We start from the raw sequence: 144,179 nt of genomic DNA on the forward strand, positions 1-144,179 counted from the left end.
AACACTGGTAAACACAGCTAAAGCTTACACAAGAACCAAGTAAATAAACTAAACAAAAACAAATCAACCATTATCATCAATTTGGTGGGAAACTCCCCGCGGAAAGTGCCAATCCTCGAGAACCCGATTAACCCGTTCAGAATTCATGAACTTTAGAGTCATAAGCTTTAGGCGCGAACCCCTAATGATTTCGTCCGCAACAATCTTAGGAGTCTTCAAAGAGTTCTTGAAAAGCCGGTTGTTTCGCTCCTTCCAAATAACGTAAACCGAAGCCCCAAATAACAGCCGATTAACAACATTATCAATAGAGTTGGACATTCCAAATTGAGACACATATTGAAGAATATTCGCCCAACCATTCCTGCACCCCTGAAACTTCCCTTTCATTTTTACAATACTCCAAACCTCAGAAGAGAACTTACACTCGAAGAAGAGATGATTACGAGAATCCGGCTCTCCATTACAAAGAAGGTAGCAATACAAGTTATGATTTGGATACCCACCAATTTTCCACCCCATAATACGATTCTGCGTGCTCAACCTATCATGAAGCACAGTCCACAACATAAAGGAGTGTTTTGGAACACATTGAGAGAACCAAACAACATGCACCCAAGACACCTTATCAGCCGGTCTCCGAAGAAGATGCCATATTCCTGAAGCCGAGAAATTCATTGAAGTCCAATTCTCATCCATTACCACGATCTTGTCCCTCTTATCCGAACAAATGCTGACCTCTTTTAAGTTCGAAAGAATTGGATATCTCAAAATCCAATCAGGCGGCCAACCCCAGTTATTATGATGAACAACATCATTGACACAGGTCTTTAAAGACAAGCCAGCCCGATGTATAGCTCTCGGGTTAATATAATCACTTAAAGGACAAAGATCATCCCATTTATCATACCAAACTGAAGTAGATCTCCCATTACCAATTTCATGCCAAATAAACTGTCTAATACGAGGACGAAACTGAAGAATTTTTCTCCACCCCCAAGTACACGAGTTAGGAATCTGCAAGCTCCAAAAATTTCGCCCCTTCATTTTATACTCATGAATCCATTTAACCCACAACGAATTACGACCATTGATTAAACTCCAAATATGATAAACCAGAAGAGAGTTATTGACATCCCGGATACGCCGGATACCCAAACCACCTTCACATTTCGGCTGACACACAATATCCCAAGAGACTTTATGCTTTCCCTTATTGTGACCATAGTCCCAAAGGAAATTTTTAATCCGTTTCTCAAGATCAGCAATAAGTCTAGAAGGGAGTGAAAACACAGCAGACCAATAAATATATAAGGACGACAGAACAGACTTGACCAGCTGAAGTTTACCCGCAAAAGATAAAGTTTTATTCTTCCAATCTCCAATCCGACTATCCATACAATCCAGCAACCTCTTACAATCACGTTAATTTAACCTCGTAGAAATAAGAGGAACTCCCAAGTATTTAACCGGGAGCCTTCCTTCAACGAAGGGCATAATATTCAGAATACCACTTTTAACGCGGTCCGGGACATTACAGAAAAACGAGGTACTTTTCGGAACACTCGGAGTAAGCCCGGACATATCTTTGAAATCATTCAGAGCCCCCATAATAGTTTTAGCAGAATTCACATCACCTCGAGCAAACAGGAACAAATCATCCGCAAAGCAAATATTGATAATATTTAATTTTTCACAATGACGATGAAAACGGAACGATCGTTCAATACGAACCTTTCGATGCAGAATTAACGTGAGAGCTTGCATAACCAGCGTGAAGATATAAGGGGACATCGGATCACCCTGTCTCAGACCTCTTTTACCACTAAAGAACCCGTGTAAGTTCCCATTAACGGATATCGAAAAGGAAGAAGTGGTTATGCACTCCATTATCCAACGAATCATCCTGTCGTGGAAACCATACCCAAAAAGAATATCACGAATGAAATCCCAACTGACCGTATCATAAGCTTTCTGGATATCAACTTTAAAAGCACATCTCGGCGGACCATTATTAGTGTGATAATTATGCATTAATTCTTGGGTCAAAAGAATGTTATCAGAAATCCTACGCCCAGGAACAAACGCAGACTGATTGATATCAATTAACGACTCCAAACCCTTCATCATACGAACCGAGATAATCTTGGTAATGCATTTATATAAAGTGTTGCAGCACGAGATGGGACGAAAATCATTAGGAGTCAAAATGGTGGTCACTTTGGGAATAAGGGCAATAATAGTGTGGTTAACCTGTTTAAGGAGACTTCCTTTTCTGAAAAATTCATGAACCGCCAAACAAACATCTTTCCCAACAATATCCCAAGAACTTTTGAAGAAAGCCGAGGAAAAACCATCAGGCCCCGGCGCTTTGGAATTCCCAATCGAGAAAAAAGCATCATTGATTTCCAAATCGGATATAGGTCTAACCATAAGCTCCGCCTGAGAGGCCGAAAGCTTAGTAGTAAAAATCTGATTATCCGGTTTTCTCAATGGTTGCAAATCTGAACCAAAGATGTTCATAAAATGATTAACAAACACCGAAGGAACATCCGACCCCTCAAATAATCGGCCCTGAACATCACTTATAGTATCAATACAACCTCTATGGTTTCGCATTTTCAAAGAATTGTGAAAGTACACAGTGTTAGAGTCACCAAGCTTTAACCAATCGACTTTAGCCTTCTGTTTAAGGAATTCTTCCTCATCTTTAGCCGCCTCATGATAAGCCTTAAGATAACTACTCTGCTCCCGAATCAACTCCAAATTAGTAGGGTCAATGTCAAGACGGGTTTGACAAGCATCCAGAAGGGTTCTCAGATCATTAACTTTCTTGTGGAGATTGCTTTGCCGGTGCAGCAAAGAACGGATTGGATGTTTTAAGTTTTGGAGTTTCTTTACCACGCGAAACATGTGATAACTATTCACCTCAATTTTCCAGCCGTTAGCAATAATATCATTATAACCCGGTTTTCCGATCAAAAAATTAGGGAATTTAAACGGTTTAGGCTTACCTTTAATAAGAGAGGGGAATTTCAATAAACATGGAGAGTGGTCTGAAATCCGGTACGGAAGGAACACCGCCGAAGAATCATTAAAAATCTCCATGAATTTAGAGTTTCCCATCACCCTATCAAGCTTTTTGAAAAGACCCATACCCGTTTTCGGTTTATTGCTCCAAGTGAATTGGAGCCCGACCCCATTTATATCCTCAACTTCAATGTTCTTAACACAATCACGAAAATCAAGCATCCCAGTGAAAATTTTGGAAGAACCATGTAAGCTGTCTTCCAAATTAAGAGCACAATTAAAATCTCCTAGTAAAGCCCACGGTTTACCACGAGTGAATTGTTTATGAACAGCAAGATTATGCCATAACTCCCTTCTTTTCAAATAACAATTCTCAGCATACACGAAAGAACCATACATCACCTTGATATCCAGCTTAAACTTTAACTGAACGTGAAGAACCTGGTTCGAATAATCAATAACCATAAGATCAACCAAATCCGTATTCCACCCCACAATAATCCGAGTACCTTTATCACAAACACTACCATTGCTGGTCCAATCCCAATTTTTACAAATCTTCTTACAAACATCAAAAACCGTGTTTAATTGTACGTGAGACTGAAGAATAGCACACACCTGAATATTATTATCTTGGATTACCTTACGAACCTCTTTTTGTTTAAGAGGGCGGTTCAACCCTCTTATATTCCATGAAGCAATAGTACCCATTAAGCACCCAATTCACCGGGTGTGCTTGCACCCTCAGAACCAATATCCGCTTTCATACTGTTAGCCACATCCGTAAACAGCTCCTCCACATCATCCTCATCTTCATCACTTTTTGGTTCATCCACCAAATTATCAAACCGGTTATAGGTTTGGACAGAATGCATTTCCTTTGACTCAACCCCCACCGCCTTAGAAGCTGCAGGTTTACCCACTGGATGATTAGTGTCTTCTCTTTGAGAGGGTGGTTTATTTGCAGGCTGTGTCACAACAGGTTTAGTAATCGGTCGATAGACAAGATTCTGTTTCTTGACTTGCGTATTAACTTTTTTCTTTCCCTTTACCCTCTGGAAACCATCATCATTATTGACTTTCATTGGTTCTTCATTTACCATTTTCTCCTGAACTTGTTTCGGGCATTGAGTGTTCGAATAGCCAAACACTTCACATAAGGAACATCTGGGGGGCTCCCAATCATATTCAATCTTAATCTCCGATATCTTGCTTGTCTCCCCCCACGTATCTGGAACAGCAACAACCAGCTTCCTCTTAATTTCCTGGTTTGCATGAAGTTCAACTTGAACTCTAGCAAAACTACTTCTTCCCCACGATTCCTTACACATATTGGCAGTGTAAGAATCCATACTTATCGGATCCCCAATTCTTGAAGCGAGCATACTTAGACCCTCCTCAGTAAATGCACCCAGAGGAATATTCTGTAGTCTGACCCAAACCGGAACAGACCGTATATCCTCCTTTTCCAAATCTGACTCCAAAGTCCAAATATTAAGAATAATGGGGACATTCCTAATCATCCAAGGACCATCTTCAATCAGCTGCATCATCCCAGCTTCCGTATGAAACTTGAAATAGAAGAACCCTTTCGCATTCATCATAAGTCTCGTAAGCCCATATTTGTTCCAATTTTTCTTAGCAAAATACTCAACAACCGGAAAAGGAAGTCTATTACCCAAAAAGTAGCCAAACAAAGTATTATTAAACCTTTCGTTAACTTTCTTGACAGATTCAACCGGGATAACCACATCAACTCCATCCATTGTTGACTCCACATTTAATTTTCTTAATGTTACCTTCGATGTCTTGTTTTCAAGTTGGACAACACTCATATACGAAGGCTTTGAATTTTCCATATGTTTTTCCTTCCCTACATCCCTTTGAATATTAGAAGATTCAGATCCAAACACCTTGTTGTCATCCGAGACAAAGGCTGAAAAACCTCCATCTTGTTGAATATTTAACGAATCTGATCCAATAACCTTGTTATCATTCGAACAACCACTATCTTTGTTCCCCACGGCTGAACAACCACCATCTTTGTTGATAACATCATTTAAAGGAGCATTGAATGTAGTGTTTGCAGCAAACGAAACAAACGAACTCGTATCATTAGGGTTTCCCGATGAACCAGTTTTCAGAGCCCCCCTACGAGGAAGAACCCCATCAATGTTCGTTACCCGATTGGCTGAAAACCCTTGCTTGACACGATCAACAAAACCATTCCCACCCTTCTGCTCCATGCAAAACCCTAGGACGAATAAACACCCAAGAACAATAACCAAGTACCAGAACCAAGATTCCAAACAACAAAGATTGAAACCCTAGTACACGTTACTAATCAAAACCACAGCTACCAAGCAATCCGAACCAAAGAAAAGATCAAGATTCAAGCAGCAAAAAACTCCAAGAATGAAACCCTAACCTTCAATCGGCTGGATGAATGAAACCCTAACCTTGATTAACCACAAGATAACCAAGGATTAGAACAAGATTCATGCAGCAAAACTCCAAGGAACAAGACCCCACAACCCTAACCGATCACACAAGTTCCTTAATCAATTAATCAAGCTTCAATCGGCTGAAAGAAACAAGCTTCAATCGGCTGAAAGAAAAACCCTAACCTTGATTAACCACAAGATCCTTAATCAATTAACAGGATTGTATCGATCTAACTAAACTATAACAATAGCCGTGATCAATAGCAAACCTACTAAGCAATCAGAACCAAGGATTAGATCAAGATATAAGCAACAAAAAACCAAGAAAAGCCAAGAACCCTATGCGGCCGATCGCATAGGGTTTATTCTCCAAAATCGCCTTCTAGAGAGAGAAAACCAATCTCTAAAATTATGTATAACCTTAAGGAATATAAGACCATAAACGAGTCTACAATATCCTAAGGCATAAAATATAGTTCACAAATAGTTTCGTAAATGAACAAATATGAATAAGGCTATGTAATACCATCCAAATAGTTGTAACGAGTAAAATCGTGTAAAATTGTATTACGGTGTGCATGCTAGCCCAAAACTTGAAAAGAGTAAAAAGGCATCATGAACTCACCTGAAACGAGCCACACAAACACCAAAGAGTATGAGAACTTCAAAGCCAATCCACAGTTTACAAGCCTGTCGGATTACACACCAAGATTACTAACTAAATGTACCGATTCGTTTATCCTACGAGACGTTCTAACATGATTTGATTGACCTAAAGCGTTTACATTACCAAATTCAATTACATCAGCCCCCGAGGCCATGTATTTACCAAAACCACCCTTAGTTAATCCCGGGGACAAAGGGTTCCCAATTTACCCCCAAAAGTTGTTGACTTTACCGAATACGCGCGTTAACGGGTTGTTTATGCACTTAGATAACGACTCAGCCCCGTGTGGACCAAATTTAGTAAAATCACAGCCAAAAAGTCCACACGACGCTACACGAGTTGGATGGGTCGGTAATTCGCAAGCACGATGGACAAATTACCAATAAACGCGAATTTGCACCGTACCGACCCGTTTGAGTAACCGACAACCCAATTCAGCCCCAATAACATAAAAAAATAGTATTTCACAGCCAACAAATCCTACCGAGGCTACAACATCCGTATTGGTTGTTAATTCCCTCAAACAACGCGCTAGACGCAGCAATTGACAAACTAGACAACCGAAACCTAGTTTTCACTTCATCAATAGTTGGCCAATCTAACGAATGCCAAAACTCATGATACTAAAGTATATTACACTAGGCATACCTAAGGAGATGACGGAGCACGAACTTCAATTATAACAGCCCCGAAAGATGCGAGAAAGGGCAGCCACCGGTTAAGCCTAAAACGAACTTATCGATCAACAACGAATATAACATGCAGATTTTAGCATGCAAAGATGCATTTTATTACATAGGAAAAACATGGAATTAAATTATTAAATTTTTACCAGTGTTGCATAAATATCTTAAGTTTATAAAAATATTTTTATTATATTTTTCTAGTGGACAAAAAAATCAAAAAAATTCCTCGAACACACAAAGGTATGTGTAGCTATTTCAGCGCGCAACAAAATGGTTTTATTTTTATAAAATTCATTACCCAGCCAAATTAAACGATTCCAATTGGGTTTGGTTCCTAACTCAAAATATTAACTTTCAGAAGTGGAACTAACCAATTTAGACTTGTCGAGAAAGGGTTATGATGTCCGGAAGACAGACCAGAATCCGTCATCCCGCATCAGCTTTGACACTCGATCTTATAAAATCATAAAGAGTATTCAAATCTCATCCAAAAATTACGTATTATACCTTCTGGAAACTAGACTCAAAGTAGAACATCATGGAAAGGAGAATCGATCAAAAACAATGGATTATCATCCCTACAATAAACGAGTACGAATCTGTCAGAACTTGTTAAAATCAAAACTCAAACCCTAACATGTTTATGACATCTCTAGGGTTCAATAAAGTCTTTAATGGTGAAAAAGATATTCAATCGAACAATACTAACCTGGAATTAGACGAATATGGTTGGGTTATGGCTGGAATACTTGAAAAATTCGATGGTGGTGGTGAGGTGAGGCTGCCGATCGGACCAAAGAAGGGAGGGGAAAAAGCTAGGGTTTTTGTTATAGTATATTTACACTTTAGTCCCCCATCTTGAAAATTACGATATCTTGGATTAAACGTTAAATAAATAGGCTTACAAGAAAGAAAAAGAGGTCCCCGAGGAAGGCCAGATCGAGTCTTAGTAAAAATACAAACTCTACAACACATAGATCCTTTTAACGAAAATTTGCGGGCGTTACATGATGGATGAATTTTGCACTTCAATGGGTATACTTCAACAGTTTGGTGCGCCAAGAACACCTGAACAAAATGGTGTTGTAGAAAGAAGGAACATAACATTTATAGAAGCTGCAAGGACAATAATAGCTGATGCCTATCTGCCTGCTACATTTGAGCAGAAGCAATCAACACTGCATGTGATGTGCAGAACAGAGTTCTGTTGAATAAGTCATACAACAAGACACTTTATGAAATGTTAATTTACCAAAATACCCCATACATTATCAAACATTATAATAATGATAATATAATAAAGACCTAGATGCCCAAGTCGTGTATCAACACCAGGTCATGCGATTAACCATATCTTGCCCTTTTATATGTACTGTAGTATTCCACCACATCAAGGCGTGATCAGTAAATGTAGAGGCAAAATACTTGACAATGCTCTCGGGTGGACAATTACTGATGTTGATGATAGATTCGGTCTTTTCAATCCATTTAATCAACCCGTTTGGCCTTTCAATGCCTCTGAAGTCAATCGGTTTACAGGCCAAGAAGTTTTTAATTGAAAATTCTCACCGAGGGGGATTAGGGTTGTTATTGTTATTGTTCGGGTTCGGTGGAGGATTATTGTTTCCCACGGTGTTCGGGGTGGTCATTATTGTTGATAGTGTTTGTTTCTGGTGGGGGATTGTTTGAATTGGGAGTAGTATTTGTATTAGGTGGGGGAATATTGTTTGTGACATTTTCAGTGTTGGTTGGGGGAGTATTATTGATTGGTTGTCGGTTTGTTTGTATATTTGCATTTACACCTACAATTACATGTGTTACAATAAGTAGGATCACTGCCTGCATTTGCCGAGCAATCATCTCGGCAATTTCCGCTTAAGTCATAGGGGTTGCTTTCTTTAGGGCCATTCTATAATGATAATCAAATATAAGGCAGTTAATACTAATTCCATTATATGACACATTGTAACAAGAATCACAATGAAGGTTACATAAGTAATTCAAATAACACATTAATATTCTACAAACTGTTCTGTACATTAATAACAAAAGAAACACTGACATAGCCTGATAAAGGCCAATGCTTGCATGTATATATCATCCATTTTATAAAAGTATTTCTGGAATTATTTACTGATTTATTAATTTTTAAAAATTCATTTTATCTGCAATATTTAGCCCGAATACCGTCCGTTTATACCAAACGATCTCCGAAAAATCCACCAAATGTCTGAGTAACCAGAATATATCCCAAAATAACCTAGAAAACTTTCAAAATTTGAAAACCTTTCTAATTGTCCTTTTCGAGCCAAAACTACAAAAATTCAAATAAACGCGAATGCGCAAAACCTACTTAGGCTTTTCCAAATGCTCCCAAATTTTGTATGTGATCATAATATAACAAATATGAGTTCCTGACAAAATTTCATAAGTTTTCAAGCATTTTACCTATTTTTCCTAAATAAACGCCCCAATTTGGTAATAAATTCGCTAAATATTCTCGGATGGAAGAAAAATTACCAAATTTGAACAGGGACTCAATGCTATGCTCGCTGATGTCCCTGCCATATTTTATGACCTAACAATATGCACATCACCACCTCAACCTAAATTGCTCTTAATCAAGTGATTCGGTATTACCTTAGCGGTTTTGGTTTGTTTTCGCCCTTCTAATCAAGTTTTTGGGTTCTTGTACTTCTATGAAAGCTAGATAAAGGTCCTATATCACAAAAAAGCAAATTTCATCAACATAAAAGCAAATTAACTTAGCGTTCGGCTAGGATATTAAACCGAACATTTGTACCGTAAAAACGCCGTTTAAACCCTATAATCCATGTTTATGGCCAAAAAAACTATTAAACAAGGTTCCTAACCATTTATATGATCAAAACATGTTTTTGGACCATTTTTAAGGTTTTTGCATGGTTAGGAATGACTTTTAGCAATTAAACCATATTTGTATGATATTTAACATAATTAAAACAAGTTTAAAATGATGAAATTAATAGAAATACCTTAGGGTTTTGCAAGTTTGCTGAAGAAGAAAGAAACTGCAGATGTTTTTCTCAAACTTTGATGCACAAAATATCTACGGATCTAATATATAAAAAATGGATGTTTAGGGAGGGTAAACCCCTTTGCGCCTGGGAATAATTATGGACCCCATTTGGGCCCATTTTGGCCCAACGTACTGCATTTGCAAGCCCAAACATGAAAAATCCAGTCCAAATTTATTTCGGGTTCGGTTTTTGGCACGAAAAATATATCGGGTACAACAAACAGCGCGAAAACGAGTGTTTTTCGTCTATTTTTATGTAATTTTATAAAAACATACTATTTTTTTGTAAAAATCGAAAATATTTTCACGGATCGCTTAAAACATTTCACATAAGTGTTTGGTAAGTCTTTTTTTGCTTAACGGATGATACAATGCTTGGTTTGTAACTATCTTTCGCGTTTAAATCTATAGCGGATAGTTAAACGAGCATGTTTTCGTTTAACTGGTTTTCTATCGAACTAAGGCCATAATATTAATATATTGGCTTATATTAAATGTATATCACTTATAGATGCCCCCCCCCTCGGGATATTTGGGTCATAACTAGACCCGTTATGTTAATCGTTCGTTATGTAATATGCGTTTAATAGATAAATTAGTAACTGTACATTACGGTGTACCTGGTTTTGTCTTAATTGTCACATTCCCCCGTTAGAAAATTCCGTCCCCGAAATTCGATTATTCAACTTTGTCCTTATTTGGAAAGAGATGCGGGTATTTCTTTTTAAATTCAGATTTACGTTCCCACGTGAATTCGGGTCCCCTTTCTAAATTCCACCAAAATTTTACTAGAGAGATTTGGTCGCGTCTTAATTGTTTCCACTAGTTCGTCTACAAAGTTTAGTTTTTCATTTATGTTCATGTATTTTAATGGCGTGATTTCTGTTTCGTCAGTAAGGCACTTTTTCAGGTTCGAAACATGGAAGACATCATGAATAGAACTTAACTCCCTAGGTAATTTCAGTCGGTAGGCTACAGGACCGATTTTAGAAATAACTTCATATGGCCCAATATATCGCGGAGCTAGTTTACCAGTTTTGCCTTATCGGACGATGCGTTTCCAATGAGATACTTTTAAGAAAACTTCATCACCTATTTCAATGTATAGCAGTTTTCTACGAACGTTGCTTTTCTGTCGGCCTCAGGGCGATTTATAGTTTGTTTGTGATTTTATAGATTTTGTCAGTGGTTTTCTGAATCAAGTCAGATCGGGTAATTTGAGTGCCTCTAACCTCAGTCCAGCATAGGGGTGATCTATAATTTCGCCCGTATAGCGCTTCGTATGGTGCCTCTTGAATGCTACTGTGTTAGCTATTATTATACGAAAATTCAAACAGTGGGAGATGCTGATCCCAATTCCCACCGAAGTCTAGGACCTAAGCGCAAAGTAAATCATCTAAAGTTTGAATGGTTCGCTCAGATTGACCGTCGGTATGGGGATGGTAGGCCGTGCTCAGATCAATTCGGGTTCCCAAGGCTTCTTGCACTGCTTGCCAGAACCAGGAGGTGAAATGGCTATCACGATCAGGAATGATTGAAACAGGTACGCCGTGTCGAGAGATAATTTCATTAATGTAAATGTGTGCTAGTTTTTCAGTTGTGTAAGTGATACGAATCGGAAGGAAGTGTGCGGATTTGGTCAGTCGGTCAACTATCACCAATATTGCATCGTTCCCTCGGGAGATTTTGGGATGGTGTGTTACAAAATCCATGGTAATTTCCGGTTAGTGCAACATTCCCGAAGGTTTTTGATATTCCACTTTAACTCTAGCACAAGTCAGGCATTTACCCACATACGTGGCTATATCCACTTTAACCCTACATTCGTTGTCACATTCGTTAATCCTAGTTAACGAATGTGACTCATTCTTTACAGGGTAACGAATGGCCTTACAATATAGCGAATGGGGGTTATTAACCAAAATACCCCTTACATTATCAAACATTATAAAAATATAATATAATAAAGACCGAGAAGCCCAAGTCGTGTATCAACACCAGGTCATGCGATTCACCGTATGTTGCCCTTTTATCTGTACTGCAGTATTCCACCACATCAAGGCGTGATCAGTAAACGTAGAGGCAACATACTTGACAATGCTCTTGGGTGGACAATTACTGATGTTGATGACAGATTCCGTCTTTTCAATCCATTTAATCAACCCGTTTGGCCCTTCTTGTGCCCTTGAAGTCAATCGGTTTACAGGCCTTGAAGTTTTTAATTGAATATTCTCTCAGTGGGGGATTAGGGTTGTTATTGTTATTGTTCGGGTATGGTGGAGGATTATTGTTTCCCACGGTGTTCGTATTTATAGGGGAGGTCATTATAGTTGATAATGTTTGTTTCTGGTGGGGGGTTGTTTGCATAAGGAGTAGTATTTGTATTAGGTGTGGGAATATTGTTTGTGACTTTTTCAGTGTTGATTGGGGGCGCATTATTGATTGTTTGTTGGTTTGTTTGTATATTTGCATTTACACCAGCAGTTACTTGTGTTACAATAAGTGGGATCACTGTCGGCATTTCCCGAGCAATCATCTCGGCTATTTCCGCTTTAGTCATAGGGGTTGTGAAAGATGATGCCATGCTGATGTATACAATAATTAGGATCGCTAGTTGTTACAGCTTGTGTCTCAAAGTATGGAATCCATTGAGGGTGAACAAAACTAGTAAACGTTACGCATATTTTTCATTGATAACTTCAAAGATTACAAGATATGACTTTGTAGTGAAATTCTCTCTCTACTCTTTCACTCTAACATTCACCAAAAGTCTATATAATAACGCATACGTCCCCTATTTATAGGAAACAACATGATAGACCCCAATCCCGTATAAGTTATACGGCGCATATGTTATGCGCCTCATAACATATGCGGTCTTGTGAACTTATGCGCTTATGCGTTAAATCCAACTACAAAACATACATTTGGCAATTCTAGTCCTACATAATCATATCTAATACATCTAAGACCCTAGCAATAAACATTATGTCCTAACAGAATCCCCCTTGGATGTTGCTAGGTCTTCGATCTTCAATCTTTCAGTCTTTCCGCTCAAACAGGTTTTCTTTCTTAAAGGTAACCTCTTGTTGCAGGAACTCTTACGGTGTAGTCTTGGAAGCATTTGGGTTACAAGGAGTCATATAAGAAGGATATGATCAGATTATCCTTTGCATCTAATCCGTGATAGTTTTATTCATTATATTCTCTTTAAAAACATGATATTTGAAAGTAACGACTTACGAAAGTTTGATATTTGAAAGTAATAGACTTTGACTTCTAATCATTTTCAACAGACTCTCACCTTCTTCCTTCTCATCTTCTTCATCCATCATCATGCTGTAGCCTGCAAACACCAAAGTAAATCGTTCTATGTATGTAAAACTTGTATATAAAAGATACTACGGATAAGTTCATCCAAATACAGAACCAATTCTTCAACATACTCGATCTTCAAATCAGGTTACCTGATGATTTTTAACAAGTGGATATGAAAAAAAAATGTTTAGGTTATATTTACTGGATTTCCGAATGTACAGATTTATAGCCAAAAATAGCAATAATATCGTTCCACTGTTTACTACTGTGTACCTCATGACCAGCCTTCCACTATTGTCTCAGTGTCTTTGACACATTTTATCATTAAGTCAAACAAATAAGAAATAGATCGTGACATATACGGCGGATATAAGATCATATACGGCGTATATCGCAAATGTATACCCTACTTATGCGGCGTATAAGTGTAAGTCTTATACGGCCCATAATTTATGCAGCGTATAAGTTCCATACTTATACGTTGCATAAGTATGCAAGATCAAACTTAGAATTCACACCCATGAAATGTAACAAGTACAGCTTAATGTCCTTGTACATTAGAAGAATAACTTAAATATGGCTCAACTTTTGAAAAATTTCTATTTTAAACAAATCCAAATCAATTACCTTGTTGAAAACAGATACACATTTTGATCTTTTTAATGTTGAATTGAAGAAACTTTACAAGATTTGTTGATTCATGAAAACACCCACAGATATAGTTCACCTGCCCATCAAGAGTCGAAAACTAAATCAGAAAAGAAAATCTTTTTGGTTTTTTTCAAAAGAAACAAATATTTACAGAAACTTAACAAATCAAAACTGAAAACTGGAAATCAAGACTGAATTCACATATTTTTGTGAGTTTGAGCATGGAATCATATTGACCAAATTCTCCTTCCATCACAGTTTTATTTTCAGCGTTTATTATGACTGGTGTTAAGTTGGTCAATGGTATTGTTGTCCGCCTAAACCTTTCAAAAACAAATGATTCAGGAATTTCTATGATACTTTTAATTTGGTTACATTAAGCACAAAGTGTCAGGTAAATATTAGTTCTAATATTGATTCAGGCTTAATTTGATTTTACAAAGTCACCCCAACTTGACTTAAAACTTAGAATCAGAAGATAAAAATAATTTTATTTTAAGCATATCAGCAAATAATCCCCACCACAAGTGATACCCCCGTCATCAAGCAATACCCTAAGGTCCTTTCCCATGGATGAGTATGCACGATTTCATCTGTTGGCTTGCAAACACTGTGTCCCTTGTGGTCTGTGTCTTAATGGTAATAAGACGCGAGCAAGGGGACAACGTATGTCTAACAGCAGATTTTTATTAAGTCAGTAATGAATTTAGTACATAAGTACTTTTGCGATCAAGTTTATTGACTTATAAAGCAGCATAATCTGCGCGTTTGCTTGTTTAATATTCATCGAAATGAATACCCAGATGATAAACCGCATAAAGACCCTATTCAGGAACCCTAATCAACTTCTTTTCGTAGCAATCTCGAATGAAGTGATACCGTATCTTAATATGCTTAGTTTTAGAGTGATTTACCGGATTCTTAGTAATGGAAATAGCTGCATTATTATCTACAAAGACAGGGGTAGTAAGAAAATTCAAACCGTAGTCCCGCATCTGTTGTTGTATCCAAAGAACCTGAGAGCAGCAACAAGAAGCAGCTACATATTCAGCTTCACAAGTAGACAACGAAACCGTGGTTTGTTTCATGCATTGCCAGGTGACAAGACGCTCACCGAAGAACTGACACCCTGCCGTTGTAGATTTGGCATTCAACTTACAACTTCCATAGTCTGAATCGGAATATGATTTCAACACAAACTCATCATCTTTAGGATACCAGAGACCTATCCCCGGACATGCCTTGAGATAACGTAGAATTCTTTTGACTATCATGAGATGTGAGACCCTTGGATTCGATTGATATCGGGCACACAAACACGTAGCATACATGATGTCTGACCAAGAAGCAGTAAGATACATTAATGAGCCTATCATGGATCGGTATAAAGTTTGGTCAACCTTCTCCCCATTGGGATCAAGATCGATAACATGATTCAATGGTAGAGGAGTACTGATAGTCGATGCATCAGTCATGTTGAACTTCGCCAATACGTCATTGACATACTTGATCTGATGGATGAAGATATCATCTGACAACTGTTCTACTTGAAGTCCAAGGGAAAATTTTATCTTCCCCATTGCACTCATTTCGAATTTCTTCTTCAAATTGCTTGCACAGAACATCGTTTGTCGACCCAAAGATGACATCATCGACATATATCTGCACAATCAGTAGATGTTCACCAACAAATTTGTTGAAGAGTGTACAGTCGACGATTCCTCTGATAAACCCGTTGTCCAAAATTTGTAGGGACAACGTCTCGTACCAGGCTCTCGGGGCCTGATGGAGACCGTAAAGGGCTTTATCAAGTATATACACTTTGTCTTTGTGGATCGGATCGACAAACCCCAGTAGTTGTCCCACATAGACTTCTTCATCGATTTTTCCATTATGAAATGCAGACTTAACATCTAAATGGTAAACTTTGAAACCTTTCCAAGAAGCAAAAGCTAGAAAGATCCGAATGGCCTCTAGCCTTGCGACAGGTGCATACAATTCGTTGTAGTCGATACCTTCCCTCTGGTTAAAACCCAATACAACAAGTCTTGCTTTGTTTCTAACAATGATTCCATTCTCATCTCGTTTACACTTAAACACCCTTTTGGTGTTAATCTGCTTCTTATCATCAGGAAAATCATTCTCACACGAGCACGCATAAGAATCCATTCTTCAGGTATTTGAAACCTGGTTTCAAAATTAAACATTCTTAAGCATTGAAATGTGTAGAGAAAATTTTATCACAAATTTGTGAGTTACTCAGTTTGTCAGGACTGTGAGTCGGGTGAAACCTTAGAAAGGTTGACAAGAACACACCGACTCGATTACCCAAAAGGCCTGTTGAATATCCCGGCGGAATCAGGATATCCAACGAATGGGAACGAAGGGGTGTGAATAATAAACACAAAACAGTAATAAATGGTCAATCAAAGCTCATTCCATAGACAAAGATTCACTGTAATAAATACATCATTAATGGAACAGTAAAAGGAATGTCTAGGATTTTGTGTGACGGCGGCGGTGGTTGTACGACAAAAAAAAGAGAATATTCTTTGGAATGTTTTTAGTATTCAGTGCGTGCCAGCTTGTATTCTGTCTGGAAATCCATGTCCTAAAAGGTATCCTAGGACCCCTATTTATAGACCCTGACATTCCTTCTAGAAGTTCCTAATCATTACATAATGAAATACAAAATAATACAAGTGTTGATTCCTCGAGCATACTTTACTTAGAATATCTTCAGTGAAGATATTCCCTTCCAGTAGACTTCATTCTTCTTGACTAGTCCATGCTTTGCGCGAACCAATCCATCGAGCAAGCTCATTCTTCTTGATGTCTTCAGCTTTTCTTATTCAGCAATCTTTAGCATGCCCGGATGTAAATCTTGCTTGGGAACTGAACTGTGCTCGAAGTCCTTGCTTTGATCACTTGACATCTTCTTATTGCATCCATGTTTGTCCCCATGTGCTCGATCATCCTGTGCTCGTAACAGTTGGTTAAAACTTGTATGATCAAGATGTTTGCTCGATTGGCAATCCATGCTCGATAGAAGAATACTCTTGCTCGTTGAAGTGTAGCTTGCTCGAAGCCTTAACACTTAGAAGAATTAACCACTTAAGGTTCTGAAGACCTTGCTCAAAGTAGTAAAACCATGCTCGATCGTCTAGGCTTGCTCGAAGTCCATACTTAGCTATTTTTCTTAGAAGGTTGAGATGATTCCAATCTTCCTTATCATAAATCCGACCCAACAATCTCCCCCTAGATTGGAACAAGCTCAGATGCACCAAAACATATCTGCATAGAGTTATACATGTATTAGACATAGAATATATATCATTCAAGAACATGTCATTTCATTACATAATTAGGAATTCTGCCTCATGGGCATTACAAATTAAAGTTTTTACAAATTAAACAAAAAATACAAAGATAAACAAAAATAAAATCCATCATCCATTAGCTCCATTCTGTCATCTTCTTCCTCTACTCCTTGTATTAGATCTTTCCTTTAATCTCTTGACATAGGCAGCTCTTTGTTAGATCATATCCAGTTCCACAGCATCTAAGGAGTCATTTGGAAACTTTGCATCAATTAAGTCTTGAAGATCTTAAGGATTCATGAATTTGAGATCCTCATCATGTCGTATCACTGCAATGGGAATTCCAGACTCATTTCTCAAAGTGATTGATACATTGTGCTGATTGTACGTTATATATGTGATTCTCCCAAATTGTTGTACCATCGAGTTTGGTTCCTTTATTACTTCCCTCATCGCCAAGCACTCTTTCAAAGTCGTCCTTTTATAATGTGAGCTTCTTGCTTGAGTCTTTTGTTTCTTGGCATCAAAGAGGGAGAGCTCTGAGTTGTGCACTTCATTTATCCGTTTGTTTCTTTTCTCCCTCTCTGCCTGGCTTCGTATCTCCTTTTTCTTCTGTTGCAAAAATGGGAACACCCTTTCTGCCTGTTCCTTTAAAAATCTTGAGAGATCATTCTTTGCTGACCAGATGGCTGACTTCTGATTTGATTGTCATACAAGGTCAATTCAGCCATCATGGTTAGTTGTTCTTTCGTGAAATTTCTCAAATCATCCCTAAAGATGATGAGATGTTCTTGCTTATCTTCAGTAATGACCCTCAAGATCTTTGATTTTCTATCGAAGAAGAGATGTGTGGGCAAATTTACATCACGTGGTGGTTCAGGCCTCACAACCTTTGACCTTTGAGTCCGGCTTGTGCTTCCTTGCTGAGTTTTCTTTTTGTGCACCAAGCCCTTCTTCCTCATACCATCTCTTGATAGTCTAATCATTTTGTGAAATCAATCTTCCCATTCCAACTCCCATCCTGTGTAATGCAATCATCATTTCTGCTCTCACTAGATCATCCATCTTCATTCTATCTTCCTGCAAATTTCTTTCTGTCTCCATGTACATTCGTTGCTCCCTTTTGTATATCTCAAGTAGTTGAGCATGGGGCATTCTATTGAACTCATATTCGGACATTCCCTTGTTCATTACTAGCTTTTTTAAAGTTTGGACTCTCTTAGGGTCTTGAAACCATTCTTTTGCCTCAGTTTCTTTCTTCTCAGAATCAATTCTCTCTTTTTCTTTCTGCTCATTTTCTCTTCTCTCTCTTTCTAGATTTGCAGCTGTCTATTTTCTTGCATGAGAGTCTTTCACATTTTCAACTTTCTTCTTCAGCTCCTTCAAGGTGAGATTGATCAATGACTCATATTTAAATCCATGAATTTGCAGGAATTGAATATCTTTATGTTTCTCCTTAACTGATTGACATTCCCTGTCATCATTAGTTCCTCTTCTTTTATTCACATCTTCAATAACCTTTGCCATGTCATCGACCAGAGCCTTTTTGTACAGTTTATCAATGGAGTCAAAGGATTGTAGACTTAAAAATGCAGCCTTATACCCAGCCTTTATCAGAAATTTCCTTCTATTTTCTCTCTCTCTCCATCCTTCAGCTTCAGAGGCTATGACTTCATTGGATAGATAATCTTTGAAGATGTTTCAAGTCATAGCCCAAGCTCATCAAATAGTCTCTATCTTCATTTTCCATTTCAGTCTCCTGAGACTCCTCATTGTCTTCATTCTCAACTTCTAAATCAATCACATCTTCAAGATTATGAAGAGCCTCAATCATTGGTTCTTCAACAATTGCAGATTGAGCCCTCCTTCTTTCTTCTAACTTTTCTGATCTCAATTTGTACACCATTTTCTTTACAAATTTCTGTCTTTTAGTTTTTGGTGTCTTAACTTCATATGAAGCTTTTCTTTTCAAGGATGATTGAGTTGAAGTGGATGTGTCTGGTTGCTCTACTTCAGTTTCTGGTTCTTCAATTATGATTTCCTCATCCACTAACTCTGATTCTTCAATAACAGGTTCATCTATATGAGTCTCTTCAGATTCTTCTGTAACTTCTTGAATAATGGGCTCATTTGGTTCAACATGCTCTTCAACTCTAGGTTCTCTTTGTTTACTCAAATTAATGAAGTCTTGTTGAGCCTTTCTTGCTGCTATCACTATCTCTGGATGATGTCTCTCTGGGTTATTCAGAATGAGTGTAATATCCTTTATTATGACCAATTTAACCATAGTACTTGCTGAGACTTCAATGGTTTCATCTTCTTCATGGATAACTGGTCCCAAGCCAAGTTCTTGTTCCTTTTCAGGATTTTCAGATTCAGTCACTGATTGTTCTGGTTCATTGGTTATTGGTTCTTCAGGCTCGGTGATAACTGGCTCTTCAATTTGGGTAGTCTCTTGTTCAACTTCAATTTCTATTTCAACCTCGACAGATTCAGATTCAGGCATTTTGGGTTCACTTGTTGCAGGCTCTTCCTGTTCGGCTGACATAGGATCTTCAGTTTTGTCTTGTTCTTGTTCTTGTTTATCAATATTCATATTATCTCTCAAGGCATCAAGTGTAGCCTTGATTGCCTCATCAGCCTCTTTCAGTTTCCCTTCATCTGCCTCTTCTTTCTCTTTCATGTTAATAAGTGCTTCAATCACTTCCTAAGGAATTTCCTCTTCCTCTTCTTGATCCAAAGACTCTAACTCTTCATTTATCAATCTCATAGCAGTCTTCACAGATTCAACTTCTGCTATGTCTGGATCAATTATATTTTCTCTGTGCAGTATGTCATCAGATTAAACATTGTGTTGGGGCAGGAGATGTAGATCATCATCAGTAACTGCAATCCCCTTTCCCTTTGCTTTTCTATTCAGAATTTCTTCTTCTGTTTTTCTTTTTCCTCATTCTCCCCCTCATCCTCCGAATCTCCCTCATCATATGCTTGATTGATCATGTTTAAGGAATTTGATGGTTCAATCTCTATATCCTCCTCTTCTGAACTTTCATATAATTCACCAATTAAACTTAAGCCTTCTGCACCTTTAGCTTTCTCCCCCCTGTTTTGGTGCATCTAAGGTCTTCTCAACCTCAGAATGCCCCTCGAGGGTTCGAATATTCAATAAAGCTTCATTTAGTGCATCTTCCAATGATGTGTTCCTTGCAGCCAAAATTGCATTCTGTTCTTTTAACATTATGTTCTCAAACTCAAGTCTTGCATTCTCACAGACAATGTCATAAAGATTAGGGCCTAATGGTGGGATTTCTTGAATAGGCTCTGGAGCGGGTTTAGAGGATGGGATTGGTTGAGTTGGTGGGGTGGGTTCAGAAGCAGGTAGATCTTGAATGGGTTGGGTTGACTGAGGTGGTGAAGGAATGTTATCTGTTAGCTCATTGTCAGAGAAAACAGGTTCAGTGGTGGCTGGTGAAGAGATAACATTGTCATTTTCATCATTCACCTCAATGGAATCTGTGCCATCATGATAGACTGTAGGTGGTGGTGAGGCCGGTGGAGTTATCTTGTTAACTGTTTCTGCAACATCTGTTACATCTTGAGTTGCAAAAGTATCATCATTCATTTGCTCCGCAGTTCGGTTAACTACACTCTCACCTTGTGCAACTGCCTCCTCCTGCACCTCAACTTCTGCATTACCTGCCTCATATGCAGCCTGCTCAATCAAAGGCACATTCACCTCAATTGCCTCCTGTGCAGCATCATCATTACCAGTCATCATGTCATTTCCACCTTTCGCACCATCATCACCATCATTACTATTACCATCATCATTTGCACCATCACTATCTTCATCATCACTATTCCCTGCAGCCTTGGTACATCAATAGCTTCTAATGCGGGTACAAGCAACCATGGTAGTAAATCCCATTCATCATTATCAACAAACTTGCTTTTAGCATCTTTCAATCCCTTGCAAATGTTTGGATTCTGCAATCCCAACACTTCACCAGTCCGTTGAAGATCAGGCAAAACCCTGTCAATCCAAATCTGTTGAAACCTCGGATGCATGAGGAATCTTTGTTTTTCTGCCATCTCTGCATTGGAAGACAACCCTTGAAAGATAAGTCTTGAAACATTAAGGGGTTGCCTGTAGAGTATTGCCACAGTGAGATTCCCATGCTCTCTACTTAATATAGTCCAAGTCCCTCTCCTAGGAGATAAGGACTGGATCACATGGTGAATTAAGAACCGGTAGATCAACGGAAAGCTTCCCTTTTGAAACTGCCCCTCCTTCACTCCTCCCTGGTAGCCCATCGTCTCTTGAAAGACTCTCAATAGCCTTAGGACAGAGTAAGACAGCCGAACCCCAAATTTGTCATTTAGGTCTAGTGAAGCTTTGATTGAGGCTCTGTTAGCTCAATGTCGTGATTCAGAACCGATGCCTCAATTCTCTCTCTGTTGAAATCGTTGACATAAGTTGCAGAACCCCAAAAATCCGAAATATGATTCCTGTAGATTGTGGGATTTTCAGTCAATGCCACCCGCAGATTAGAGTTGCTTAAGAAATTTATCATCGGCTCCAATTTGCGGTTTTCGTCATCTATCTACAACTGAGCGCACATATTATGCCATTTTTCGAATTTAAACGCCATCAGTTCTGTAAAAATAAAAGAATGTCAGTACACAAAGTCGCAAAACTAGTATATGAGAATAGATAGATGATTAATGGCGTCTTCAATTGACCTGTTCCGTAGTAATATGTGTACCTGTCAGAACAAGTAAACAGTTAGTCAAATGTTCAATTAGAAACCCTAATTTCGAAATCGGTGTGACCATTATCGAATAACGATGTCTTACTGAAGTCGAAACAGAGCTAATGCTGTAATCGAAGTAAAATTAGTCAGGTATTGGAGCAGCAAGCAAGAGGGAGATAGCACGAGCAAGAGTGTTTTTGTGATTAGGTTTAAAAGAGGAAGAGAGATGTGAAAAAGTTTCTAAGTCCCCCTTTTATACCTAACGTTTGGGTGGTATAGTACCTTGGTTTGTCTTCTAGCACACGACAGTTGTCATTTTATTTCAAATTTAATTGTACCTCCCTTGCTCGAGCATACAGCCAAAGTAAAAGTTGAACCCCTCTATACACGAGTACATGGTACAACCCTTGCTCAATGTATTTGGAATATTCTGTCCTTGCTCGAGTACACGGTACAACCCGTATACGAGACAGAGCAGTATTCCTCTAAACTTATGCTTGATTGCCTTCCCAAAAGTTTCAACTTACTGGAGTATCGAGTCATACTCGAGGTGTAGTGTGCTCGAGTGTACTTGTCAATTTATTCAATATCAAGTCCTGACTCATACAAGTAAGTAGACCTTACTCAACTATGCATCATGCTCGAGATACTTAGAAATATATCATCACTACTCTATGCTCGAGATGTATTCCAGTATTAGAAACTTTACTCTAGACTTCTATAGCTCTATGTGCTCGACGTACTCCTATGCTCGAAAGCCTTAGCAGATTAAATCTTTCCTATTCCTGTACCCGAACTCACAGCCTAAGTGTCTAGCTCTCAAATTTGCTCGAACTATTTCACAAAATGTTCCATCAAGTTCCTTAGCTTGAATTCTTATACCTAAGTATCTAGCACACAATGATGCTTGAAACACATAAATGTCTCCTATCGTTCAGTTCTTTGTGCTCGAAAACTTAGATCTTAAGTACTTACCATGCAATCATGCTCGAAACACATAACATCAATTTTCATAACATAGCAGGTACTCGAAGATAAGATGCATGCTTAAAACACTTAACAGCAAATTTTTATGTCATACTCGAAACAGAAAGTCAATTCACACGTCACATAGTATACCGAAGCAGCAATACATGAGCAAGCACAGTCTCTATGCTCGAAACACTTAACTGAATTTGCATGTCAGGTTGAGAATCACAACTGTTAAGCCACTAACCCAAGAAATGATTATCATGTCTTATGTTCAAAATTTCAATTTTTCTCAAGGAATAATCATTTCAGAATAGTAAGTTAAATTGAGCAATTTGTTTAAGGTGACTTAAGAGATCAAAATCCAGTTCAAAATAAAATTCATTTTAAGTCATTTGGAAAGATCTCAACATGGGATCAGACTATTTAAAACAACGATCACACTACTTCATGGTCAGTGTTATTATGACTCAAGTCAGGTTGATAGCAGGTGTACTTAGCATAATGGTCATTGCTTTCTATGATACATTTAAGATTCAATTAGAGCATAAGATAGGAATGGTTATCACTATAGCTTCAGATTGCCTCTAATCTCTTCTCGAAGTGTATTTAGCTTTATCCAAATCACCCCGAATTGACTCCGACCCCCTGATGCCCTGGTCAAAATTGATTTTGTATACTAGAGCAGTTATTTATTTATATTTGGTCTTTGATAACAAACTGTAAGGTTGAACGTTGGACTTACATGCCATCCGAACTTACATGCCTTATATTCAGGGTGTTTAGGACTTACTTGTATGCCCCACCCCTGTAGTTCCCTTAGTGCCCCTAAGTCATGAAATCACATAACTTATATATATATATATATATATATATATATTATACTTTTGATCTTTTTATACTTTTCAATCTCTTTCTTTCTCTTTTCTTTTGAGAGGTTTTCCATATATCAATAATTTATTTCTGCTCAAATACTTAATAGATATTTTTATAGACCAGAAACACCAACGGGCTCGTGTATGATTGGATAATGACCTTTCTGCCTATCATTCGGAGAGATATGCTAGAGAACATACCTTATTTTCCAATGTTTCACCACATCATACTTAGCAAATTTAAGTGTATATCACATATTGCAACAACAGACTATGGAAAGGTACCATACTTTGCCAATGACTGTACTCAAAGCCTTTTGAACTTATAATCCATGGGTTAGTTATCTTAAATATTTTTCTATTATTTCCCATTTTAGGTTGGATTCAATTTCCCAGAAAACATTTTCTTGCTTTCTTGAAGCTAGGAACTTGGATAATATTATCATTTCTCTTATTTAGTATTACCGAAAACAGTGTTACTTAATCAAAAACTTTTACCAATTTTAAAAACCATTTCCTTTTGAGAGTTCAATTGAAGAACAGTGATTTTTAAAGATGGTGTTGTCATTTAAGCATTTATAACAAGCACACACTTTCACAGGATCAAAACTCAAACATTTAGATAGCATAGAACCAACAAATCATCACTTAAGTCTGTCTAGCATGCTCAGAACTTCATCGAGCATTCTCGAAAGTTTATCAAGCAACCTTAGAAGTATATCATTTCAGTGATTGTGCTCGAAAAACTTTAACTTTGTGCTCGAGTAGTAATTTGCAAAGAATCAGCACGGTATCTTGAACACATGTACATGCTTGACCACTGGTAACAACACTCTTGCTCGAGTTACTTGAGAAAAACTTCAAGTATGGATTGTTTGTGCTCGAAGAGCATTAAACACGCATCTACCACAGAAGCATGCTCGAAACACTTGCAAAAGTTTTCAAGACAGCATTCTATGCTCGAGCTGTTGAGCAATGACATCTGTGCTCGAATGACTTAGAATAGTCTTACAAGAGCCTATGCTTGTGCTCGAATAGCAATAAGCACATCATCAAGCACAGATTCATGCTCGAAGTAATTAGAATGATAAAAATTCATCATGCAGGCACAGATCAAAGTACTAAAAGCTGTAATTAACACAGTTAACAAAAATTCCACACAAGAGCAGTCACAAACATGATTCATGCAATTCGAGTAATCATTCAAGCATAGCAATTCATCATGCAAACATTCAAGGTGAGTAACATAGATAATCAGTAAGCACCTCACTTAAGCACATATCCTAAATTAAACCTCATCAGCATTCATCATTCCTAGGCATTTTAACAGAAAATGAAACCTGGTCTTCTCTAAAGGTTTGGTGAAAAAATCAGCCAAATTATCAGATGTGTCTACCCTTTTCATTTCTATTAGCCCTTTTTCCTGACAATCCATATTAAAATGATGTCTAATTTCAATGTGCTTAGTCTTAGAATGTTGGACTGGATTCTTAACAATAAACATAGCAGCAGTATTATCAATTAAGATAGGAGTAAGTAAGAAACTCAGACAATAGTCCAGCAATTGATTTTGAATCCACAAAACCTGTGCACAGCAAGCAGAGGTAGCAATATACACAGCTTCAGCAGTGGAGATTGACAATGTAGTTTGCTTCTTGAATTGCCAAGACACCAGCCTGTTTCCTAGAAACTGGCATTCTCCAACGGTTGATTTGCTACTCATGTTGCAAATATCATAGTCACTGTCTGTGTAGGCCATCAAGTCAAAGGAAGGGTTCTTTGGATACCAAACCCCAAAATCTGGTTTTCCATTTAAATATCAGAAAATCCTCTTAACTGCTAGCATATGTGAAACCTTGGGGTTAACTTGAAATCTTGCACATACACACACGGCAAACATAATATATGGCCTAGATGTTGTTAGATACATCAATGACCCAATCATGGCCTTGTATTCATGCTGGTCCACTGGCTCCCCCTTTTCATCAGGTACCATTTTCTCATGTGTATCCATTGGTGTGGACACTGTCTTGAAGTCTTGGCAGTTGAATTTGTTAAGAATCTCTTATACATATTTGGATTGACTTATGAAGATGCCATCAGCTTTCTGTTGCACTTGAAGTCCAAGGAAGAAATTCATTTCTCCCATTGAGCTCATCTTGTACTTGGATTTCATTACTTGCTCAAACTCTTTGCACATCTGTTCATTTGTAGAGCCAAAGATAATTTCATCCACATACACTTGTAGCAGCAGCAGATCTTTGTTCCGTCTTTTGTAGAAAAGAGTCTTGTCAATTGCCCCTCTGCAGAAACCATTTTCCAACAAATGAGTTGACAGCTCACTATACCAAGCTCTTGGTGCTTGATGTAATCCATATAGTGCCTTGCTGAGCTTGTAAACCTTGTTGGGATGCATTGGATCTTCAAATCTAGGAGGTTGAGTGACATAGACTTCTTCATCAATTTTTCCATTCAAAAATGCAGACTTTACATCCAATTGATAGACCTTTATATTCATGGATGCTATATATGCCAGAAAGATTCTGATTGCTTCTAGTCTTGCAACTACAGCAAAAACTTCTTCAAAGTCCACTCCTTCCTCTTGTAAGCATCCTAGAGCTACCAGTCTTGCTTTGTTCTTAATAACAATTCCTCTTTCATCCTTTTTTTTTTTGAAGACCCATTTTGTTCCAATAGCATACTTGCCTCTAGGCTTGTCAACCAAGTCCCATACATGTAAGTCTCTGAATTGGGCTAATTCCTCCTGCATAGCTTCTACCCAGTTGTTGTTTTTTAAAGCTTGATTAATGTTCTTTGGTTCAACTTGGGATAAGAAGCAGGCATACAGGCAGATGTTTGCCTTTTCAGAAGAACTTCTTGTCACTCTCTCATGCAAGGCTCCTATTATGTTTTCTGTAGGATGGTTTCTTTCGAAAGAGGTGGTCTGCACAACTTGTAGTGCAGAAACTTCTGTCTCTATATTTGTCATGTTTAACTCAGCAGATTCATCTTCAATTCTCACTTGGGATTCTTCATTTGCTTGAACTTGATTTATCTCTGATGAAGATGCTTCATTTGACCCAAATTGTAGAAAGTCAAACCAAGACTGGAACCTATCTTCAAATTGATTTATCCTTTCAGTCTAAACTGGTTGCTGACTTTGAATTGGTTCACTCTCTACTTCACTTGGTCCTTCATTAGAGACTTCCACTGCATCATCTTGTCCATTTGTATCAACTTCAGCATCTTGACGGTTGTTCCTTTAAAAGTAAAATCCATTAGAATCAGGAGCAACAGATGACCATAGCTTGTCCAGATCAACTTGTCTTTGTATTTCTTTATTTTAAAGGCTGGTTCTGTACATGCTGTCATCCATATCTTCACTGTAGATTTTGAAGGACTTGATCATCTTTTCCAATTCAAATAGCCACTTGGGTCCTTCAACATTATTGAAATGGTTTTCATTGAAAATTATATCAGAAGACTCAATAACCACCATGTGCTCTTTCACATAGACTCTATAAGCTTTTGAATGAGATGAATAGCCCACAAAGAAACATTCCAGTGATTTGGACTGGAGCTTGTTCAAATAGTCCTTTGTATTCAGGAGTGAGCATCTGCATCCAAAAGGCTTTAAGAACTTCACATATGGCTTTCTTTTAAAGATAACCTCATATGGAGTCTTATTTTGAGCCTTGTTCAATAGAACCCTGTTCTCTACATAACATGCAGTGTTGATTGCTTCTGCCCAAAAAGTAACTAGCAGGTTTGCATCAGCAATCATGGTCCTTGCAGCTTCAATTAATGTTCTGTTTCTTCTTTCTGCAACACCATTTTTTTCAGGAGTTCTGGGAGCACTGTATTGGTGAAAGATACCCCTAGAAGTGCAGAATTCATCCATAGTTCCATTTTTGAACTCTGTCCCATTGTCACTTCTAATGACCTTCACCTTCCTCTCAACTTGATTTTCCAATTTTAGCACATACGTTCTGATCAACTCTGCAGTTTCATCTTTGCTTCCCATAAAGTATACCCAAGTAAACCTTGAATAGTCATCAGTAATCACCAGGCAGTATCTTTTCTTCCCAATACTTGGAACACTTATAGGACCAAATAGATCCATGTGTAACAGTTCCAATACCTCATCAGTGTTTATCATTTTGCTTTTATGTGAGGATTTGTGTTGTTTCCCTTTCAGGCAAGATGTGCATTTTTCTTCCAATTTGAACCCTCTTGTGGGAAGGCCAACAACATGTTCACCTTTTACAAGTTTGTTCATTTTCTTTAAGTTCACATGACACATCTTCCTATGCCATAGCTTAGTTTCATTTTCAGTTGCTTTTGACACAAAGCATGAACCACCTCTTGAAGTTGCATTGTTCATTCTCAGTTCATAGAGGTTGCCATTTCTTGGAGCCATCATCATAATCATATCAGTTGGAATCACAAATTCAGGCTTCAATATCAGGCAGTGTTCATCATTGAAAGCCACCTTGTATCCTTTGTCACAGACTTGAGAAATGCTAAGCAAATTGTATTGCAGTCCTTCAACATGCAGTACATTCTCAAAGGATACTTTACCATTTGTGAGAATTCCTCTACCAACAATCTTACCTCCATTTTCATCACTCCCAAAGGCAACTGGCCCTTCATATTTCTTTTCATAATTGATTAACACACTCTTGTCACAAGTCATGTGCCTAGAACATCCACTATCCATATACCATGAGTCATTTTTGTTCAAGGACTGTTCCTGAGTATTTGAAGATTCAGCCTAGTCATGCACTTTTGCCATAAATGCAACATTTGCCCTCTCCATTTCAGCAGCATGATTGCTCCAATCAAATTACCCATCCTGTGGCACCCTGGTAACAGCAACATTTCCTTGGTCTCTCTGCTGGTTCACGTTGTTCTGATTTGTTCTGTTCTTGTTTGTATGAGCCTGCATTTGGTTGTTTCTTTGAGGTTGAAATGTTTGTTGTTGGGGTCTGTTTGGATTTTGGTAGGGGTTCTGGTTGGTAATCTGATTCCTTTGCTGCTGGAAATTTTGATTCTGGTTCTGGTAGAATTGATTTTGATTCAATTAATTTCCAGCTTGCCTTGGCATGTTACATTCTCTGGCAAATTGTCTAGGTTGTTGACAATTATAACAGATGGCCTTCGATTTGTCAAATCCAATTCTTTCAGTTAGACCATTGAAGCTTGTTCTAACTATCCTATTATACAATCTCTTGCTCCTTACTGCTAGCATAGCTTCTTGCCATTTAATGTCCATATCTTCTAAATCATCAGCATCTATTTGTTCTAGATCTTCTTGGACAATGCTTGTATTTATCAAATTCATGGCCACAAAGGCATGGTATGACTCAGTGAACCTTTGCAGAACTGACTTTAGTCTTTCTCCTTCCTTAAACTTGAATCTGTCAAGCTGCTGTTTCAATCTGTCTTTCTTGATGTCTCTCAATTCAGTATTCCCTTCAAACATTTCAAGAACTGCATCATACATACACTTTGCGGTCTTATGACGATTTACAGTTGTCAAAATTTCCTAAGAAAGCCCTAATTTTAGCATAGACAGAGCTTTATCATCTCTCTTCCTCATCTTCAGTTCAACGTAGTTTCCTTCAGTGATGGAAGTCCAGAGCTCTGGGTCATTGTTGTTCACAGCTGCTTCAAAGAGCACATTCCATTTTATGAAGTTTTCTTGTCCAAGCAATCTTGGAATCTTGTTTGTGGATACTTCTTGGTCTTCCATTTAGTAGATCTGGAGTTTGCAATAGTGAAAGCAGAGTAAATTTTCAAGCTTTTTCACAACCTTCTGTCCCGTGGCCTTCAGCGAACTTACTCAAGCTCTGATACTACTTGTCTGGACCGTGAGTCGGGTGAAACCTTAGAAAGGTTGACAAGAACACACCGACTCGATTACCCAAAAGGCCTGTTGAATATCCCGGCGGAATCAGGATATCCAACGAATGGGAACGAAGGGGTGTGAATAATAAACACAAAACAGTAACAAATGGTCAATCAAAGCTCATTCCATAGACAAAGATTCACTGTAATAAATACATCATTAATGGAACAGTGAAAGGAATGTCTAGGGTTTTGTGTGACGACGGCGGAGATTGTACGAGAAAACAAAGAGAATATTCTTTGGAATGTTTTTCGTATTCAGTGCGTGCCAACCTGTATTCCGTCTGGAAATCCGTGTCCTAAAAGGTATCCTAGGACCCCTATTTATAGACCCTGACATTCATTCTAGAAGTTCCTAATCATTACATAATGAAATACAAAATAATACAAGTGTTGATTCCTCGAGCAAGATAACAATCTTTCTCGAGCAAGCTCACTATGCTAGGTATGCTCATTGACTGTCCTCGAGCATACTTTACTTAGAATATCTTCAGTGAAGATATTCCCTTCCAGTAGACTTCATTCTTCTTGACTAATCCATGCTTTGCTCGAACCAATCCATCGAGCAAGCTCATTCTTCTTGATGTCTTCAGCTTTTCTTATTCAGCAATCTTTATCAAGCTAGGATGTAAATCTTGCTTGGGAACTGAACTATGCTTGAAGTCCTTGCTTTGATCACTTGACATCTTCCTATTGCATCCATGTTTGTCTGCATGTGCTCGATCATCCTGTGCTAGTAACACTTGATTAAAACTTGTATGATCAAGCTGTTTGCTCGGTTGGCAATCCATGCTCGATAGAAGAATACTCTTGCTCGTTGAAGTGTAGCTTGCTCGAAGCCTTAACACTTAGAAGAATTAACCATTTAAGGTTTTGAAGACCTTGCTCGAAGTAGTAAAACCATGCTCGATCGTCTAGGCTTGCTCGATGTCCATACTTAGCCATTTATCTGAGGAGGTGGAGAAGATTCCAATCTTCCTTATCATAAATCCGACCCAACAAAGCAATTATTCTCTAACTCTGAAATGTAGTTGACATTCTCAAAAATAACTTTTCCATTCGTCAATGTACCTTCCCCCACAATTTGACCTCCTTGGTTTCCTGCGAAACCAACATACTCTCCATGATTAGATTTGACATCTTTGAAGAGTACCCGTCATGTGCCTAGAGGCTCCACTATCCATTATCCAATGAGAATCATGAGATCTTGGAAGCCCCTGCACATACAGTAAACAATTTTAGTGAAACAAGGAAACCCAAGCCTTCTTGGTCTAGGTTTGTTTGAAGTTTTTGTACAACAACCTAATATCATCAATATCTGAATCACAAGACAACAAATCCTCACTAGTTACTTGTGAATTAAATTCAGTTTGTACTTTCTCAACAACCTCTGGCGGTTTAACAACCGTTTTAGCCACCCAATTTTGACCTATGGCTTGCTTCTTGTTGTAAAAAGATGTTTGGCTATTTTTGAAACCTTTGACTTTGAAACATCAATTTTAACACCCTTTTCATCAATTATTTTAACAAACTCATCACGTTTCAAGATTTTTACATTTTCAGGAACAATCACAGGTTTCTTTTTACTCACATAACCTAGACCAGGTTTCATGGTGATAGAATTCTAAGATGGAGCATGCTCATTCTTAAATCGATTGGGACACGCATAGAAAACATGTCCAATTTCATTACAGCAAAAACAACGTCTCCGGTCAACAAACTTGTTAACATGAGATGTCATTTCAGGTTGTTCGCGCTTTTTCTTTTGTTGATAAAACTCCGGGTTTGATTGATTTCTATAAATTGCTTCTTTTTCAGATTTCGAGGTCTTACCATGCACAAATAGAATTTTATTAATTGTTTTGACCAGATGAGATTGCTTTGAATAAAAACTGGTTTTAGCAAATCTCGTCGAATCAACATGATTTTCCTTTTCAACAACTTTTTCTTCAGTTAACACTGATTCTGCAACTTTGATTCCGGTTGACATATCACAATCAGAACTATGATTATCCATCTTTTCAGTCTCAATAAACTCATCATTATCAGACACATTTTTATCATGCAATGGAGTTTTAATTTCCATATTCAGTGCCTTTTTCAAACCTTAGGTTTGTTTGGAATATAAGCATTCCACATTGGTGGAGGCACGACATGATAATCACCAAATGATGTTATGTTCTCGTTCACATCATCCTTGATTTTAGTTCCAGGCATAATGTGATCTAGAACATAAGATGAAGCAGGGTAACTCATTAATTTCAAGTTTACTCTTTCTGTCTCAATCTTAAGTGTTTGCAACTCAAGTTTGAGAGCTGCATTCTAATCAATGTGTCTGTTAATGGCAATTTGTTTATCTTCCACAGTATGTTTTAACATTGAAATTGGCTTTTGATTTTGTTGAATACTTGCCCACAATTTTTTTTCACATTTTTGCAATTTCATATAAGCCTCATTAACCCTATTAAGATCTAACAACGCTTGATGATAATGTTTTTTCAACTCTTTAATTTCAAGAGTTTTGAAGTCACACTCATTACATGGTGATTCGCATTTTTCACATATATTTGAGTTTAGAGTTACCTGATGTGCCATGAGTGTCTGTTCTGTTGGAGAACATTCTTCACTTGAAATTTCAGAATCTACATCTGTAACCAAATTTTCAATATACTCCTCTTTTAACTGAACTGATTCCTCCTTATCTTCTGATCTTTTGACTTCTGAAATTACCTCTTCTTCTTCTCCAAAGTCAATCTTCCGATGAGGTACTTCTTCACCGTTAAACCAACCTGCAAAACTTTCTATGATATCAGGTGGAAATAATGAAATCAAATAGTCAGAAGGAACCTCATGAATTTTATCATATGTTCGAGGAAGTTCATCATCTGTATTCTTCTTATCATCCACTTGATCAACCTTTTCACCATCCTCATTCTTATCCATACTCTTTTCCTTTTCAACACAATCATTCACTTTGTCCTCAACCACTTTAATCACAGCCTCAACATTATCAATAACCTTCTTGTCCACATTTCTGCTACATTTGCTTGCAACACCAAGTTCCAATCGAAACCCTTGTCCATCTGAGCTGTAGAAGCTTTTTGTTGTGAAGTTGATGCTTCTGTCGGCTTCTTGCCTTTTAATGATTCTGCCTCAGTTCGATGATAAACTGGCTGTTTGTAGTAATCCCTACCAAAGGGATTTGCAGTATTATCATCCACATTTCTGCTTGTACACTCCCTCTTGAAGTGTCCTTTTTCTTTGCATCTAAAGCATCTCACTTTAGAATTATTAAAACCCAACTTTGATGTTGATCCATCTAGCACATTTCTTCCGGTTATCTCCTTGAACCTATGAGCCCTTCTAATCACACTTGCCATGCACCACCGTATATCAATCATTTCCATTTCTTCTGGATCAATCTGGTCGTAGTCTTCTTTTGTCATATTATAATTTCCAATACGACCTGCAACCAGACACTCGTATGATTCTAAAACTGATCCAAGGAATGCCATATGTTCCTTACAGTGTCAGTGGTCAAGTTTCCTGTATTCTTCAGATTTACAGCAATGTTGCACTGTACAATATCAGGATCTGGTGTGATAGATGCTTGAGATACCGAAATCGTTCCTGGAATCGTTTCAGAATAACTATTACTGTAATGTGGAGTAGCAGTAATATTTGAAACACAAGCTTGTCCAGTTGACTCAGCCCAAAAAATTGTGGGAATCTTATGATTTGAAGAAATAGCAGATTGTGAACCTATGAAATACAACCCAACATCTTGTGAAACTGTTGTTGATTTCATCTTCTTTTTTTTTCTTAGCTCTAATTCGTGTGCCTCAAGCTTTTCAATAAATCTAGCAAGGTTTATACGGGCATATGCAACAGGATTTGACTTTTGAATCATTATGAAAGTGCCCCATTCTTCAGGTAGTGCGTAAGCCAGCTTATCAATGTACTCATAATCAGGCTTGTCAATGCCTAATCTTTTCATTTCATTCACCAAGTGGCAATATATCTCAACCAACTGCGCAAATGTTTCCCCCTTAACTTGAGTAAAGATATCAAACACTTTCTTCAGCAGTGCCATCTTGCTTCCTTGTTTAGTAGAGCTTGCCAAATTGAGTAGCACGAGCCATTGTGTTGTTGTAATTGAAAATTTTCAGACTTAATGGCTTGTTGAAACAAATTCAACATCTTCTTTTCTCTTAAAAACCGATTTCTTTCACCTTCAGCAATTTGTGACAACCTGTAATTGTTCCTATTCTCATTCTTTGGAATAATGTATTCTTCCTCAACAGCCGTCCACGTCTCGTAGTTCAAAGCTTGTACATACGTTTCAAACTTGTCAGCCCAAGACTGATAATCTTCCATACAGAGAAGTTTAGGTGGCTTATCTGATGTTCCCATTTCGTTCTCAAGATTAAGATTCTGAAGCAATGCAGAAGGCTGTGACACAAACCCACTAAAGTTTTCCATTTTGGTCAAAGAAGGTCAACGTATAACTTCTGCTCTTGATCAACGGATATGTATGAAGGTCAACGTATATATTTGTTAACGGATAAGTATAGGTCAACGTATAAGATGTGATCAACGTATATGTATACACACGTATATGTTTTTCACCTTATAACATATACGACGTATATGTTATAAGCCGGATAAGTTATACATGAATAACATATGCGTTGATATGACATATCCGCTAAAAGACATCTTTTTGGAGTTTTGGCAATTTGGAGGTTCAAATGATGTAGGACTTGAGTGTAAACTTGAAGGATTTGTGACGGATAGGTAAGGAATGTCTTGTGAAAAATTGAAGAATTTTTTATGCTTGAATTAGTAGACAGAAACAAAAACCTTGAAAACTTGTGATGTTCAAGCTAGTAACGAGCCATAATGCTCTGATACCACTTGAAAGATGATGCCATGCTGATGTATAAAACAATTAGGATCACTAGATGTTACAACTTGTGTCACAAAGTGCGGAATCCATTGAGAGTGAACAAAACAAGTAAATGTTAAGCATATTCTTCATTGATAACTTCAAAGATTACAAGATATGACTTTGTAGCAACTTGCTCTCTCTACTCTCTCACTCTAACATTCACCAAAAGTCTACATAATCACGCATAAGTCCCCTATTTATGGGAAACAACTTGAAAGACCCCAAGCCCGTATAAGTTATATGGCCATATGTTATGCGCCGCATAACATATGCAGTCTTGTGGACTTATGCGCTTATCCGTTATATCCAACTACAAAACATACATTTGACAATTCTAGTCCTACACAATCATATCTAATATATCTAAGACCTTAGCAATAGATATTATGTCCTAACAGGTTGCTTTCTTTGGGGCCATTCTATAATGATAATCAAATATAAGGCAGTTAATACTAATTCCAGTATATGACACATTGTAACAAGAATCACAATAAAGGTTACACAAGTAATTCAAATAACACACTGGTATTATACAAACTGTTCTGTACATTAATAACAAAAGATACATAAACTTAGCCTGATTAAGGCCAGTGATTGCATGTATATATCAAAATCTGTCACTATGTGAAGTTTGGACTTAACCCTGTAAGGGCCAGTGCTTGTAATAATAGATCAAAATCATGTTCCATCTCAGCATAACATATTACTATATACCTACATGGAGTGTCAAAAGATCACGTACACAAATTCGTAACATACTGTATCTATTTGTACAAACGATGTACCGACCATAAACACACAAACACTAATGCCATAATCATCCAGTAACAGTTCTGCAGTCGGGCTTTCGCCCTATCCAAACACCAACGGTGGTAAGCATCTGACTGTTGCAAGTTCGGTACTATCTGTTGTAAGCTCAATAAGCACTGAGTCATGTCTCTCATCTCCTAGTTATTGTTTGCTATAGCTATCGAGTGGTCTATCACACGGTCAGTCAGGACAGCCATCCAGGAGTTATTTTCTATGTTTGGGAGGTCGGGGTTAGAGGTAGTATACTCAACGAACGGGAGGGTGAAGTACCTGTCCTAGGACGTGAAGGGTCTCCCCGATGATGGGTAGATCTAAGTGGGGATAAGGTTGGTTAAATCGGGGTTACCCTAATACGAGTTGTTTGTCGGACTCGTGCAATGGCTGAAGTAGTCGGGGATAGGTGGATTGGTGGAGTAGGTGATTTGACTACTCTAGTGGGTGAACGATATAGACTGGTAACCTTATCCTGACCTTTATGTGGTGACCTAGGTGGATAACTATCGCATCTATAACCAGATAGGTCAAGCTCGTTGTTGGGTAGCTCTGTAACCACTATCTCCTCGATATCACTTGTTCCTCTTCCGGTAGATAGTCATGGCTTCTTGCCATATCCTGTACAATGGTTAGTTATAAGAATAATATTTATTGATAGTGTTAACTAGTGTAGAGGAGGTTAATTAATTAAGCCATATCTAATATTAATTATAATAAAATATAATATTAGTTTTGTTAAAATTTAATTTTAATTATAATAAGAATTAATAATGATTATAATAGAATATAATATTCATTACAATAAGATTTTACCATTATTGACCGTACAGTACGTACACGTATTCGTACACCTTGTTCCAGATAAGCATATATGTGTGTTACATAGTTATATATTTAATATTTTTTTTTATATACATATGTTGCCATTTTTACCTATTAGTATGTTCCGCGACGTCATCCCGAATTCCCTCGTACAAGCAAGTCTGTTATTATCTTCCGAACCACAATAACTCACTTGCCCTACAAGTTAATCCCGACATCCATAAGTATATAATATTAAATTATTATTTATTTATTTTCCTAGAGTTAATCGAGCCTACGATTATATTTAGGTACCCTAAAGGATAAACTAATCCTTTATAACCAATGGCTCTGCTAGCAACTTTTGTCACACCACGACTAGTACAATGAGGAAGCATAAAACGGGAATGTAACAGACACCTCTGGTATCAACCACATTGTTTAGAAAGAAACATTACAAACTAATTTTCAATATATTACATTAGATTGTTCTATCATTGTTTTACACTCTAGGTGATACAAACAAAACTAGTTCAATAAACTATTTAATCTTACTACTAAAACCCTTGCTTCTATTCACATAGTATCAACCACACCTTGTATACGTAGCAAGTCAACAGGTTATTCCAACTTTGGTATACCTGTAAAGCAGTTTAAATCAGGTCAACTACAAGAGTTGGTGAGTTTCACGAGTTTCAAGAAAACAGTTATGCGTAATCACAAGTTAACACTTGTATGTTCGATTATAAGTATGTATGTAAGTGATATAATTATGCTAACCAACAGTAAAGCCTTGACTATCATTCGTGCTGCGTGCATCCATTTCTCACGCCCAATCAACCATTGTGCCCTCTTTCCGCCCACAATATGCCCCAAGTAGCAATGTCTAACACTACATAAGGGTTTTGTATAATTATGGTCACGTGCAAACGGGATAATGTCTCAGCAAACCATGATGGCCCTGCCTGGGTTTGTCAAACAATAGTACTATTCACAAGCCACCAGCTCAAAGTTAATCATTGTGTTAGTGGGGAGTTTCGTGTGTTAGCACATAGATAATTTACATTATTACACGTTTCAGATATGTATATGTAATCAAACATGCTTTTCACCCCAAAAGCTCGTAAAAGTTGTTTAAGAGAGGGGTCATGAAACTCACGGTTTACTCAGTATTCAATAGCATGTCAGTTCGAGGTTTGTTTGACTTGTAATCACTAGTCGCTATAATTAAAATTATAATAATATTAATATTTTAATATTATTATAATCTCAATACTAAGCTGGGCTGTATATCTAATCTGGTATAGCTGGTATGCCCAGAAAGTGTCAATAGGCTTAGATTGTGATGTTGTTCAATTTCTGATACTTAAACCCGAACATGGCTCAGTTTCCTTGTTTTCCCAGCTGGGTCAAGTTGTTTGTTTATGCGTTTAGAAAACAGGTATGGGGATGTAAGCTTAGGTAAATGTGTTGGTTGATAAAATGATTAGGTTATAAAGAAAGATCACATATTGGGGTTCTGGATTTGCTACAGGGCTCATTTCTATTTATTCAATTTGATTTGGAGAAAAATGCGTACAATCTATCCAAATTGTCCAGATTTCTCATAAAAAGTTTGTTTTACATAACTAATCCAAAAAATATAATTACCAATCACTCTTGATGTTCTGCTATTCCAACGGGTCCGTTAATCACGAACTCGTCGATTTTTATCATAATTGAATTTGTTTAATCTCTAAATTAGTACAATTAATTATCCTTAATACTTAAATTATGAAAATTTAGTCATTTTCAATTAAAAATGTAGATTTTTATATAAGTATTTCTGGAATTATTTACCGATTTATTAATTTTTAAAAATGCATTTTATCTGCTATATTTAGCCCGAAAATCGTCTGTTTATACCAAACGATCTTCGAAAAATCCACCAAAATTCCTGAGTGACCAGAATATAACACAAAATAACCAGGAAAACTTTCAAAATCTAACAACCTTTCCAATTGTCCTTTTTGAGCTAAAAACGACTATGAAAATTCAAATAAAGGTGAATACACAAAACATACTTAGTCTTTTCAAAATGCTCCCAAATTTCATATGTTTTCATAATATGACAAATCTGAGTTCCCCACAAAATTTCATAATTTTTCAAGTATTTAAACTATTTTTCCCAAATAAACGCCCCAATACGGTAATAAATTCGCCAAATATTCTAGGATGGTAGAAAAATTACCAAATTTGAACAGGGACTCAATGATAAGCTCCCTGATGTCCTTGAAAAATTTCATGACCTAACAATGTAAGACCCCAAAACCCAGGAATCCTACAGTTGGTCATCATATCCAAAAATTCCCAAAATTTTAAAACCAAACAAGTTCATCTTATTAAAACCAGTTCAGAGTAATAAACAGCAGAATAATTAGTATCAAATTTCCAAAAAACCGGGAAGAGTACCCAAAACCAAAATTTAAATGCCTATAGTAGTAAATGAAAAGAAACAGTTTGCGTTATTAATTCTCCGACTAGATATGCCTTCAACCGTTCGAGTAGTCTCGAGCACGTCCAAGCGATAGTTCCCTACTTCTCAACCTGATAATAGTATTCAGGTGTGTGCTATTCTTGAGTCTCACGTACAATTAAATTCGGTTTTTGATGTTTGTAAGAAGATTTGCAACACTTGGGATTGGACTAGCAATGGTAGTGTTTGTGATAAAGGTACTCGGATTATTGTGGGGTGGAATACGGATCTGGTTGATCTAATGGTTATTGATTATTTGAACCAGGTTCTTCACGTTCAGTTAAAGTTTAAGTTGGATAATAAGGCGATGTATTGTTCTTTCGTGTATGCTGAAAATTGTTATTTGAAAAGAAGGGAGTTATGGCATAATCTTGCAGTTCATAAACAATTCACTCGTGGTAAACCTTGGGCTTTACTTGGAGACTTTAATTGTGCTCTTAATTTGGAAGGCAGATTACATGGTTCTTCCAAAATATCCACTGGGATGCTTGATTTTCGTGCTTGTGTTAAGAACATTGAAGTTGAGGATATAAATGGGGTCGGGCTCCAATTCACTTGGAACAATAAACCGAGAACGGGTATGGGTCTTTTCAAAAAGCTTGATAGGGTGATGGGAAACTCTAAATTCATGGATATTTTTAATGATTCAACGGCGGTGTTCCTTCCATACCGGATTTCAGACCACTCTCCATGTTTATTGAAATTCCCCTATCTTATTAAAGGTAATCCTAAACCGTTTAAATTCCCTAATTTCTTAATTGGTAAACCGGGTTATAATGATATTATTGCTAACGGCTGGAAAATTGAGGTGAATGCTTATTACATGTTTCGCGTGGTAAAGAAACTCCAAAACTTAAAACATCCAATCCGTTCTTTGTTGCATCGACAAGGCAATCTCCACAAGAAAGCTAATGATCTAAGAACACTTATTGATGATTGTCAAACCCGTCTTGACATTGACCCTACTAATTTGGAGTTGATTCGGGAACAGAGTAGTTATCTTAAGGCTTATCATGAGGCAACTAAAGATGACGAAGAATTCCTAAAACAAAAGGCTAAAGTCGATTGGTTAAAGCTTGGTGATTCTAACACTGCGTATTTTCACAATTCCTTGAAAATGCGAAACCATAGATGTCGTATTGATACTATAGGTGATGGTCAGGGCCAATTATATGAGGGATCGGATGTTCCTTCGGTGTTTTTTAATCATTTTATGAACATTTTTGGTTCGGATATGCAACCACTGAAAAAACCAGATAATCATTTTTTTACTACTAAGCTCTCGGCCTCTCAGGCGGAGCTGATGGTTAGACCTATATCCGATTTGGAAATCAAGGAAGCTTTTTTCTCTATTGGGAATACCAAAGCGCCGGGGCCTGATGGTTTTTCTTCGGCCTTCTTTAAAAGTTCTTGGGATATTGTTGGGAAAGATGTTTGTTTGGCGGTTCATGAATTTTTCAGAAAAGGAAGTCTCCTTAAACAGGTTAACCACACTATTATTGCCCTTATTCCCAAAGTGACCACCACTTTTACTCCTAATGATTTTCGTCCCATCTCGTGCTGCAACACTTTATATAAATGCATTACCAAGATTATCTCGGTTCGTATGATGAACGGTTTGGAGTCGTTGATTGATATCAATCAGTCTGCGTTTGTTCCTGGGCGTAGAATTTCTGACAACATCCTTTTGACCCAAGAATTAATGCATAATTATCACACTAATAACGGACCACCTAGATGTGCTTTTAAAGTTGATATTCAGAAAGCTTATGATACGGTCAGCTGGGACTTCATTCGTGATATTCTATATGGGTATGGTTTCCACGATAGGATGACTCATTGGATAATGGAATGCATAACCACTTCTTCTTTTTCGATATCCATAAATGGGAACTTACACGGGTTCTTTAGTGGTAAAAGAGGTCTAAGACAGGGTGACCCGATGTCTCTTTATATTTTCACGCTGGTTATGCAAGTCCTCACTTTAATTCTGCATCGGAAGGTTCGTATTGAACGCTCGTTTCGTTTTCATCGTCATTGTGAAAAATTAAATATTATCAATATTTGCTTTGCGGATGATTTGTTCCTGTTTGCTCGAGGCGATGTGGATTCTGCTAAAACTATTATGGGGGCTCTGAATGATTTCAAAGATATGTCCGGGCTTACTCCTAGTGTCCCGAAAAGTACCGCGTTTTTCTGTAATGTTTCGGATCGCGTTAAAAGTGGGATTTTGAATTTTATGCCCTTCGTTGAAGGTAGGCTCCCGGTTAAATACTTGGGAGTTCCACTTATTTCTACGAGGCTAAATTACCGTGATTGTAAGAGGTTGCTGGATCGTTTGGATAATCGGATTAGAGATTGGAAGAATAAAACTTTATCTTTTGCGGGTAAACTTCAGCTGGTCAGGTCTGTTCTGTCGTCCTTATATATTTACTGTCTGCTGTTTTCTCTCTTCCTTCTAGACTTATCGCTGATCTTGAAAAACGGATTAAAAATTTCCTTTGGGACTTTGGACACAAAAAGGGAAAGCATAAAGTTTCTTGGGATGTTGTTTGTCAGCCGAAAAGTGAAGGTGGTTTGGGTATCCGGCGTATCCGGGATGTCAATAACTCTCTTATGGTTTATCATATTTGGAGTTTAATCAATGATCGTAATTAGTTGTGGGTTAAATGGATGCATGTGTATAAAATGAAGGGGCGAAATTTTTGGAGCTTGCAGATTCCAAACTCTTGTACTTGGGGGTGGAGGAAAATTCTTCAGTTTCGTCCCCGTATTAGACATTTTATATGGCATGAAATCGGTAATGGGAGATCTACTTCAGTTTGGTATGATAAATGGGATGATTTATGTCCTTTAAGTGATTATATTAACCCGAGAGCTATACATGGGGCTGGTTTGACTTTAAAAAACTGTGTCAGTGATGTTGTTCATCATAATAACTGGGGCTGGCCGCCTGATTGGATTTCGAGATTCCCTATTCTTTCGAACTTAAAGGGGGTGAGTATTTATCCGGAAAAGAGGGACAAGATCGTGGTAAGGGATGAGAATGGGACTTCAATGAATTTCTCGACTTCAGGAATATGGCAACTTCTTCGAATCCCGGCTGATAAGGTTTCTTGGATGCATGTTGTTTGGTTCTCTCAATGTGTACCAAAACACTCCTTTATGTTGTGGATTGTGCTTCATGATAGATTGAGCACGCAGAATCGTATAATGGGGTGGAATATTGGTGGGTATCCAAATCATAATCTGTATTGCTGCCTTTTACGTAATGGAGAGCCGGATTCTCGTAATAATCTCTTCTTTGAGTGTAAGTTCTCTTCTGAGGTTTGGAGTATTGTCAAATTGAAAGGTAAGTTTCAGGGGTGCATGAATGGTTGGGCGAATATTCTTCAATATGTGTCTCAATTTGGAATGTCCAACTCTATTGATAATGTTATTAATCGGCTGTTACTTGGGGCATCGGTTTACGTAATTTGGAAGGAACGAAATAACCGGCTTTTCAGGAACTCTTTGAAGACTCCAAAGATTGTTGCTGATGAAATCATTAAGGGTACTCGCCTAAAGCTTATGACTCTAAAGTTCAAGAATTCTGATCGGGTCAATCGGGTTCTCGAAGATTGGCACTTTCCGAGGGGAGTTTCACACCAAATTGATGATAATGGTTGATCTGATTTGTTATGTTTGTTTCTTTGGTTCTTGTGTAGGCTTTAGCAGTGTTTACCTTTGTTTGGTGGTTTTGGTTTTGTTTACTCTTGTATGGCATGTCATACATGAGAACTAATATGGCACTTTGTCATATTACTTGTTCTTTGTTGGTTGTGTGGAATGAATATAACCGGGTAAAACCCTTTACCCAAAAAAAAACCTGAAAATCAATTTAACATACACACAAAGTCAGCTAGAGCTGAGTGAGTTCATGTTTTGATAAACAGCATTTATAATTCATTTCAAAAGCTATAGATACAAAACAGTAGAGAGAATAATAAGCAAATAAATAAGTAATTTCACCAAATAATACATTCATGGTCAAACACACATACACGGGCCTCTCCACCACAAGTCGAGACTCGAGTAATATATTTGACCTAGGTGCGGTAAGACATAAGCACGTGACATGAGCCTCACAACCACGGGATTTTAAGAACCCGAGAAATATATTTTACTCGGTCACGGCCTAACAAACCTAAACACGTGATACGGGCCTACCCACCACGAGTACGACCCGAGTAATATATTTGACCCGATCACGGTTTAGCAACCGACGGCATCTACACCACGGGATTTAAAAACCCGAGTAATATATTTGACCCGCCAAAATGATGATTACGCTACACGGGCCTCTCCACCACGGGATTTAAAAACCTAAGTAATATATTTGATCCAGCCATAATCACCATGCACACGCACATCAATAAGCCTACTCACATAATTCATAGTCACATGGAACTAAATAATATCAACATTCATAGGATATAAGGTAATATGTATAAGTCATTCCCGTAATCCAATATAAGTAAGTCTACTCGTATTCAATTGATACTAGGCCTAATAAGATTCTCGAGTCTAGACCACAAGTAATGTATATATATCACTTTAAGTAATTTAAGACCCAAGCACGTCTAAAATATACTAAGGCAAAAAATATAGTTCACACCTAGTTTCGTAAATGCACAAATAATAATTAGGCTATATAATGTCCTTTAAATTGTTTTAACAAGTAAAATCGGGTAATATTGTAACAGGGTGTGTATGCTAGCCCAAAACGTAAAAAGAGTTAAAAAGGGGCATCATAAATTCACTTGATACGAGGCACACAATCACAATGAGCTAGAGAATCGCTAAGTATTCCCACAACTCAAACGCATGTCGGATTCCACGCAAAGATTACTAATGGAACCGAACCGACACGTTTATCCTACGAGGCGTTGTATTTACCAGGTTCAATTACAACATCCCCCGAGGCCTTGTATTTACCAAACCCCCCCCCCCCCCAAATTACCCAAATTACCAAATTACCCTTGGGAAGTTGCTAGTTGAAACTAATACGCGCGTTTATGAGTTTTTTATGCTCCTAACAACCAATTCAGCCCAATGTGGACCAAATTTAATAAAATCACAGCCAACAAGTCCACACGACGCTACAATAGTTAGATGGGTCGGTATTTCGCAAGCAGAACGAACAAACTACCGATGAACGCGAATTTGTGTTGTACCAACCCGTTTGAGTAACCGACAACCAATTCAGCTACAAAACTTAAGAAAATCATTTTTCCATAGCCCGTATATCAAACCGAAGCTACACAAACTGATTTGGTTGTTAATTCCTTCAAACCTTGCGCTAAACGCAACAATTTAACAATCTAGACAACCGAACACTAATTTTCAATCTATCACTAATTGACCAATCAAATGAAAACCATGGCTCACGATATTAAAGTATGTTACACTAGACATACCTAAGAAGATTATGGAGGAAGAACCTCATTCAAAATAGCCCCGAAAGTGTTCAAAACTACAGCCACCCGGTAAGCTTAAAAAAACCGTTTTTCAACAAATAAACAAGCCATAAGGATGAATTAAGGTGAAAAAGAGTTGTAGCAATTTAGTACCGACCTGGAATTGAACTTTTGGAGGCTGGATGGTGGCTGATTGCATGCAAAACGAGGAGGGGGAGGGGTGTTGGGGCCGCCGATCGGACCAGCCAAATGGTTAGGGTTTTAATTTTTTTTTATATAATATAATAATAATATAACACTCTAGCCCTTCCACTTTGATAATGGTTGAAACTTGGATGAAAGGATAAGTAGGTTATGTTTACAAGATCGGCCAGGAGGACCTTTAAAATGCCGGAACGAGACATGCTTAAAATACAAGATTGTTAGGCATAACCCTTTTTAAGGAAATTTACGGACGTCAAGTCTACTCCCTTAAGAATGGGATTCATCCCAGAATCCCGCTACGCAGGAATAAGCACAGATTGAGGCAATTCAAATTATCAAGTTATACACGAGACTGGCACAAGCAAAACCTCTACTGGATGATAACGTACTACATACTAGCTAAACTATTTCACACAAAGGCTTACGAGAGCAAGAGAAATAAACGGTAAAGTTTTATAGGATGAAATGATTGCAAGGGATTACCTGAAATTGTGTCCGCATCCTCGTTTGCCTCCCTCGTAGAGATATTGAAGGCCCTCGCCTTAGCCTTCGGTTTTTCTTCCATTTTCCTCCTCGAGGAAGTCCCCGGCTCGGATTCCCCCACCCTATTGGTATGACAACTGGATGCTAAGTGTCCAGACCCCCTACAACAGGAACAAATCAGAGTCGGACAACCGTAGCTGGCGTGTCCAGTCTTCCCACAACGAAAATAGGGCACAGCCCCAGGCCTGCATTCCCTCCTATGGGGTTTCACGCACTTCTTGCATCTATCGTTATCCGCACTCCCTTTATGATCCGAAATAGAAACATTTCCCCCATAACCCTTGCCATTAGGGTTAGAGTTAGGGTTCCAATCCTTTTCAGGTTCATTTGGGTTCACCATCTCTCTCTGGTCATACAACGTACCCGATAGGGTAACCACCGAATGGAACGAGCTCATGTCGGTAGTCACCACACCCCTACAAATATCCACCGGAAGACCCTTCATACACTTCTTACTTCGCTTGGCTTCGAGAGTAACCAGATCGAGACATAAATGAGCCATTTGATTAAACTTTGTGGTATACTCCCGATGCGTCATATCACCCACTTCCAAAGTTAAGAAATCCTGCTTAACCTTATCTAATTCGTTGTGGTATACTCCCGATGGCTCAGGCCGATCACCCATGGCCTGAGCCAGGTTATCCCACCAACACAACGCCTCAGAACAAAATGAGGCAGTAGGAAAAGTAGCCATATCCTCTCCTTTACACTTACTAATCTTCAACACGGCTTCCATTTCTCTCACCCACTGATGTGTTGCCGACGCATCTTTGGTACCGTCGAAAGTGTGCGGGTCACACTTCTTGAAATCCCCATACGAACAACCCCGAGCAGTGACAAGAATCGTACAAACCTCTTCTTCATCCTCACTCGGCACAATCACCACAGATTCATCTCGAGTCTTCTTATCCGGTCCTCCGTTATCCGTACCCTTACCAACCACCGCCTCTTCCACAACCCTAACAGCCTCGGCAACATTCTCGGGGAATGACATTGTGAAGAACCTGATAAACCTCATCCGCGATCGCCGTGCGCATGGCAGGATCTAAGGCGGGGTTATCCTCGTCCTCTTGAATCGGGGTCTCTTCCTGCTGCGGAGTCGGGTTCTCTTTATCAGTCTCAATGTGTGGCCTACGACCACGACCGCTAGGGTGACATCTCTTCGAAGAACGAGTATTGGCCATATCCTATTCCTACAAAGACAAAACCCTAACATAGTCAGACACAAGTAGTATTTAGAACATGATAGGTAACGGTAAACTGCCAATAACGTTGATCAAGTGTTATTAATTGTTTACTTTACCCACCCATCCTAAGCACCAACCCCCTGCCCCTAACCATATTAATTTCCCATCTAACACTTAAGCAATTATTAACGAAATGAAATATGAAAAGTTCTAAGAATGACTAAATAATTAAAATTTACCTCTTGGTGTGCAGCTACTCGTGGTTGGCGTTTCTAGTCCCTTCTTTTATAGTTAAAGTCCATGCATTCGGGAATGCTCGGATCCCTCGAACCATGGCTCTAATACCAAGTTGTAAGACCCCAAAACCCGGGAATCCTACAGTTGGTCATCATATCCAAAAATTCCTAAAATTTTAAAACCAAACAAGTTCATCTTATTAAAACCAGTTCAGAGTAATAAACAGCAGAATAATAAGTATCAAATTTCCCAAAAACCGGGAGAGTAGCCAAAACCAAAATTTAAATGGTTATAGTAGTAAATGAAAAGAAACAGTTTGCGTTATTAATTCTCCGACTAGATATGCCTTAAACCGTTCGAGTAGTCTTGAGCACGTCCAAGCGATAGTTCCCTACTTCTCAACCTGAAAATCAATCTAACATGCACACAAAGTCAGCTAGAGCTGAGTGAGTTCATGTTTTGATAAACAACATTTATAATTCATTTCAAAGTTATAGATACAAAACAGTAGAGAGAATAATAAGCAAATAAATAAGTAATATCACCAAATAATACATTCATGGTCAAACACACGTACATGGGCCTCTCCACCACAAGTCGAGACTCGACTACTATATTTGACCCGGGCGCGGTAAGACATAAGCATGTGACATGAGCCTCACAACCACGGGATTTTAAGAACCCGAGTAATATATTTGACTCGGTTACGGCCTAAAAAACCTAAACACGTGATACAGGCCTCCCCACCACGAGTACGACCCGAGTAATATATTTGACCCGATCACGGTTTAGCAACCGACGGGCATCTACACCACGGGATTTAAAAACCCAAGTAATATATTTGACCCGCCAAAATGATGATTACACTACACGGGCCTCTCCACCACTGGATTTAAAAACCTAAGTAATATATTTGATCCAGCCATAATCACCATGCACACGCACATCAATAAGCCTACTCACATAATTCATAGTCACAAGGAACTAAATAATATCAACATTCATAGGATATAAGGTAATATGTATAAGTCGTTCCCGTAATCCAATATAAGTATGTCTACTCGTATTCAATTGATACTAGGCCTAATAAGATTCTTGAGTCTAGACCACAAGTAATGTATATATATCACCTTAAAGAATTTAAGAGCTAAGGCACATCTAAAATATACTAAGGCAAAAAATATAGTTCACACCTAGTTTCATAAATGCACAAATAATAATTAGGCTATACAATGTCCTTCAGATTGAATTATCAAGTAAAACCGGGTAAGATTGTAATAGGGTCTGTATGCTAGCCCAAAACGTAAATAGGATTAAAAAGGGGCAACATGATCTCACTTGATACGAGGCACACAATCACAATGAGCTAGAGAACCCCTAAGTATTCCCACGACACAAACGCCTGTCGGATTACACGCAAAGATTTCTAACGGAACCGAACCGACTCATTTATCCTACGAGGCGTTGTAGCGTGCTTTGATTTACCTAAAGCCTCGGCCTTACTAGGTTCAATTACAACAGCCTCTGGGGCCTTGTATTTACCAACCCCCCCCCCCCCCCCCCGGTTAGCTAAACCCGGTGACAAAGGATTCACAAATTACCCTCGGGAAGTTGCTTGTTGAAACGAATATGTGCGTTTATGAGTTGTTTATGCTCTTAACAACCAATTCAGACCCGTGTGGACCAAATTTAATAAAATCATAGCCAACGAGTCCACATGAGGCTACAGTAGTTAGATGGATCGGTAATTCGCAAGCACAAAACACAAACTACCAATGAACGCGAATTTGCGTTGTACCGACCCGTTTGAGTAACCGACAACCAATTCAGCCCCAAAACTTAAAAAAATCACTTTTCCACAGCCCGTATATCAGACCGAAGCTACAAAAACTGATTTGGTTGTTAATTCCTTCATACCTCGCGCTAAACGCAACAATTAAACAATCTAGACAACCGAACACTAGTTTTCAATCTATCACTAATTGACCAATCAAACGAAAACCATGGCTCACGATATTAAAGTATGTTACACTAGACATACCTAAGAAGATTATGGAGCAAGAACCTCAATCAAAATAGCCCCGAAATTTTTCATAAGGACAGCCACCCGGTAAGCCTAAAACAACCGTTTTTCGACAAATAAACGAGCCAAAAGGATGAATTAAGATGAAAAAGAGTTGTAGCAATTTAGTACCGACCTGGAATTGAACTTTTGGAGACTAGATGGTGGCTGATTGCACGCAAAACGAGGAGGGGTATTGGGGGCACCGATCAGACCAGCCAAATGGTTAGAGTTTTAATTTTTTTTCTTTTTAATATAATATAATAATAATATAACACTCTAGCCCCTCCACTTTGCTAATGGTTGAAACTTGGACGAAAGGTTAAGTAGGTTAAGTTTACGAGATCGGCCAGGAGGACATTTAAAATTCCGGAACGAGTCACGGTTAAAATACAAGCTTGTTAGGCATAACCATTTTTACAGAAATTTACGGACGTTAAAAACAATATGCACATCACAACCTTAACATAAACAGCTCGTAATCGAGTGATTCGATATTATCTTAGCGGTTTTGGTTCGTTTTCGCCCTTCTAATCAAGTTTTCGGGTTCTTGTACTTCTATGAAAGCTAGATACAGGTCATATATCACAAAACAAGCAAATTTAATCAACATAAGAGCCTATTAACTTAGGGTTTCGGCTAGGGTATTAAGCCGAACTTTTGTACCCTAAAAACGCCGTTTAAACCCTATAATATGTTTTTATAGCCAAAAAAACTATCAAACGAGGTTCCTAACCATGTGTATGATCAAAACATGTTTTTGGACCATTTATAAGGTTTTTGCATGGTTATGAATGATTTTTAGCAATTAAACCATGTTTGTATGATATTTAAGATAATTAAAACAAGTTTAAAATGATAAAATTAATAGAAATATCTTAGGTTTTTGCAAGTTTGTTGAAGAAGAAAGAAACTCCAGATGTTTTTCTCAAACTTTGATGCACAAAATATCTATGGATGTTAATATATAAAAAACATGGATGTTTAGGGGGGTAAATCCCTTTGTGACCGGGAGTAATTATGGGTCCCCTTTGGGCCCATTTTGGCCCAAGATTTTGCATTTTCAAGCCCGAACGTGAAAACCCCAGTCCAAATTTATTTCGGGTTTGGTTTTTGACGCAAAAAATATATCGGGTACGACAAACAGCGCGAAAACGAGTGTTTTTCGGCTATTTTTATGTTATTTTATAAAAACATACTAATTGTTTGTAAAAATCGAAAATATTTTCACGGATCGCTTAAAACATTTCAAATAAGTGTTTGGTAAGTCTTTTTCGTCTTAACGGATGATACAATGCTTGGTTTGTAACTATCTATTGCGTTTAAATCTATACCTGGTAGTTAAACGAGCATGTTTTCTTTTAACTGGTTTCCTATTGAACTAAGGCCAAATATTAATATGTTGGCTTATATTAAACGTATATCACTTATAGATCCCCCGGGATATTTGGGTTATAACCAGACCCGTTCGCTTAATTGTTCGTTCATTACGTAATAAGCGTTTAATCGAATCGGTAACTGTACATTAGGGTGTACCTGGTTTTGTCTCAATTGTCACACTTTCTTCCCAACCGGCATTGACTTTTCAAACCCAAAAAACCCGACCAATTTTGAACTTTCGATTTTCGTTTATATATATGTATATATATATATGTATATATATTATTATGCAAATTATTATATAAATATTTTTTTCCTTGACTAATAAAACCATCACGTTTGTACAATCAATTTTCACAAACTTGAACAAATCTCAACAATCATTTCATTTTCCTTCTTTGTCAACGTCAATGAGTTTCAATTAAGAAATCATGATACTGCCTCTATAACAACTTTCATACCGTAACCCATCTTTGAGAAGACAAGCATCACAAACTACCTTTGGTTTCCCTTTCTTTCTTCTTGTTGAATATATGTTGTTATATATATTATTCTGTTTGGACGTTACCGAAATAACTTTTATACATATTCTTTGAAATTTGTTTACGAACTAAATATTGAGTTTGGTTATTAGTTATTTAGTGACTATTTTCATTCAAAGTTACATTTTGAATCAATTTACTGTGTTATTTCAATCTCGCGGTTTATAACCGATTTCACATAAGCATAATCGTTTAGTGGAAATTGTGACCATGCACATGTTGATTTTATTAATTTTACACGAATCGTTTTGATTATTTGATTAGTTCCATTTCCGCTCAATGTTTTATTCGAGTTATTATGTTATTTTTTATTTCAACATTTCATCAATTTGATCAATGTTTTATTTTGATCTTGAAGTTTCAATTATTTTCCTTGATTTCAATGTTTAATCAATTTGAGACGAATGTCTCACTTTGATTATTTATTTTCTGATTCTTAATCTCAAAATGGCCTCTATTCACATTGATATTTTATTGGAAATTTTGATTTGTTTAACGAGTCAATTATTGACTCCAAGAGCATACTCTATTATGTTATTAAAGTTTCGTTTTTTTATCTTATTCTCGGACCCAATGCTTCATCGACTTACGTGTTTATATTTTGTTAGCACAATGCTACGTTTATTTACCTTGTTATTCTTAACCTCATTATTTCATTTGTTGAGATATACATGACTTCCATGGTTTTCATTCGTCATTCTAATTATTTGGTGTTACTCAAGAATTTTACACATTTCGTTATAAGTTTCATTTAATTGTTTACATAATTTAAAACTTTAACAATTTAATATTTTCATTGATCATTGATCTTGAGGATCTGTTTATACGTTTCATTAACTTTGATTTCTATAGTTCATCATTCTTGATTTCCAAAGTTTTCACATAAGAACTTATTGTATTTATTGTATATGTTTTAAAACCCACACATTGGGATAGATTATGTGAACCATCCGACGATAAAGGTAATGTTTTATTCGTATTCATTATACCGACATGGTTTATCGCTTCAAAGTATCCTTGTTCATTATTCGTGGTTCATCATTTATGTAATGTTTTCGACAATTTAAAGTTCGTTATTCGTTCGTTTCAATTCAATTTGTTTAATAATGAAACACCGGGATTCAAGTATATTAAATTTAATAAACTCGCAAACTACCGGGTGTAATACGAAAATATTCCAAATATATATACTTTTAACAAAGTATACATAACATACTTTTAATGATATTTATGACACTACATTCCAATTACCAGTATAAATAGCATCCTCTTATCAAGCTAAACTCGTCTTAATAATCAGACGTATCTAGCAAACCCTCTAAAACCCGAATTCAATCGGAAAAGCTTCGTTTCCGACGAGCTCTCGTTCTCCATCAAAACAAAACCATTTCGGGTAATATTTTTATGGTCATTATTAGTTTAGATGTGATTAACAAAACCCCTAACAAAGATTGATCGAACAATGAACGAATTTGACAGATTGAAACTTAGAGTTTGAATGAAAGTGATGAACAATTGTTTATATATATATATATATTATATATATATATATATATATATTACCCGTTTCTATTTTCTTAACAACTAATAAGCTGGTGCAGTTGGTTAGTACACGAGTTTGTGGGATTAGAGACTCAGGTTCGAACCGGGACTGTCCCTTTTTATTTTTGTTTTAGTTCTTTATCATATATTCATTATTAATTCTTTTCTAAAACCAAAATAAATGATTAACAATCATTATAAATTATTAAAGAATCAAATAAAATTATTTTAGTTAAATAAAATTAATTACAAAGTAAGTTTTTCAAATTTCATCCAAAAACCCACTTTTACATATTTGTAATATTAAGAACCCGTTAATATAATATAATTATTATTCCATCTCGTAATTCTTTATAATACACTGCTGTAAACGTTTTCGAGATAGATTTGAACGACGAAATTCATATTCCAAAAATATTTAAGTCTTTTATTAAAAATAATTAAATAGTATTAAAATAATTAAAACCGTTAAAATGAGTTTATAATTCGTTCGCTTTTATTTCATTATCACAATTATTTTCAAGATAAGATCACCATTTAAAATCCGTGCCTTGTAATATACCATATTAGCGTTAGTTTTATTAATAAATATTACAAATCCCGTTAAGCTTAAATATATATTATAAAACAAAAATGCCTTAAAATATTAAAATAATGCAATACTCCTAAAACCAAACCAATAATTAACTTTAATAATCCCGTTCGTTTAGTCTTTAAATATTCGTATTTATTTTATTAATTGTTCGATAAGTTCAATCGTTCGGATTCTTTAAAATACTTTTTGTTACCTCAGTTAAGTTAACGTAATTTCGGCTTTTATTGCATGTTTTATCTTCGATTTTGAGGTCAGTTTCTTAAACCCCGTTTCTAAACGTTTTCATATCTTTGGGAGTAGTATATGTATCATACCAACTCAAGTATTTACAATTTTACTTACGAAATACAATTCACTACATGTATTTGTGTGTTTACTGCTTAATTGTTTACGTGCTTTGATTTCAAGTGGTTGCCTCAATAAGTATTATCATACGCCCCCCTTTGTACTCAGGTCAATTGTATGAAGTGGAAAAAGGGCCTCATATTCGATTACGTTGGTTGTGTGCCAACTAGAAAGGACCTTCATTTGTTGTTTACACTTAGGTCCATTGTATCGAGTGTAAAGAAACCTTATTTGCGCATTTCACAAGTTTCATGGAATTATACGGTTTTTATGTATTATATAAAACTATGTGAACTCAAAAACTATTTATATAGTTGACATTATTTATGCATATGCTACAGGTACAAACTTTAGAGGATGACATTTGCAGAAGACACTAGACTTAGGTTCTTTAAAAAAATGGACAAAAGTCATACGCTAATAAGCGGAGACGATCGATTAAGTTTAACGTTGGTGAGAACGTGATGCTTAAGGTTTCGTTTTGGAAGGGAATCATAGCTCATGTGGGCGAAGTGGCTTATAAGCTAGATTTACCTAAGGAATTGAAAGGAATTCACTCTAACTTCCATGTTTCTTAGTTGAGAAAATGCCTAGCTGATGACATGTCTCATATACCATTAATAGACATTGAAGTGGATAGACATTTAAATTATGTTGAACAACCTGCAGAGATAGTTAACCGCAAGAAAAAGCAGCTTCGTTATAAGGTTATTCCCTTGGTGAAAGTGATATAGAAGCACCATAAGGGATCGGATGCTACTTGGGAAGTTGAAGAAGAGATGCACAAGTTTTACCCATATTTGTTTACGCAATAGTTAGGTTTCAAGAACGAAACCTCTTTTAAGGAGGGTAGACTTGTAACATCTATCTTTTGAAAATAATAAATAAAGAAAGTTTTATTATTAAAACATGTGTTGTTATTTAAGTATGTTAAATAATAAAGAGATTGTTAGAGCATAATGTCTGTTGTTAGGGTCTTAGATGTATTAGATATGATTGTGTAGAGCTAAAAATGTCAAATGTATAGTTTGAGTTTGATAGTCAACGCATAAGTCTTCAAGTCAATGCATATCATATGCGGCATATATAATATACGCCGTATATCATATACGGACTTGATTAGCTTGTTCATGTTTACTATAAATAGGGGACTTATGCGTTATTATGTAGACTTTTGCTGAATGTTAGAGTGAGAGAGTAGAGAGAGAAAGTTGTTACAAAGTCATATCTCGTAATCTTTGAAGTTATCAATGAAGAATATGCCTAATATTTACTTGTGTTGTTCACTCTCAATGGATTCCGCACTTTGAGATACAAGCTGTAATATCTAGAGATCCTAATTGTTGTATACATCAGCATGACATCCTCTTTCAAGTGGTATCAGAGATTTATGGCTCGTTACTAGCATAAACATCACAAGTTTTCACGGTTTTTGTCTCTATCTACTAATTGAACTGTCAAAAGTCCTTCAATTTTTCACAAGACATTCCTTACCTGTCCGTGACAAATCCTTCAAGTTTACACTCAAGTACTACATCATTTGAACCTCCAAATTATCAAAATTCAAAAAAGATGTTTTTTAGCGGATATGTTATATCAACGCATATGTTCTTCACGTATAACATATCCGGCGTATAACCTATATGGCGTATAACCTATATGGTGAAAGTATATACGTGTGTATACATATACGTTGACCACACCTTATACGTTGACTTTCATACTTATCCGTTGACCAAGAGCAGAAGTTATACGTTGACCTTGATACATATCCGTTGACCAAGAGCATAAGTTATACGTTGACCTTCTTTGACCAAAATGGAAAACTTTAGTGCGTTTGTGTCACAACCTTCTTCATTGCTTCAAAACATTAATCTCGAGAACGAAATGGGAACATCAAACAAGCCACCAAAGCTTCTCCGTGTGGAAGATTATCCGTCTTGGGCTGACAAGTTTGAAACGTATGTACAAGCTTTGAACTATGAGACATGGACAGCTGTTGAGGAAGAATACATTATTCCAAAAAATTAGAATGGGAGCAATTACAGGTTGTCACAAATTGCTGAAGGTGACAGAAGTCAGTTCTTAAGAGAAAAGAAGATGTTGAATTTGTTTCAACAAGCCATTAAAGCTGAAAATTTTCAATTACTACAACACAATGGCTCGTGCTACTCAATTTGGCAAGCTCTTCTAAACAAGGATAGAGGAAATCCTGATATGAGGTAAAGCAAGATGGCAGTGCTGAAGAAAGAGTTTGTTATCTTTACTCAAGTTAAGGGGGGAAATTTTGCGCAGTTGGTTGAGAGATATTGCCACTTGGTGAATGAAATGAAAAGATTAGGCATTGAGAAGCCTGATTATGAATATATTGATAAACTGGCTGACGCACTTCCTGAAGAATGAGGCACTTTCATAATGATCCAATAGTCAAATCCTGTTGCATATGCCCGATTAAACCTTGCTAGATTTATTGAAAAGCTTGAGGCACACGAATTAGAGCTTAGAAAAAAACAGAGGATGAAATCAACAGTAGTTTCAGAAGATGTTGGATAGTATTTCAAAGGTTCACAATCTGCTACTTCTTTAAATCCTAAGATTCCTACAACTTTTTGTGTTGAGTCAACTGGACAAGCTTGTGTTTCCAATGTTACTACTACTTCACATTACAGTAGTAGTTATTCTAGAACGATTCCAGGAATGATTTCGGTATCTCAAGCATCTATCACACAAGATCCTGATATTGTACAGTGCCACATTGCTGTAAATATGAAGAATATAGGAAAGTTGACCACTGACACTGTAAAGGAACATATGGCATTCCTTGGATCAGTTTTAGAATCATACGAGTGTCTGGTTGCAGGTCGTATTGGAAATTAAAATATGACAAAAGAAGACTACGACCAGATTGATCCAGAAGAAATGGAAATGATTGATATACAGTGGTGCGTGGCAAGTGTGATTAGAAGGGCTCAAAGGTTCAAGGAGATAACCGGAAGAATTGTGCTAGATGGATCAACATCAAAGATGGGTTTTGATAAATGTAAAGTGAGATTCTTTAGGTGCGAACAGAAAGGATACTTTAAGAGAGAGTGTACAAGAAGAAATGTGCATGATAATACTGCAATCCGTTTGGTAGGGATTACTACAAATAGGCAATTTATCATCGAACTGAGGCAGAATCATCAAAAAGCAAGAAACCGACAGAAGCATCAACCTCACAACAAAAGGCCGCTACAGCTCAGATGGACGAGGGTTTCGATTAGAACTTGGTGTTTCAAGCAAATGTAGTAGAAATGGTGGATGAGAAGGTTATTGATAATGTTGAGACTGTGATTAAAGTGGTTGACGACAAAGTGAATGATTGTGTTGAAAAGGAAAAGATTATGGATAAGAATGAGGAATGTGAAAAGGTTGATCAAGTGGATGATAAGAACACTTCAGATGACGAACTTCCACAAACATATGATAAAATTAATGAGGTTCCTTCTGACTATTTGATTTCATTAGTTCCACCAGATATCATAGAAAGTTTTGCAGGTTGGTTTAACGGTGAAGAAGTACCTCATGGAAAGATTGACTTTGGAGATGAAGTAGATGAGGTGATTTCAGAAGTCAAAAGATCAGAAGATAAGAAGGAATCAGTTGAGTTAAAAGTGGAGTTTGTTGAAGGTATGGTTACAGATGAAGATTCTGAAACTTCAAGTGAAGAAAGTTCCCCTAAAGAACAAGCACTCATGGCACACCAGGTAACTCTAAACTCAAATATATGTGAAAAGTGTGAATTACAATGTAATGAGAGTGACTTCAAAACTCTTGAATTAAAGAGTTGAAAAAACATTATGTTCAAGCTTTGTTTGATCTTAATAGGGTTAATGAGGCTTATATGAAATTGAAAAAATGTGAAAAGAATTTGTGGCCAAGTATTCAACAAAATCAAAAGACAATTTCAATGTTAAAAGATACTGTGGAAGATAAACAAATTGCCATTAACAGACACATTGATGAGAATACAGCTCTCAAACTTGAGTTGCAAACACTCAAGAATGAGACAGAAAGAGTAAACTTGAAATTAGTAAGTTATGCTACTTCATCTTATGTTCTTGATCACATTATGTCTGGAACTAAAATCAAGGATGATGTGAAAAAGAATACAACATCATATCATATCATGCCGTGCCTCCACAAATGTGGAATGCTTATATTCCAAACAAACCTAAGGGTTTGAAAAAGGCACTGACTATGAAAATTAAAACTCCATTGCATGATAACAATGTGTCTGATAATGATAAGTTTGTTGAAAATGAAAAGATGGAGAATCATAGTTCTGAATGTGATATGTCAACCATAATCAAAATTACAGAATCAGTGTTAACTGAAGAAAAAGTATTTGAAAAGGAAAATCATGTTGATTCAAAGAGATTTGCTAAAACCAGTTTTTATTCAAAGCAATCTCATCAGGTCAAACCAATTAATAAAATTGTGTTTGTGCATGGTAAGACCTCGGAATCTGAAAAAGAAGCAATTTTTATAAATCAATCTAACCGGGTGTTTTATCAACAAAAGGAAGAGCGTGAACAATCTGAAATGATATCTCAAGTTAACAAGTTTGTTGACCGGAGACGTTTTTGCTATAATGAAATTGGGCGTGTTTTCTATGCTTGTCCCAATCGATTTAAGAATGATCATGCTCCATTTCAGAAGTCTATCACTAAGAAACCTTGTCTAGGTTATGTGAGTAAAAAGATACCAGTGATTGTTCTTGAAAATTTAAAAATCTTGAAACGTGATGAATTTGTTAACACTAATGATGAAAAGGGTGTTAAAATTGATGTTTCAAAGACAAAGGTTTCAAAAATAACTCAAACATCTTTTTACAACAAGAAGCAAGCCATAGGTCAAAATTGGTTGGCTAAAACTGTTGTTAAACCGCCAGAGGTTGTTGAGAAAGTAAAAACTGAATCTGAGTCACAAGTAACTAGTGAGGATTTGTTGTCTTGTGATTCAGATATTGATGATGTTAGGTTGTTGTACCAAAACTTCAAACAACCCAAGACTAAGAATGCTTGGGTTTCCTTGTTTCACTAAAACTGTTTACTATATGTGCAGGGGCTTCCAAGATCTCAGGATTCTCGTTGGATAATGGATAGTGGAGCCTCTAGGCACATGACGGGTACTCTTCATCTTCTCAAAGATGTCAAATCTATTCATGGAGAGTATGTTGGTTTTGCAGGAAACCAAGGAGGTCAAATTGTTGGGGAAGGTACATTGACGAATGGAAAAGTTATTTTTGAGAATGTCAACTACATTTCAGAGCTGGAATATAATTTGCTGAGTATATCATAAATTTGTGATAAATTTTCTCTACACATTTCAATGATCAAGAATGTTTGATTTTGAAACCGGGTTTCAAAATACCAGAAGAATGGATTCTTATGTGTGCTCCTTGTGAGAATGATCTTTATGTCATGAATATGAGTACCGCATCGACATCTTCGGGATCTATTCAATGCTTTATTTCTAGGGCATCAGAACGAGAGTCAGTCTTATGGCATAGAAGAATGGGACAAATCAGTGTGAGGAAGATGAATCATCTGATTCATAAGAACTTGGTTGAAGGAGTGAATGTGAGAAAATTTCAGTTGAATGAAGAGTGTTTGGATTTTAAGAAGGGAAAGCAGACCAATAAATCACATCCGAAGAAACTCATTAACTCTATCAACTTACCTTTCGAACGTCTACATATGGATCTTTTTGGTCCGGTGAATGTCAAAAGTATCACAGGAGAACTTTATTGTCTTGTGGTTACTGATGATTATTCGAGATTTTCGTGGGCGATGTTTTTGGAATCAAAGGATGAGACGTACGATTCCCTCATGATTTTATTCAATAAACTGGAGACGTTGTATAATCTACCGATTCGTCGAATAAGAAGTGACAATGGGACGGAGTTCAAGAACAACAAAATGTTTGAGTACTGTAATGACCGAGGGATTCTTCATGAATTCAGTGCACCGTACAATCCGCAACAAAATGGGGTCGCTGAACGAAAGAATCGGACAATGATTGAAACAGCTCGAACTATGCTTTCAGATTTAAAATTACTAGTTAATTTTTGGGCTGAAGAAGTAGCTGCAGCTTGATATACACTTAACCGGGTGCTTACAGTCAAGAAATGTGGCAAGACGTGTTTCGAGCTACTTAATTGTCGAAAACCTAATTTGAAGTGGCTTGAATAGTTTGGATCAACATGCACTATTCTTGAACCAAGTGGAAAGTTTGGTCCCAAAGCTGTTGATGGATTCTTTATAGGATATGCTAGTCCACTGAGACGTGTATACATTCCTAGCCTCCACAAAATTGTTCAAAATGTTGATTGTCAAATATATAATCCTAATGTTCGACGACCAGGGAATTCTAGGCTGTTTGATTACGAAAACCTGTGGGAGAGTTCAAACTCCCTGAGGAAATTCTTTCTGATGAAACTTTGATGATGTTATATAATCAACAGTTATCAGAAGATTATGTACCAACACCTGAAGTTCCTATGTCTGTTCCTCAAGATGTACCAGATCATGTTCAATCTGATGACATGGTAGAGACTACTCCTATTTTTGATGATGATAGTGAATCTAATAAGGAAATTATCGAAGCTATTTTTCCATCTATTTCTTCTGAAGAGAATGTGAATAATCTTCAATCTGAAGTGTCAGTTCCTACAGAAGTGGTGCCAAGAACTTTATCCTATCATACTAAGGTAACATCATAGGAGATTTGAATACCGGAGTTCAAACGAGACGTCAATTCGATCAAAATCTCCAGTGTTTCAACTCAAAGATATCTCCTTTACTAAATCAATTCTCATTCAAGTGTTTTATGTCGCAGATCGAACCTAAAACGTACAAAGAAGCCCTGACCGAGGAAATATGGGTCAATGCTATGCAAGAGGAACTATTGTAATTTGAGAAGCTCAGGGTCTGGAAATTGGTTGATTTGCTTGAGGATAAGAAGCAGATTAACACCAAATGGGTGTTTAAGTGTAAACGAGATGAGAATGGAATCATTGTTAGAAACAAAGCAAGACTTGTTGTATTGGGTTTTAACCAGAGGGAAGGTATCGACTACAACGAAGTGTATGCACCAGTCGCAAGGCTAGAGGCAATTCAAATCCTTCTAGCTTTTCTACTTGGAAAGGTTTCAAAGTATTTAAGTTAGATGTTAAGTCTACATTTCTTAACGGAAAAATCAGTGAAGAAGTCAATGTGGGACAGCCATCGAGGTTTGTCGATCCGATCCACAAAGACAAAGTGTATCTACTTGATAAAGCCCTTTACGGTCTCCATCAGGCCCCGAGACCCTGGTATGAGACATTGTCACAACATCATTTGGGCAACGGATTTATCATAGGAACCGTCGACTATACACTCTTCACCAAATTAGTTGATGGAAATCTACTGATCGTGCAGATAAACATCGATGATATTATCTTTGGGTCGGCAAACGTTGTTTTGTGCAAGTAGTTTGAAGAAGTAATGAAGAAGAAATTCGAAATGAGTGCAATGGGGGAGATGAAATTTTTCTTGGACTTCAAGTAGAACAGTTGTCAGATGGTATCTTCATCCATTAGACCAAGTAAGTAAATGACGTATTGGTGAAGTTCAACATGACTGAAGTTCAAGTAGAATGACGTATTGGGATGTCCGGGGGTCGGTCTCTGGTATCCTAAAGACGATGAGTTTGTGTTGAAAGCTTATTCCGATTCAGATTATGGAAGATGTAAGTTGAATGCCAAATCTACAATGGCAGGGTGTCAGTTCTTCGGCAAGCGTCTTGTCACCTGGCAATGCAAGAAACAAACCACGGTTTCGTTGTCTACTTGTGAAGCTGAGTATGTAGCTGCTTCCAGTTACTCCTCTTAGGTTCTGTGGATATAACAACAGATGCGCGACTACGGTTTGAATTTTCTTACTACCCCTATCTTCGCAGATAATAATGCAGCTATTTCCATTACTAAGAATCTGGTAAACCACTCTAAAACTAAGCATATTGAGATACGGTATCAATTCATTTGTGATTGCTTTGAACAGAAGTTGATTACTGTAGAAAAAATTCACACCGATGAACCAAAAAGGGATCTTTTCACCAAAGCTTTTGATAAGTCAAGATTTCAATACTTATTAAAACTAAATGGTTTAAAACTTTTGGGCGGTGTTGATAAGAGGGTTACCGAGATTACAGGTGTGTTGGATACCTTGTGATCTTCAACATCGGAGTCAAAATTTTCTTTTGGACATAATTTCTCATACAGTTTTTGTTTTTAGGGGTTGAAATTTTCAAGAAAACCAAAAACATTGAAAAACAATTTTAAAAAGCCAAAAACAATAAAAATTCAAAAATGACAAAAGCATTAAAAAAATGTTGCTCCTCAGAAAAAGAGTTTTTGAAGCAAAAAGGGAAGATAACAGTACATTGATCATCCGGTTCCAAATGAAGTAAAAAGTAGGCATAAAAGGCTGTGTGCTTAAATGTATTGGTGCTTTGGTAGGCCTTTAAAACAAACAAGTAAGGTATTGTAAGTGTTATAAATCTAAATTGCCAAATTGATGGGGTGTTAGTTTCTAGCAAAAGTCTTGATAATGATGGCAAAAATGTAAATAGCTAGTCATACTCAAGCCTTTTAATCAGAATGATTGGTTAAATTTGTTAAAACATAGCTATCAGTAAGTGGTTAATGCTTCAACGATGTATGGTCTTATGGCCTTAAATCCTGTAATGATGGGATGCTTTAAGGTTCCTGGGTCCATAGGGTATTTATGCGGTTTATTATTTGGGTATTCATTTCGATGAATATTTAAACAAAGCTTTAAAGAGCAAACCCGCAGATTATGCTACTTTATAAGTCATTAAACTTGATCGCACAAGTACTTATGTACTAAATTCATTACTGACTTGATCAAAATCCGCTGTTGACACACGTTGTCCCCTTGCTTGCGTCTTATTATCATTAAGAAACGGACCACAAGGGACACAACGTTTGCAAGCCGACAGATGAAATCGTGCATACTCATCCATTGAAAAGGATCTTAGGGTATTGCTTGATAACAGGGCTATGTCTTATAGTGGGGATTATTTTCTGATACGCTTAAAATAAAAGAATTTCTATCTTCTAATTCTAAGGTTTAAGTCAAGTTGGGGTGACTTTGTAAAAAAAAAATCAAATTATGCCTGAATCAAGATTAGAACTAATAAATTCGGAAATCTTGTGCTTAATTGAACCAAATTAATAGTATCACAGAAATTCCTGAATCATTTGTTTTGAAAGGTTTAGGTGGACAATAATACCATTGACCAACTTAACAGTAGTAATAAGAAACTTTGAAAATAAAACTGTGATGGAAGGACAATTTGGTCAATATGATTCCCTGCTCAAACACTCAAAAATAAGTGATCTTTGTATTGATTTCTAGTTTGTACATATTTTTTGAATTACATTTGCTATTTTAAAAACCAAAAAGATTTTCTTTTCTAATTTAGTTTTCGACTCTTGATGGGCGGGTGAACTATATCTCTGGGTGTTTTCATGAATCAACAAATCTTGTAAAGTTTCTTCAAACCAAAATCAACAAGATCAAAATGTGTATCTGTTTTACTCAAGGTCATTAATATGGACTTGGTAAAATAGTGATTTTTTTCAAAATTGAGCTTATTTAAGTTATTCCTCTAATGTACAAGGACATTAAGTTGTACTTGTGACATTGTATTGGTGTGAACAAGTCATGAATTCAAATGTTTGATTGGTCATACTTATGCAACGTATAAGTATGTGACTTATACGCCGCACATGACAAGTGGGTAAATATATGGGATATACTCTGTATATATCCAGGATATATATGTGATATACGCCGCATATGTACTCACAGCTGTCGTATATGTGGATTCTGGTCCATATACGCCTCATGACATCCTCTTTCAGAGATTGAGTGGTAGGATTAGGAATAATACATAGACTTGGAATTGGTTACGGTCCTAATGTCTATGGGCTTGGAGTATTTGAACTCCTTAAACTCTCCTAAAACCCTAACATTCTCATTCCATCACCTTCTGGCTCCGTACACCCACTAAAAAAAACAAACAAACACTCCTTCCTCTTATCCGGATTCGAGGTCCAAGAGAAACCAAGGTGATTTCAAGTTCAAGCATCATCAACAACAAGAAAACACATCTAGATTCACCTGTTGGTTTAGATCAGAACCAACCGGAACCCGTAAGATATGTTCTTAATATAAAGGTTAGGTTTTTTATGTCGATTTGTTTTAAGATCTAATACTAAGGCAAATCGGGTCGTATAGGGTAAGAAAAACATAAACTTTTGGTAAACATGTTGGGTTAAGTCGGGACGAACCAGTGGTGTTCAGACCTTGTTAAAGCAAAAGAATGAAGTGATTACGACCCAGAACTCGTTGTATCAGTAAAACGGGTATAACGAGACGTAAGCAAGTGACCAGATTGGAAAGGCATGAAAAACAAGTATTCGAATCGAGTCGAATGGTATACTCAACTCAATTGGAACGAATAAAATTGAATACGAGGACTCCACTCGATTGAAATTAATTAAGTGGAATAGGAGGACTCGACTCGATTGGATTGACTTGACTCGATAGGTTGACTCCACTCGATGGTAACTCGATTCGACTCATTTGGACTTAGCTCAAATCATGAAAAGTCAGTAATCTAATGAATGTTTAATGAAGCCTTATTAATGAGAATAAAATTTTTCCAAGCTGACCTGGTAGCTCGACCTTAGCCTTGGTCTCTGCCCCTTGGAACCGTGCTAGGGGCCTAGACCCCTCTACCAGGGACGCTTCCCCCGTACCCTCATTAGTTAATGGTTTACTAACCTAGAAGTATTAGATAGATAGAACTAGTTAATTGATACTTATAATTGTTACACATTTAGCCTTGCACAGCTAAGGAGAGGTATTACAGTTAACTCATAAAGAAATCGGATTCAGGTGAGTTCTAGCCCATCTCTTTGAATGTATTCAGGGCTGTGTGCAAACTTGTAAGACTAGGTGGGTGTGTATGTGTGTGTGTATATGTATCTATATATATATATATATATGATGAGTGTGAATGACCATTGCAAATAATGAAAGAATGTTTACTTATCATGTGTGATTAAATTGCTTAATTATATGCGATTGCACGAGCTAAGTAAGAGTTTAATGTAAGAGTCAGGGTGGCTGGCCCTTCTATACATGGGCACGACTAGAGTGGTCGACTCTATGATATCGGTGAAAGAGTGAAGGAGGAATACCCTGATAATATCAATGCAAGAGTTAGGGTGGCAAACCCTTATAATATCTATGAAGTACTGTATGAAAAATTGTATGATTATGTATGAATGTGTAAGAGTAAATATATGTATGTGTAAGAGTAAAACAAAGTAATAATTGTATGAATATGTAAGAATGTGTAAGAGTAAATATATGCATACAAAAGAGTAAATCAAGGTTCATGTAAGAAGTAAGAAAGCAACTACAAGGTACGGATACGAATATGTAATATAAATGTGTAGGATTAACATGTGACTTGTTAAACTAGAACTCACTCAGCATAGCTGACTTTTAGTATGCACACAGGTGAGTGGAATGAAACTACTAGCTTGAGGAGGGACACATAGCATCGAAGAATAGAGACTGGCATCGGAAGAAGAAAGAGTCATGTGATGTTTTGTATTCGAATTTGAAAGACAATGTGCTAATATTATTTTGAAGAAGTTTAGACTTTTGTAATTAATGGTTGATGTTTTTATTAGTCCGCGCAAGTTTTAATTCACTTTGATATTTAGAACTATATTTATGAGTAAATCCAACACCTAGTGTAGGACATCTGGATCTGGGCTTTACATATTTGCATGATCATATAATTTCTACTTTTCCTTACTAACAATATATTTTTTAAAATGTTTGAAATATTAAAGTAAACCTGAATAAACAGGTAAAGTAAATCTAATATGCACATAAATGGATAAAGTAACGGTAACTTAGTATCTTACCTGTGTTATTTTTAATCATATAGAAAAGTTGTATTCTTTAATTATATGGTCATAACATAACGTTATCCAAAAATATCTTTATGCTCACTTGCATGCAACTTACCTAGACATAAGCTCTGAAAAATTGACGCAACTTGATATGATTTAATGAACCATAAAATTTAATGGCTGATGAGCTAGATTTAATGTTACTGGGTCACACTACTAAATTAAAAAAATTATTTTTTGTAGTTGATATATATTTATATATATATATATAGGCAAAGTATAGAATGAAAGCCCATTTGAGTTGTGAAAATCTGTGAAAACGCTATGTAACATCGTTTTTTTTTTTGTTTTTTTACACACGTAATATATGTTGTAATATTTAATACAAAACATTGAAAACATAAAAAATGTTTTGCTATACTTTTTTACTAATTTTTATATATGTTTTCAGGAGAGAGAAAATGTAAATTAACTTTTACATTTTTTTTATTATCTTTAAATATGTATCATAAGATTTTAATCTTTAATTAAAAACTTGTGATTGAGAATGAATTTTTCTAAAGTTTTTACAACTCAAGTAAGTTTTTATTCCAACCAAACCATATATATATATATATATATATATATATATATATATATATATATATATATATCCTCTGAAAGAGAAAAGTTAAAAACTCCTAAAAAACCCAAAAAAATTATTTTTAACTTTTTTAAAAAATTTTTTTGAAGTTACTTTTTTTTCCATTATTCTTATATGTTGTTATTGGTACAAAAAAAACAAAAAACCTTGTCAGTAACCTCGTCGGTTTAGTGCAAATGTGTAATAGTATACATTGCGTATATTCAAAAGTGTTTGAATTGCATTGAATACAACACTATTGCACATATTTGATACACACTATTGTATATATGCAACATAAGACTAATACGCATAACGAATAGACATTAGTACGTATGCGTAATACAACATTAAGGCACATGTGCACTACATCGACTTTTATTTTATTATTATCTTTTTTCCATATAATAAAACACTACTACACATATAAAATACATAAATATTGAATATATGCAATTAAACACTATTAAACTTAAAAATACATAGTAATACACATGTGTAATACAATGGCATCGCACAGTAATACGTATGTGCATTACAACAGGGTTTTTTTTATTTTTAATTAAAAATAATTTTTTAGGAGTTTTTAAGTTTTCTCTCTAAAGATGAGTTTTCTCTTGATCCTCTTCCTATATATATATATATATATGTGTGTGTGTGTGTGTACATATAGGGAGAGAATCAAGAGAAAACTCATTCTTAGAGAGAAAACTAAAAAACTCCTAAAGAATTATTTTTAATTAAAAATGAAAAATATTTTCGAATTTTTGTTTTTGCCGTTATTCTTATATTTTGTTATCCTTCACTAGAAAAAAAGAAAAAAAAATATATAAAAAAATTTTAAAAATGTTGTAATGCACATACGTATTATTGTGCGATACCATTGTATTACACGTGTGCATTACTATGTATTTTATGTTCAGTAATGTTTTAATTGCATATATTCAATACTAGTGTATTGTATGTGTATTAGTGTTGTGTACATGTGCGTTAATATTGTATTACACATACGTATTAATGTATATTTGATGTGCGTATTAGTCTTATTTTGAATATATACAATAGTGTGTATCAAATATGTGCAATAGTATTGTATTCTTTGCAATACAACACTTTTGCAAATATGCAATGCACAGTATTACATATGTGCATTACATCGACGAGGTAACCGACAAGTTTTTTTTTTTTTCTTTTTTTTTGGGGGGGGGGGGGGAACAATAACATCTAAGAATAATGAAAAAAAAAGAAACTACAAAAAAATTAAAAAAAATAAAAATAATTCTTTAGGAGTTTTTAAGGTGTTCTTTAAAATGAGTTTTAATTTGATCACACCCATATATATATATATATATATATATATATATATAATGTACGATAAAATAAAACCCATTTGAGTTGAGAAAACTCTGGAAACTCATTCTCAATTACATGTTTTTAATTAAAATTTGAAACTTGTGCTACATAAATAAGTTAAGAAAATTTAAAAGTAAAGTTATATTTCCTCTCTCCTGAAAAACGTATAAAAGTTAAAAAATGTAAAAAAAAATACAAAATAATTTTTTTCGATGTTTTGTATTAAATGTAACATATATTACATAATAAAAACAAAAAGAAAATGATTTTACATAGGGTTTTCACGGGTTTTCTCAACTCAACAGTATTTTCATTCTATACATGTCCTGCAAACGCGCACCACACACACACGCACACACACACACACACACTCACTATTACTGTAACATCTCGGATTTTCGTATTTGTTTATACTGACTCCAGAATGTAATTCAGATCTTTCGAACTATCTAAAACTTGTATTTATTGGTATTTAACTTATTTTATAATTTCGTAACTTTTAATCATGCCAAATAGTCCTTAACAACCTTAAAAATAGCTTAAAACGGTTAGAAATCGCATTTTCCGGAGCTACGGGGACTAATTTTGCCAATTCTTTCATATTTTCGATTAAATTAACAAAACTTAAACTCTAATAAATGTTATAACAGATCCCAAGATGTTTTCTTGTTGTTCAAGTCGAAATCTCTATGTTATTATACCCAATTATGTCTTTTATTGATTATTCGTTTTCTAAAATAGTTATTTCCTAATAAACAAGTCTTAACCCTTAATATTTAAACAAGGTATATCATAAAACCCTATATTATTACTTCAATACCAGCCCCCATAACTGTAATCTACGAAATTCTTCTTCCCCCATTGTCGGTTTCTTCAATTTCTTCAAGTTCTTCAAGTTTTCGTTGACTTTCAAGCTTCAAGACCCTTTGACCTTGATTATCTCTTGTTCCATTTATCGTTCGCGTAAGTTGTCTTCTTCAATATTGTATATTTTGATCTGTATAACAAAATCCCTCAATCAATTTTGCCTGTTGAGGGAGTCTCGATGGTCAATTGGACTTCAACCCGTTAAATGACAAAACAGTCAACAAGTTTGACTATCTGTTTTCTCATACTTCTGGTCGGAACCAACGTTCGGTCCATAAGTCTTTTATTTTCATAATGAGTTTTAAGGCTACTGCCCAAAACCCGACTTTCGACTAGCTGTTCGGATTCTAGTCAGTACTGACTCGCTTAAATCTTTAATTTAACATAACCGGAGTTCTAAACATCTGTTTGGAATGATTCCTATGGCAATGAGTTCATTTTTACTAACGTTTTCAAATCTCAAATTTTCAGGTTCAGTTGGTTTATTATTGTTATTATTCGTTTGCCTACGAATCAAGGTGAGTTTTATCAATCCCATATTTCACTAAATTTTCATAAGTTTTAGGGACATATTTGTATTATCCGTATTTCGTATTATCTATATATCTCAACATAGAAATCGTGTAATTGTGTGTGATAGATCATATATACGTGTTACATGCTTACTTGTTTGTTTGTTAATATTAATTCATTCGTATTTCAGAGGGGTCCAACATATTCTCATTTACAGTGTGATCATACTATTGACCAACGCCTGATTCACTGGACAACGGTCTAACTACTTGCTTATGGTTTGATTTATTTACTACGCTTTGCTTATTTACCATATTATATTATATCATTGCAAAACTGGTTATAATCTCACTCAACTTTATACTAACAAACACTATTGTATTTTCTACGCATATGAAAGTTATCGTGTGAATTGAGGATTGAAGGTTTGAATACATAGACAAGACCTTATGGTTTAAAGAAAACAATCATTATTTAATTTATGTTGAATTATATTTACTTATTTGTGTTTTTTTTGCCATACTTGGACATTGTGTGCACTCTTTGAAATAAAATAATTAACTTAATAGATATTTTCATTTTTATATTATTATAGTACCTTTAAGCTGTGAATAGTCGGCTCACACCCGGCATTTCCGTCTTAGGTTGGGGTGTGACAGATTGGTATCAGAGCCAAAGGTATTAAGATAGGTCGTTAGAAATTGTCCAAAAATATGATTAGGACCCTATACGTGCTTATCTGAACTGCCTTACGTGCTATTTATTTATTTACATCTTATATAGGTTAATTATTTTTAATTTATATTTTATTATATTGTATTTTATGCACACACCCACAAATTCCGAGGCTATGCATCACTTTCAAAATATTTTAAATTCTCTTATTTTTAGTAGATTGCCTTTTATTTTGGGAAATTCCTTATGAATTCCCGAGTTTTGTTTTTACTCCCTCTCCTTAGGGCATGAGAATATTACATGTTTGGTAAGTAACCATAGGGGGTGACAGAATTGTGAGTCAGAACTTGGCAAAACAGTTCCAATAACCAAAGGTAAGACGCTATTCCTTACCTGGAGGATAACCTGACCACAATACTCGAGTCTCTAGGCCAAAGCAGAACAAGATGTCAAACGACCGGAACCCTAAATGGTTAAATGTAACCGGCTAAGCGGTTGCATTCTTTTTATGAAAACCGAATTCGTGGCTAAATTCGGGAAAACTTCCAATATTATGCTTTATTATTATTTATTTTAAAATGCTTAGTTGGGTGAAAAATACATGTAAATCCATGGGCACTCAAACTATCCATTTCTCAACTCGTATTCAATTTTATTTTTGGTTGGAACGTATCATCTAGGGTGGTTTTCGAGATACTCCGACTACTCATACTTTATTCGTTAATTCAATATTTAGGTGAGCTAGTTAAAACACTATGTAACGCTCATGGGCTGACCAACTCAGTTGTTTGTTATTCGTTATTTTAATTGGGCCAATAATTGCCATGGAACACTCATGGGAGGCCCCATTCACAAAATTTATGTTGCTTTATTTAGTTTGGCCATTCAAATTTCCATGTAAAGCTCATGGGAGGTCAACTCATTTGATATGTTTCATTATTTTATTTGTGATCTCAAACAACCATGGGAAGCCCATGGAAAGCCCAATCCAATCACATTTCATTTTTGGATTTTACTTCTAGATAAACATTGGTTAAGTAATTTAAATATCTCGAAATTTTTCACATGGTTTTAAATTCTACGCATCCCCAAAACATGATAATTCACTAGCACAATTCTATTTAAATTAGTTTCCCTATCATCTCACATTTTCCACAAGTTACCCATCATTTCGCGGAAATTTCATCTCTGGTCCTCATAGAATGTTTTCCCTAAAAATCCATCATCGTGACCAACGTCGCTCATCTGTTTCTTACGATCGCCGCTTGACTGCTAGGTTCACCAAGAAGTTTGCTGCTGCTATGCCATTAACCAAACAACAATCAATCTCCACGAAACCGAACTGCTCCGAACAAGAAATCTTATACTGATTTATACCTGTCATGCTCCTCTTACAATTACCATTTTTTTAAATGTTATTTAAATTATCTTCTCTCATTTATTTAATTATTGTAATTTTGTTATTAAACTGAATTTTTCATCATTTAAATTTAATTTTCATTATTAAATTAATTCTTCCATTAATTAATTTAATTTTTTATCATTAAATTGAAGTTTTGATTTAATCTTCATGGAAATCCATGTATAACTCGATCACTAACTTTATTTATTGATATTTTCATGATTATTGCTAGACTTTTATTTTTATTAAGTTTCATTATTTAGTTAAAATTAAATGGTGGTTCGTAAATATTTCAACTGCCTACTTTGATTTTTGATACATTTAGAAAACTTGGAACGTTTTAATGATAACTTCGTTAGTTGTTAGAATAGTCATAGTGGTTCATGCATTTCTAGCCTCGCACTTCTCTTATTTTGTTGAATTATTTCACATTTCATTTTCATTTTCACTATTAAATTAATATTCGCCATTTACTTGGATTTCCATGATAAATCATGGATACTTCAATTTACTTATTTTATAATATTTATAACAATTTTGTGGAAATAGGAGGATTCCTCGTAATTCGTGGATTCTTTAGTTATCCACCTAATATTTTATCTAATTTTAAAGGTTTAATTGGAATAGGACTATCTCGTTGATTCGGGAATATCCGTTTCCCAATTTAATCTATTAACGATTTGTTTGAATACGTACATTTTCGCCTTTTCATTTATATTTCAATTATTATTTACTAATTATTATAATATTTTAACATTTTAAATCGAATTAATCTCATCTCAAAAACACAACTTAAAAAGCTATAACTTTATATCAATTTCTCTTTAATCTCATAAGTTCTCAAACTAACCAAACTCAATTAACCAAATTTTCGTTAACTATGTTTAAACTTATACTCTTGGTCTTAAGAATTTTATTCCTAATGATTACGATATTTAAAGATTTCACATGTCATTAGTCATTTTGAGATTTGTTGTTAATTAAACTTTTGGGCTTATCATTTCATGAATCAAGTTCCTTTATCTATCAAGGTTAACTTCTTATAATATCCTACTCTTAACTTATTCTCGTTCATCTGATTCATTTTAAATGTCTGCTTCAAGAAATTCATTTCAATCTTCAAAATTTATATTTTTGTAAAAGATGTTTTAGAAAGTACACTGCTTTATTAATCAACTCGAACATACATTTTAGAAGTGTATCTTTTAGATTTATATTTAAATTTATCAAAACTTTTGTTCCTCTCAAAATTTTAGTTTTCAATGTTTTATAAAACCACATGATGGAACGGATTATGCGGACAATCCGACGACAAGAGAATTATGGATGCATATATAATTATCCTATGTCCACGCATGGAAATCATAATACGTACAATTGTGTATCATAATCTCGAACCAAAAGTAGTTTGAGTAATGGTACAAATGTTGAAATGATAAAGACATGGTAGACACGCCGCTGATACATCCTAATATAAGTTGTCGTTATCAGATTGTCATTTGGAGCGTTGTTTCGATTATCAGAGGTTCTATGCTATGATATTTTCCTTAAAAGTTTAATTATTTTCAAAAAAAAATTATGTTTTAGTTCTCCTTAATTTCGGGACGAAATTCTCTAAAGTAAGGGATACTATAACATCTCGGATTTTTCATATGTGTTTAAACCGATTCGAGAATGTAATTCGGATCTTTCGAACTATTTAAGACTTCTATTTATTCTTATTAACTAATTTTATAATTTCATAATTTTTAATCATGCCAAATAGTCCTTAACAACCTTTAAAATCGCTTAAAACGGCTAAAAATCGCATTTTCGGAAACTACAGGGACTAATTTTGCCAATTCTTTCATATTTTTGATTAAATTAATGAAACTTAAACTCCAAGAAATGTTATTAGAGATCCCAAGATGTTTTCTTGTTGTCCAAGTGGAAATCTCTATGCTATTATACCCAATTCTGTTATTTATTGATTATTCAGTTTCCTAAAATAGCTATTTCCTAAAAAACAACTCTTAATCCTTAATATTTAAACAAGACATATTATAAAACCCTAAATTATTACTTCAATACCAGCCCATACCTGTAATCCACGAAATTCTTCTTCCCCCATTGTCGGTTTCTACAATTTCTTCATGTTCTTCAAGCTTTCGTTGACTTTCAACCTTCAAGTCCCTTTGACCTCGATTAGCTCTTGTTCCATTCATCGTTCGGGTAAGCTGTCTTCTTCAATATTGTAGATTTCAATCTATAGAACCAAATCCCTCAATCAATTTTGCCGATTAAGGGAGTCTCGGTGGTCATTTGGAATCAAACCCGTTAAAGAGCAAAATAGTCAACAAGTTTGACTATCCATTTTCTCATACTTCTGAACCAACGTTCGGTCCAGAAGACTTTATTTTCATAACAAGATTTTAAGGCTACTGGCCAAAACCCGACTTCCGACTCATTGTTTGGATTCTGATCAGTACCGAGTCGCATAAATGTTTAACTTAACATAACCGAAGTTCTAAACATCTGTTTGGGATTATTCCAGCGGCAACGAGTTCGTTTTTACATATATTATCATATTTCAAAGTGTCAGGTTTAGTTGGTTTATTTTGTTCGACGCGCTAACGGACAATTCGTTTACTTCTTAACCGTTTATTATTGTTATTATTCGCTTGCCTACGAATCAAGGTGAATTTTATCATTCCCCTATTTTACTAAATTTTCACAATTTTTGGGGACATATGCGTATTATTTGTATTTTGTATTATCTATATATCTCAAAATAGCAAACGTGTAATTGTGTGTGATTGATCAAATATACGTGTTACATTCTTACTTGTTTATGTGCTAATTGTCATTCATTCGTATTTCGGAGGGGTCCAACATATTATCATTTATAGTGTGAACATGCTATTGACCAACGCCCGATTCGCTTGGCAACGGTCTAACTACTTGCTTATGGTTTGATTTATTTTCCGCAATTTACTACGGTTTGCTTATTTATCATATTCTATTTAATTTTTGGTGAATTTTTGGTGCACTCTTTGAAATAAAATAATTCACTTAATATATATTGTAGTTTTTATATTATGATAGTACCTTTGAGCTATGAACAATCGGCTCACGCACCAGCATTTCCGCCTTAGGTTGGGTTGTGACATTACATATACGTAATACAACACTAATGCACATATGCACTATATTAATTTTTTATATAATGTCAGGACTGGACCTAGTGCAAAACCAATAGTAGTTAACAAGAGCACACTAGATCTAATAACCTAAATGCCTTTTGAATATACCGGCAGAATCAGTGTAATCAGAGATTGTTAATGAGGATTAGAATGACAATAAATAAGTAGAAGCAATAGACAAGCATTCACTATATTAAATTTATCTTTTATGAATAGTGACAAGATTGCATGGAATCTCTAGGGTTTCATGACGGCGGTACGAGGTAGCATAAATGAGGAATAATCGCTCTGACTGTTATGCTCTTGTCATCCGTAAAAACTCGTGTCCTTGTGTGTGAAACCTAGTATTCTATTTATAGGCCTAGACATTACTTCTAGAAACCCTAATGATTACATAATGAATGACAAATATAAATACAAGTGTAAATCGGCCTTCGAGTATGATAATTCCCTGTCGAGCACACCTTGTAATGTTTAGCATGCACGAAACAAGTCTTCGAGCAGACTTAACTTAGCAAATTTTCATAAGAAAATATTCTTCTCCAGTATACTTCAATCTTCATAACTTATCCTTGCTTTGCTCAAATACGTCCCACGAGCAAGCATGCTCTCTATGATCTCTTCAATCTTGTCTTGTGACTTATTGTGAACAATCTTTAGCATACTCGGATACAGAAGTTTGCTCGGGATTGAACCATGCATGAAGGTTATACTTAGAACATTAGAGATATTCTTTTATTGTATCCATGCTCGACCCCCCAAGATGCTCGAAAGACGTGGTTTAAGCTGGATAGATCCAGTTGTTTGCTAGAATAGCAATCCATACTTGATAAAGAGCATCCTTGCTTGATGAAGTGTAGCATGCTCGAAGCTTTCAACACTTAGAAGAAATTCCTGAAGATATTCTTATGAGTATAAGACATCATGCTCGAGGTAGTAAATCCGTGCTCGGAGGTCCAAGCTTTCTCGAACTCCAAACTTAGCCATTTCTTTGAGGAGGTTGAAAGATTCCAATCTTCCTTGTAAATTTCCGACTCAACAATCCCTAGATTGGAACAAGCTCAGATGCACCAAAACATACATGCATTAAATTACATCTGTCTCAATACCTAAGCATAATCAATTCAGGAAATAGTTATTACATTACATAATCAAATTCTGCCTCAAGGGCATTACACATCAACATTAAAATCATTATTAAATTACAAGTTTAAATAAAATACGTAAAAAGATAAACAAAAATTCATCAAATTTTTCTTGTATGCACACATTCTTGTATGCAAATTTTTCTTGTATGCACACATCCTTGTAATCCATTTTTCTTGATTAATTTTTCATGTCTGACTGCAGCTGCTCTCTGTTGAAACATATCCAGTTCAACAACATCCATCGAATCTATCGGCACTGCTATTTTCATTATGTTTGCTAGATCCTAGATGTTAATGAACTCCAATTCTAAGTCATGTTCCACTATCGCCATTCTTCTTCCTTCTGCATTCCTTAGTGAAACTGACTCACTTTGTCTGTTAAATGTGAGGTGTGTGAATCTAACACCTTCTTGGACATTGAAGTTTGGCACATGCATTTATCTTCTTATGGCAAGACTCTCTCTTAATGTTCTTGTTATTGAGCTAGAGCCACTTGTTCTTGATTTGGTTTTTGAGCTTGAAGTCTTCCTTCTTTCCTTCGGGGAATAAGAATTCTGACCATCTGACATCTCTCAATCGTTTCTCCATTCTTTCCCTTTCAGCTTCAGAATATGTCTCCTTTTCTCCTTTGATCAAGCAATGGGAACCCCTTTTCAGCCTATTCCTTTAGATATTTAGAAAGATCATTTCTTTGCTGGCCTGCTAGTTTGTTTCTTTGTTGTTTTCATAAAGGTCTAGCTGTGCCATTCTTTCTAATTGCTCTCTGAAGTTTCTGAAGTCACTTCTGAAAACAATCTGTGTTTCAGTTCCGTCTTCAGTAACGACTCTCAATGTCATGGATCTTCTATCAAAATATAGGTGAGTAGGCAAATTGAAGTAATTCCCTGGTGTTTGCTGCCTTTGCACCTCAGATTGAAACATCTGTCTTCAAGATGTTGATGAAGAAGGCCTCTTTGAATGCTTCATTTCTGACTCATCATACAGCCTTTTTATTTGTTGTTCATTTTTAAACATCAACTCTGGATATTTAGCACCTCTTTTACACTAAGTACTGATCATTTCTACTACTTGAAGTGCAGTCAGTTATACTTCAGCTTGATCAGATCTTCCTTCCAAAATCAGGTTTTCATTTAATCTCTGTTCTTCCAAAAACCTTTTCTCTTCTTCTAAAAACATTTTCTGCTCTCTCTCTAATAACCTTCCAATAGTTCTTCATGTGAGAGTGTTTGAAACTCAGCTTCTTTCATGCCCTTCTTTAACAAGATATCCTTCAAAGTTTCAACCATTCCCTTGGTTCTTCATTCTTCTTCTCAGATTCCATCATTTCCTTCTCTTCTCACTCTTTCCTCTGTTTTTCCTTTCAGTCAATAGTTTAAATTTGTTAAGCTTGTGTGCCTCCTTTACCATTCTCACTTTCTCATGTAAGGCATTCTTGGATATGTCTTTTACAACCTCAAATTCTTAGCCATTTTCTACTAGAAACCTTACTTCTTTTGTGTACTTTTTCTTCATCTCATCATATTTCTTCTTAGATTCTTCATCCTTTTTCTTCTTTACCTCTTTTACATACATTGTAGTATCATCTACAACTGCCTTTCTGTACAATTTGTCAATCTCACTGAAAGGTTGCCTGTTTAGGTATGAGATGACATGTCCAACTTGAATTAGGAAGTTTCTTTGTGATTCTCTGCTTCTTCACCCATCAGCAACTTCCATAATTCCTTCTTTGGTCATTTTGTTGATGTGTCTTTGTTCATAACCAAGACTTAAAAGACAGACTTTGTAATCTTTTAGTTTCTGTTCACTCCTTTCCCTTCTCTCCTTTTCTTTGGCTTTTTGTTCAGCCAGTTGTTCAATACCAGCTTCGGACATCTTCTTTAGTATTTTAAAATCAAGCCCGTACTGCACCAAGAAAATAATTCTTGGATCAGTTTTCATTTGTTCCTCGTCTTCTTCAATTTCAATTTCATCTTCAATCCCCTCAAGGGCTCCAATAACTAGTTCATCAGCTTCAACATTCTTTTCTTTCTCTCTTCTCTTGTATACCTTTTTTACAGCTGGCTTTCCCAATTCTTCAATCTTTTGTCTCTTTATCTCATGAATTTTTTCATCAGCTATATCATTCTTTTCATTTGAGTCCTTGAAAGCTTGTTCTTCTAAGTCTATGGGTTCTGTAATAATTGGTTCAGATTTCAATCAATACTTGACTAGCCAGTCTTGCCTTCTCCCTCTCTTCTTCTTGCCATTTCCTACCCTCCTCCACCATTTCCTTTGCATATTCATTAGGATTTAAAATTATATCACTGTATCTTCTAAGCAATGCCAAATCTAAGGCTAATTTCAATTGTTTCTCATATGTCCATTCTTCCTTCTGGTGTTCTATTTCAGCTTGTGGTCCTAATCCATATTCACCTTCAGATTTTTCATTGAATGTTTTTCAGTACCACTTCTAGGCTCTCATTAGCCTATTTCCTCACCCTTTCCTCCTCATCTTCCCTCTTCTTCAGATTAATTAAAGTTTCTAAAACTTCCTGTGGTATTTCATCTCCCTCTTCTAGCTCGGAATTTCTTAACTCCGTAACTTTCTTTACTGATTCAACTTCTGCTATATCCGGGTCTACACACACATTCTTTTCTAGAATTTCATCACTTGACACAACTTTTGCAGTAGCCTTGGGCTGTAAGTCTTCTTCTGATAGTCTAAGCCCTTGCCCTTGATTTTTCTTTTTTCTAACTGCTCAGGTGTCTCTTTTTCAATTTTCTCCTCCTGTTCTACCTCCCACTCAACTTCAACTTCCTTTTCCTCTTCATTTTCATCATACTCCTTGTTTATTAACCCAAGGAATTTGTTGTTTCGTCTTCAGTGTTCTCACTGCCTTCATCATCATATAGCCTTCCAACCATTTCCAAACCATCTTCATCTTCATTCTCCCCCTGTTTTAGTGCATCTGAGGTCTTCTCAACCTTAACCTGCTCCAGGGTTCGAAGTCTCGTTAGAGCCTGTAGCAATGCTTCTTCTAATGATTCATTCTTCTTTTGCTGGATTGCATTTTTTTCTTTATGTAAATGTTCTCGAATTCTAGCTCCACGTTCAAGACCAACAAATCTTCATTCAACCTTTTAGGTGAGGATGATGGTGTATCTAGGTTAGAAAAGAGTTCTGGCTCAGATTTAGATTGGTTTATATAGATTCTAGTGAGAGTGGCATGTTGGTTTGAATTGTGTGAAGAGTGTCTTGGTTGGCTTATGACAGTTAATCAGTTTATTTTATTGGAGATATTGGTGGTGTAGGTACAAATTGTTCATTAATTGGTTTTGAGCTTGGTGACAGTGGTTCTATTGTTGCAGGTGAAGTGGGTGCTGATCCAACTGTTTGTTCTAGGCCTGGTGAAAATAGCTCTGTTGCTATTGAAGAATAGTCATCCTCGTCAACAACAGATCTGGTGAAACAGGTGGAGTGATCATATGGATGGTTCCAGTAACCTCGGTTATCACATTGTTAATGAATACTTCATCATCCATAGGCTCTTTTTCCTTCTCACTACTAGCCACAACTGGCTCTTCATCTTTCCCAGCAGCTCTTTAAGTTGGTTCAACAATAACCTCTACATTCTCAACAGGCTCCAGTGTCTCTAGATTTTCATTTAATATCACCTCATCACCAACCTCTTCATGAATAGGTTCAATAACTTCATTAATTGGCTCATCAATTTCATATTGTTATTCCACTTGGGGTTCATCAACAGCATTGTCACTTCTAGCATCATCACCTCCATCTTGATCATCATCATCATCATCATCATCATCATCATCATCATCATCATCATCATCAATTGCATCTGATTCTTCTTCACTATCACTTTCATCTGATTCTTCAAACTCTGGCTCAGGTGATTGAGGAACTTCCATAACCTCAAGGTGATTGTCCAGCAACCATGGAAGTATGCCCCATTCTGCATTCTCATTATACTAGCTTCTTGCACCCTTTATTCTCTTATATAAATTAGGATATTGTAAACGTAGAGTTTCTCCTTCAGTGTTCAGTCCTTGTAATGCCCTGTTGATCAAGATTTGTAGAAATCTTGGTTACATAAAAAACTACTCACATGGTTCCTTTTGGACATTGCTCACCAACCCATTAAAGATCATTCTTGAAAACTTGAATGGTTGGTTGAATAAAATAGCAACTCTTGAAAACTTGTGATTTTCGTTCAGATGAAGTTCCTCTCTTATGGATTCTTCAGTTATCTCTAGCTCTGGCTAAGAATAGTGGCCTCAATCCTTCTTCTATTTATGTCATCGGCATACTCTGCTAATCCCCAAAAGACTGTAATGTGATTTCAGTAGTTGATAGGGTTCTCTGTGAGTGTGACCTGAAGGATAGAATTGTGTAAAAAGTTTATAATGAATTCCATCTCTCGATTCTCTTCGTCTACAACAAGACGAGCACACATATTGTGCTTTTTCTTGAATTTCATTGCCATTAAATCTGTAAAACAAAAATAATTGTCAGAAACGTGAAAAAAGAATTTAGTAGCAATAGTAGTTTAGAGTAGAAGGTCGTCTTCAATAACCTTCTCCTTAAAAATTTTCGACCTGCACAAACAAGATAATCAGTTAGTACAAAGATCAATCGAAACACTAATTCTAATGGTCGGAGAATCGACCATTGATTAATCGATTTCTTACCAAGTTAGAATCAGAGCTAATGGCTAAATCCGAGAGTAAGTGAGAGCAAAATCGAGTTTTTGTTAATCGCACAAGAAGCACGAGCAGAGGTTATTTTGTAAGAGAGGGAAAAAGTATTTGGAAAAATTTCTAACACTTTTATACCTAACGCTTGGGGTGTAAAGACCTAGTTTTTCGTTTAGTGCAAGCAAGGTGTATATTGAATTTGAAATCACATAATTACTCTGCTTGAGCAAACTGCCAAAAACAGCTGTCAATTAGTATGCTCGAAAGCATTTTTCAAAATGTGCTTGATAATACTCTCTTGAAAAATGGTTAACTATTTAAACATTGTTCATTTAGAAGTTTGCTCAAATCCAAGCTACTCGAGAGAAAACTTAAGCAAAGTAAGTTTACGACATTGCAAACCTGTACTCGAATTACACTTGTTCTCGAGACTGTACCTTAACCAAATTTTGTATTTCAAGTTAACACACAAACATTCGCACATGCTCGTTTACAAATTATGCTTGAAAGTGTTGCCAACGAACACTTAACACAATCAGATAATCAACATGCTCGCAAACCGATAGACAAATTAAACCAAGCAAACTGCTCTAGTCCTAAATGAGATGTGCTCGGTATACTTAGAGAAATAATCCTTTAGTTAAGAGTACTCGAACACATTCAAAGACACAACGCTACTACAAAACACTTAGAGTAATTTTTATTCTGCCAAATATGCTTGAAGAGCTCCACTCACAGTTCAAGCATAGATTCATGCTCGAAATACTTACAAAAATTTCCATTTCACCCCTTTGTGCTCGTAGAGCAAAAATCTCAGATCAAACATGGTTTATGCTCGAAACACTTAGAAAAATTTTCATTTCACAACTATGTGCTCATAGAGCAAAAATCTCATATCAAACAGCGTATGATCGAAACACTTAGAAAAATTTTCATTTCACAACTTTGTGCTCGTAGAGCAAAAATCTTAGATAAAAAATGGTGTATGCTCGAAGCACTTAGAAAAATTTTCATTTGAGCCTTAGAACATGCTCGAATATACTTGTATCTTTCCAAAACACATAGTTGGAACACAATAGTGAAATGCCTAAAGGTTTAGACATATCCAATCTCAAACTTTTACTCAAGTAATTAAAACATCATCATTTAAAACCTGAGTTGACTCAAGCATTAGTTTAAGGTGAAAAAGAGATCAAATTTCAGTTCTCAGTCAATTCAAAATAATTTTGTAGAAAGATGTCAACATGGGATCATATTGATTAACCATTTCACAACACTTCATGGTAAGTATTTTTATGACCTAAGTCTGGTTGATAACAGGTATTTGAACTTAGCATGATTATCATTGCTTTCTGTGATATATATTTAAGATTTAATTAATGCATAAGAAGTGAATGGTCAATACTATGGATTTATATTTTTCCTAATCTCTTCTCAAAGCTTATTTAGCTTTCTCTAAGTCACCCCAACTTGACTTCAACCCCCTGATGCGTGGTCAAAAACATTTTGTCTAGTTGAATAGTTGTGAAAAATACAGACTTTAAGGTAGAACGTTGGACTTACATGCCATCCGGACTTACATGCGCTGCTACATTCAAGGTGTTTATGACTTATTTTTGTGCCCCACCTCTGTAGTTCTCAATGGCCCCTTTAAGTCTGTTTATTTTGATAAATATAATAGATTTCAATAAAAAAAATTTTATTTTTTTGCAATATACATACAACTATAGCTTGTAAATTAACTGTTCAAATAATTTTGAAAGCATTTTGGGTTTACCATAGCATCAACAGGCTTGTTAATGACTGGATAATTGTCTTTCTGCCTATCATTTGGAGAGATGTGTAAGGAAACATACCTTTATCTTCAAATGTATCACCACATCAAGCTCCGCATGTTCATTATGTTTATATCATATAGGCATCTACACATCAAGGAAAGCTACCATCAATATCAATGACTGTGCTTCAAGCCTTTTAAGCCTATAATTCATGTGTTAGATAACTTAATCAATTTTCCAATCGTTTCCCAAAAGGTTGGATACTATTTCTATCTAAAAATCTTTTAAGTTTATTCAAAACTTATCAGCTGAATAATCATATCATTTCTCTTTAGAGACCATCAAAAACAGGTTGCTTATGCCAGAAATCATTAATTTGATTTAAAACATCATTTTGAATATTCATTTCATCTCAGATTTAAAAAAAAAATTTGGTCTTTTGGAAATGATCTATTTTGACTCATAAGCTTTTTCATTAAGACACAGTGTCTCATTTAGACAAATACATTCACAGAAAGTTGAATCAAATATTAAAACAATGTTCCTTTCAAAGCAGTTGATTCATACTTAGTTTCTAAGCAGCAAATTTTTAACATGCATATAGTCATGCACTATCAAACATAGTTGTCAAACAAATCACAAACAGGCAAGAAAAGCATAATTAGTAGGGCTCATACCACAAGTTCAATATTCAACACATTAAACATTAAACAGATATTCAAGCAAGCATTTAACACACATATCATTAATCAGACTTCATCAGCATTTATCATTCCTCGGGAGTTTAATAGAAAATTGAATATGGTCTTATCTAAAGGTTTGGTGAATAGATCAGCCAAATTGTCGTTGGTTTCAACCCTTTTCATTTCTATTAGTCCCCTTTCATTGCAGTCTCTAATGAAATGGTGTCTGATTTCAATGTGCTTAGTTTTGGAATGATGAACAGGATTCGTAACTATGAACATAGCAGCAGTGTTATCAATAAATATAGGAGTTAGCAAGAAGTTCAGACCATAATCCAGCAACTGGTTTTGAATCCATAGAACCTATGCACAGCAAGCAGATGTGTAATGCCGGCAAATTTTTGATAAAAAGGTTAATGTCTTGTAGAGTTTGTAGTTTTAACCGAGACCCGATTTGGCCTTCTTAAAGGACCTCTTTGTCATTCTTGTAAGTCATGTTATTCAACTTCCGGATCAAGACATCTCATCTTACAAGTTCGAGGGTCTAAGTGTAACATTATAATAATTAGCCCTAACCTTGCCTCTCTTCTCCCTTCTGCGATCGATGTAGTGTACCAGCCCCACACCTGTGTTTTTTTCCTTTTTCCAGCCATTCCCGAGGTGCCAAACTCCAATTCAAGGTTAGTATGATGTTAATATAACTCTTTTTCACTATTAAACCCTTTGTTGAACACGTTAGGGTTGAGTTTTGATTATAGCAGTTTTTGACAGATTCATACACGTTTATTGTTTGGTCTGTAACACGATGAAAATTTAATGTTTTTGATCTATTCTTGTTTCTATGATATTATACTTTGAGTCTAGTTTCCATAAAGATATAATATGTAATATTTGGACGAGATTTGAATGGTTTTTATGATTTTATAAGATCGAGTGTCAAAACTGATTTGGGATGACGGATTCTGGTCTGTATTCCCGACATCATAACCCTTTTTCTACAAGTCCAAATTGGTTGGTTCCACCTCTGGAACTTAATATTTTGAGTTAGGAATCAAAGCCAATTGGAATTATTTAATTTGGTTTGGTAATGATTTTTATAAATATAAAACCATTTTGTTGCGCACTGAAATAGCTGCACGTACCTTTCTGTGTTGGAGGAATTTTTATAATTTTTGTCTCCACTAGAAAAATATACTAAAAATATTTATATTAACCTCAGACAATTATTAAACTCTGGTAAATATTTCATAATTTATTTCTAGGTTCTTCCAATGTAATAAAATACGTCTTTGCATGCTAAAATCCGGTCCTTATACTCGTTATTGATCAATTCTTTCGGTTTAGGACTTAACCGGTGGCTGACCAATTGAGGTCCTTTCGGAGCTGTTTTAATTGAAGTTCTTGCTCCATCATATTATTAGGTATGTCTTGTATATCATACTTTAGTATTATGAGCTTTGGCATTCGTTAGAGTGGTTTATTGTTGATGAAGTGAAAACTAGGTTTCGGTTGTCTAGTTTGTCAGTTGTTGCGTCTAGCGCGTTGTTTGAAGGAACTAACAACCAATTCAGTTTGTGTAACTTTGGTTTGATATACGTGCTGTGGAAAAATGATTTTTGTAAGTATTGGGGCTGAATTGGTTGTCGGTTACTCAAACTGGTCGTTACGACGCAAATTCGCTTTTATTTGGTAGTTGGTGCGTTGTGCTTGCGAGTTACCGACCCATCCAACTCGTGTAGTGTCGTGTGGGCTAGTAGGCTGTGAATTTATCAAATTTGATCCACACTGGGCTGAGTTGGATGTGAAGTGCCTAAACAACTCGTAAACACGCATATTAGTCTCACCTAGTACTTCCGGGGGTAATTTGGGAATTCTTTATTCTCGGGGGTATCTAAGGCTTGTGTTGGTAGATATGAGGCCCCGGGGGCTGTTTTAATCAAACTTGGTGAGGTTGAGGCTTTAGGTAACTTGCACCATATTAGAACGCCTCGTAGGATAAACGACTCCCTTCGGTATCGTTAGTAACTATTGTATATAATCCGGTATGCGCGTGAGTTGTGGAATTACTTAGGGGCCTTCTGGCTCGTGGTGACTTGGTGCCTCGTGTCAGGTGAGTTCATGATGCCCCTTTTTACTCTTTTCAATTTTTGGGCTAGCATACACACCCAACTGATTTTACATGATGAACCGTTTAAACGATTTCCCATAGGCCTGTTTGTTTTATGGTATGTTTGGGAGGTGATTTATGAATGTATACACGTGTTACGTTATGGCCCATAGGCTTACTTGTATTATGGTATATCTTGGGATGTTTTATATGTATGTTTACACATTTTTACCAAATGGCCTATGATTAGGGATGTTAGTTAGTCATTAGTGACTAAGGATGGCTTACTTATAGTATGGTATATTTTGGAATAATATATATACGTATGTTTATACATGTGTTATTGTATGGCCAATGATTGGCGATGTTAATTAATCGTTATCGACTAAGGATGTTTGCGTATGCCTACTTTGTGTTTGCATACGTTGGATGAAATGTTACGTGTTTGGGTTGTACGTGTGCTCGACCCTGATGTTATTACTTGGATGTTAGGAATAGGGATTTAATTATATAGATATATAAGTATGACTACTTACTATTTATTATGGCCTAACCGTTTATTTCCCATTTTATATTTAAAATTCTTGGAATGATTTATACATATGTCAATTATTAAAACTTGAACTCACTCAGCTCAAGCTGACTTTGTGTGTATGTTAGTGTGAGTTTTCAGGTTACGAGGAGGATGCATACCGCTTGGATGTGCTCGAGAGTACTTGGACGGTTGAAGGCATATCTAGTCGGGGATTTTACTTATGAACACTGTTTCTTTTCAATTATTGCTAGTTATGTTTAAATTTGATTTTAGGCACATTTCCTGGGTTTTTTGGGACTTGTTTAGCACTTATGATTTTCCGCTGATTTTATACTCTGAACTGGTTTTCAAATAAAATGAGTTGCTTTGGCTTAAAATTTTGTTAAGTTTTTCGGAAACTTAACACTTATTGTTCCGCTGTTATTTACTTTGAATCGGTTTTAAATAAAAAGAAATTTTTCTTGGTTTAAAATTTTTATAAGTTTTTGACATGATTACCAACTGTAGAATTCCTGGAAGTCGGGGTATTACAAGATGCAGCAATGCATTCACCCCTTTAAGCCTATAATTCATGTTTTAGATAACTTAATCAATTTTCCTATCATTTCCCAAAAGGTTGGATACTACATCTATCTAAACATCTTTTAAGCTTCTTCAAAACTTATCAACTGAATAATCTTACCATTTCTCTTCAGAGATCACCAAAAACAGGTTGCCTATGCCAGAAATCATTAATTTGATTTAAAACATCATTTTGAATATTCATTTCATCTTAGATTTTTTTTTTTAAAAATTGATCTTTCAAAAATGATCAATTTTGAATCATAAGCTTTTTCATTAACACATAGTGTCTCATTAAGACAAATACATTCAATTATACATTCACAGAAAGTTGAATCAAATATTAAAACAATGTTCCTTTCAAAGCAGTCGATTCATACTTAGTTTCTAAGCAGCCAATTTTTAACATTCAGACAATCATGCACTATCAAACATAGTTGTCAAACAAATCACAAACAGGCAAGCAAAGCATAGTCAGTAGAGCACATACCACAAGTTCACACACACAACACATTAAACATTAAAAAGATATTCAAGCAAGCATTTCACACACATATCATTAATCAGACTTCACCAGCATTTATCATTCCTAGGGAGTTTAATAGAAAATTGAATATGGTCTTATCTAAAGGTTTGGTGAATAAATCAGCCAAATTGTCATTGGTTTCAACCCTTTTCATTTCTATTAGTCCCTTTTCATTGCAGTCTCTAATGAAATGATGTCTGATTTCAATGTGCATAGTTTTGGAATGATTAACAGGATTCTTAACTATGAACATAGCAGCAGTGTTATCAAGAAATATAGGAGTTAGTAAGAAGTTCAGACCATAATCCATCAAATCACAAACTTGAAAGCAAAGCATAGTCAGTAGAGCACATACCACAAGTTCACACATGCAACACATTAAACATTAAAAAGATATTCAAGCAAGCATTTCACACACATATCGTTAATCAGACTTCATCAGCATTTATCATTCCTAGGGAGTTTAATAGAAAAGTGAATATGGTCTTGTTTAAAGGTTTGGTGAATAACTCAGCCAAATTGTCATTGGTGTCAACCCTTTTCATTTCAATTAGTCCCTTTTCATTGCAATCTCTAATGAAATGATGTCTGATTTCAATGTGCTTAGTTTTTGAATGATGAACAGGATTCTTCACTATGAACATAGCAGCAGTATTAACAATAAATATAGGAGTTATCAAGAAGTTCAGACCATAATCTAGCAACTGGTTTTGAATCCATAGAACCTATGCACAGCAAGCAGATGCAGCAACGCATTCAGCCTTTTAAGCCTATAATTCATGTGTTTGATAACTTAATCAATTTTCCTATCATTTCCCAAAAGGTTGGATACTACATCTATCTAAATATCTTTTAAGCTTCTTCAAAACTTATCAACTGAATAATCTTACCATTTCTCTTCAGTGATCACCAAAAACATGTTGCTTATGCCAGAAATCATTAATTTGATTTAAAACATCATTTTGAATATTCATTTCATCTCAGTTTTTTTTTAAAAAAAATTGATCTTTCGAAAATGATCTATTTTGACTCATAAGCTTTTTCATTAACACACAGTGTCTCATTAAGACAAGTACATTTACAGAAAGTTGAATCAAATATTAAGACAATGTTCCTTTCAAAGAAGTCGATTCATACTTAGTTTCGAAGCAGCAAATTTTTAACATTCTGACAGTCATGCACTATCAAACATAGTTGTCAAACAAATCACAAACATGCAAGCAAAGCATAGTCAGTAGAGCACATACCACAAGTTCACACACACAACACATTAAACATTAAAAAGATATTCAAGCAAGCATTTCAAACACAAATCATTAATCAGACTTCAGCAGCATTTATCATTCCTAGGGAGTTTAATAGAAAATTGAATATGGTCCTATCTAAAGGTTTGGTGAATTGATCAGCCAAATTGTAATTGGTTTCAACCCTTTTCATTTCTATTAGTCCCTTTTCATTGCATTCTCTAATGAAATGATGTCTGATTTTAATGTGCTTAGTTTTGGAATGATGAACAGGATTCTTCACTATAAACATAGCAACAGTGTTATCAATAAATATAGGAGTTAGCAAGAAGTTCAGACCATAATCCAGCAACTGGTTTTGAATCCATAGAACCTATGCACAGCAAGCAGATGCATCAATGCATTCAGGCTTTTAAGCCTATAATTCTTGTGTTAGATAACTTAATCAAGTTTCCTATCATTTCCCAAAAGGTTGGTTACTATTTCTATCTAAAAATCTTAAGCTTCTTCAAAACTTATCAACTGAATAATCTTATCATTTCTCTTCAGAGATCACCAAAAACAGGTTGCTTATGCCGGAAATCATTAATTTGATTAAAAACATCATTTTGAATATTCATTTTGTCTCGGATTTTAAAAAAATTTTGATCTTTCGAAAATGATCTATTTTGACTCGTAAGATATTTCGTTAACACACAGTGTCTCATTTAGACAAATACATTCACTTATATACATTCATAGAAAGTTGAATCAAATATTTAGACAATGTTCCTTTCAAAGCAGTTGATTCATACTTAGCTTCTAGGCAGCAAAATTTTAACATGCAGACAGTCATGCACTCTCACTCATAGTTGTCAAACAAATCACAAACATGCAAGCAAAGCATAGTTAGTAGAGCACATACCACAAGTTCACACATGCAACACGTTAAACATTAAAAAGATATTCAAGCAAGCATTTCACACACATATCATTAATCAGACTTCATCAGCATTTATCATTCCTAGGGAGTTTAATAGAAAATTGAATATGGTCTTATCTAAAGGTTGGTGAATAGATCAGCCAAATTGTCATTGGTTTCAACCCTTTTCATTTCTATTAATCCCTTTTCATTGCAGTCTCTAATGAAATGATGTCTGATTTCAATGTGCTTAGTTTTGGAATGATGAACAGGATTCTTCACTATGAACATAGAAGCAGTGTTATCAATAACTATAGGAGTTAGCAAGAAGTTCAGACCATAATCCAGCAACTGGTTTTGAATCCATAGAACCTATGCACAGCAAGCAGATGCATAAATGCATTCAGCCTTTTAAGCCTATAATTCATGTGTTTGATAACTTAATCAGTTTTTCTATCATTTCCCAAAAGTTTGGTTACTATTTCTATCTGAAAATCTTAAGCTTCTTCAAAACTTATCAGCTGAATAATCTTATCATTTCTCTTCAGAGATCACTAAAAACAGGTTGCTTATGCCAGAAATCATTAATTTGATTTAAAACATCATTTTGAATATTTATTTTATCTCGGATTTTAAAAAAATTTGATCTTTCGAAAATGATCTATTTTGACTCATAAGATTTTTCGTTAACACAGAGTGTCTCAATTTGTCACACCCCGACTAGCACAATGCGGAAGCGTAAAACGGGAATGTAACAGACACCTCTAGTATCAACACATTGTTTATAAAGAAATGTTACAAACTAATTTACAATATATTACAACTCATTGTTCTATCGTTGTTTTACAGTCTAGGTGATATAAACAAAACTAGTTCGTTAACTATACATTCTTACTACTAACGCCTTTGTTTCTATTCACATAGCATCAACCACACACCTCAGGCAAGTAACAGACCACCCAATCATTCCGATTTAGGTAAACCCGAAAAGCAGTTTAAAACAGGTCAACTACTAGAGTTGGTGAGTTTCACGAGTTTCAAGAAATCAGTAATGAGTATTCACAAGTCAACACTTGTAATCATGAAATAAGTATGTATGTATGTAAATGATGTAATTATGCTAAGCTACAGTGAAGCCTTGACTGTATCTGCTACGTGCATCCATTTCCCACGCTCCATCAACCACTGTGGCCCCTTTCCGCCCACAACATGCCCCGGTAGCTATGTCTAACACTACATAGCCTGTTTGTATAAATATGATCATGTGCAAACGGCGCTATGTGAGACGGCAACCAGGCCGATTTCGGTTGGGTTTGTCAAACCAATAGTACTATTCACAAGCCACCAGCTCGAAGTTAATCACTGTGATCGTGGGGACTTTCGTGTGTTAGCACTTAGATAATTCACATCAATACATGTTTCAGATACGTATATGTAATCAAACATGCTTTACACCCCAAAAGTTCGTAAAACAGTTTAAAAGTGGGGTCATGAAACTCACTGTTTAATAGATAATCAGTACTGTATCAGCTCGTGGTTTGTTCGGTCTGCTATCAGTAGTTCCTATAATCAATATTATAATAATATTAATATTTTAATATTATTATAATCTCAATACTAAACTGGGCTGTATAACTAATCTGGGTGTAGCTGGAATGCCCAGAAAGTGGCAATAGGCTTAGGTTGTGATGTTGTTCAATGTCTAATACTTAAAACTGAACTTGGCTCAGGTTCCCGTTTTCCCAGCTGGGCCAAGTTGTTCGTTTACGCGTTCAGAAAGCAGTTATAGGAAAATAAGCTTGGGTAAATGTATTGGATAGTAAAATGATTAAGTTATAAAGAAGGATCACATACTGGAGTCCCGGATTAGCCACGGGGCCCGTTTCCGTTTATTCAGTTTGATTTAAGAACAAACGCGCACAATCCATCCAGATTGTCCAGGTTTTTCATAGAAAAGTTCGTTTTTACTTATTTAGTCCAAAAATATGATTTTTGATCACTCTTGGTGTTTTGATATTCCCGCAGATTCGCTAGTCGCAAACTTGCCGGTTTTTATAAAAACTGAATTTGTTTAATATTCAAATTAGCATAATTAATTAAGCGTTAATCATTAAATTATGAAAATTTAACCACTTATCAATTAAAATATGTATATTTTTATAAAAATATTTCTGGAATTTATTTACTGATTTATCAATTTATAAAAATTCATTTTATCAGCTATATTTTGCCTGAAAATCGTCCGTTTACCCCAACCAATTTCCAAAAATTTCACAAAAATTCCTGAATGCTCAAATCATGTCCCAAATCAATATGTATCAATTCCAGAATGTAAAAGCTTGTGCGATATTCTTTTCGGCCCAAATTCGACTATAAAAATTCGCACAAACGCATATAAACAAAACACCTTTAAACTTCTCCAAATGATCCCAAAATTCATATGTGATCAAAATACATCAAATCTGAGTTCCCAGAAAGTTTCATAATTTTTGAAGTATTTTAGCTATGTTTCCCAAATAAACGTCCCAATTCGGTAATAAATTCGCCAAATATTCTCGGATAGTCAAAAAATTACCAACTTCAAATAGAGACTCATTGACAAGGTCCCTGATGTTCCTACGAAATTTCAAGACCTAAAAATTTGCACATCACAATCTTAACCTAAATAGCCCGTAAGCGAGTGTTTCGGCATTACCTTAGCGGGTTTGACTCGTTTCCGACTTTTTAATCAAGTTTTCAGGTTCTTGTGCTTCTAAGAAAGCTAGGTACAAGTCCTATATCACAAACCAAGCAATTTTTCATCAAAATAACAGCCCTTAACTTAGGGTTTCGGCTAGTGCACAAAAACGAACTTTTGAACCGTAAAAACGCCGTTTCAACCCTTTCATCCATGTTTATGGCCAAAAACACTATCAAAACAGGTTCCTTACCATGTGTATGATCAAAACATGTTTATGGACCATTTTTGGGATTTTTACATGCTTAGGAATGATTTTTAGTAATCAAGACATGTTTTTATGGTATTAATCAAGGTTAAACAAGTACAAAAGCTACTTATTTAAGCTCCTTACCTTAGGGTTTGAAGGATTTCTGGAAAATCAGCTTGCAGCTGCTTGGACCTCAACTTTTATAAACCAAAATGAATAACCAAGCTTGTAAAACAAGTTTTATAAAAAGAATGGGGGGTGGGGGTGGGGTGTCCAATCGGAACACCATGGGCCTCCCCTTTGGGCTGTTTTGGCCCAATAATCTGGTTTCTCAAGCTCAAAAACGAAAAGACCGGTTCAAATTTAGTTCGGGTTCGGTTTTTGGCACGAAAAACTTATCGGGTGCGTTAAACAGCGCGAAAACGTGTGTTTTTTGGCTAGTTTTGTGTAAAATTATAAAAACATACTATACGTTTGTAAAAATCAAAAATATTTTCACGGATCGCTTAAAACATTTCAAATAAGTGTTTGGTAAGTCTTTTTCGGCTTAACGGATGATACAATGCTTGGTTTGTAACTATCTTTTGCGTTTAAATCTATAGCGGGTAGTTAAACGAGCATATTTTCGTTTAATTTGTTTGCTATCAAACTAAGGCCATATTTCTAATGTTTTAGCTTGTATAAATCATATATCACTTATAGATGCCCCCCCCCCCCCGAGATATCTGGGTCATAACCCGACCCATTCGGTTAATCGTTCGTTTGTTACGCAAAATGCGTTTATTTGCTTAATTGGTAAATACGTACTGAGGTGTACCTTGTTTTGGCTCAAATGTCACACATTTAGACAAATACATTCACTTATACATTAACAGAAAGTTGAATCAAATATTAAAACAATTTTCCTTTGATAGCACTCGATTCATACTTAGTTTCTAAGCAACAAATTTTTAACATGCAGACAGTCATGCACTATCAAACATAGTTGTCAAACAAATCACAAACAGGCAAGCAAAGCATAGTCAGTAGAGCACATACCACAAGTTCACACATTCAACACATTAAACAGATATTCAAGCAAGTATTTCATAGACATATCTTTAATCAGACTTCATCCGCATTTATCATTCCTAGGGAGTTTAATAGAAAATTGAATATGGTTTTATCTAAAGGTTTGGTGAACAGATGAGCCAAATTGTCATTGGTTTCAACCCTTTTCATTTCTATTAGTCCCTTTTCATTGCAGTCTCTAATGAAATGATGTCGGATTTCAATGTGCATAGTTTTGGAATGATTAACAGGATTCTTAACTATGAACATAGCAGCAGTGTTATCAAGAAATATAGGAGTTAGTAAGAAGTTCAGACCATAATCCAGCAACTGGTTTTGAATCCATAGAACCTATGCACAGCAAACAGATGCAGCAATGCATTCAGCTTCAGTAGTTGAAATTGACACTGTAGTTTGTTTCTTGCACTATCATAACACTGGCCTATTTCCCAGAAATTGACATCCAACCGAAGTTGACTTTATGCTCATGTTGCAACCATCATAGTCATTGTCTGTAAAGGCCATTAAGTCAAATGAGCTGTTCTTTGGATACCATATCTCCAGATCTGGTTTACCCTTGAGGTATCTGAAAATTCTTTTCACAGCTAACATGTAGGACACCTTTGGATTTGCTTGAAACCTTGCACAAACACAAACTACAAACATGATGTCAGGCCTTGATGCTATCAAGTACATGAGAGATCTAATCTTAGCTCTGTATTCATGTTGATCCACTGGCTCCCCCTTTTCATCAGCCACCATCTTTTCATGTGTGTCCATAGGTGTAGACACTATCTTTAAGTCATGGCACTTGGTGAGAATCTCTTGCACATAATTGGACTGGTTGATGAATATTCCTTCAACTTTATGTTGCACTTGCTTTCCAAGAAAGAAATTCATTTCACCCATGGAACTCATTTTTGCATTTTGATTTCATAACAGCTTCACAATCTTTTCACATCTGCTCATTGGTTGACCCAAAGATTATATCACCAACATATACTTGAACCAATAGCAGATCTTTCTTCAGTCTCTTGTAAAATAAGGTCTTGTCTATTGAATGCAAAATCCATTATCCAGCAGATGATTTAAGAGCTCATCATACCAGGCTCTTGGAGCTTGAGGTAGTCCATATAGAGCTTTGCTCAATTTGTAATCTCTGTTTGGATAGTTTGGATCTTCAAATCCAGTAGGTTGTGTGACATACATTTCCTCATCTATCTTCCCATTCAAAAATAAAGATTTCACATCCAGTTGATAGACTTTTATATTCATGAATGCTGCATAAGCCAGAAATATTCTGATAGCTTCTAGCCTACCTACTGGTGCAAATACTTCTTCAAAATCTACTACTTCTTCTTGCATGCATCCCAAATCTACCACTCTTTCTTTGTTCTTGATTACTATTCCACTCTCATCCGTCTTGTTTCTGAAAACCTATTTTGTTCCAATTGCATATTTCCCTCTGGGCTTATCTACTAAGTCCTATACATGTAAGTCTCTGAACTGATCCAAATCCTCCTGCATTTCTTTTACTCAACTGTTGTCGTTTAAGGCTTGATTAATGTTCTTTGGTTCAATTTGTGAGAGAAAACAAGCATAGAGACATATGTTAGCCCTTTCTGAAGAACTTCCTGTCACTCCTTCATGCAAGTCACCAATGATGTTTTCAATAGGGTGGTGTCTCTGAATTGTGGTTGTCTGAACAATAGGATCTGCCACAATCCCTGTGTCCAAATTTGAGATTTTAAGTTTATTTCCTTCCAATTTGTATCTCATCTTCATATAAAGCATATTCTAAGTTATTAGCTTTTCTTGATGTAGACCCTTCGTTACTTGGAATTTGTACAAAATCAAACAAAGATAGGAACCTGTCTTGAGTTTCATTGTCTACATTCACAGCAGCCTCTCCATTCTCTTGCAATGTATCACTTTCCAGCCCATGACTTTGAACATTTGGACTTTTAGGTTTTGTTTCTGGATTCCCCGATCCATCTTCATCCAATTCATTCTTGTTCTTCTTAAACTCTCCTTCATCGTTAGCTACTTTTTAAAACACATTGTCCAAATCAATCTTTTTCTGTTTTTCTGGTTCAGGAACACTTGTTTTGAACAAAATTTTATCAAAAATTTTATCAACATCTTCACTATAAATTTTGAAGATTTGATCAGTTTCTCTAAAGTCAAATAACCAAGTTGGACCATCAACATTATTGAAATGATTTTCATTGAAGATAATGTCAGATGACTCAATCACACACATGTCCTCCTTCACATTATTCGTTACCCCGAAACGAATGAGTCACATTTGTATAATGTAAGCCACATTCGTTAACCAAGATTAATGAATGTGACAATGAATGTAGGGCTATTCGTTAGATAAACGTAAGGCGAATGAGTCTGTTCATTCGTCATAGATTAAAGTAACGAATGACACATTCGTTAAAGATCTAAGTTAACGAATGTGTCATCCCCTATATACATCTCTTAACGTTATCAGTAAAGTATCGAGGTTTTGTGTATCGTTACTGTTGCCAAAATTCACTCAGACTAGACACACAAACACACACTAATTGTATAAGCTTCGTGTTAATCATATTAGAATCACGAACATCAATTGTAATCAACGATCTAGATCCAATCGAGGTTCCTCAAGTGGTATCAGAGCCTGAGGATCGGATCTACGTGATTTTTCATCATAATTGTATCTGTTATTGATCAATTTCATCGTGAATTGATATAGTTCATTGGTTAAGTTTTTTTCGGTGAAACAGGGATAGTCTTTAGAGGTAATTGAACTTGTATAAAGGTAATTGGACTTAGTATTATGGTAAATGAAAGGATTATTGGAGGTTTGAGTTAGGTTTGGTATGGAATTGGACTGGTTTGAGGTGTAATTGTGAATTCGTGTTAATGGCGGTTAATGCGAGTGTTTGAAAAGTTTGATTGAGGTTTGTTTTGGACTGATTGTGAGTTCGGATTAGTGTGTTGAGGTTCAAATTTGAATTCCGAGTAATTTGGTATAAGTTTTAGGTAATACGGACTGATATGGATGGATCTGGACTAAAGGCAATAGTTTGCATGTTTGAAGAATGATTCGTTATTGTTGAAGTCTAATTTGTTAACCTTTTAACTGATCATTCGTTGAGTCATTCGTCAAACTGATTCGTTCATTACACATTCGTTAATTACACAGTCGTTAACCAGAACATTTGTTAAATTATATTCCCTACCAGATCACATTCGTTACCAAATCATCATTCGTACATTACACATTCTTTAAATCACATTCGCTACCAAATCACATAAGCTACCTCTCATTCGTTATCCTTATACATTTGTTACAAATATTCCCATTCGTTTAAACCGTACGTATTAATGAACAGTGCTTGTAAGTTTTTATCATTTTGACAAGTTTAGACCCTTGATTGTTAGACTTTGTCAAATCAAGGCTTCTCAAAATCAAGCTTTGTATTATGCTCTAGCCTCACAGTATGCTTTAATGCAGCAAATGTTATCAATGTATAATGAGATTGGGTCTCATAATAAATGTCCCAAACTAATGAAATTGTCTGAATTCTCACGTTGGGAACCAAGGTTCCGTGCTCATCTTGGATCCGTTCATCCAAGTAGTTTGAGATTTCTGGATGTTGTTTATAAGGCACCACTTGTAGGTAGTGAAACACTTGGATGGACTGAAAAGGCTCATCATATGTATTAAGCGTATGAGACCAAGGAAGCTGAGAGTGTGACCAAAGCTTACTCAACTCTCACGATGGCATTACCTGAGCACATCTTCATCAATACAGCAATATCAAGACTTGTGCTTCATTATTTGCTTCCTTGAAAACCCGAAGTCTAGGGAACACCCTCGAGAGGAAGAAGACTCTAGTGAAATTTCAACTTAGAAATTTTACTCTCTTGAAGAATGAGACTGCTGAAGAAATGATCAGTTGTTTTTGTCAAATTGTGTCAGAAATGTCTACTGTTAAAATGGAACCAATGGAAGTGGACAAGATTGATATTTTGAAGAATGCATTACCACCTTCATACTCAACCTTCTTACTTGTTCTTAAAGAGAATGGTTATTTTCGTAATGATCAACTCACTTCTGAACATTTTATTAACAAGTTAGAAGAGAGAGAGAGTACGACTTGAAATGTCAAAAGTCGCTTAAGGATAATCAAAATCCTACTCTCTATGGTGGTTCGTTACCAGCAACCAATGCTTCAAGTTCAGTCCCGATCACTGCTTTCTTCATTCATAATTCTCAAGAATAGTCTCTTCAAAGCAATGCCATGCCTAATGTATGTTTCATGGCGTCAAGTGCTAACTCGGGTCCAGGTTCAAGCTCAAAAAGCTCTCCGACAAATGTAAATCTGAAGGAAGCGAAGAAGCAAGTTACGTTTTAAGCACTTTTATGTCATCTTACGAACAACTTGGTGGGAGTAAGATTGCTACCAGCGAACTCACTGATGAGGATTATGACCAAATTCACCCTGATAATCTAGAGCTTATAGACCTGAAATGGAACATGGCTATGATAGTACATAAGTAAAACGGTTTATGCAACGAACCGTAAAAGACCTACCTACTCTGAACAAGAGGGTTGGGTTAGATAAATTAAAAGTCAAATGTTACAAATGTAGAGACTTTGGACATTTTGCCAAAGAGTGTGATAAGCCGAAGAAAGAATACACGGGTCCTTGTAATGCTAATAGGTCTTTGGGAAATAGTTCGTCTTGATCTGAAAAGAAGAAACCATTAGAGGGGTATGAGAATAAAATGGCTAGCTCACAAGCCCTTGTTACTAATGAAGGGTTGGATTGGTCACAACGATTGCTGGTGAACCATGCAAATCTTGCTGTGATAGAACCAGTAGAGCATTTTGAAAATGCGAGTGGTGATAACTTAACAGATGGAAGTGAGAGTTCTGATTGGGAGACTGATTCTGACAACTCGTCATCTGAGCAAAAAGAATCTTTCGCCTGCATGGCAATGATTGAAGAGGTTTGTACTACTTATTCATTTAACGTTTCTTTGAATGAATTACATGAAACGGTAACTACCCAAGTTGTTACCGAGTGTAATAGTTGTGTTGAACTCAAAGTTAAACTTGAGTCTGCTTTACAACACAGTAATACACTCGTGAACGAGCTTTCCATGATTAAGGAATGCTATAGAAAAAAATCTAAATTGTTGGACCAATCTACACTTAAAATCAAAAATTTGTCTGAATGTAATCATGATCTAAAAGCGGAAGTTAACTGTAAATTGTGGTAGTTGAGCAACATTTTCAGGAGATTCTCAAACTCCGAACCAGCATCACTAAAACATTTTCAGGAGATTCAAAAATTTGTCTGAATGTAATCATGATCTAAAAAATTTCGTCTTATTAAAAATCGTGTCAGACTAATAAACAGCGGAAAATAACAAGTACTAAAACCAAGTTCCCAACGCATATTTGGTACCATCGAACGGGTGGGTCGAACTTCTTGAAATCCCCATACGAACATCCTTTAGTAGGCACACTAACCGCACGAGCTTCTTCCTCATCATCACTAGATACCACTACCTCGTTTTCAACCTGAGTTTCTTGACCCTTTCCTTGCTTATCCGCATCCTTACCATCCATTGACTCTTTTGCAACCCCAACGGCCTTAGCAACAATCTCGGGAATAACGCTGTGAAGAACCTGGTTAACCTCATCTGCGATGGCAGGATCTAAGGCGGGGTTATCCCCTTCCTCACGAATCGGGGTTTCCTCCTGCTGGAATATAGGAATCTCACTCTCAGCCTCGGCACGTGGCTTATGACCACGGCCACGAACACACGGACGACCTCTCTTAGCAGTACGAGTATTAACCATGACTTATCCCTACAAAGACAGAATTTTAACACGGTCAAGTACCAGTGGCATTTAGAACATGTAAGGTAAGGGTAAACTGCTAATGACGCTGCTCAAGTGTAATTAGTCGTTTACTTTACCCGCCCGTCCTAATCATCCCCGGCCCCTAACCATATTAGCACTCTATCTAACACTTAACAATTAATCACATACTGGAAATCTTAAATCCAAAGGAATGACTAAAAATTAAAGTTACCACTTGGCGTGCAGCTACTCGCGGTGGGCATACTAATCTTTTCCTTTACAGTTCGAGTCCAAGCATTCGAGGATGCACGGATCCCTCGAACCATGGCTCTGATACCAACTTGTAAGACCCCGAATCCCGGGAATCCTATAGTTGGTAATCATATCCAAAATTTTTTCAAAAATTTAAAGTCAAACAATTTCATCTTATTAACAATCGTGTCAGAGTAATAAACCACGGAAAATCACAAGTACTAAAACCAAGTTCCCAAAACCGTAATTTAAATGTTTAAAGTAACAAATGAAAAGAAAACAGTTTGTGTATTAATCTCCGACTAGTTATGCCTCCAACCGTCCAAGTAGTCTCGAACACGTCTAAGCGGTAAGCATCCTCCTCTAAACCTGAAACTCACACTAACATACACACAAAGTCAACTTGAGCTGAGTGAGTTCATGTTTTAATAATACACATTTAAATAAATCATTTCAAGGGTTTAAATATAAACACGGGATTATAAAACATTCCAAGAGTCAAAAATATAATACGGGATACGAACAGTTAGGCCATCATCAACACTAAGTATTCGTACTTAGACATCTATATACATCCATATATTTATATCCCTATAAATACCATCCAAATAATAACATCAGGGTCGAGCACACGTACAACCCAAACACGTAACATCTCATCCAAGTAATAACATCAGGGTCGAACACATGTACAACCCAAACACGTAACATCCGATGATGATCATGCCACACGAGCCTCCCCCCTCAAACGCTTTTCAGGGCCCGCCACAGGATTTAAGAACCTGAGTCGTATAGTTTGGCCCGGCCAATATCACCATCCATCCGTATGCAAACACGAAGTAGGCATACGCAACATCAGTAGTCGAAACGACTACAACATCTCTAAATATAGGCCATACAATTATTTATATATATATATATATATATATATATACACATACATACTATAACATTCCAAGGCCAACTATATACTAGCAAGCCTAAATAAAATAGTTTAAACGTTTCATCAGGAAAAATCATTTAGGTGTGCATGCTAGCCCAAAACTTAAAAGAGTAAAAAGGGGCATCATGAACTCACCTAACACAAAGCACGAATTCACCACGAGCTAAAGAGTCCCTAAGAAATCCCAAAACTCAAACACCTGCTGGTTTACATTCAAACATTACTAACGACATCGAAAATATCTCGTTTATCCTACGAGACGTTCTAACATGGTTTGAGTTACTTAAATCCTCGACCTCATCAAACTAAATCACAACAGCCCCCGAGGCTCACATTCATCAAAACGACCCTTAGGTACCCCCGGGGATAAGGAATTCCCAATTTGCCCCCGGAAGCACAAGGTGACCCTAACACACTCGCTTAAGATTCGTTTAGGCTATTAACATCCAACTCGGCCCCGTGTGGACCCATTATGATAAAATCACAGCCAACAAGTCTACACGACGCTACACGAGTCAAATGGGTCGGTAATTCGCTAGCACGATGCACAAACTACCAATAAACGCAAATTTGCGCCGTACCGACCCGTTTAAGTAACCGACAACCAATTCAACCCGAATACTCAAAAAAATCAGTTTTTCACAGCCAACAAATCATCCCGAGTCTACAACATTCGAATTGGTTGTCAATTCTCTCAAACAACGCGTTAAACACAACAACTCACAAACTAGACAACCGAATCATAGTTTTCAAACTATTAACAATTGGCCGAGCTAACCAATTCCAATGACCATGAAATTTTAGTATGATGTAAGGGACATACCTAGTAAGATTTTGGTGCAAAAACCCCAATCAAAACAGCTCCGGAATTGCTCAATTGGACAGCCACCCTACAAGCCTAAAACCAACTGAATTTCGACGAATAAACGCGCCATAAGGATGAACTAAGGTGAAAAAGAGTTGTAGACATCTAATATCGACCTGGAATTGAAGTTTGGATGGACGGGAAAGGGCTGGTCTTGCACGAAAATCGAGAAAGGGGGGGGGGTCTTGGGCGCCGATCGGACCATTAGTTAGGGTTAGGTTTAATTTTTTTTTATATAACATATAATAACAAAATAACATTTTGGCCCCTCCACTTTATTAATGGTTAAACTTGCGAGAAAAGTTACGTATGATAAGCTTACGAGGGTTGCAAGGAGCTCCCTGGAGAATATCGGGTCAAGCTCGAAAGGTGCCCGAAATCCTACAAGTTTAAGCCTTTTTGTCGGAAATTTACGGACGTTACAAAAGGTTTAACCTTGTAGTGTCGTGTACACATTTCGGGCTTCATCCAGCATTCTCCCGGGAGCTCCTTGCCACCCTCGTAAACACATCACACTTGACTTTTCTTGCATGTTCAACCATTAGTAAAGTTGAGGGGCTAGAATTTTATATTGTTATTATTTTATAAGATAAAAAATTTAAACCCTTACCCATACCCTAATCCCGATCGGCGCCCCCTCGACCCCCCCTCTCTCGTTTTGCATGCAAAACAGCTCCTCTCCAGCCTCCCAAGACTCGTTCCAGGTCGGTACTATATTGTTTCAACTCTTTTTCACGTTAATTCATCCATATGGCTCGTTTATTCGTCGAAAAACGGTTGTTTTTAGGCTTACCGGGTGGTTGTCCAATTGAGCAATTTTGGGACTGTTTTGGTTGAGGTTTTTGCACCAAAATATTCATAGGTACGTCTAGTATAACATATTTTATAATCGTGTCGATTGGTGTTAGTTTGATTGGTCAACTAGTTGTAGATTGAAAACTAGTTTTCGGTTGTCTAGAATAGTGTTTTGTTGTGTTTAACTTGAGGGATGAAGTAAGTGATGACCAATTCAGTTCGGATAGCTTCGGTTTAATGTACGGGCTGTTGGAAAATGATTTTTATAAGTATTGGGGTTGAATTGGTTGTCGGTTACTCAAACTGGTCGGTACAATGCGTATTCGCGTTTATTGATTAGTTGGTGCGTTGTGCTTGCGAGTTACCGACCCATTTGACTCGTGTAGAATCGTGGGACTTTTTGGCTGTGAAATTATCATATTGGGTCCACACGGGGCTGAGTTGGTTGTTAATTGCCTAAACAACTCTTAAACGCGCGTCTTGGTGTCACTTAGTGCTTCCGGGATAATTTGGGAATTCTTTATTCCCGGGAGTATCTAAGGGTCGTGTTTGTGAATATAAGGCCTCGGGGGCTATTATGATTGAGTTTGTTGAGGTCGAGGCATTAGGTAATTCGAACCATGTTAGAACGTCTCATAGGATAAACGAGTCCTTTCGATGTCGTTAGTAATGATTGTGTATAAACCGGCAGGCGTTTGAGTTGTGGGGATACTTAGGGGTTCTCTAGCTCGTAGTGAAATAGTGCCTTGTGACAGGTGAGTTCTGGATGCCTCTTTTTACCTTTTTACGTTTTGTGCTAGCATACACACCCTATTACAATTTTACCCGATTTTACTTGTTTAAACTAGTTGAATGGTATTACCTAGCATTATTCATATTTGTGGATTTATGAATCTATGTGTGGATTATATTTTATGCCTTAGGATATTTTAGACTCGCTTATGGTCATATATTCCTTAAGGTTATACATATTATTTATGGTGTAGGCTTGAGGATACTATTAGGCCTAGTATTAATTCCTAGATTATCCATTATTTATGGATTGAATGTGATGATATAGTTTGGTTGAATGTTTGAATTAGATGCTGGTAAGTGTGTATGTGTGGGTAAAATGTGACTGGGTCAAATATATTACTTGGGGAAGAACCGGGGTGAGAAGGCCCGTGTTGCATGTTTACGTCTCGACGGGTCAAATATATTACATGGGGATGACCAGGGGTGAGGAGGCCCGCCGTTCTGTTAAACCGTGGTTGGGTAAAATATATTACTTGGGGAAGACCCGGGGTGAGGAGGCCCGTATCACGTGTTTAGGTATGTTAAATCGTGACCGAGTCAAATATATTACTTGGGGATGACCCGGGGTGAGGACGCTCGCGTTGCATGATTTTGGTTTTGTTAATCCGCGACCGGGTCAAATATATTTGGGGAAGACCCGGGGTGAGGAGGCCCGTGTTGCGTGTTTTTTCAAGAAAAGATATTTATTATTTTATTTACTTATGATTTGATCAAGAAGGTTTATTTATTATTTTATTTACTTATGATTTGATCAAGAAGAGTTATTTAATATTTTATTTACTTATGATTTGACCAAGGAAAATTATATATCTACTTACTTAATATTTTCTCCTACATTTATACCTATGAAATTAAATTGATTGATGGATGTTACTTATAAAACTTGATCTCACTCATCTCAAGCTGACTTTGTGTGTATGTTAGATTGATTTCAGGTTGTGGATTGGAGATTACCACTTAGACGTGCTAGAGATTACTCGGACGGTTGAAGGCATATCTAGTCGAAGAATTAATAACGCAAACTGTTTCTTTTAATTTAATACTATAAGCATTTAAATTTTGGTTTTGGGCACTTTTCCTGGTTTTTGGGAATTTTGATGTTTATTATTCCGCTGTTTATAACTCTGAACTGATTTTTATAAGATGAACATGTTTGGTTTTAAATTTTTGAGAATTTTGGGATATGATTACCAAATGTAGGATTCCCGAGGTTCGAGGTCTTACAAGTTGCTATCAGAGCCATGGTTCGAGGGATCCGAGCATCCCCGAATGCTTGGACTCGAACTATAAGAGAAGGGACTAGAAATGCCAACCGCGAGTAGCTGCACGCCAAGAGGTAAATTTTAATTATTCGGTCATTCTTACAAGTTTTAAAAGTTCCATTGTATGATTAATTGCTTAAGTGTTAGATAGAATGCTAATGTGGTTAGGGGCAGCGGGTGCTTAGGATGGGCGTGTAAAGTAAACAATTAATAACACTTGATCAACGTTAATAGCAGTTTACCGTTACCTTCCATGTTCTAAATGCTACTTGTACCTAATCGTGTTAGAGTTCTGTCTTTGTAGGAATAGGATATGGCCAGTACCCGTTTAGCAAAGAGTGGTCGTCCTAGCGGTCGTGGTCGTAGGCCAAGTGTCGAGACAGAGAGAGAGAGGACACGACTCCACAGCAGGAAGAGACCCCGATTCAGGAAGAGAGGGATAACCCCGCTTTAGATCCTACTATACGCGTGGCCATCGCCGATGGGGTTTATCAAATTCTTCATACTGTCATTCCTGAGATTGTTGCTGAGGCTGTTAGGCTTCAAAGGAGACAATGGTTGGTAAGAGTGCGGGTAAGCAGGGAAAGGGTAAAGAGACGCAGGTTGAAGATGAGGTGATAGCATCAAAGGAGGATGAAAAAGAGGTTCGTGCGTTTAGCGTCTCTGCTCGGGGTTGTTCGTATGGGGAATTCAAGAAGTGCGACCCTCCCATGTTCGATGGTACTAAGGATTCATCGGCAGCACATCAGTGGGTAAGAGAAATGGAAACCGTACGGAGGATCAGTAAGTGTAAAGGGGAGGATATGGTTACTTTTGCTACCGCCTCGTTTTGTTCCGAGGCATTGTGTTGGTGGGATAATCTGGCTCAAGCGATGGGTGATCGGTCTATTAGCATGATGACTTGGGAGGAATTGAAGCAACTGGTTCTCGATCAGTTTTGTCCTCCGCACAAATTGGATAAGATTGAACAGGATTTCTTGACCTTGAAAGCGGAAAATATGACCCACCGAGAGTATACTACAAAGTTTAATCAAATGGCCCGTTTATGTCCCGATCTAGTTACTCCCGAAGCTAAGAGGATTAAGAAGTATGTGAACGGACTTTCGGTGGATATTCGGAGGGGTGTGATGACCACGGACATGGGATCCTTCCATTCAGTGGTTGCTCTGGCCGGTACCTTATATGACCAGAGAGAAGTGGTGAACCCGACTGAACCTAAAAAGGACTGGAAGCCGAACCCTAACTCCAATGGCAAGCATTATGGGGGCAATGATTATGTGTCAGTAGGAAAGAAAGCGAGGGCTAAAATGTCGAATTTAAGGGGGGAGATGCAATAAGTGTTGGAAACCTCATTGTGGATATTGTAGGTCTATGTCCATCGATTGTTTCCGATGTACAAAACTAGACACTTCCACTACGAGTGTCCGACGTTGACTTGTTACCAGTGTGAGGGGTCTGGGCATTTGGCATCTCGGTGTACTGAAAATAAGGCAAGAGGTTCTAAGCGGGGAAACTCTTCTAGAGTTAAGTTGGAAGACAAGGTAAACACTAAGGCTAGGGCCTTCAATATCTCTACGAAGGAGGCGGAGAAGGACGCAAACACGATTTTAGGTAATTCCTTGCGTTCGTATTAATCGTTAAAATACTTTATCGACTATTTATTTTATTATCGAAAGCACCTGTGTGTAATAGTTTGAATAGAATGTAGTACGCTATCTTTCAGTAACGATCCTATTTACACCTGTCTGTTGTACAACTTTATGATTTGAGTTACCTCATTCTATGCTCGTTCCTGTGTTGCGGGATTCGGGGACGAATCCCGTCTTTAGGGGCTTAGACTTGTAACGTCCGTTAATATTCGATAAAAGGTTTAACCTTGTATTATCGTGTACACCTTTCGAGGCTTAACCCGGCATTCTCCCGGGAGCTCCTTGCCACCCTCGTAAACACATCACACTTGACTTTTCTTGCATGTTCAACCATTAGTAAAGTTGAGGGGCTAGAATTTTATATTGTTATTATTTTATAAGATAAAAATTTAAACCCTTACCCATACCCTAATCCCGATCGGCGCCCCCTCGACCCCCCCCCCCTCTCTCGTTTTGCATGCAAACCAGCTCCTCTCCAGCCTCCCAAGACTCGTTCCAGGTCGGTACTATATTGTTTCAACTCGTTTTCACCTTAATTCATCCATATGGCTCGTTTATTCGTCGAAAAACTGTTGTTTTTAGGCTTACCGGGTGGTTGTCCAATTGATCAATTTCGGGACTGTTTTGGTTGAGGTTTTTGCACTAAAATCTTCGTAGGTACGTCTAGTAAAACATACTTTATAATCGTGTCCATTTGTGTTTGTTTGATTGGTCAAGTATTTGTAGATTGAAAACTAGTTTTCGGTTGTCTAGAATAGTGTTTTGTTGCGTTTAACGCGAGGGATGAAGTAAGTGATGACCAATTCAGTTCAGATAGCTTCGGTTTAATGTAAGACCCCGCGGGTATCTATGGGTCGCGTTGCTGAATGTAAGGCCCCGGGGGCTGTTATGATTGAGTTTGTTGAGGTCGAGGCTTTAGGTAACTCGAACCATGTTAGAACGTCTCGTAGGATAAACGAGTCCTTTCGCTGTCGTTAGTAATGATTATATGTAAACCGGTAGGCGTTTGAGTTGTGGGGATACTTAGCGGTTCTCTAGCATGTGGTGAAATAGTGCCTTGTGACAGGTGAGTTCTGGATGCCCCTGTTTACCTATTTACGTTTTGGGCTAGCATATACACCCTATTAAAATTTTACCCGATTTTACTCGTTTAAACTATTTGGATGGTATTACCAAGCCTTATTCATATTTGTGGATTTATGAAACTATGTGTGAATTATATTTTATGCCTTAGGATATTTTAGACTCGCTTATGGTCTTATATTCCTTAAGGTTATATATATTATTTATGGTCTAGGCTCGAGGATACTATTAGGCCTAGTATTAATTCCTAGATTATCCATTATTTATGGATTGAATGGGATGATATGGTTTGGTTGAATGTTTGAATTAGATGTTGGTAAGTGTGTATGTGAATGTGTATGTGTTGGTAAACTGTGACCGGGTGAAATATATTACTCGGGGAAGACCCGGATTGAGGAGGCCCGTGTTGCATGCTTATGTCCCGGCGGGTCAAATATATTACATGGGGATAACCCAGGGTGAGGAGGCCCGTTGTTCTGTTAAATCGTGGTCGGATCAAATATAGTACTTGGAGAAGACCCGGGGTGAGGAGGCCCATATCACGTGTTTAGGTATGTTAAATCGTGACCGAGTAAAATATATTACTTGGGGATGACCCGAGGTGAGGAGGCACGCGTTGCGTGATTTTGGTTTTGTTAAACCGCGACCGGGGTAAAATATATTACTTGGGGAAGACCCGGGGTGAGGAGGCCCGTGTTACGTGTTTGATCAAGAAAAGATATTTATTATTTTATTTACTTATGATTTGATCAAGAAAGGTTATTTATTATTTTATTTACTTATGATTTGATCAAGAAGAGTTATTTATTATTATATTTACTTATTATTTGAACAAGGAAAGTTATATATCTACTTGCTTAAGATTTTCTCCTACATTTTATACCTATGAAATTAAATTGATTGATGGATGTTACATATAAACTTGAACTCACTCAGCTCAAGCTAACTTTGTGTGTATGTTAGATTGATTTCAGGTTAAGGATTGGAGATTACCGCTTGGACATGCTAGAGTCTACTCGGACGGTTGAAGGCTTATCTAGTCGAAGAATTAATAACGCAAACTGTTTCTTTTAATTTAATACTATAAGCATTTAAATTTTGGTTTTGGGCAGTTTTCCTGGTTTTTGGGAATTTTGATGTTTACTACTCCGCTGTTTATTACTCTGAACAGATTTTAATAAGATGAACATGTTTGGTTTTAAATTTTGAGAATTTTGGGATATGATTACCAACTGTAGGATTCCCGAGGTTCGGGGTCCTATAAGTTGGCATCAGAGCCATGGTTTGAGGGATCCGAGCATCCCAGATGCTTGGACTCGAACTATAAGAGAAGGGACTGGAAATGCCAACCGCGAGTAGCTGCGCACCAAGAGGTAAATTTTAATTATTCGGTCATTCATACAAGTTTTAAAAGTTCCATGATATGATTAATTGCTTAAGTGTTAGATAGAATGCTAATGTGGTTAGGGGCTGGGGGTGCTTAGGATGGGCGTGTAAAGTAAACAATTCATAACACTTGATCAACGTTATTAGCAGTTTACTGTTAACTTCCATGTTCTAAATGCTTCTTGTACCTGGTCGTGTTAGAGTTCTGTCTTTGTAGGAATAGGATATGGCCAGTACTCGTTCAACAAAGAGTGGTCGTCCTAGAGGTCGTGGTCGTAGGCCAAGTGTCGAGATTGATGGAGAGGACACGACTCCACAGCAGGAAGAGACCCCGATTCAGGAGGACAGGGATAGCCCCTCTTTAGATCCCGCTATATGCGTGGCCATCGCGGATGAGGTTTTATCAAGTTCTTCATATTTTCATTCCTGAGATTGTTGCTGAGGCTGTTAGGGCTGCAAAGGAGACAATGGTTGGTAAGGGTGCGGTTAAGCTGGGAAAGGGTAAAGACATTCACGTTGAAGATGAGGTGATAGTATCAAGGGAGGATGAAGAAGAGTTTCATGCATTTAGCGTCTCTGCTAGGGGTAATTTGTATGGGGAATTCAAGAAGTGAGACCCTCTCACGTTCGATGGTACTAAAGATGCATCGGCAGCACATCAGTGGGTGAGAGAAATGGAATCGGTACTGAAGATCAGTAAGTGTAAAGGGGAGGATATGGTTACTTTTGCTACCACCTCATTTTGTTCCGAGGCATTGTGTTGGTGGGATAATCTGGCTCAAGCGATGGGTGATCGGTTTATTAGGAAGATGACTTGGGAGGAATTGAAGCAACTGGTTCTCGATCAGTTTTGTGCTCCGCATGAATTGGATAAAATTGAACAGGATTTCTTGACCTTGGAAGTTGGAAATATGAACCACCGAGAGTATACTACAAAGTTTAATCAAATGGCCCGTTTATGTCCCGATCTAGTTACTCCCGAAGCTAAGAGGATTAAGAAGTATGTGAACGGTCATCCGGTGGATATTCAAAGGGGTGTGATAACCACGGACATGGGATCCTTCCATTCAGTGGTGGCTCTAGCCGGCACCATGTATGAGCAGAGAGAAGTGGTGAACCCGACTGAACCTAAAAATGACGGGAAGTTGAACCCTAATTCCAATGGCAAGTGTTATGGGGGCAATGATTATGTGTCGCTAGGAAAGAAAGCGAGGGGTGAAATGTCGAATTTCATGGGGGAGACGTATGACGAAAGTTGCAAGAAATTTGGGAGACCGCATAGTGGAGAATGTAGGCCTATGTCTATCAATTGTTTCCGATGTATGAAAACCAGACATTTCCACTACGAGTGTCCGACGTTGACTTGTTCACCGGTGTGAGTGGTCTGGGCATTTGGCATCTTGGTGTACTAAAAATAAGGCGGGAGGTTTTGAGAGGGGAAACTCTTCTAGAGTTAAGTTGGAAGACAAGCCAAAGACTAAGGCTAGGGCCTTCAATATCTCTACGAAGGCAGCGGAGAAGGACGCGGACACGATTTCAGGTAATTCCTTGCGTTCGTATTGATCATTAAAATACTTTACCGACTATATCTTTTCTTATAGAAAGCTCCTGTGTGTAATAGTTTGACTAGAATGTAGTACAATATCTTTCAGTAGCGATCCTATTTACACCTGTCCGGTGTATGACTTGATGATTTGAGTTGCCTCATTCTGTGCTCGTTCCTGTGTGGCGGGATTCGGGGACGAATCCCAACTTTAGGGGAGTAGACTTGTAACATCCGTTAATTTCCGATAAAAGGTTTAACCTTGTAGTGTCGTCTACACCTTTCGGGCTTGAGCCGGGCATTCTCTCGGGAGCTCCTTGCCACCCTCATAAGCTCATCATACTTAACTTTTCTTGCAAGTTCAACCATTAGTAAAGTTGAGGGGCTAGAATGTTATATTGTTATTATTTTATATAAAAAATTAAACCCTAACCCATACCCTAATCCTGATCGGCTCCCCCTAGACCCCCACTATCTCGTTTTGCGTGCAAACCAGCTCTTCTCCAGCCTCCTGAGACTCGTTCCAGGTCGGTACTATATTGTTTCAACTCTCTTTCCCTTAATTCATTTATATGGCTCGTTTATTCGTTGAAAAACGGTTGTTTTTTGGCATACCGGATGGCTGTCCAATTGAGCAATTTCGGGGCTGTTTTGGTTGAGGTTTTTGCACCAAAATCTTCGTAGGTATGTCTAGTATAACATACTTTATAATCGTGTCCATTGGTGTTTGTTTGGTTGGTGAACTAATTGTAGATTGAAAACTAGTTTTCGGTTGTCTAGAATAGTGTTTTGTTGGGTATAAGGCACCAATTCAGTTCGGATAGCTTCGGTTTAATGTACGGTCTGTTGAACAATGATTTTTATAAGTATTGGGGCTGAATTGGTTGTCGGTACTCAAACGGGTGGGTACAACGTGTATTCGCGTTTATTGAGTAGTTGGTGTGTTGTGATTGCGAGTTACCGACCCATTTGACTCGTGTAGCGTCGTGTGGACTTGTTGGCTGTGAAATTATCATATTGGATCTACACGGGGCTGAGTTGGTTGTTATTTGCCTAAACAACTCCTAAACGCGCGTCTTGGTATCACCCAGTGCTTCCGGGTGGGAATTCTTTATTCCCGGGAGTATCTAAGGGTCGCGATGCTGAATGTAAGGCCCCGGGGCTGTTATGATTAAGTTTGTTGAGGTAGAGGCTTTAGGTAACTTGAACCATGTTAGAATGTCTCGTAGGATAAACGAGTCCTTTTAATGTCGTTAGTAATGATTGTATCTAAGGGTCGCAGGCGTTTGAGTTGTGGGGATACTTAGGGTTCTCTAGCTCGTGGTGAAATAGTGCCTTGGGACAGGTGAGTTCATGATGCCCCTTTTTACCTTTTTACGTTTTAGGCTAGCATACACACCCTATTACAATTTTACCCGATTTTACTCGTTTAAACTATTTGGATGGTATTACGTAGCCTTATTCATATTTGTGGATTTATGAAACTATGTATGAATTATATTTTATGCCTTAGGATATTTTAGACTCGCTTATGGTCTTATATTCATATATATTATTTATAGTCTAGGCTTGAGGATACTATTAGGCCTAGTATTAATTCCTACATTATCCATTATTTATGGATTGAATGTGATGACACGGTTTGGTTGAATGTTTGAATTAGATGTTGGTAAGTGTGTATGTGAATGTGTATGTGTGGCTAAACTATGACCGGGTCAAATATATTACTCGGGGAACACCCGGGGTGAGGAGGCCCGTGTTGCATGTTTATGTCCCGGCGGGTCAAATATATTACTTAGGGATAACCCAGGTGAGGAGGCCCGCCGTTTTGTTAAACCATGGTCGGGTCAAATATATTACTTGGGGAAGACCTGGGGTGAGGAGGCCCGTATCATGTGTTTAGGTATGTTAAACCGTGACCAAGTCAAATATATTACTTGGGGATGACCCGGGGTGAGGAGGCTCACATTGCGTGATTTTGGTTTTGTTAAACCGCGACCAGATCAAATATATTACTTGGGGAAGACCTGGGGTGAGGAGGCCCATGTTGCGTGTTTGATCAAGGAAAGATATTTATTATTTTATTTACTTATGATTTGATCAAGAAGTGTTGTTTATTATTTTATTTACTTATGATTTGATCAAGAAGAGTTATTTATTATTTTATTTACTTATGATTTGACCAACGAAAGTTATATATCTACTTACTTAAGATTTTCTCCTACATTTTATACCTGATAAATTAAATTGCTTGATGGATGTTGCTTATAAAACTTGAACTCACTTAGCTTAAGTTGACTCTGTGTTTATGTTAGATTGATTTCAGGTTGAGGATTGGAGATTACCGCTTGGACGTGCTAGAGATTACTCGGACGGTTGAAGGCATATCTAGTCGAAGAATTAATAACGCATACTGTTTCTTTTAATTTAATACTATAAGCATTTAAATTTTGATTTTGGGCACTTTTCCTGGTTTTTGGGAATTTTGATGTTTGTTACTTTGAACTGATTTTAATAAGATGAACATGTTTGGTTTTAAATTTTAGAGAATTTTAGGATATGATTACCAACTGTAGGATTCCCGAGGTTCGGGGTCTTACACCTGAGGAATTCGAACAAGCCGTGTATGGTTTGAAACCCTTGGGAGATTCCTTGAAAAAGCCAAAAGTGTCGTTTAATGTAAAGAAATCAGATAAGCCTACTGTGTCTGATGAGGACTTGATTAAATTCATTAATCCTCAAAATGAATCAATCAAGGGAAAGGTTTTTAAGTTAAAAGGCTTATCAAAAGTGTTTTGGGATAAAGGTTTTGAAGCCGGAAATGATTGAAGTGTTTTTAATGATGACACTTCAAAGGTTGCCGAACTTGAACAAAAATTTCGTAAGTCAAAATCAACAAGTGTTCAAGTGAAACCCGTTGCAAATGTTTTTCAACATATAAAATTTGTAAAATCATTAGGATTGGAATGTTCTTCGAATACTACTAATCTTGAATTTTAGAAACATAAAAAGGGATTAACTAATGAAGTTTCAAAGTCGGTAACTAATGAGACACCAAAAATTGATGTTCATCAACCGAAGCATGAAAACAAGACGAGTGTTCCACCAAAGAAAATCTTAGACACTCGTTTGTGTTTTAAGTATGGTGAAACCAGTTATGTGGCCAAGAAATGCAAAGCCAAGGTTGAAAACATCAATCCATCAACTAAACAATCAAGTCCAGTGGTTGAATTGAAAAGCCAAAAATCTCAAGTTGATGAGTCGTTCATAATGTATTCGAACGTCAACCCGAGGAAAGTGGTTCGGGTTGAAGCTCCTAAGATATTAAACAAATTTGTTGACTTTGCTCAACTTATTTGTAAAAACACGGACTAGGGAGTAATTCGTAACGGATACTTAAAGGAGAAAAACAAGAAACCCGTTATATACTCTCAAGTGCCAAACACGAGTGCTAAATTAAACTTATCTTCGAAAATGTCGAAATGAGAGCCCAAGACTAAGGCTTGGGCTGCCTTTTTGAACTAATCATTTTACTTTTTGTGCAGAGTTCATCCAAGTCTATATCAGGTGACAAATGTATAATAGATAGCGGATCTTCTCGGCATATTACCGGCAACCTCAATCTTCTCAACAATGTTAAATTTATTTAGGGAGGATATGTTGCGTTCGCATGTAATAATGGTGGAATGATTACTAAAGAGAGAGATGTCTCAAATGGAAGAATTACATTTGAGAGGGTTAATTATTATGAAAAAGTAGATCACAATCTATTGAGTGTTTCATAGATATGTGACAAGAAATACACTACTATTCTCACAGACAAGGAGTGTGTTATCCTTCAACCAGGATACACGATTCCTAAAGATATGGTTGCCATGCGATCTCCTCGATCACATGATATTTATGTCCTAGATATGAGTACTGACTTAAACGTTTCACCCTTTGAAACGTGTTTTGTCTCCAAGGCAACATAGAAAGACTCGATTCTGTGTCATAGACGCTTGGGGCACATCCATGTTCGCAAGATGAATCATCTAATTACAAATGATTTGGTGGATGGTGTGACCCTCAAGAACTTCAAGTTGAACGATCACTACGTTGCGTGTAAAAAGGGGAAACAGAAGAAGAAGTCACACCCGTGCAAATCAATTAACTCTATTATCACACCACTTGAATGACTTCACATGGATATGTTCGGTCCAGTGAACCATGCCAGTATTGAGGGTGATTCGTATTGTCTGGTAATGACCGATGACTTCTCGAGGTACTCGTGGGTATTATTTATGGGTTCTAAAGATCAGAATCATGTTCTAATTCAAAATCTTATCACTAAGATTGAATCACTTCACAAATTGAAAGTGAGACGAATTCGAAGTGATAATGGAACTGACTTTAAAAACAATGTGCGGGATTTCTTTTGTATTCAAAACAGAATACATCAGGAATTTAGTGCGCCATATGTTTCTCAACAGAACGGCGTGTCTGAACGTAAGAATCGGACATTGATAGAGGCGGCTAGAACGATGCTAGCAGATTCTAAGCTTCCCGTTCAATTAAGGAACGAAGCTGTGAATACTGCTTGTTATACGTTGAATCGTGTCCTAATGGTTAAGAATTTCAAGAAAACAAGTTATGAACTTCTGAATAATCATAAGTCTAATCTAAAGTATTTGCAACCATTCGGGTGTCCATGTACGGTGTTGAAGAGAGATGCCGGGAAATTTGATGAAAAGGCATTTGAAGGTTACTTTTTGGGTTATAATTCTCCTAAGAAACGTATCTTCAATCTTTCTTCGGGGATGTGTTTTTTTTTGGGTAAAGGGTTTTACCCGGTTAAATTCATTCCACACAACCAACAAAGAACAAGTAATATGACAAAGTGCCATATTAGTTCTCATGTATGACATGCCATACAAGAGTAAACAAAACCAAAACCACCAAACAAAGGTAAACACTGCTAAAGCCTACACAAGAACCAAAGAAACAAACATAACAAAAACAGATCAACCATTATCATCAATTTGGTGTGAAACTCCCCTCGGAAAGTGCCAATCTTCGAGAACCCGATTGACCCGATCAGAATTCTTGAACTTTAGAGTCATAAGCTTTAGGCGAGTACCCTTAATGATTTCATCAGCAACAATCTTTGGAGTCTTCAAAGAGTTCCTGAAAAGCCGGTTATTTCGTTCCTTCCAAATTACGTAAACCGATGCCCCAAGTAACAGCCGATTAATAACATTATCAATAGAGTTGGACATTCCAAATTGAGACACATATTGAGAATATTCTCCCAACCATTCATGAACCCCTGAAACTTACCTTTCAATTTGACAATACTCCAAACCTCAGAAGAGAACTTACACTCAAATAAGAGATGATTACGAGAATCCGGCTCTCCATTACATAAAAGGCAGCAATACAGGTTATGATTTAGATACCCACCAATATTCCACCCCATTATACGATTCTGCGTGCTCAATCTATCATGAAGCACAATCCACAACATAAAGGAGTGTTTTGGTACACATTGAGAGAACCAAACAACATGCATCCAAGAAACCTTATCAGCCGGGATTCGAAGAAGTTGCCATATTCCTGAAGCCGAGAAATTCATTGAAGTCCCATTCTCATCCCTTACCACGATCTTGTCCCTCTATGGTATCATGTAGATTGTCAAAGCTACACTACACCTCCTGCCGGCAAGGGTCATGATCGGATGTTTGACTATGATGGTTTATTTAATTCGTTCACACCAGCAGTTGATGAGATATTTGAAGACTTGTTACCTTCGTATTTGGAGGAACAATGCCTTCCGATAACAAGTTCTTCTACTTTAGATGTGCACGAAACTCCTAGCATATCAGAAACATCGAATGATGGTTCTGAATCTTCCGATGACGCTTACTTCATCGACTCGTCTTCAGTTCCGTTGGATGAAGCTCAAGAAACAAACGAGCCGATTCTAGTTGAAGATGTATCATCGACTGTCTCTTTAGACACAGCCGAGGAAAATATCACCAACCTTGGTGATAATGTATCTGTACCTGCGAATCCTTCATTAAGGATTCACACTAATCATCCGCAGGAACAAATAATAGGTGATGTGAATGACGTTGTTCGAACGAGACACCAGTTGGCTAATGTATGCGATGACATGATTGATTGTAACGTATCTCCTTCAGAAGATCCGGTGTTGTGTGCATATGGTGGATTTGCATTCAACAAGAATTCTGAACATTGAACAATACACTTGCTTTTTATCTCATATAGAACCGACAATGGCAGTCAAGGAACCGTCTTGGGTTGAAGCTATGTGCAGGAGGAGCTACAGCAATTTGTAAGATGGGTGTATAGGATCTTATTGACAAACCCGACCGAGTAAAAAGGGCTATATCGACTAAGTGGGTTTATAAGTTCAAGAAAGACGACTGTGGGGTTATCGTGAGAAATAAGGCACGATTGGTTGTATTGGGATATAATCAATAGGAAGGCATTGACTACATGGAAGTGTACACTCCAGTAGCACGACTGGAATCGAAACGCATATTTCTAGCCTATGCAGCCTTTAAGAATTTTAAAGTTTATCACATGGATGTTAAATCAACGTTCTTGAATGGAGAAATTCATGAAGAAGTGTACGTGAAACAACCTCTAAGTTTTGAAGATCCAGACTATCCTGAGCGTGTTTACCATTTAAACAAGGCTCTATATGGGTTACACCAGGGCCTGAGAGCCTGGTACAACACGTTGGCTGACCATTTGATCGATAGTGGCCTCAAGAGGGGAACTGTGTATTGTAGATTATTTTACAAGAAAGTTGGTGACGATCTTCTCCTTATCCAGATTTGTGTGGACGATATCATTTTTCATTCGACAAACGATAGCTTGTGCAAAGATTTTGAGACAACGATGCAGACAAAATTTGTGAGCTTCTTTTTGGACTGCAAGTTCACCAGTCTGAGTCTGGGATCTTTATCCATCAGACGAAATATGTGAACAATGTCTTGAGCCGATTCAAGATATCTGCCGGAAAAATCTCTTCGACACCTCTGCCTCGTGGGTCACAATTTGTCACCGGACGAATTGGAGGACACCGTTGATCCGAACCTGTATCGAGCCATTATCGGTTCTCTTATGTATTTGACTACATCAAATCCTGATGTTATGTTTGTTGTTTGTTTATGTGCCAGGTATCAATCGAGTCCCCGGGTGAGTCATCTGGCGGCAGTTAAGAGTATCTTACATTATCTGAGGGAAAATCCCGACATCGGGTTGTGGCACCAAATGGATGTGAAGTTTGACCTGACGGCTTATACTGACTCGGACTATGGAAGATGCAAGATCAACTTCAAGTCTACAACAGCTTGTTTCGTGGCAGTGTAAGAAGCAGACAACGGTCTCAACATCAACAGCCGAACTGGAGTACGTGGCGGCCTCGAGTTGCTGTTCACAAGTTCTCTGGATTCAGCAGCATCTGCGGCATTATGGTTTGAAGTTTCTTACTACTCCCATTTATATTGACAATTCAGCCGCTATTTCAATGCCAAAAATCCGGTTCAACATTCTGAAACACAACATATTGAAATCCGTTATCACTTCATACGTGATTGTTTTGAAAAGAAATTAATAGATATTAAAAAAATTCACATAGATTTTCAAAAGACTGACTTTTATACCAAGGCTTTCGATACAACACGGTTTCAATATTTACTTGGTATAAATCGTTTAAAAATGTTAACTGACATTCAAAAGCTTGGATGAATTAATTTATTTTCATTTTTCATGATTTCTTTTCTATTTATAGTTTTTAGGGGGAGAAAAATATAAAAATCTTAAAATATTGTTGTTTTTGTTTGTATATAAAAATTAAAAACTCTAAAAACATTCAAATATTGGAAAATTCAAAAACATTAAAAAATGCTCCTCAAAATGAGTTCTTGAGCAAAAAGTGAAAATGATAGTACATTGACGGGATTGATCTAGTGCATGAATAAAATTAGATTAAAAATACATGAGGCCAGCAATATGATATGCAATGACAGGCTTGAAAGACTATATAGGAAATGATAAGATATAAACATAACAAATGCCAAATTTAGTGGTATAACACCTGACGTGTGATACTATATCTGATTTAATAAAGGTTAAAAGTTAAAAGATTATTGTGTGTGTGTGTGTTCATATTTGAAGAAAACTCTGCTTTGTTTTATCTTTAATTTTGCAAAGAAATTCAACTTTATTTCTTTTTTCTATATTTTTATTCAAATATTGGATCCTCTCCACCACGATAAGATTATCCGACCTGAGGATTAATATTTGAGTATACCGCTTTATTTTCTTGGTGTTTCGTATGAAATCTTGGACTTTCTCTGCGTGATAATACGGTATTATCTGAATAGGGAGTTAAGATTTTATACAACTTCTACTTATTTTTCTCTTTTTATTTTGTTAAAATGGAACCTTATATGCGTGTAGTAATACCGATCTTAAGGGAAAATTTTAACGTTCTGCTTTAGTTTTATTTTATTATTTTTGCATGAGTCACAGTTAATCGAAAGTTTAAAGTCAAATGAAAAAAGTACATGTGAAAACTCACTGTATAAGAGAAAGAAATTTTTTATCTGATAGGTGAGGTCCACATAAAATTCGTGCCTAACTGAACTTTAATAATATCGTAAATTTTCCAAAAAGTCTGTTTATAGTTTAAGATGATAACTTTATCAGAAATCATCGCTGGGTTACGTATACAATAACATCGAAATTGAAGTGTTACTAAGAGATTTCTTTGCCAATATGATTCCCTGCTCGAACTCACAAAAATATGTACTTCATTAATAGATGTTAATTTTTACTTTTTTTCTTATATTGCATTTTATTTTTGATTGCAAAATTTCAAAATCCAAATAGGTTTTACTTTTTCTGCTTTATTTTTGATTTACCGAGCTGGCGAATATTATCAAATCAAAAAGATAGTTTTACCCCAAAGTTATAAGTTAATCCGTGCTTAACATATTTTAACGTAAATATCCGTTTAAGTTAAACTTCACCGGTCCTTGATTGACCGGGTAATTTTAAAGTATTCAATTGACACCCTAATTGATTTTAATTGTTCATTTAATTCATTTTCAAAAACCCGAATTGGTTGTTAAATGATTATTTAAATCATGATGAGATTCTATCTCATTCATTAAGGTACTTGGTGATTCGTTAACTTTGTTTTAACGAATGTCAAGTCATTCGTCATTTATTCCCAACGAATGACCTCATTCGTTATGATAGTGACATTCACTTCCGCTGAGCTGAATGTATACATTGTTAACGAATGAAATATTAAAGTATCATTCGTTAAATGTTCAACGAATGAACTGATTTGTTATATCTTTAACGGATAAGTAATTTAATTTAACGAATGAGGACATTCGTTATTTCAAATTTTAACGAAAATCCTCGATTCGCATGAAATTATTGAAGGGGTTTATAATCCCAAGTGACGAATGGAAATCCCATTCGTCTGTTCACTATTTCATCAATATCAAAAGAAACTCTTGCAAAATTTCTTTAGAATTTCATACTTATGATTTAGATCAATTGATTGACACCTTGCATTTCTACAGGTAATGACGATCAATATAATACCCGAATTACAGAATATCGTTCGTGTTTTAAGGCTTAATTGATTGAATAAATAAACTGATATGGACATAACCATTACCAAATCAAATTCAATCAGTTTTGATGATATGAGTAATAAGTAATCAATGGTTAATGTATTAAACTGATTTCCAAAATGGTTGATTATGTTTAATTGAACATGCTAATGAAATCCAACTGAATCATAGACGAAGTTCTTAGTCATTGATTTAATGTAGTTAAAGTTCCTTGTATTTTGACTAAGGATGGTCAAACCTAATGAAAATCAGATTCGTTATTGTTTAACGAATGATCAACTCATTCGCTAAGTTAGCGAATGGGGTTATTCGTTATATCTTTAGTGGATTGTAAGGAATAAGATACTTGATTTGTTAAAAGTAACGAATATAGGTTATAGTAATGAATAGGCTGATTCGTTAGACCTAATGAACATAACTGATTCATTAAATGTAGACTTACACGAATGATGACATTCGTTTAAGTGTATAATAACGAATGAATAGGTCATTCGTTAAAGTAGGATATTTTTTAATATTTTACTAATATTTTATTCGTTTTAAATAGAATGACTAACGAGATCTTTCCTAATCCTATCCCCGAACAACAACCAGAGGTTGTTCCCGAACAACGACCTAAGGTCCATGCTCCAGTACAAGTTGCTAAACCCGAGGAAGCTCCAGTGTTATTATCATGGGATAAAAAGCACAACATCTGTGCCTTTTTACACGATAATTTCAAAGATTCACCGATTTTTGGAGGCATTATCAGTTTTTTACTCCGATCCATAATCTACAAGGAAATTTCCACACAGACTTCAGTTCACCAAAGTATCATTTGTGCCTTTTGGGATACCGCTAGATTCAACGAGAAAGAGAATCAGATTGAGGAGACGATTCAAGAGAAGCGAGTGGTTGTTGATGTGGGTGTGATTCATGATGTATTGGGATTCAGGGATACAATAGATGATTGGTGTGAGTTTGATAAGGGGTTGATCCAAGGTTTATTTAGGAGGATTCGGTACAGGGGGATTTAGATAAGTCGATGTACAATAAGGCGAACTTGTGTGAATAGTATAAGTATTTCATGCATGTGTTGATTCATTGCTTGGGTGGTAGAAAGGGTGGATTTGGCGAATACCTAGTGATGCTACAATAAGCTTTTTTTTTCTATTGTTCTCAACAAACCGTTCAATTTCTCTGACCTGGTTTTCTATCACTTGAAGGAGAATCTCACGAGTCAAAATAAGTTCTTAATGTATCCGAGATTCCTTCAGCTTATCATTGACGATCTCTAGCCTACGTTAGTTAAAGATCCAACTAATCTAGAGGATCTAATGAAGTTGGAACACATGAATGCAGAAATGATGAGGCAATTTCGTTCCTACAGAGGTCAAAGTATTCAAGATCAGCCGTGGTACAAGCGTCTAATTGGCCATCTTGCCAATATAGATTATGAAGCGCCATCTCACGATCGTTGGGCTCATGATGATTGAGATTCAGAGCGTGAGGGTGGTGATGATGGTGGAAATGATGGTAGTGATAGTGGTCAGGGGCCGGGTGCCGAGTTAAATTATGACCAGAAACACAAGAGGAAGGGTAAGGAGCCGATGATTGAAAAGGGGGAGAAACTGAAGAAACAAAGGGTGAGACGGGGAACGAGAATTGAAATTCCAAGTCAACTGTTTGTATCTGCAAGACCGTCTGCACCTGTATCTATTCCTGCTTTGATTCCTATTTCTCCAACTCCACCGATGATTCCGAGATCTTCAACTGTTACCAGATCTCCTACTCCAGTATAGATGCCAGTGTCTCTAGTACCTCCGGCCATGACTTTGATGACTACAGCTATGTCGGATCCATAATTTCGAGATGTGTTACAGACTGTGTTGGCTCGTATGCCAAGTCCTCGACCAACTACTCCTTCTACACCAGTCAGTATGAATAAGTTGCCAAAACCTGAGCACTCATTCATGGCATTTAATCGTCCTCAAGGTCCTATGCAACTAGTCCATACGAACTTCTACAACTTGTTTCCTAATGCCCAGTTATTGAACTTGCTGAATCTTATTCATCTGCAACAAACACAGATGCAGTCAGACCGTTTATTTCAAGAGTAGATGCGGGAAAAGAAGTAGACTTTATTCCGACATATGCAGTTCATTCAGAAAGAGAACATGGAATTAAAGGCCCTGGTTGCTGCTCAGGGGGAGAGATTGGACAAACAAGAAAAGATCATCCTTCAACTTACATGTAAAGAAGACGAGCTGAAGAAGTTGAGGAATGACGATGAAGATCCGGATGAGGGGGGTGTAGGTGACCAGCAACCGAGCAGTATAACACACCGTCGGCAGGTAAACAAGCAGAGACGAGTACTGGTGGTGGTAGTGAAGGTAATAACATGCAGATCGTTCTGTACAAAGACTATACTCGAGTAAAGCTGATCGACGTGATACCGGCTAATATGATTTTATTTATGGGCATGAACGGGATCGTATACAGCATGGTTAATGCAGATGAGATCGAAGAGGGTGAGTTTCTTGATCATTCACTGACTAAAGAACAAATTTCCCTGCTTCTGGATCTAATGAGGATGAGGTCGAGGAGCTAGGTAAGACTGTTGAGGTGGAGATTGATTTTGAGCAAAGTTTTAATTCGGGCATTCCACGTGGGAATGCGCCTGAATATGAGGAAGTGGAAGTTGAAGACGTAACTGCTGAAGAATATCCTGATCTGTATGTTGAGAACAACAATGATTCAGGTATTCCATTTTCAGCACTAAACATTTTGAAGCAGCAGAGCAGTGTCTACGTGAAGAACGAGATAGGTGGAACAAAGAGGCCGAGACAAGTCACTTATTAACAAAAGAGAAGAAGAGGAAACGTGATTTGGATGGTATGTTTGAACACGATGTCAAGCGAATGAACAAGATGATCGAGACCTTCAGATACAATGAGCAGGAGGAAGTCAGACAAGCGAAGGTCCGAGCATCAACATACGAGATGAAGAAGTACAAGAGTTCAAAAGACGTGAAGGGTGACTTGGTTTCTTGGCAATACGTTGCGGAGCTTAAAGTATATATCTTCAACTGGGAGAACGGTATTTATTATTTTAAACGTCCTCATGATATTTTGACTATGCCAACATCGGGGCAAAGAGCAACGGGCTGCACGGTTCTATGATCATCTCCAACATGAAACCAAATTTTCAAATTCTTCAAGCCGCAGGTGCCGACACACAAGTATATAGACTAGATCGATACTCGCATAGGCTGGAGGAAGATGATCATGCAAGTCAAGCCACCGAAGACAATGAAGAGGGCACCGATGAAGATATTCCCTAACAGTCTATTCACCACATTCAACCGATGGTACTATGTTAATCTGACTTGTGAAGCGGTAATCGTATTGGGTACCGGGTCAAACACGAGTTTCATACGTGTTATCAATACGATGTGGCTCGTTAACTTATTAGAGTCTGATAACGATGCTTTATTTTATAATCAGATCTGATTAGCTAATGTAAGCGACTACGATCTTGCTATGCAATTTCAACGTGTCGTTCACGTTTTTTATGCATTTAAGATTCACAGTTGCACTGACTGAAGACAAAGACGTTCCAGAAGTGAAGAATAAAGAGCTCGAGACGAGGGTGAGTTTGTTGACACACGACTTGGGCGTCCCGGTATTTATTATATTATTATTATTATTATTATTATTATTATTATTATTATTATTATTATTATTATTATTATTATTATTATTATTATTATGTTTGATAATGTAAGGGGTATTTTGGTAAAGAACCCCCCATTCGCTCTATTGTAAGTCCATTCGTTACCCCGTAACGAATGAGTCACATTCGTATGATGTAAGCCACATTCGTTAACAAAGATTAACGAATACGAAAATAAATGTACGGCTATTCGTTAGATAAATGTAAGGCGAATGATTCTGTTCATTCGCCATAGATAAAGTAACGAATGGCACATCCGTTAAAGTTATAAGTTAACGAATGTGTCATCCCTTATATATATCTCTTAACATTATCCGTAAAGTATCGAAGTTTTATGAATCTGTTTGTGTATCGTTACTCTGCCAAAATTCTCTCAGACTACACACACAAACACACACTAATTGTATAAGCTTCGTGTTAATCGTATAAGAATCATGAACATCACGTTGTAATCAACGATCTAGATTCAATCGAGGTTCCTCACCTGGGCTGAACTTAAAACATTGATGCTTGAACATTTCTGCCCAAAGAACGAAATTCAAAGGTTAGAGCATGAGCTTTGGAGCTTGGAAATGAAAGGAGCCCCAAGCTAAATCGAGGAGCAATCAGCAGTCAGAACCAAGCATCGACATCTGGTGCGCCTAGTGGACGCATGTTTGTTATCGGGTCAGGAAAAGCATGACAGGAGCCAAACATGGTGACAGGTACATTTATAGTCTCAAATCAATATGCTTCTGTATTTTTTGACACGGGTGCCAATAGAAGCTTTGTTTCCACTAGCTTTTTATCCTAGGGGAATATGCCAGTTAGTGAACTAACAAATCCCTATACTATAGAGCCACCCTTAAGTGTCGTAATTCGAGTGAAAACGAGTGCGTTTACGTAGAAATTCAAGGATTTGGATTACTACACTATGTTGTGTCAACGCAGGTACACATGAGGAGAAAAGGATGCTCGAGTGTGTTCAAATGAAAAGGAACAAGAGAGTCAATGCGGGAAGTCAACAACCAAGAATTGATAAAGAAAAATGGAATTTTGAACTGGGTCCACCTTAGCTTACGATAGCCACCGTAAGCTACGCAAGGGGTCTGCCGTAAAAAGCCACCGTAAACAGACACTTTCCACCGTAAGAACTTCAGGGCTACCGTAGCTTACGGTAGCCACCGTAGCTTACTATAACCTCAGCATTTTAATGTGTGTTACAACTCGAAAAATGGGGTTTGAAGGACTTTTGGGTTCCATTGTTGGGGAGGACGAACTAGACAATTGTGTGGGGTGATTTTGGTGCCTTGGAACAATATTTTGGGTTTTTCTAATTGAGGATTAGCATCATAATCTTTGATTGCATTGGATTAAACAATGGATTGATGAAAGCAATCATGTGTGGCTAAACCCTTTGGTGTTTCTCTTGGATGTAAGGTTATTCACAATACACTTATGTTTATTTTTCTTGAATTTGGATTGTTATCTAATTGTTTATGTTAGTATAACTATGATGTTTGTTTGATTGTTTGTAACTTGTCCATATTGTTTAAACCTAGTTTCGTTCTATACGTTCTTGGTGTCGTTGACAATTGCGATTTAGTAGAAGGAATTAGGGTTAAAAACATATTGATTGATTAACAAGTAACAACCTCGCGCTCTAGTAATCCGAGTACTTAGTTCTTGATTAATCACAAACAATTACATTTACACAAAATCAAGATATTATGATTTATCCATTGAACTTAAACAAGAGTGTTGCGTGATAACCCGAATTCCAAGAGAAACACTTGCTTGATCAATTGTTTTCAACTTTCGTGTTAGTTAATTTAGTTCTTAAAATCAAATCAAAAACCAACTTGAAAATTACTTTCTGTCAATTACATTTATAATAGTTAATTGTTGAGCTATTCTAATAACACATATTCCACAAACTCCTCGTGTTCGACACCCACTAACCGCTATCTAGTTAGTTGAAATTGGTTTAATTTTGCGCGATTCTTCGACCTCGTGTCAAAATTTTGGCGCCGTTGCCGGGGAGTAGTGCGCAACGTGTGTTATTTTTGTACTTTTTGTTTAAATTGTTATTGTCAGTTTTACGCAGGTTGTGCTATTGTGCAGGTACTTACAGGTTTATGCATACACAACGCTCTCGGTCGTCATCACCGTTAGCGTTTGATCCTGAAATCGAGAGAACTTTTCGTCATAATCGGATTCTACAAAGGGAAAAAAAGATTATTGGATCACCAAGCACACAAGGTCGAACAACTGACAGCACAATCATGGCTTCGGAACAAACTTTACCGCCAATGCCACCACCCATCAATGTTGAAAATCCATCATCCACTGAACCCATTACTACTACAATCTCTACAAGTGTACCGACTTCAACCGTGTTTAGTTTTCAACCACCACCTAACCTTCCACCCTTGACCACTTTCATGCCTATTCAAGGACAATCATCTAACTCACCACAACAATCATCCTTCCAATCTCAACAAAATTCACTTTATCAACAACCATACACGTTTGCTCAAGACCCACCTATAACCCATACTTCACCGGGTCAGAGATCGGGCCCATGTTTAATTAGTGGGTCACGGTATGGTGATGGCAATGAAGGGTATGAAGAATTTAAAGAAGGATATGTAAGTGGGGTTGATGGGAATCAATTGAGGGTGCAAAAGCAGTTTGGGTATGGATCCGAACTTCAACCGCAACAACAAGTGAAACAATGGGGTGACCCGAATGTTAATCAAGTCCAACAACCACAACCATTGCAACAAGTTCCACAACAACCCCAACCCCAATACCAACAATCTCAATTTCAACAACCAAATCCTCAACTGCAATTTCAACAAAATATGCAACAAAGGCCCGTTTACCGACAAATGGGCCAACCAAGAGTACCATTGGGGGTTCCAAGAAGACATGCAAGGGAAAGAGTTAGGGGAATTGAAGCTCATTTTCGACCGATCATCACCAATAACCCATCTCTGATGGTTATTCCTCAAAACCACCAAGGAAGAACATTTGAGGTGAGAACCAATGCGCTCCAAAGTTTACCAAAGTATAGGGGTTTAGCAACGGAAGAACCATATTTTCATTTGGAGGCATATGACTCTATTTGCAACACGATTGGGGGTCAAGGTTTCTCACCGGATGATGTGAAATTGGTTTTATTTCAATTTTCGTTTGAGGATAAGGCGAAGAGATGGTTTTACACATTGCCATCCGCATCGATTTACACTTGGGCCGAAATGCAACAAAGGTTTTTAGAAGAGTTTTATACGGCCCAAAAGACTAATGATGCGAGACGAAGTTTGAGGTCTTTCCAATAACAATCGGGTGAAATGTTTCATGAAGCATTCGAGAGGTTCAACATGATGATCAAGAATTGTCCTCATCATGGTATAGCTCTTTGGGAGTTGTTGAATGCTTTTCATGAAAGGTTAAATGCGGAAGATGAAAGGGATTTGATGTCAATCACAAACGGTACGTTCGGTACCAATTATGAACAAGACGATTGGGCATTCTTGGAGCAAATGTCGGTAACATCAAAGAGAAAGGCTCAAACCGCAAGAAGAGTAAGGCCGGTAATTGGAAGACCGCAAGTTCATGCCGTAGAAGATGTAGGAGTACAAACCACTAACCAAAGAACTGATGTTTGTACAAATTGAAATGAGTTGGGTCATGTGGCGGATGTGTTTATGGTAGGATAAGCACAAGTAGAGAAAGTGAATGCACTTCAAGGTCAAGGGGGAGGTGGTCGAAATTATAATATGAATTTAATCACTTACCACCCCGGGTTGAAAAATCTAATCCGAATTTCTAAGGGAATCAAGGAAATTATGTTCCACGCCAACAATACAACAATCAAGGCTTTCATAGTCAATTTCAACAAACGGGAAGTGGTCAAAGTGGGTGTTCGGGTTAAAGTTCTTCAAGCAGGAATGAAGTCATGGATATGCTTAGGATGATACAACAAGACATGCAAAGGAGAAATCAACTTGATGAAGTGCGCATGCAAAAGGATGAAGTGACAAAGCCATTCAATTGTTGACCACTCAAATGGGTCAACTTGCAACCGATGTTGAGAATTTGAAAAAAATCAGCTCAAGCTTAAAGAAGGGGAACAACGTGCATATCAATGCGGTAAGTCTTTTACCTATTTTGGAATTTCTAGTGTTCAAGTTGATCCAACACCACAATTTGTTGAGGGGGTGGTGGAAGATATTAGTGATGAGACTGAAATGTGAGTAATTATGAAACAATTTTTCAAAACAACTCTGAATTACAACCGAATGAAATATCTTTTTGTTAAAATTGTTCTTGTGATAAATGTTTAAATGACAAATTAACCAAAATAAGGGATGAGAGGGTTGATAATAATATTATCCCAAGTAAACTTCAAGACCCAGGAGTGCCCCTTTTATCAATCCAAATTGGTGAATTTAAAACTGATCGGGCACTACTAGATCTTGGAGCTTGTGTTAGTATAATGCCCGGTAGTTTATATGATCAGTATGAGTTTGGTCCGCTACAAAAAGTAAACACCACCGTGGTTTTAGCGGATCAAACCCATACACTTCCCCAAGGCATGATATATAATGTGATGGTACATGTGGAGGATTTCTGTTACTCAGTTGACTTTTTAGTACTTGATTATGCTAAAAAGGTAACTAATACGCAACCCACATTCATATTGGGTAAACCCTTCCTTGCCACTTCACTTGCAGTGATTGATTGTGCTAAGGGGAAACTGGGAATAAATGTGGGAATCATGATAAACGGTTATTATTATTTGAAAATACTACTGACCCTTTTATTGACAAGGAAAGCCTGAAGGTGGATTTTGATAACAAGTGTGTATCCTTGAGCAAGGGGTCTGCCGTCAAAAGTCCTTGAGCAACTGGGTCCACCGTAGCCTACGGTAGCCACCGTAAGCTACGCTAGGGGTCTGCCGTAAAAAGCCACCGTAAACAGACACTTTCCACCGTAAGAACTTCAGGGCTACCGTAGATTACGGTAGCCACCGTAGCTTACTGTAACCTCACCATTTTAATGTGGGTTACAACTCGAAAAATGGGGTTTGAATGACTTTTGGGTTCCATTCTTGGGGAGGACGAACTAGACAATTGTGTGGGGTGATTTTGGTACCTTGGAACAATATTTTGGGTGTTTCTAATTGAGGATTAACATCATAATCTTTGATTGCATTGGATTAAACATTGGATTGATGAAACCAATCATGTGTGGCTAAACCCTTTGGTGTTTCTCTTGGATGTAAGGTTATTCACAATACACTTATGTTTATTGTTCTTGAATTTGGATTGGTTATCTAATTGTTTATGTTAGTATAACTATGATGTTTGTTTGATTGTTCATAACTTGTCCATATTGTTTAAACCTAGTTTCGTTCTATATGTTCTTGGTGTCGTTGAAAATTGAGATTTAGTAGAAGGAATTAGGGTTAAAAACATATTGATTGATTAACAAGTAACAACCTCGTGTTCTAGTAATCCGAGTACTTAGTTCTTGGTTAATCACAAACAATTACATTTACACAAAATCAAGATATTATGATTTATCCATTGAACTTAAACAAGAGTGTTGTGTGATAACCCGAATTCCAAGAGAAATACTTGCTTGATCAATTGTTTACAACTTTCGTGTTAGTTAATTTAGTTCTTAAAATCAAATCATAAAACCAACTTGAAAATTACTCTGTCAATTACATTTATAATAGTTAATTGTTGAGCTATTCTAATAACACATATTCCACAAACTCCTCGTTTTCCACACCTACTTACCGCTATCTAGTTAGTTGTAATTGGTTTATTTTTGCGTGAGTCTTCGACCTCATGTCAGAACTCGCTAACAGTAATTCTATAACCGTCAACCAAATAGTCTAATATTGATCCATTATCTAAATGACCACCCATTCCTTATTGACCTACTCCCAGTAGAGTTAGATAGTTTCGATAAAATTGTTGGCATGAACTGGTTAACCAAGTATATGGCAGAAATTGTGTGTAATGACAAGATAGTTAGAATTCCCCTTTCGGGTGGTGAAATGATTGTGATACAGGGAGAAAAGTCCGGTTCGATGTTACCTCTCGTGTCTCATCTCAAAGTGTTGAAGTGTTTACACCAAGGGTGTATGGCCTTTTGGGAACATGTGACCGTAAAAACCCTTGACGAGAAACACATAGAAGATATCCCCATAGTAAGTGATTACCCTGATGTCTTTGCTGACGAATTACCCGGATTGCCACCAACCCGACAAGTCGAATTCCGTATTGACCTAATCCCAGGATCATCCCCTATTGCTAACGCAACTTATCGATTGGCAACCTCTGAAATGCAAGAATTATCCAACCAGTTACAAGAGTTGTTAGAAAAGGGTTTCATACGTCTTAGCTATTCTCCTTGGGGAGCACCGGTACTATTTGTAAAGAAGAAAGATGGAAGTTTTATAATGTGTATTGATTACCGGAATTAAACAAAGTTTCCATAAAAAACCAATACCCTCTCCCACGAATAGACAATTTATTTGACCAACTTAAAGGGACAAACTATTTCTTGAAAATCGACCTCCGATCTGGTTGCCACAAAGTCAAAATCCAAGAGTAAGATGTGTCTAAAACGGCTTTTCGAACTCGATACGGTCACTATGAATTCCTAGTTATGCCTTTCGGACTAACTAATGCACCCGCGGTTTTCATGGACCTCATGAATCAAGTTTGTAAGCCGTACCTCGACAAATTCGTTATCGTGTTCATTGATGACATTCTGATATATTCGAAAACCAAAGAGTACCACATGCAGCATTTACGAACCATCTTAGAGTTGTTGAGGAAGGAGATGCAGTATGCCAAGTTATCAAAATGTGAATTCTGGCCACAAGAGGTACAATTTTTAGTGCACGTTGTTAATCGGCATGGAATTAATGTAGACTCGAGTAACATTAAAGCGATTAAAAATTGGCTAGCCCTAAAGTCACCGAAAGAGATTTGCCAATTTTTGGGACTAGCCGGGTATTACCGGCGCTTTATTGCAAACTTTTCCAGAATATCTCAACCCTTAACTCTTTTAACCCAAAAAGACCGTGTTTATGACTAGGGAGAAGAACAAGAAGCGACTTTTCACTTACTGAAATAGAAATTATGTCAAGCCCCAATACTGAGTCTTCCAGAAGGAACTGATGACCTGATAGTTTACTATGACGTGTCCCAGAAAGGTTTAGGATGCGTGCTTATGCAAAGAAACAACGTCACAGCGTATGCTTCCCGACAGTTAAAGGTGCACGAGAAGAATTATACTGCCCATGACTTGAAACTGGGCACAGTTATCTTCGCACTTAAAATCTGGAGGCACTATTTGTATGGAACCAAATTTACAGTATACACGTGACAAGAGCCTACAACATATTTTTTATAAGAAGGAACTAAATATGAGGCAGAGAAGATGGGTAGAATTGTTGAATGATTATGATTGTGAAATTCGATACCATTCGGGCAAAGCTAATATAGTAGCAAATGCCTTGAGTAGAAAACACATAATCAAACCACTAAGGGTCCGAGCACTTTGAATGATTGTCCAAAATAGCCTTACCGAACAAATTCGTATTGCCCTAAAAGAAGATCACTTAGAAAATGAAGATTCACATGGGAACAAGCAGAATTTTGAAGAAATTTTATACTTCAAAAACCGAGTTTGGATTCCCACTCTTAACAACTTACGGGATTTGATCATGGACGAGGCGAATAAATCCAAATATTCCATTCACCTAGGGACAGATAAGATATACAAAGACCTGAAGGAATATTATTGGTGGCCCGGTATGAAGAAGGATATAGCCACGTATGTCGGTAAATGCCTGACTTGTGCTAGAGTTAAAGCGGAATATCAAAAACCTTCTCGAATGTTGCACCAACCGGAAATATTGCAATGGAAATGGGAACAAATTACCATGGATTTTGTAACACACCTCCCCAAAACCTCCCAAGGGAACGATACAATATGGGTGATACTTGACCGACTAACCAAATGTAAGGCCCCGAATCCCGGGAATCCTACAGTTGGTAATCACATCCATAATTTCACAAAAATTTAAAACCCAACAATTCTTTGTATTTAAAACCAGTTCAGAGTAAATAACAGTGGAAAAGTTTAAGTATTAAAAATCTCAAAACACGGGTACAGGTGTCCAAAATCAATTGTAAATAAAATATTCGTTTTATTTGAAATCCTTGACCAGAAATGCTTCAACCTCCCGAGTAGCATCTAGCACGTCCAAGCGGTAGCATCCACTTCTTAGCCTGAAAGTCAATCTAACATACACACAAAGTCAGCTTGAGCTGAGTGAGTTCAGGTTTTCATAAACAATAATTTGTACTTTATTTCAAAGTTATAGTTATAAACAATAGAGAGGATAAAAATAAAATAAAAAAAAATATAATTCACCAAGTAATACATTCATCGTCGAACACACGTACACGGGCCTCTCCACCACGAGTCAAGACTCGAGTAATATATTTGACCTGGACGCGGTAAGACCTAAGCATGTGACACGAGCCTCTCCGCCACAAGTCAAACCCGAGTAATGTATTTGACATTGTCACAGCTTACACATCCAAGCACGTGATACGGGCCTCTCCACCATGGGTACAACCCGAGTAATATATTTGACCTGATAACGGCCCAACATTCAACATTCAACATTCAATGGGCCTTTTCACCACGGGATTTTAAAACCCGAGTAATATATTTGACCCGCCAGAATGATGATCACGCCACACGTCCTCTCCACCACGGGATTTGAAAACCCGAGTAATATATTTGACCAGGACGTGATCACCATGCACACACACATCAATAAGCCTACTCACATCATATTCTTAGTCACGAGGAACTAAATATCATCGCATAACCGTAGGCTATAAGGTAACACATCCTCATACATACATACATACCTCCATACATACATACATACATACATACATACATATATATATATATATAAACATCCTAACGTGAACCAAGTAAATAGGTCTACTCGTATTCAATTTCTACCAAGTCTATTAACATCCTCGAGTCTAGACCATCAATAATGTATGTAACCTTAAAGGATACAAGACCATTAACAAGTCTAAAATATCCTAAAGCATGTAAAATAATTCAAATATAACTTTCAAAATGCACAATCACGAGTGAGACCATGTAATACCATTCAAATAGTTGTAACGGGTAAAATCGTATAAAATTGAATTTCGGTGTGTATGCTAGCCCAAAACGTAAAAAGAGTAAAAAGGGCATCATGAACTCACCTGAAATCAACCGAACACCTGCAACGGGCTAGGAAATCCCTAAGTGCACACTCACAAGTAAGGGCCTATAAATTGTACACAACGCGTCACTAGCTAGACCGTAAGAACACACTTGCCTAATGGGCCGTTCAAGCCCAACACTATGGCCAAAGGCCCAACAACTTGGCCCAAGGCCCAACAACTTGGACCAAGGCCCAACCCAAACCCATTACTTTACCTCAGCCCCTAAAACCTTTCAACTAACCAAATCCACCCTACGATCATGGTCGGGGCTAACCATGATGCACAACTCACCCGTCGGTAATCAAATCGAGCCGAATACGCGCGTACTAAATCAAAAAAAACCAATTGTCAAACCGATCAGCCCCAAATGGACCAAATTCCCATATTAACCTTTTCATACATCATAATTATGTCACCCGAGTTGATGGTTCCTTTTTACAACTGTAAATTTAACATTTAAACGAGAATTCGCGCACCGCCGACTCGATTGACCAATCACCAACCAAATTAGCCCCGAGTACCAAAAAAAATTTTCCCACAGCCCTTAAACTCCCCTAGGGCCATGCAAACTGATTCGGTTGGTCATTCAATCGATTAACGCATCAAACTAAAATCGATTGACCGACCTAAACACCTCCAATGGCCATGAAATTTTAATATGATGTAAGTGACATACCTAAGAAGATTGTGGTGCAAAAACCTTAGCCGAAACAGCCCCGAAACAGTCCAATTGGACAGCCACCCGGTAAGCCTAAAACAGGCGGTTTAACGATCAATACGCGATGTATAAGGATGGTTTAAGGTGTAAAAGACTAGAGGGGACATGGGACTAACCTTGAATTAGATTTTTACACCTTAATGTTGGCTGGAAAAAAGAAAATCGCAGGCCTAATGTTGTTGCTGCTGTGCGATCGGCCAGGCAAGGGAAAGAAAAAGCTAGGGTTTGTTTTATGATATAAAATAATAAATTACAATTTAGTCCCTCCAGTATGAAGTGTGTAGCAACTTGGGTGGAAAGTTAAGTGAGAAACGTTTACGAGGGTGGCCAGGAGCTCTCGGAAGAATGCAGGGTCAAGCCCGAAGGTTACGCAACACTACAAGGCTAAATCTTTTTCGGAAATTTACGGACGTTATACCAAATCTGCACACTTCCTTCCGATTCGTACCACTTACACAACTGAAAAACTTGCACACATTTACATTAACGAAATTATCTCCCAACACGGTGTACCTGTTTCAATCATCTTTGATCGTGATAGCCATTTCACCTCCCGGTTCTGGCAAGCACTGCAAGAAGCCTTGGGAACCCGAATTGATCTGAACATGGCCTGCCATCTCCAAACTGACGGTCAATCCAAGTGAACCATTCAAACCTTAGAAGATTTAATTCGCGCGTGTGTCCTTGACTTCGGTGGGAATTGGGATCAGCATTTCCTACTGGTTGAATTTTCGAATAATAATAGATATCACAGTAGCATTCAAGCGGCACCATGCGAAGAACTATACGGGCGAAAATGTAGATCACCCCTGTGCTGCACTAAGGTTAGAGACACTCAAATTACCCGATCTGACTTGATTCAGGAAACCACTGACAAAATTTGTAAGAGCACAAACACACTGAAAATCGCCAGAGAGAAAAGCTATGCTGACGTTCGTAGAAAGCTGCTATCCTTTGAATTAGGTGAAAAAGTTTTCTTAAAAGTATCTCCTTGGAAATGCGTCATCCAATTCGGCAAAACTATTAAACGAGTTCTGCGATATATTGGGCCGTATGAAGTTATTTCTAAAATCGGTCCTATAGCCTACCGACTGAAATTACTTGGGGAGTTAAGTTCCATTCTAGATGTCTTCCATGTTTTGAACCTGAAAAATTGACGTACTGACAAAAACCGAAATCATGCCATTCAAAGACTTGAACATAAATGAAAAACTAAACTTTGTAGAGGAAGCAGTGGAAAGAGGGAAAGATCAAACAATTAAGACGCAACAAAATCTCCCTAGTAAAAGTTCGGTGGAATTTAGAACGGGGACCCGAATTCACGTGGGAACGAAAATCTGATTTTGAAAAGAAATACTCGCATCTCTTTCCAAATACGGACAAAGTTGAATAATCGAATTTCGGGGACGAAATTTCTGACGGGAGAATGTGACAATCGAGACAAAACCAGGTACACCCTAATGTATAGTTACCGATTTATTGATTAAACGCTTATTACATAACGAACGAATGATTAACATAGCGGGTCTGTTTATGACCCAAATATCCCGGGGGCATCTATAAGTGATATACGTTTAATATAAGCAAATATATTAATATTATGGCCTTAGTTCGATAGAAAACCAGTTAAACAAAAACATGCTCGTTTAACTACCCGTTATAGATTTAAACGCGAAAGATAGTTAAAAACCAAGCATTATATCATCCGTTAAGCCGAAAAAGACTTACCAAACACTTATTTGAAATTTTTTAAGCGATCCGTGAAAATATTTTTGATTTTTACAGAGAGATAGTATGTTTTTATAAAATTACATAAAAATAGCCGAAAAACACTCGTTTTCGTGCTATTTTTCATACCCGGTATATTTTTTGTGCCAAAAACCAAACTTGAATTAAATTTAGACTGGTGTTTTCATGTTTGGGCTTGAAAATGAATGAATGTTGGGCCAAAATGGGCCCAAATGGGGCCCATAATTACTCCCGGGCGAAAAGGGGTTCTAAACATCCAATTTTTTTTATTAACATCCATAGATATTCCCTAAGGTATTTCTGTTAATTTCATCATTTTAAACTTGTTTTATTTCTGTTAATTTCATCAAACATGGTTTAATTTCTAAAAATCATTCCTAACAATGCAGAAACCTTAAAAATGGTCCTAAAACATGTTTTGATTATACACATGGTTAGGAACTTGGTTTGATAGTTTCTTTGGCCATAAACACGGATTATAGGGTTTAAACGGGGTTTTAATGGTTCAAAAGTTTGGTTTAATACCCAAGCCAAAACACTAAGTTAATAGGCTTTTATGTTGATGAAACTTTCTTGGTTTGTGACGTATCTAGCTTTTAGAGAAGTACAAGAACCCAAAAACTTGATTAGAAGGGCGAAAACGAACCAAAATCGCAAAGGTAATACCGAATCACTCGATTACGGTCTATTTAGGTTAAGGTTGTGATGTGCATATTTTAGGTTTTGAAATTTTTCAATAACATCAGGGACCATATCATTGAGTCCCTGTTCAAATTTGGTAATTTTTTGACTATCCGAGAATATTTGGCGAATTTATTACCGCATTGGGCGTTTATTTGTGAAAAATAGTTAAATTATTTGAAAAATTATGAAATTTTGTGGGGAACTCAGATTTGTTATATTATAATAACATATTAAATTTGGGAGCATTTGAAAAAGCCTAAGTAGTTTTTGTGCACTGAAATAGATGCACGTACCTTGCTGTGTTGGAGGAATTTTTATAATTTTTGTTTCCAATAGAAAAATATAATAAAAATATTTTTATAAACCTAAGACATTTATTAAAGTCTGGTAAAAATTTAATAATTTATTTTAAAGGTTATCCATTAAATGCATCTTCGCATGCTAAAATATACACGTTTTACTCATTATTGATCGATAAGTTTGTTTTAGGCTTAACCGGTGGATGTTCAATTGTGTTCTTGTCGGGGCTGTTTGAAGTGAGTTTTTGCACCAAAATCTTCCTAGGTATGTCCCGTATATCATACTTAAAGATCATGTTCATAGGTGTTCGTTAAGTCGATCAACTAGTTGTAGCTTGATTGTTATGTTCGGTTGTCTAGAATTGTAGTTTGGCGCGTTTAACGCGAGGGTTGAAGTGATTAACGACCAATTCAGCTCGGGGACATTTGGTTTGATGTACGGGCTGTTCAAAATTCATTTTTATAAGTTATGGGGCTGAATTGGTTGTCGGTTACTCCAACGGGTCGGTACAACGCGCAATTGTGTTTATTGAATAGTTGGGGTGTTGTACTTGCGGGTTACCGACCCATTTAACTCGTGTGGCATCATGTGGACTTGTTGGCTGTGATTTTATCATAATGGGTCCACACGGGGCTGAGTTGGATGTTAACGGCCTAAACGACTCCTAAACTCGCGTGTTAGTGTCACCTAATGCTCCCGGAGGCAAATTGGGAATTTTTTATTCCTGGGAGTACCTAAGGGTCATTTTGGTGAATGTAAGACCTCGGGGGCTGTTGTGATTAAGTTTGATGAGGTCGAGGGTTTAGGTAACTCGAACCATGTTAGAACGTCTCGTAGGATAAACGAGCATCTTGATGTATTTAGTATTGATTGAATGTAAACCGACAGGTGTTTGAGTTTTGGGATTTCTTAGGGATTCTCTAGCTCGTGGAGAATCTGTGTCTTGTGTCTGGTGCGTTCTTGATGCCCCATTTAACTCTTTTTAAATTGTGGGCTAGCATGCACACCTAAGTGTTTTTCTTACTTGATGAAATATTTTAAACGATCTTACATAGGCTTGCTAGTATTGGTAGGCCTTGGAATTTTAAAGAATGTGTGTATGTGTATATATATATATATGTATATATATATATATATATATGTTTTAGAATGGCCAATATTTGGCGAATGTTGTAGTTGTCTCGACTACTGAATGTGGTGTATGCCTACCTTGTGTTTGCATGAGCTGAATGTTACGTGTTTGGGTTGTACGTTTCCTCGAACCTATATGTTATTATTGAATGTTTTGTATATATATTTATATATATAGGAATGTACGTACAGAGATGTTCATACGTAAGGATGATTATATATTGTGATGACCTAACCGATGAAATTCCGTTTACAGTTTTAAAACCGTTGGAATGATTATTAAGACCTTTGTTACGTATTTAAAACTTGAACTCACTCAGCTTAAGCGACTTTGTGTGCATGTTAGAGTGAGTTTCAGGTTAGGAAGAGGATGCCTTATCGCTTGGACGTGCACGAAGCTACTTGGACGGTGAAGGGCATACGGGAATTGAAGATTTTATTATTAAACATTTATTTTTAAAAACTTTTTATTTAAAGATAATTATGTTGGTTTTGGGCAAAATTCCCGGGATTTTGGGAACTTATTTTATTATTTACGTTTTCCGCCGAATTATACTCTGTGATGCTTATTTTAATGAAAAGAATTGTTTTTAAGTTTAATTATTTTTACCAGTGTTTTGAATGATTACCAACTGTGGGGTCCCGGGGTTCGGGGCCTTACAAGTTGGTATCAGAGCCATGGTTCGAGGGATCCGAGCATCCCCGAATGCTTGGACTCGAACTGTAAGAAAAGAGACCAGTATGCCCACCGCGAGTAGCTGCCCGCCAAGAGGTAACTTTAAATTATTTAGTCATTCCTTTGAATTTGAAAGTTTCCAGTATGTGATTAATTGTAAAGTGTTAGATAGAATGCTAATTTGGTTAGGGGCAGGGGGTGCTTAGAATGGGCCAGTGAAGTAAACGACTAATAACACTTGATCAACGTTATTAGCAGTTTTCCCTTACCTTCCATGTTTTAAATACCACTTGTGTATGAGTATGTTAGGGTTCCGTCTTTGTAGGAATAGGATTTGGCTAACTCTCGAGTCGTTAGCGTTAAAGTTCATCTTATTCCCTAAATTCTCCTATTCGTGTCCCATCTTCTTGAACCCTTTGCGCGTAATTGTTTAGCTGAGGCGTAGCATACTGTCACTCTGGGTTCCTTGGTACTTGACCGCTTGAATTCCTCGCTCCTTCAAGAATGTATGAGCAACTGTTTAGCTAAGTAGGAGCGTGATGTTATCCTAGATACCTTTCTACTTGATGAATTACCGGAGTCAGTCTTATTTAATTCGGGCGCCAGTAGAAGTTTTGTGTCTACCGCTTTCTGTTCCTCGTTGAATAAATCACCCGAGCGTGTAGTCGATGTGTTTGAGGTTGAGGTCGCCGTAGGAAAATCTGTTTCCGTGTCTAGGGCTACCGTCGGTGATGTTCCTATCGTTCGGGATTTCCCGGATATAATTCCAGATGATTTGTCAGATGTGCCACCGGACCGCGAGGTCGAGTTCCAGATAGATCTTGTGCCGGGCACAAAACCCGTTACTCGAGCCCTTATCGTCTAGCACCGAATGAGATGAAAGAACTTATGGCCTAGTTGGAAGACTTGCTTGACAAGGGCTTCATTCGACCGAGCATCTCACCTTGGGGTGCCCCGGTCCTGTTCGGTAAAAAGAAGGACGGTAGCATGCGGATGTGCATTGACTACTGTGAGTTGAATAAGCTCACTGTTAAAAATTGGTACCTGCTCCCGAGGATCGACGACTTATTTGATCAGCTCCATGGAGCTAGTTGGTTCTCGAAGATCGACCTTAGGTTCGGGTATCATCAGTTGAAGATTCGGGAGGACGATATTCCTAAGACTGCCTTCCGCACTCGTTATGGGCACTACGAATTCCTCATGAAAGTCTTTCGGTTTGACCAACGCACCGGCTGCGTTCATGGATCTTATAAACCGGGTGTGTAGACCGATGCTCGATCGCTTTGTTATTGTATTCATCGACGACATCCGTGTGTATTCCAAAAGCGAATCGGATCACGCCGGTCATCTCTCGAAGTTTTGAAAGCTCTACGAAAGAACAAGTTGTATGCAAAATTTTCTAAGTGTTCCTTCTGGTTACGTGAGGTTCAGTTCTTGGGTCATGTTATTAACCCGAGTGGTATTTTGGTTGATCCTGAAAAGGTGGAAGCCGTGAATGATTGGGAGTCTCCTAAGTCTCCATCTGAAATACGTAGCTTTCTGTGCTTGGCGGGGTATTACCGCCGCTTTATTCCCGACTTTTCGAAAATTGCTTCTTCGCTGACCAAGTTGACTAAGAAGATTGTTAAGTTTGTTTGGGGTACTGAGCAGGAGGAGGTTTTTCTCGAGTAGAAGAACAGGTTAACGCATGCCCCGATTTTAGCTCTACATGATGGCACCAATGATCTGGTGGTTTATTCTGATGCCTCTTATCAGGGGCTTGGTGGTGTTTTGATGCAGCGAGGCCGAGTCATCGCTTATGCCTCACGGCAGTTGAAGCCTCATGAGGCGAATTATCCTACTCACGATTTAGAGCTGGCGGCGGTAGTGTTTGCGCTTAAGTTGTGGAGGCATTACTTGTACGGTGTTCCTTGCGTTATCTATACCGTTCATAAGAGCTTAAAGTATTCCTTCGAGCAAAAGGAACTGAATATGCGACAGCGTCGATGGTTGGAGTTGATTAAGGACTACGATCTGGAGATTATGTACCATCCCAGTAAGGCTAACGTGGTAGTCGACGCGTTAAGCCGGAAGGAGAGACCAAAACCTATTCGTGTAAAATCTTACCAGCTTATCCTTAAACCCGATATTTTGAAGCAAATCGCCAGCGTTTAGAATGAGGCTTTGCAGGTGGAATGGATTATGTCAGAACGTGTTTGGGGTCAGGAGAAATTGTTGGAAGACGTCGATGAAGGGGTGAAGTATAAGGATGGTCGTTTATGGGTACCGAAGTATGGGGGATTCAGAGATAAAATTTTGGATGAGGCACACAAGTCGCGCTATTCTATTCATCCGGGCGCTACCAAGATGTACCAAGATTTGAAAAAGAATTATTGGTGGCCTGCAATGAAGTTTGAGGTGGCCCAGTATGTGAGTAAGTGTTTGATGTGTCTACAAGTTAAAGCCGAACATCAGAAGCCGTTTGGGAAGCTACAACCTTTAGAAATACCTGAGTGGAAGTGGGAGCATCTTACTATGGATTTTGTGACTAAATTGCCTTGTACCCCTAAGGGTAGTTATGACACCATTTAGGTAATTGTTGATAGATTGACCAAGAGCGCTCATTTCTTGCCGATCCGAGAGACTTTTAATTCTGAGCAGTTGGCCGATGTGTTTATCCGCGAGATCGTTTCTAGGCACGGCGTCCCGGTATCTATTGTTTCGGATAGGTATACGCGTTTTACCTCTAGGTTTTGGAAAAGGTTTCACGAGGAGATGGGCACCAAACTCCTCATCAGTACTGCTTATCACCCGCAGACGGAAGGCCAGTCCGAGAGAACCATTCAAACTCTTGAGGATATATTGTGGGCTTGTGTAATCGATTTTGGGGGCAGTTGGGATCATCACTTACCGTTGGTAGAGTTCTCGTATAATAACAGTTATCACGCCACGATTGGGATGCCACCGTTTGAAATGCTGTATGGTAGGAGGTGTAGGACTCCAGTCTGTCGGGGTTCCATTGGTCAGAAACAATTGGGTAGTTTGGAGGTGGTTGAGGCTACGATAGAGAAACTGGATAAGATTAAGGCTTTTTTGAAGGCCGCTCAGGATCGTCAAAAGTCTTACGCGGATAAAAGGCGAAGGCCTATTGTGTTTGAGGCTGTGGACCGAGTTTTGTTGAGAGTTTCTCCTTGGAAGGGCATTATTCGTTTTCGTAAGAGGGGGAAACTTAGTCCGAGGTTCATTGGTCCGTTCCGTATATTATCCCGTGTTGGCGAGGTAGCGTATAGGCTGGAATTGCCTTATGAGCTCGTAGGGATTCATCCTACCTTCTATGTGTCCCACTTGAGGAAGTGTTTAGCGGATGAGGAGGCCCATGTGCCTCTTGATGATATTGAACTCGATAGTAAGCTGAATTACGTTGAGCAACCGATTGCTAATCTTGATCATCAGGAGAAGCGTTTGAGGAATAAGGTGGTTAGACAGGTGAAGGTGCAGTGGAGGCACCGTTGGGGTTCCGAGGCTACTTGGGAGTCCGAAGACGAGATGATGAAACTCTGTCCGCTGTTGTTCCTGTCGCGTCGGGATTTGGGGACGAATCCCATTGTAAGGGGGTGGACTTGTAACGCCCGTTAATTTCGGTTAAAGAGATTAGGGCTTGGAAAGTATGTATAATTCTCGGGATTTATCCGACGTGTCTCGGAAGCCTTTACGTCATCTCGGTACATTAAACCATTTAACTTTCCTTCCATTTTGCCTTACACTTCAATTTGGAGAGACTTGGATGTAACTATTTTTATTATATCATAAAACAAAAATAACCTAACCCTAATCCATTCCTAGCGCCGATCGGAAGAGAGACCCCCCTGCTCTAATTTCCTTCTGTCTAGCCAAGTTTGATCCGTTAAAACTTCAATTCAAGGTCGGTTTTATGATTCCCCATGTCTTTTACACCTTAATTGATCATATTAACGCGCTTATTGGTCGTTAAGGTTGAGTTTTGATGATAACAGTTTGCTGACAGATTCGTATACGTCTCTTGTAGGGTCTGTAACGCGATGATAATCCATTTTTTTTTATCGATTCTTGATTCCATGATGTTCTAATTTGAGTCTAGTTTCCATAAGGGTATAATACGTAATTTTGGGACGAGATTTGAATGGTTTTTATGAATTTATAAAATCGAATGTCAAAGCTGATGCGGGATGACGGATTCTGGTCTGTCTTCCCAACGTCATAACCTTTTTCCAACAGGTCCAAATTGGTTTGTTTCACTTCTGGAAGTTAGTATTTTGAGTTAGGAACCAAACCCAATTGGAATCGTTTAAATTGGTTCGGTAATGAATTTAATAAAAATAAAACCATTTTGTTGCGCACTAAAATAGCTGCACGTACCTTGCTGTGTTGGAGGAATTTTTATAATTTTTGTGTGCAATTGAAAAATATAATAAAAATATTTTTATAAACCTAAGACATGTATTAAAGTTTGGTAAATATTTAATAATTTATTTCAAAGGTTATCCTATGTAATTAAATGCATCTTCGCATGCTAAAATCTACACGTTTTACTCGTTATTGATCGATAAGTTCGTTTTAGGCTTAACCGGTGGAAGTTCAATTGTGTTCTTGTCGGGGCTGTTTGAAGTGAGTTTTTGCACCAAAATCTTCCTAGGTATCTCCCGTATATCATACTTAAAGATCATGTTCATAGGTGTTCGTTAAGTTGATCAACTAGTTGTAGCTTGATTGTTATGTTTGGTTGTCTAGAATTGTAGTTTGGAACGTTTAACGCGAGGGTTGAAGTGATTAACGACCAATTCAGCTCGGGGACACTTGGTTTGATGTACCGGCTGTTCAAAATTCATTTTTATAAGTTATGGGGCTGAATTGGTTGTCGGTTACTCCAACGGGTCGGTACAACGCGCAATTGTGTTTATTGAATAGTTGGTGTGTTGTACTTGCGGGTTACCGACCCATTTAACTCGTGTGGCATCATGTGGACTTGTTGGCTGTGATTTTATCATAATGGGTCCACACGGGGCTGAGTTGGATGTTAACGGCCTAAACGACTCCTAAACGCGCGTGTTAGTGTCACCTAGTGCTCCCGGGAGCAAATTGGGAATTCTTTATTCCCGGGAGTACCTAAGGGTCGATTTGGTGAATGTGAGACCTCGGGGGCTGTTGTGATTAAGTTTGATGAGGTCGAGGGTTTAGGTAACTCTAACCATGTTAGAACGTCTCGTAGGATAAACGACTCATCTTGATGTCATTAATATCGATTGAATGTAAACCGACAGGTGCTTGAGTTTTGGGATTTATTAGGGATTCTCTAGCTCGTGGTGAATCTGCGTCTTGTGTCAGGTGAGTTCTTGATGCCCAATTTAACTCTTTTTAAATTTTAAGCTAGCATGCACACCTAAGTGTTTTTCTTACTTGATGAAATATTTTAAACGATCTTACATAGGCTTGCTAGTATTGGTAGGCCTTGGAATGTTAAAGAATGTGTGTGTGTGTGTGTGTGTGTGTGTGTGTGTGTGTGTATATATTAGAATGGCCAATATTTGGCGAATGTTGTAGTCGTCTTGACTACTGAATGTTGCGTATGCCTACTTTGTGTTTGCATGCGCTGAATGTTACGTGTTTGGGTTGTACGTTTGCTCGACCCTGAATGTTATTATTGAATGTTATATATATATAGTTATATATATAGGAATGTACGTATAGAGATGTTCATACGTAAGGATGATTATTTATTGTGATGACCTAACCGATGAAATTCTGTTACAGTTTTAAAACCGTTGGAAGGATTATTAAGACCTTTGTTACTTATTTAAAACTTGAACTCACTCAGCTTAAGCTGACTTTGTGTGCATGTTAGTGTGAGTTTCAGGTTAGGAAGAGGATGCCTTATCGCTTGGACGTGCACGAACCTACTTGGACGGTGTAAGGCATACGGGAATTGAAGATTTTATTATTAAACATTTATTTTTAAAAATTTTTATTTAAAGATAATTATGTTGGTTTTGGGCAAAATTCCCGGGTTTTTGCGAACTTATTTTATTATTTACGTTTTCCGCCGAATTATACTCTGTGATGCTTATTTTCATGAAAAGAATTGTTTTAAAGTTTAATTATTTTTCCCAGTGTTTTGAATGATTACCAACTGTGGGGTTCCCGGGGTTCGGGGCCTTACACAATACGACCAGCCACCAAACACTCATATGATTCTAAAACTGACCCAAGAAATGCAATGTGTTCCTTTGTAGTTTCAGTGGTCATGTTTCCTTTATTCTTCAGATTTACAGCAATGTTGCACTTTATCATATCAGAATCTTGTGTGCTCGAGACTTGCGATACTGGAATCGTTCCTGAACAACTACTACTATATTATAGAGTAGTTGGAACATTGGTTACAAAGGCTTGTCCATGTTGCTCCGCACAAAAAGCTGTGGGAATATTAGGATATGATGAAACAACATATTATGAACATTTGAAATACAAACCCACATCTTGTGAGATTGCTGTTGATTTCATCTTCTACTTTTTCCTAATCTCTAATTCGTGTGCTTCAAGTTTCTCAATAAATCTTGCATGGTTCAGCCGCGCATATGCAACAAGATTTGACTGTTGGATCATTATGAATGTGCCCCACTCTTCAAGTAGTGCGTCAGCCAGTTTATCAATATACTCATAATCAGGCTTGTCAATGCCTAATATCTTCATTTCATTAACCAAATGACAATATCTGTCGACCAACTGTGCAAAGGTTTCCCCCTTGACATGAGTAAAGATATCAAATTCCTTCTTCAGTAATGCCATCTTACTTTTCCTCATGTCTGGGTTTCCTCTGTCTTTATTCAAAAGAGCTTGCCAAATAGAATAGCATGAGCCATTATTTGTAATATTTGGAAAATTTCTGCTTTAATGGCTTGTTGAAACAAATTCAACATCTTCTTTTCTCTTAGAAACTAATTTTTTTCACCATCAGCAATCTGTGACTACCTATAGTTTCTACCATTCTCATTCTTTGGGATGATGTATTCTTCCTCAACAACCATCCACGTCTCATAATTCAAAGCTTGAACGTAGGTTTCAAACTTGTCCGCCCAAGACGGATAATCTTCCATTCGCAGAAGTTTTGGAGGTTTATTGGATGTTCTCATTTCATTCTCGAGGTTAACGTTCTGAAGCAATGCTGAAGGTTGTGACACAAACTGAGTGAGCTTAGATGTATCTAGATCGATGATGACAACATGATTAACATTGCTAGATCAATACTATTATGACGAATATGGTTAGTGTGTGAAATGTGTGTGTTGAAAGGATATTTCGGTAGAGTAACGACTCAGAAAGTAATAATCAAAGAACTACTTGAGTGAGCTTAGATGGATCTAGATCGAAGATGACACCATGATTAACATTGCTAGATTAATACTATTATGATGAATACGGTTACTGTGTGAACTGTGTGTGTTGAGAGGATATTTCGGCAGAGTAACGACTCAGAAAGTAATAATCAAAGAACTAATTTACTTTAATGATAACCTTACGGATATATATAGACGATGACACATTCGTTAACTTAAACTTAACGAATGTGTCATTGGTTACAATAAACCTAACAAATGAACAGACTCATTCGTTTTAAATTAATTCCTAACGAATGCCCTTCATTCGTTTTTCACATTCGTTAAACAGGGTTAACGAATGTGGCTTACAAACTTAACGAATGTAGTTTATTCGTTACAGGGTAACGAATTAGAGCGAATGGGGATATATTTACCAAAATACCCCATACAATATCAACTAATATAATAATACTATTATAAAGAATGAGATGCTAAAGTCGTGTATCAAAATCTCCCCCTCGTCTCACGCTCTTTATACTTTATTTCTGGACACCTTCGTCTTCCAGTCGGTGTAGCTACGTACCTTGAATGCATAACAAACTCGAACAACTCGCTGAAGCTACATAGCAAGATCATATTTGTTTACTTTAGCAATTCTGATATAATTCTAAAATAACGCGTCGCTATCAGACTTAGATAAGTTAACAAGCCACATCGGATCGATTACATGAATAACGCTCGTGTTTGATCCGCTACCCAATACAATAACTGCTTCACCTGTCCTGTTA

This window comes from Bidens hawaiensis, unplaced genomic scaffold (assembly GCF_021521415.1).
Source record: "Bidens hawaiensis isolate Kalapana, Puna unplaced genomic scaffold, B.hawaiensis_p1.1 tig00017171_1, whole genome shotgun sequence".
Taxonomy (NCBI): domain Eukaryota; kingdom Viridiplantae; phylum Streptophyta; class Magnoliopsida; order Asterales; family Asteraceae; genus Bidens; species Bidens hawaiensis.